At 42.1% G+C, this 144,179-nt stretch overlaps 7 protein-coding genes across 9 annotated transcripts in view; 4 read left to right on the top strand and 3 right to left on the bottom strand.

Moving 5' to 3' along the window:
• Positions 1 to 6,513, top strand: part of cemip (cell migration inducing hyaluronidase 1) — a 140,461-nt gene extending 133,948 nt beyond the window's left edge. The window contains 5 exon segments of the mRNA XM_080429234.1: positions 1,165 to 1,369; positions 1,589 to 1,675; positions 3,256 to 3,413; positions 3,808 to 3,908; positions 4,943 to 6,513. Of these exon segments, the coding sequence (XP_080285360.1) occupies positions 1,165 to 1,369; positions 1,589 to 1,675; positions 3,256 to 3,413; positions 3,808 to 3,908; positions 4,943 to 5,070 (679 nt within the window). The 3' untranslated portion in view covers positions 5,071 to 6,513.
• A 5,993-nt stretch (positions 6,514 to 12,506) lies between these two features.
• Positions 12,507 to 17,035, bottom strand: mesd (mesoderm development LRP chaperone). Its single transcript, XM_080429812.1, has 3 exons — positions 16,878 to 17,035; positions 14,833 to 15,065; positions 12,507 to 13,619 (listed from the first exon to the last, which is right to left on the bottom strand). Exons 1-3 carry the CDS (start codon positions 17,031 to 17,033, stop codon positions 13,349 to 13,351), a joined length of 660 nt encoding a protein of 219 aa, XP_080285938.1. The 5' UTR covers positions 17,034 to 17,035; the 3' UTR covers positions 12,507 to 13,348.
• Positions 17,036 to 23,278: 6,243 nt separating this feature from the next.
• On the top strand, positions 23,279 to 26,998 carry tlnrd1 (talin rod domain containing 1). Its single transcript, XM_080421945.1, has one exon. It carries the CDS (start codon positions 25,276 to 25,278, stop codon positions 26,338 to 26,340), a length of 1,065 nt encoding a protein of 354 aa, XP_080278071.1. The 5' UTR covers positions 23,279 to 25,275; the 3' UTR covers positions 26,341 to 26,998.
• A 9,700-nt stretch (positions 26,999 to 36,698) lies between these two features.
• On the top strand, positions 36,699 to 38,191 carry LOC308088591 (eukaryotic translation initiation factor 4B-like; the record flags this gene model as incomplete). Its single annotated transcript, XM_080433116.1, has 1 exon — positions 36,699 to 38,191. One exon carries the CDS (start codon positions 36,699 to 36,701, stop codon positions 38,187 to 38,189), a length of 1,491 nt encoding a protein of 496 aa, XP_080289242.1. The 3' UTR covers positions 38,190 to 38,191.
• Positions 38,192 to 54,234: 16,043 nt separating this feature from the next.
• Positions 54,235 to 92,958, top strand: il16 (interleukin 16). 3 transcript variants are annotated; one of them, XM_080438172.1, is made up of 26 exons: positions 54,235 to 54,432; positions 59,697 to 59,931; positions 60,303 to 60,573; positions 64,046 to 64,185; positions 64,528 to 64,660; positions 68,359 to 68,484; positions 69,515 to 69,620; positions 72,185 to 72,333; positions 73,757 to 73,867; positions 74,775 to 74,889; positions 77,514 to 77,587; positions 77,972 to 78,221; positions 79,295 to 79,412; positions 79,810 to 79,942; positions 80,246 to 80,333; positions 81,581 to 81,873; positions 82,392 to 82,529; positions 83,676 to 83,825; positions 85,088 to 85,193; positions 85,782 to 86,989; positions 87,481 to 87,650; positions 88,269 to 88,434; positions 90,327 to 90,428; positions 90,693 to 90,936; positions 91,328 to 91,456; positions 92,128 to 92,958. In XM_080438172.1, exons 1-26 carry the CDS (start codon positions 54,420 to 54,422, stop codon positions 92,289 to 92,291), a joined length of 4,932 nt encoding a protein of 1,643 aa, XP_080294298.1. In that variant the 5' UTR covers positions 54,235 to 54,419; the 3' UTR covers positions 92,292 to 92,958. The 3 variants fall into 3 exon arrangements, with proteins under 3 accessions (XP_080294298.1, XP_080294299.1, XP_080294300.1); XM_080438173.1 differs by lacking the exon at positions 73,757 to 73,867; XM_080438174.1 differs by lacking the exons at positions 54,235 to 54,432; positions 59,697 to 59,931; positions 64,528 to 64,660 and having other exon boundaries at positions 60,440 to 60,573.
• Positions 92,959 to 93,192: 234 nt separating this feature from the next.
• stard5 (StAR related lipid transfer domain containing 5) lies at positions 93,193 to 101,453 on the bottom strand. Its single transcript, XM_080438197.1, has 6 exons — positions 100,921 to 101,453; positions 99,730 to 99,782; positions 99,131 to 99,263; positions 98,601 to 98,718; positions 97,800 to 97,893; positions 93,193 to 97,518 (listed from the first exon to the last, which is right to left on the bottom strand). Exons 1-6 carry the CDS (start codon positions 101,008 to 101,010, stop codon positions 97,371 to 97,373), a joined length of 636 nt encoding a protein of 211 aa, XP_080294323.1. The 5' UTR covers positions 101,011 to 101,453; the 3' UTR covers positions 93,193 to 97,370.
• Positions 101,454 to 103,201: 1,748 nt separating this feature from the next.
• Positions 103,202 to 137,512, bottom strand: tmc3 (transmembrane channel like 3; the record flags this gene model as incomplete). Its single annotated transcript, XM_080433102.1, has 22 exons — positions 103,202 to 104,196; positions 106,106 to 106,379; positions 106,722 to 106,761; positions 107,509 to 107,587; positions 107,742 to 107,867; positions 108,129 to 108,239; positions 111,818 to 111,946; positions 112,868 to 112,935; positions 114,981 to 115,109; positions 116,790 to 117,050; positions 117,373 to 117,451; positions 117,587 to 117,696; positions 118,193 to 118,340; positions 120,461 to 120,504; positions 121,625 to 121,772; positions 129,767 to 129,906; positions 130,194 to 130,292; positions 131,726 to 131,832; positions 132,274 to 132,355; positions 133,222 to 133,297; positions 136,145 to 136,291; positions 137,388 to 137,512. 22 exons carry the CDS (start codon positions 137,510 to 137,512, stop codon positions 103,287 to 103,289), a joined length of 3,432 nt encoding a protein of 1,143 aa, XP_080289228.1. The 3' UTR covers positions 103,202 to 103,286.
• Between the last annotated feature and the right edge of the window lie 6,667 nt (positions 137,513 to 144,179).

The raw sequence follows: 144,179 nt of genomic DNA, 5'->3' as shown, positions 1-144,179 counted from the left end.
ACAATCAGGTATTGATAGTATTAGTTAATTTAGTTAATATTAGCTCATATATTAAATCAAGAAGATCAAGATCAAGAAGGGTTTTATGTGTACAAGCAGCAAAATGTTAAGTGTGAAAATGGATGTTTGTAAAGTACTTCTAAAAGTAATTTAGGTCATTATAACATTGGAACATGGTTTAAAGAAAACACTCATTATGAGAAAGGGAGGAGGGGAAGACGGAAGGAATGCATTGGAACCAGATCACTCAGTGGGCTGGAAGATATTTTCAAAAGGGAGAAGATGAAAGAGAAAATTTAGGTAGAGGCGAGGAGTAAAAGTAAAAAGAGACAGATAAATCAAACGGCTGGCACAGGGATTGAGGAAAAGGGGCACCAAGTGTGTCAGTGAAGTGTAAATATGAAGATAAGACACGAGGAAACGACGCAAGTGAAGGACGCGAGGAAGGGAAAATGAGAATCGGAATTTGGCTAAACTCTTTCCACAAGGGGCGGGAGGTGACCAGTGCGGTAACCACATACTGTAATCTCAACGTATGCGGTTTAGTTCTGTCTGGGGACCTTTGTTGCATATCCTTCCACCACAGTTTCCTGTCTCTCTATTGTCCTATATAAATATAAAATAAGAAACAGTGAAATATTCTGTTTGGAACAAACAAACTAAGAAACTGTGTGGATCTATGTGGATTATCTCGAATCCTCCTAGAAATGGCTTGGCTCTAATGTGGATCTCAGACTTCATGTGACCAGCCTTCTATGACGTCAGTCATATGATGTACAGTGTGTTTCAGCTTGATCACAGCCCCATTGACTTCCATTATAAAAATGTAATTTCAATATTTCAAAAAGTATAAAACAGGTTCAGGGGTTTGCAAGATTAGCTCCGGAAAGACCAACAGACAGACACACACACACATGCATGCACACACACACGCACGCGCGTGCACACACACACATACGCACACATGCACACACACACCCAGCCAGCCAGCCAGCCAGCCAGCCAGCAAGCAAGTCTCCCTTAAAACTATTACAACTAGTTAAAATGCTAAAACTAAAAACAGGACCACTGGCCAGAGGAACACAGAGCAAAGGAGTACCAAATGGCGATGATCAGTTTGAGAGCAAATGCTTTCCATAACCACACTTTTTTGTTTGTCTGCAGCCTGTTGTTCCTCAAAGTGAAAGCCCACAACAACAGAGAGGAATTTGCTTTCTGCTCAGTCAAAGGCTGTGAGAGAATCAAGATCACAGCCGTCATTCCCAAAGGTAGTCCTCCCAGTGACTGCAGGGCCAAGGCCTACCCCAGGCATGCAGAAATGCCCATTGTAGATGTGCCCATGCCCAGGAAACTGCCCAATGCAAGGCTGGTAAGAATTTACTATAAAGAATCATGGAACGATGTATTAAGTTATGTGCAAATGAATGAAGCAATTCCTGTGTTTGTTTTTTTGCTAATGAGTGAAGCAGTTCCTGTGTTTGTTTTTGTTGTCTGTTCAATAATCTTTCCATCTGTTCCATCTTGACAAGAAGTTATCAGAGATTCTTTTGAAAATTGTTTGTTCACTAAGGTCTGTTGCACCTTTCAGCACACACCAGAGCACTTCCTGGAGCTCAAACTGGAATCCTACAACACACGCTTCTTCCACATCAAGGAGGACTTTGCCTACACTGAGGTAATGTCTCAAGAACAGATTCAGAGCTGCGCTAACTGCATTTGTCGGGAGGGCCGTTCAGAACGTGTCAACATTGGCCTACGAGTGGGCGTGCCTTAGATCAGGAAGCAGGCCGCGCTTTACCCAATCAAATGTAGTGGCCGGGATTTACATCTGTGCGTTCACTTCCCACTGGAAACAAACCAAAACTCATTTAAAGGGTAAGACCACTTTAGTAGAGGTTTGGGTTGTGTAGTTACCTTGCCATGATGTAACTCCAAAGGTGGGCAAGAAATAAAAAATAATTGCTCCATTGATTAGAAATTGATAATTCAAAATATGCTCCTCATTGACTTACATTGTACACTAAAACAGCTCTCAAAGTCACTCTTTTAGCACGTAAATGAACCCAAACATAGCTGATTCAGACAATATAGAGTATCACCAAACCCAGTACTGTTTGTTTTTTTAATAAAAATGTCAACTTCCTGTTGATTTTACTATTTGAAGATCTGGATCCGGATCCGCCGATCCAGTCCGGGTTTTCTACTTATTAAAAATGGCAAAATCAACAGGAAGTTGACATTTTTATTTAAAAAAAAAACAGTACTGGGTTTGGTGATGTTCTATATTGTCTGAATCAACTTTGTTTGCATTCGTTTTTGTGCTAAAAGAGTGACTTTGAGAGCTGTTTTAGTGTACAATGTAAGTCAATGAGGAGCATATTTTGAATTATCAATTTCTAATCAATGGAGCAATTATTTTTTATTTCTTGCCCACCTTTGGAGTTACATCATGGCAAGGTAACTACACAACCCAAACCTCTACCAAAGTGGTCTTGCCCTTTAACAATTAGCGTCCTCTGAGCCGAAACTACGGAAAGTTAGTAACATTTTAACTTGTTCTTCCATTATAGAAACACGTGGGCTTATAACGAAAACGATCCATGTTCCGTGGGAGAAATGTTGTTAGTGTTCAGTTGAGAAATGTTGTTAGTGTTCAGTTGAGAAATGTTGTTAGTGGGAATGAAAACATAGGCGCCCCCACCGGAAGAGGAGGGCTGAGGGCAGACCAAACGGGCCTATTTCCTGTACCCACATTCTATCGGGAGCTCCCCCCAGAGTCAAATTAAAAGGTAAAAAACAGCAGAGGGCGCTGTTTTTCCTTTTTTTTTAACATGGGTTCCCAGATTGACACTGAGGTGACTCTTGTCTCATGTGACATCATCATGATGAAGTGTCCTTTTGACTAAAAGCAAACATTAGCAATAAACCCGTACACATAGCTTTTGACTTCAAGTTCTAACTGTGATACATCAGCTTATACCAGATATTCATCTAAAAGCATGTTATAGCCTTAGGGAAATACGTTTGCACTTTACAGCCATTGAAACAAAAGATTGTGAGATTTAATCATTTAGGAAAATAATTCACTCTTCTTATCATTTCTAATGTGTTGCATATACAATAGTTCGATGTCACTAGGCCGATGCCCATTGGGGAAAGATGCCCATTGGGAACGTACCTGTTCGACAGATTATTCATACTTTAGGCACAGAGGCAGTGCTCTTATTGGCTGTGTCACTCTGTATGATGTGGCAGGTGAACGGCAGGAAGATGTACCAACCAGAAGATGGAGTGCACTTGACGGTGCTGGACGGTCATGATGGGAAGCAGGTGGACAGCAAAGCCTTCAGGAACTCTATACTACAGGGCATCCCAGCACAGATAGACAGCTACGTCAGTGGACTGAGAGAGGGGTAAGGAGAAATATACTGTACCTTCAACTCTGTTTAAACTGCTTCTCTGGCCTGTAAAACCAGATATACATGTTATACTGAAGCACTGACAGTTCTACACACGCACACGCACACGCACACGCACACATTCTCTCTCTCTTTCTCTCTTTCTCTCTCTCTCTCTTTCTGTGTGTGTGTGTGTGTGTGTGTGTGTGTGTGTGTGTGTGTGTGTGTGTGTGTGTGTGTGTGTGTGTGTGTGTGTGTGTGTGTGTGTGTGTGTGTGTGTGTGTGTGTGTGTGTGTGTGTGTGTGTGTGTGTGTGTGTGTGCGCGCGTGCGTGCGTGCGTGCGTGCCTCTCTCTCCCCATATATATCGTTGCTGTTGAGTTCATCTTCCCTCCTTTTTTCTCTTTCTAGGTCCATTGTTGTCATGACATCTAAGGGTCGTCTGGTGACAAGGGGGCCCTGGATTAAAGTGCTGGAGAAACTTGGAGCAGACAAGAATGTAAAATTGAAAGGTAACGCATATCTCGTTTCTCGTAAAATATCTTTTGACGTACATTTGTATGGGTCACGACACATATCCCCTCTTTTACGTTTAAAAAAATTTATTTTAAAAGACGTAAAAATGTGTTTCTGGGGAAAATAACTTTTTTTCCCCAAAAGAATTACAGAAATGCTCCAAAAATCGAAATAATTTTTTTTCAGAAATTTTAAAACTTTTAAGAAATAGTGAAAGCTATCTCACAGATGCTATGTGCATCTGAATGTCTTGAGCAACACAGCAAAAAAAACTAAACATGCATCAGGTCATGTTTTCAGCAGGAAATCCAGTAGAGGGCACCATTGCTACAGTACGCTGCATGGATTTACAGGCTAGGTCTTTGTGTGAAAAGAAATGGGCAAATAGCTACATGAATGAAGCTGTTAACTCCTTGTCTCATCGATGACAGAAGCTAGAAACACTTTGCCATGTGACTTGGCTTCAATTTAATGCTGACTCATACTGATGATGTAGAAAAGGATTCATATACAGTAGTGACTCAGCAGTTTCCAGAATAAGGGAAAGGGTCTCTCTGAGCAGGAGCCTCTTTTTCTCCATATCTCTATGTCATCTCATACAGCACAGCCTAAGCTCTGGAATTCACAAGAGCCTAAAAGAAAGTCTTAGAGCTCAGCAAGTTCTAAAACTGCAGCGTTTCAAACGAGGAGCCCACATTCCACACATACATCCTGGCCCCAGTCACAGGACAGCAACATTTCTTCTGACTGTTGGGTGTGAGCGGCCAAACAAATGTATGGTCTATTTGTGTAAATGGTATTCCTGGGTGGGGTGAGAACAACTATGGTATGTGCGTCTCTGGAGGAGGAGAAATGATGGACAAATGTCCCTTTCTGACACCGACTTCTGTCAGTCTGGCCTCTCTTTCTGCACTGTGTGTTTTATTCTCCTCTCATCATCGCCTCTCTCTCTCTCTCTCTCTCTCTCTCTCTCTCTCTCTCTCTCTCTCTCTCTGGAGCATTGCTAAGTCCATGTCTCTTTGCCCTGCAGATAAGGTGGTGTTTGTGGGCTTCAAGGGATCATTTCACCCTGACTGGGTGCGTATGGAGGTGGGTGAGGAGAGAGCCAAGATCCACCAGGTCCTTCCCATCCCTGTGATTCATAGGATGAAGCTATGAGGGCCATGTGGAGTTGGGACAGCCGAGAGACTGAAGCCCCCATCTCCTGATATGAGCACACACACACACACACACACACACACACACACACACACACACACACACACACACACACACACACACACACACACACACACACACACACACACACACACACACACACACACACACACACACACACACACACACACACATGCCCACACAAAGACACCCACACACTGCCAACAATTGCTCCAAGCCATTGGTCCAGATTTAAGTGGGATTTTTTAAGGATCACCTCTTAAAGCCTGATTTATACTTTGTCGTACAATGGTGTTGAGCAACGGAAATAGTCGGCAATGCAAGTTCAACTTGTAGATCGGCTATTTTTGGCACATGACACCGTCATACGACGGGGTATCAATTAAGCATCAGGATGATGCAATCCAGTGTGTTGTTTTGCGGGGAGACCTCGACTCAGAGCCAGCACTGCCCAACATGAACTGTGTCCGTGCGAGGCCTGCCCGTCAACGCTTACAGCGGGAGTACAGAGTGTGGGTCATCTAACCGAACGCATGCATATCTGCCACCAAGCACCCTTCCCATGAAGGGCTCCTGTCTGTTATCGTGACAAAATGTGTACGTTGAGTTATTCGACTGTACTGCTTGTTTGACTAAACTTGACTTTTAAAAAGCGAGAAAAGAGACAAAAAAAGAGAAGAAGAAAATCAAACAAAGAAACATTCCTTGTGTTCGTGTCCTGCCCGGTGGTGTTGAACTTCATTCCCATGGAGCAGTGTCCCTGCGCTCTTGAGCACTAGTTGACTTGATATTGTGATGTTATTTCTCTCATATTTGTTATCATATCATAACGTTTGTGGTCCGTCTATCTGTGTTTAGAGTGTACCAGCAAGAAGCCCAAAAACTAAATCGAAACAACCGGCAAATTGAAATACAAAAATTATCCATTTAATTTTGATACACAACATACGATTCTGGCAATGTGCAATTTTTACCCCATTGTAAAAAGTAAAGAGAAATATTTGCTCAAATCTGGCAAGAAGCAGGAAGCTTTCTCTTTGCCGAAATAGCTGGTCTTTTTTCGGAGGTTGTAGCAGTTAGTGTTTTGTATGTTTAATGTGTTTTTAAGCTTCCACAGATTGATAACAGAGATATATTTTATACTTATTTATTGTACAGACACAATTGAACAAATTCTAGAAGGGACATCTTTTGAGTTGTAATGTATTCATGTCCTATACTGTATGTAACACCATAGCGTCCTTTCAAAAGAATTATACTGTACACCCACTGCATACTAGCATATGATCCTTGGTATAGTTCATGACTTGTTTTAAACCATACACCAATGTGTTGTATATGTGACTTGGCCTTGTAAAGTGATGAAATCACACGACTTTGAATCTCAAGACTTTTGTACAGAAATAAATGAATATTGAACCATTTGCCTGGCTGTTATTGATAAAACATGCATATACTGTAACTACAATCCAGAAACTTTTCACACACATACTCGACACACTTCAGTCCTCCTCACAACTTTTATGTAGTCATTATTTTAACTGAAAAACAGATTTTCCTTTGACCAACCAGCGTGAAAGCATTATTTTAACAGACACTTTGATTTCTTGGAAATAAATCTCACAGGTTTTTATTGCTGACATTAATGGTTTCTAGAGGTTTGAAATACCAACAGGAGGGGCTCTGTCTGGCACTGGGCCACTGGTTCCCATGGGCTAAGTGTGTGTGTGTGGTGTGAGTGTGCGTGTGCGTGAGTGTGTGCGCACGCGCATGAGAGAGCGCGACAGAGAGAGGTTAGAGAACACAGTGCAAAGGGTGTGGTTCCTCTGGCCTATTATAAATCATTGCGGAATGCAAAGTTCTGCTCACATGCTGGGGAAGTGAAGGGAAAGAAATGCCTTGTAAAGAATAACACATTAACTGGGGCCTTCGAACCCTCAGCGTGTTCCTGCTATGGCCCCTGTGCATGTGAAAAGCTTTTTAATTGCCTCTGAAACCCAACATTACATTATTGAATACATTAGTACAGCATCTAATGAGGTTTGGGATTTTAAAATGACTGGTGCAATATTTTTTCTGTTTGTGTTGTCTCTGTTGGGAAAACAACAAACTACTACCATCCAATTTTTTTAATTGGAAAAGCTGATACTCCATTGAGTCTAGGCTTACTACTGTAAGCCTACAGTAGTCTAGGCTTACTACTGTTAGCCTAGAGTAAATTGCTGGAGGTTGAACTGCACACAGGTGCAGACAATATATTGATTATGGCTTGCTTCACCTGTGAGCTGTGTGTGTGCCAATAAACTCATTCTCTGTCACTGTAGAGTAGATTGGTGTGCTTTTTGACTGACAATCAATCTCTAGGTGTGACATTTTTCTCCCTCAGACAACACTGATATGGGAGATTTTCGTCAAAGAGTTGTCGTCATCACACATAGTAACGAGTTAATTTCTGCTAACTAACAACAGTCAATTCCCATATTGTAGCATACCTGGGGGCTGGGGCTCTCCATTTTGACAAATAAAAACCTGGTACTTAAATGATATATAGTAAGTGAGTCAGAGTTGGAAAGCAGGGGCAGTGGAGAGAGTTCCATTACTGAGGTGAGTGATTAATATGGATTTGACAGTTTAGAATACTTTAAGTCTTATCAGACTTTTATGGAAATCAATGTGTATATTGACTAGATCAGTCAAGACACACTTGACAAATCTAGACAGGAGAGTCACCACCATTTCTACACAGGCTGTTACACTGGTAGCTTACTATCACTACTGACTTATGTATATTATGTGAATACACATACAGTATACATAGCCTATACATTCCATGTGATATCTTGTTGTAAGATTGTATGCAATCATAAACAGATATTCACTTCTAAATAATGAGACATTATTAAAGATGGCTCTTTAATTGCTTCAGTCATCAAATCAATTGCTGTACTTTTGGACCACGGTTTTCTTACCTTTTCTATTATATTATGATATCTTAGGATGAATGGTACAGTACAAAAAAATCATAACTCCATCCCGGGTCCACCACAGCTTAAAACGTGCGCCAGGCCCTGCGTTAGATTGCGTATTGCATATGTTTTTTTTTTTGTGAGATCTGACGTTCATAGTGACAGAACACTATGAAACAACAACAAAAAAAACAGAAGTCTCTCTAGACGAGATTTCAATCTCGTCTAGAGAGACTTCTGTTTTTTTTTGCATAGTGTTCTGTGCATAGTGTTCTGCACTATGAACATCAGATCTAAAAAATAAAATAAAAAAGCGAATAAAATACTAGATTTAACGCAAGGCCGCACGTTTTAAGCTGTGGCGGACCCGGGATGGAGTTATGAACATTTTCTAGTGTACCATTCATCCTAAGATATCATAATATCATAGAAAGGTAAGTAAACAGTGGTCCAAAATTCCCCTTTAAAGCTTTTTAATGGATGAAATTACATATTACGTATTCTACTTTACCCCATGTTTTTAGGACCCTTATGGTGTCTAGTTAAGATTTCTTCTTGTCCCATGGTTCATCATTTGGTGACCATTTTAAATCGATGTCCACAGGAGTGGCGTTTTCTTATCTGAACCAGACAACATACAAAGACAAATAAACCCACTTTTTCATAGAATGTTTACACCAGGAATCTAATGGAAAGGTCACTGACATGGTACAACCATTCTTTATTGGTGAAAAACACACAAATATCAAATTCTGGCTTACATTTAGGCATAATATAACTTTCTTAAATAATCAAAACATAATTTCACTGATCAGTATCATCCATCTCAACCTCTTCCCTCTTATCATCATCATCATCATTAAATATTGTTAGGATGATCATTCACCAACCTGAAAGCCTTTTGAAATGTGGGGTTCTTCTGGAGCTTTTTGAGTGGTGCCACCTTGCCCTTGAAGGAACTACAGCCCTGATGGTACCCACGCAGGGTGCTACAGTATGGCTGCCCAAGAGAGGTTGCTAGCTCTGTGACATTTACCAGCTGACGGTGTCTGCCTGTGCCAGTGTCAAGGTAGATGAGCAGGTTGATGTTGTCATCAACATCAACAATCATTCTTGGCAAATCTGCTCACCAAAAAGAACTCACCAAAGTTATCTAGGTATTGATCAATCAACTCACTTCTCAATCTAATGCCACAAGTTTATGAGCTGTTCCTTCCACGATGAGAGCAGCTGTTTCACATTTTGCCAGCCGTGATGCTGCCTCCTTACTCCCCCAGACCTTGAGCATCAACTGGCAGAGCTGTCGCTTATTTTCCTCATTGCCCAGAAAGAACTTAAAGTCCTGGGGTTTCCTGGTGGCTGGACCTTGCACTATGAAATTCTACGAAAGTCCACGCCTCAGCCTCTACTGCGCCCTTGATGGAATTCCATCAAGGCGCAGTAGAGGCTGAGGCGTGGACCAGCTCGCTTGCCCCCATGCCAGGACACACTCATCCCCCACATCCAGTGGGTGAACTATAGAGTGACCTGTTACAAGCGAGCAGCTGAGCCAATCTTTTGTAGGCCTAAATCCTACGATGATGGTCATGGTGGCAGAAGACGGAAGGAGGGATTTTGGAGCCTGTCTGGTCTTGTGGGCCAATTCTGCCCCTATCTCTCATTGACCTGTTGACTGCTGGTGTCATCAGTGATGATGATGATGATGATGAGAGGGAAGAGGATGAGGTGGAGTTTGATGATGAGATGGATGATACTGATCAGTGAAATTGTGTTTTGATTATTTAAGAAACTTATATTATGCCTAAATATAAGCCAGAATTTGATATGTGTGTGTTTTTCAGCAATAAAGAATGGTTGTACCATGTCAGTGACCTTTCCATTAGATTCCTGGTGTAAACATTCTATGAAAAAGTGGGTTTATTTGTCTTTGTACGTTGTCTGGTTCAGATATGAAAACGCCACTCCTGAGGACATCGATTTAAAATGGTCACCAAATGAACCCCATGGGACATTAGTTGACCTGGGCAACAAGAAGAAATCTTAACTAGACACCATAAGGGTCCTAAAAACATGGGGTAAAGTAGAATACACCTTAAGTATTTAATAAAAGGATTAATATAGATGTGACATTTTGACAATTTTCTGTTATTTTTTTTCAGTTTCTGTCCTGAAATAGAGTCAAGACCTGCTTGAATCTTAATAATAACCACTTTAATGAATTCCTTGGGTCAAAATTATACATAGAAATGCGTTCATTTGTCTCTGTATGTTGTTTACTTCAAGAGTTATGGTATTTTCTATTGTCTCCAATATGTTCGGGTTGGGAATAGGTGTAACAAAGGGTTAAAATAAACCCCATGGAACATTATTTGACCAGGGGAACAAGATTCAAACCTAACTAGACACATTTAGGGTCCTAAAAGACATATGGTAAAAAATAATACACCTTAAAAATGTAGTACAAAGAGAAATATAGATATGATTTCAAAATATTCTGCTATTTCTTTGCTGTTTCTGTCCTGAAATAGAGTAAAAATGTGCTTGAATCTTCATATTAACCACTTTAATGAATTCCTTGGGCCCAAATGATATAGAAAGATGTGTTTATTTGTCTCTGTAGGTTGTTTACTTCAAGAGTTATGGTTTTTTCTGTTATCTCCATTTTATGGTTTGATTGGGAATAGGTGTCAGAAAGGGTTCAAATGAACCCCATGGGCCATTATTTGACCAGGGCAACAAGAATAAATCTTAACTAGACACCATAAAGGTCCTAAAAAACATGTGGTAAAAAAGAATACACCTTAAAAGTTTAGTACAAAGAGAAATATAGATGTGATAATTGTGATTTGAACATTTTCTGCTAGTTTTTGGCTGTTTATGTCCTGAAATAGAGTGAAGATGTGCTTGAATCTTTAAAATAACCACTTTAATGAATTCCTTGGGTCAAAATGATGTAGAAAAATGTGTTCATTTGTTGCTGTATGTTGTTTACTTCAAGAGTTATGGTATTCTCTGTTATCTCCATGTTATGGTTTGGGTTGGGGGTAGGTGTCAGAAATGGTTAAAAATAAACCTATTAGTTGACAACGGCAACAAGAAGAAATCATAACTAGACACCTTTAGGGTCCTAAAAAAACAGGTTACAGAGATGTGTTTTTGGGGTGCTCACGGAGCCTCTAAAGTGCCCTACTAATGTCATGATGATTCAGTCTATACTGTACGAGTTCTTTGACCTGATTAGATAGAAATTGGTATCCTGGCCTGAAAATGTATGCTCTGTTTACTAAAGAGCTGGAGAGGCCTAGCTACTTAACAAACACATAGCCTACTGGGAATAGAGCTATAACACTTATTTTAACAAAAGTGTGGGGGGGGGATTCACACATCTCAAGTTGGAGACTGATATTAGGCTATAATTGCATACACCTGCACCATGGATCTAATTTGGTTTTGCTGTTCACTACAGGCCAGAGGATGCGTGCAGTCAACACATTCACGCTGTCAGCATCACTCTAAGTTCACCCATACACATATTGCAACAATAACAAATAATTCAGCGCAAGAGCCTCATAATTGACCACATATTCATTTTTATAAATCATAACTATGTTATAAAGATTTGCAGATTTTCGTTTACTAGCTAGGAGACCTAACTGCCTGTAATGAACACTACCTTCTGGACACATGTGGGACTACACATGCATGTTTTCAGCGTCTTTGTGGGGGGCATCGGATAAGATGAATTGATTTTCTCCACTGACAAACCACCATTGCGGCCAGTCTGCCTGCAGCTGTGGGTTATTGTGTCTAAATGGAGGCCTGTTGTAGACATTCTCATGTTATCTATCCCAGATGAGCTTCTCAGACAGATGTTTTGACTTGAACTCGGCCTGCCAGACCCACATCACAACATACACACTCATCAGCTGGCTGAGGAAGGTACAGTATCTAAAAACTATGGAGTTCTCCCATGTTAATTTGAAATGCTCCTCTGTTGGAACATGTATTCCCCAAAACAGTGGAAGGCTGTCTATAGTTTAATATCCACTGTCAAACTAAAGTTGTTGCATGCTGTATATTAGTGGTTCTCATAGTAGCGTCTATGAGGGAGTTCCAAATGGACTCTAATAAGTCTGTAACTCTTGAGAGTGTACAAGGGGAACCAAATGGACCCTTGGATGTCCTTGAAGTTAAAACGTTTGAGAACCACTGCCATGTATGCATTGGCTTTTTCCACACAGAACAGTGTTGCTTACTTTTGGCGTTGAGCCGTGCAAGGAAATGAGGAAATGTGAAAGAAATGAAGTGTGTGTGTGTGTGGGGGGGGGGGGTCAGAACATTGAAAAACGAGAAAAGAATACAAACAAGCCAAAACAGTTATAAGAGAACTTTTCTGGACGTTGCTACCACAACCTTCACATAAATAAGTTTACAAGGGGGGTATTCCCACACATTTATATAAAACTTTTATTGTTCCAATTCCGTGAAACGATCAAACATAAACATGAATGCTATTTTTGTACTCAATCGTAACTTAGAGAATGCTCCTGAATATCTCATTTAGAACATGACTCAGAGGTTTGATTTAACCTTTTTCTGTACCATTTATCAAGTATTCGTAAGTAAGTAAACAATTTGCAATGGGTAACAGAGGTTTTGGCACCAAATACAGGAAGATTTCGATGAAAAAATAAAGTAAAAAAGAAAGAAATTAACCACATTAGGTAGACAATGTCTAATGAAACTTTTTTTAGATTTATAAAAAGTTGTCAACCATTCTGTGACAAGTGCTCGACCGTTCAGCTCAGCAATGTGCATTACACAGGGAACAACGTCAAACATCGATGAGAGATGTGTATATACGACTGTTATAACACCTGTTCACAAGTCAGGGTCAACAGGATTTATTGAGTTCATTCAGAATACTGACTAGTCACCTTTGACCCACTATCTCGTCACATGGTCCTCGAGGCGGTGCTTATGACATTAAAGTTCTCAGATCTATAAGAATCAGCCAGCTGAAAGTTCCATGGCAGAATGTAAGCCATCGGTCTACTCTTATCATATCTGTCTGCAAATAGACAGAGGAAGAGCAGAGGTTCCCAAACCTGGTCCGACCTTAAGTATGGCTTGTTTTCTAGCCACCTGTTAGATGATTAAATCTACATGGCATCCCAGGTTCAACTTAATAGACAGCTAGACAGACAAACAATGCAATTCTTATGCAATTTACTTTCCAGGCTTTCCTGAGGACCAGGGTTGGGAACCAGTGGTCTTCCTGTGTTATCCAATCACAGCTCTTGTTTGAGCGTGCTGGCTCTGTTCCCCTCCAGGTCTGGTTTCTTGCCCTCTGACTTCTTCTTGCCCAACTTCTTCTTTGCTTTAACCTCGCCGTGTTCTTTGGCGTTGCCACCGTCTTTCTTGGCGCCCTTTCCGGGGAACACCTGTCCCTCAACAGTGACCTCCGCGCAGCGTTCCTGGGCGACAAGGAAGTCTTTGACCTCCCAGGCCATGGCGCCGTCACGCAGCATGAAGATGGCCCTGTTGGAGCCCACAACGAACCTAGGGGCAGGGGTGAGAGGAACACGTGAACATCCGATACTATCAATTCATGAAGATGTCCTACTCGGGGTGCCGATGGCTGAGTCAGTGGTTAAGGCTCATACCACATATACCGGTAGGCTCTGATAAAGCCTCACAGCCAGTCCCGGGTTCGAGTCCCAAACCCGACGGACCTTTGCTGCCTGTCACTCCCCGACTCTCTTCCCATTTCCTGCATGTCAATCTACGCTGTTCTATCAAAATAATATAGCAAGATAAAAAAATAAAAAGGTGAACTCAACTTTGCTAACTCAACTTACTAATCCTAAATAGTGGCGTAACCACTCTTATTATAAACTTTTTAAATTATTATTAATAGTCTGAAATATGCTACCCTTACAGCGTTTTACTAGGCTCTCAAGACAAGAATAATGGCCATGCACATACGGACAACATGCAACATGTTGAATGTTAACTTGAGCATATTGGGCTCTAGTGCCTTGCTCAAGGACACATCACATTATTTTGTTGCTGTATAGCCACTACGTCTGGGTAGCAGAAGGTCCCAGGTTCGATTCCCGGCTCCGGCAATGTGTCGAAGTGTCCCTGAGCAAGACACTTAACCCCTAACCTCTCCCCAAACACCGTACTAATGGCGTTCACTGCTCCTAGTAGTTATTATAGGATGGGTAAAATGCAGAGGACAAATTTCACATACAGTATGTGCAAATATGCTGTCACAAAAAAACACCCCAAGCAGTGGGGACCAAATTATAAACCAAATTATTAATTATTATGAGGGGCAAGTAGATGGTAGAGACATATAATTATTACACAGTATTTGCTGTGTGATGTATAATATCAGAATAAGTTCTGAAAGCAATGGACATATTTGAAGTAGATTCAAGGTTCAAGAGGTTTTGTCACATGCTCATATAAGTTAGTATGTGCATTGTGCAGTGTTGGTGTGGCAGTCTCTGCCAAACTGTGCCAAGAAGTCTGTATGTCCATCAACATAAATAAATGTAAAACAAGGTACAACACAAGTAGTGTAGATAATACAAATGGTACAGGGATACTAAGTAGTACTAAGTAATAAACTGAAGCGTAGAAAGTCTGTAAAGTGTAGCAAATGTAAATAACCTGATAGGTGTGCAAAAAAAAGGTTAATATACACAGACATATAATATACATTAGCTGATGAAGTGATGATCATCATCACATAATGACCCACCTTTGAATGTCATAGTTGGCGTTGAACAGACTGCCCTGCCACAGACTTGTTACCTCCTCCGTCTCCTTCTCGGTGGGCTCACCTGACACTGTGGTGAAAACCATCAGCGTCCTCCCCTTCTTTGACATCTTCAGCAACTCCTCAGGCTTGGAGGGATCCACTTTGGAGAAGTCAATGGGTGGCGGAGACCTCTTGTGCTCTGGGAGGTCTCCCTCCTCAATGTCATCATCTTTCTGTTGAGTAAAAGGAGAAGCAGTCCAATGAGGCGATCGCAAGCAGCATCTGCAATCACTAACAACAAATAACTCACGATTTGATGCATTGATGATGATGATGATGATGATGATGATGATGATGATGATGATGACAATGACGATGTCTTCATCATATACGATCATACACGCTCACAACGTGTCACATCGTATATATTAAGCCTACGTTTGTACTTAAGTAAGGTGGGAACGTATTCCTAGAACGGCTGTGATATTACATACATTCCATGTATTCCACACACAGCCATAGATCACCCAATAATTAATTGCTGTGACTTGGGGTCAGCTAATGTCATCTAGTTTCATCTCCATTTGATAGTTCTGGCAGAAAACGTGCGTCTAGTCAAATATATCCAGTTTTCCACGAGCTGCACACGGACATCATTCTCCTACCCAACAGGCCCGAAATGATTGCTGGACCGAACATAATATGAAAACTACCTTTGTTTGGTGAGCACGTAACATGCAGTATGAGGCACACAAGTGACAGGTGTTATTAACCACTTATAAGTAGATAATATTTGACTAAACACACGTTTTCTACCAGAACGTTCATATGGATATGAACTAGATGACCATGACCCCAAGTCATTTATTAGGCGAGTACTCTAACACAACACATGCAGCCCAGCGCTACAACTTACTTTTAATGCTGCTGCTAGCCTTGGATCAAGACTATCATAGATGTGTTTTATGGAGTCTGACTTTTACTTTCGTATCTAATCTATGCAAATGTCAAAATCGATCAAATACATCTATGATTTGATACAAGGCTAATGCCGCTGCGATGAGTCTGTGGGGTGATCTATCTATGGCTGTGAGCTGTGTATATGGATGGTGTAAAGTAACTAAGTACATTTACTCAAGTACTACTTAAGTAATTTTTGGGCGGTGAAACCGCCCCTATAAGTGAGATTTGGAAAAATGTACATTTTCCTGCGCTGTGATCTGGGCCCAGGAAATTTGTAGAATTATCCTGCGCTGTGATTGGCCAATCACAGTCTATTCAGGACTGTGATTGGCCAGTGTCACATGACACATGTGCATAGCCCTATATAAGCAACCATAACTTGAAAAAAACCAAATATTTGTTTTTTTCAAGTTATGGTTTCGTCCATCATAAAGAGTGTTTCAATAAATGTATTTATCTTTTGTACATGATTGGTTGACTCCATTCAGTATTGTGATTAGCTAGCAAGACACCGCCCACTTCACACAGGGTGTGATGTTTTTTTATATTTTTACTTTACTGGAGTACCAATTGTCAATACATTTACTTCTACTCCACTACATCTCAGAGGCAAATATTGTACTTTTACTCCACTAGAATTATTTGAAAACTTTAGTTACTAGTTACTTTTATACTTGAACCACTTTAGCCCTATTTTATACATAGGCCATTTGAAAATAGCAAATCTACAAGCTCAAGCTTGTAGATTTGCTATTTTAAAACAATTTAGTACTTTTCCTTTTGGTACTTTAAGTATATTTTGATGCCAATACTTTTGTACTTTTACTCAAGTAACATTTTGAACACAGGCCTTTTACTTGTAACAGACTAGTATTTTTAGATTGTGGTATTGCTACTTTTACTTAAGTAAAATATCTGAGTACTTCTTCCACCACTGATGGGAATGATGACGCTACTCTCAGTACTCTGTGTTAACTATCTGTTAAAGGTTTGTGATGATATCTTATAGCCTACTAGTACCGTTAGCTGGCTGGCTAACAGCTACACTGTGTTGAATGGAAAAAAACAAGGTTTACACTAACCTCCCATTCCTCCAGAAGCCGTGCCATGTCCGCGTCATTGTAGTCCCGGATATCTTTCTTTTTCTTGGCTTTATCTGTCTGGTCGGTCGCTAAAATACACGACAACAATGTGCAGAGGAAGAGGACAGCGAACCTCCACCTGAAGTCGGACGCCATGCTGTACAGATGGAGCACGGCGATTGGCTGAGACTTTGGCGTCACAAGACAGGGCTGTGTGTGTTGGGGGGGGGCGGGGTAGGGGCGTCTACAGCAGTGGTTCTCAACCTGTGGGTCGGGACCCTCAGGGGGTCCCCAGATGAGTGAAGAGACAATTTAAGGAATTTGAAGACTTAAAAAAAAAAAATTATACAAAAAAAGAAAAAGAAGAAGGCAAAGAAAAAGACCATTACTGCATTGATTGATTGATTGAATACTTTATTAGCAGTTTGCTTAAAATAGCACAGGAAAGTACAGTTCAACTTCAATACAAGGTCACCGTCTGCTAAGAGGATTTTAAACCCAAGAAAGCCCATGCCTTGTTTCCATTGGGGTCCTTTGTACCCAATTCATCGAAACATTAATGACAGACAAATATACACTGCTAAAAACATTATATAAACAGTTTGAAAACAAAAACAATCAAAAGTAATCCACAAACTATACTATAAAAACTGGTCAAACATTGGCCAAATTGTTAAATAATATAAGAAAGAGGCAAAAATTGTGGGGGGGGAAATAGCCGATCTACAAGCTCAGCTATTTTCACAATATTTATCTGTGGAACCGACGTCAAACTAAATGTAATGCTTCAACTCCCATACATTCCCCAAGTGCTTGTCAGGGTGGGGGTTCCTCAGTTCAAATATGATAATTTTGGGGGTCACAGCCAAGGATGGCCTGTAGTTTCGCTGTTTTACCCCTGCTGGTGTCAGAAAGATTTTTTCTCAATGCAAGTGGGTGGGTTTTTGACGAACTTTAGAATTGATTTCCTTACCTTACTAAACATTGATTGTCATAAAAACTGTATGCTTCCAGTCGCTAGTTTAAAGTCTTCTTTCAATCATCATGATATGCGTTTTGGTAAATTATGGTCCGGTTTATTTTTAAATTGACGATAAAGTAGGTTATGCTCTAGGAGGGGCGGGATGATTTGATTGACAAGCTACACAACCAATAGCATTCATTCCCTGCCCCCGCTCTTGATTGACAAGCTACCCAACCAATAGCATTCATTTCCGTTTGCATTAGCTATGACGCGATATGACGTGAATATGACGAAATTCCTGAACAATCGGCTTCATTTGCGTTAGAAACCAATGGCGTCGCTTTGTCCATTCATTTTTACAGTCTATGGTCACGGCCTGAAAAGGTTGAGAACCACTGGTCTAGAAGGGGGGAAGCTGCCTTCTATGGTTACAATTTCTCAATTCCCAAAGTGGGGACCGAGGACCCCATGGGGGTCCTTGAGGGGGTTTCAGGTCCCCAACAAAATGTGTTAATATAAATGCTTCCTATAAAAGCTATTTTATGCTTCCGCTATTCAAATTTAGCTGATCTACATGCTCTGACATTGTCAGATGGCAACAATGTCAGGAACTGACATCTCATATATTATGCTTGACACCTGCACATTTGATCGAACCCTGCTGCTTATTCAATGTATATATGATTGACTCTTTTGCACATTTGCTTGAACGCTGCTGCTTTGATTAGATATTTTACTTATGTACTTTACTTATCCCCATTATGCCGGCTGGTGCATAGGACAGCAACAAAGTGTCTCCATTTCCATCTGTCTTTGGCCATCCTCCCCATGGTCCCCCAGCTTCGATGTTGTTGCTGGAGCCCCTTCTCTATCGTCCTACGTCATGTCATTTTAAGCCTCCCTTTCTTTCTTTTGCCTTCTGGGGTCCAGTGTAATGCTCTCTTGGGATCGCGTTCGTTGATGTCCATTTTGAGGACATGGCCAATCCAGGTCCACCTGAGTTTATTGATTATGCAGTGCATGTCGTCTTGTTGGGTGATGTTGAGGAGTTTATTGTTTGAGATGGTCTTGGGCCAGAATATACGCAGGATTTTGCGCTGGCATCGATAATTTATGGATGTCACTTTCTGTGGTTTTCCAGCATTCTGCACCATAGTAGTGTTGATAGTACTCAGCTTTGCTGGTTTCGTTTTGGTTCTGTATTGATTTGACTTCCAGATTCGTTTAAGTCTTATGAAGGTTGTGTATGCTTGGTTGATCCGGTTTGAATGTCCTTACGTGCTCCCCTATCATGGTGAATGATACTTCCAAGATATGTGAAATGATCTGTATTTCCCAAGACCTGTTCCTCTATTGTTATATGTGTTGGTGTATTGGTGTTGATGGGCATGACTTTGGTTTTATTGATGGTTACAATCAGTCCAACTTGTTGGCCATAGTGTTGGAGTCTGTCTGTGTTTTCCTGAAGATGTGTGTGTGTATGTGACAGAAGGGCTAGGTCTAGCCTGGCATGGCCAGACTAATATCATTGCATGGAACCTGCATTTCCAAGGGGCGAATAAAAAAAATGCCTCTGGTGATAAACCCGCCCCACATTTACATACTGGGCCCTGATTGGTCCCTCTCTACTTCGGAGGGAGTGAAATCTAATCACAACTGAGCGTCACGAGACCGTTCTTTTTGTTTTGTTGCAATGGCAGATTCGTCTGGTTTCCAGGCTAGGCTAGGTCATCCGCAAAGTCAAGGTCTTCAATGGTGGAATAGAGGGTCCCTCGAATCCCTCTTGCCTTGTCTTCTGTGGTTCTCCTCATAACCCAGTCTGTTGCCAGGTTGAAAAGTAATGCTGACATCACAGATCCTTGGCGGACTCCGGATCCTACCACAAAACTGGTGGTGCCTGTTCCCACTGTGCAAGAACTGTGGATGATATTAACTATGTGGGAGGGGATTCCATTTGATTGTATCTGCAATTATCCGCACATTTTGGAAAATGCTGAATGATAAGCTGTTGTACGTGTCAATACCATATTCTTCATTGTATATTATTATTATTGTCTATGTATTAACACGGCCATGTGTAGATGTGCTATTTTTGAATATTTTTTTTAATGTGGGAATAACTTTGAACAACCCTGGCACAAAATCCTTTCAGATGGGGGTCCCTGGCCAAATACATATCAATTGACATGAAAGCCACTCCCATAGAGCCCCCTGGGGTCTTTGAGGGGTTCCAGCGGGTCCTCAGCCAAATTATTTAATTTCAATATTATTAAATTGACTTGAAATTAATAAAAATAAAAACATGTGAGTGACTGTTCAATATCACCACTATGAATGTATGCATATGTTGTGTACATGTATGGCCTTTAGACAATTTAATATGAATCAAAATATGTTTTCATATTTTGGAAAAAGTCAATTTGAGGGTCCCTGACATAAAACACTTTGAAAACCCCTGCCATGGACTGTAAAAAGTAAGGTGTATTTGAATGTATTCACACGAAAGGCCCAAGAGAGTATCATAGGATCTATGTAATAATGTACAAATAAAAGTTAGTTATAGGCCTATTTGTTATATTCAGCACTTGGGTTGTCATTGCATGTACTCCTACGGGCTGGGGCGGCACCTGTCATCAGGGAGTGTTGGACGGGAGGAGTAGGATGAAGGCTTTATGTCCTCCCGGTGGAGGCTCCTCACTGGTAGGTGAGTCGGTAGGATATAACAGCAGTGAAACACACAAATGTGTGTGGGGAGGAATTCGACTACATTGAGTTGAAAAAAGGTGTAAAAAGCACACACAAAAGTAATCGCTATAATTATTTGAGCATACATTATTTAAGCATTCTAATATGAAATAAATTTCACTGACAGTATTTATTGTTCATATGTCAGGAGATGAAATTATTTATGACATGCAATACAACACATTTTATCATTACTGGGATACATAGTCCCTATCATTATGGTAGTATTGTAATATTAAAGTTGAGTTGGAATCAGTTCAATAATAGAATTAGATTGTTTTAAGCTTCCATAAAACAATTTAGAATAACAATAATAATAATACAAAAGTAGTTAAAGCCTTGGCAACAGATCCTTTTCACACACAGCAACACCCCTGCTTTGAAAACAGCCCCAGGGTGAACATACTTCTTCTCATATGTTCACACAATTGACTGCTGGCCAACAGTGTGTGTAGGCCTACCACAGCATAAGGTCAGTAGCACTGTGTGGAGATCAGCCCAGTCGACAGAAACTGTAGAGCTGTTTCCTCCTCGGCCTGCAGTGCTCCACCCAATGGCACCGTGCCCTGTGCAGCTGTGTGTCCAACAGACAATGCTCAAGTTGTGGTCTCAACGGCAAGCTACACACACACACACGCACACGCACATGCACGCACACGCACACACACACACACACACACACACACACACACACACACACACACACACACACACACACACACACACACACACACATGTGTGAGGCACACTCAGCTTTAGCAGTATTGTATTGTTGTTTTGAACCACAAAATAATCATGTGCATTTTATTATAGACCACACTGTATGGTCAGTAGTTAAAACATATTAATAGTAGAGTTAAGACAAGCTGAGTCCACGGCATTATGGCCCCATTGCTCCCCAACTAGCACAAAACTGTGGCCATTTCTATCCCACAAGTCTTCATGCACAATCATTCAAGTTTACAGATCTTACTACAGGGAGTAGAGCCCTCCCACACCACAAATGGATTGGCTCCCTCCCATTCTTTGCTCTCCCCATATACCTTCTGTGATTGGACGGTGATTACAGCGTCATCGTGCTCAACAGTCGGAGGAGTCAGATTTCTCCAACTGTAGAAAAGCCTATGGTTGTAGGTCAATGGAGATGGCCAATGCAGGAGGCGGTAGGGCACCGTTTCTTTTTTAAAACATTTTAGCTGGCACACATTTATGTCAGATTCAAGCTTCAAGCGTTTTATCGTCACGTGCTTATACACAGCAGTGTCAAATTCAGAGTAAAGTTAATATAAAAGAACCCCGATTAGCATGTATTGACAATGATCGAAATATCGAATTCTATATATTGTAGCGACCCCGCAATTTAAGAGACCTGGCCTAATATGAGCCCATTCTATATCTCAATAAAAACGTGATATGTTGTTTAAAGCAAAACATCGTAATATAGCATAAATAGGCCTACTAAATTATGATAAATAATGTAGGGAAAAGGAGAGAAGAGAGAAGCCACCATAAAAATTGTCTTTACATAGTTTTGACTAGGCCGGTTTCAGACATTAGAAGTAGGCTACCTTGAATGTTACTGTTACTGTTTCTTAAGCAGCAATGACTATGACACAATACAATAATGGCATCAGCTGTGAGTGTAAAAATAGTTTCTTGAAGTACGGCAATGGATTTTGTGTGAATAAAGAAGACTACGGTATGCGCTACCGCTATTTATTACACGGCTTGGTTGAATGCTTGATTCTGATAGGTCAATCATTGAATTCAGCGGCATGTTATTTCTGAATAATGACATTATTCAGAAATAATAATGTCTAATCAAAGACTCAGAGCACCTGCTGCGCTGCTTGAATTTTATGCTGTATCCAACATGACAGCCATGTAAACAAACACACAATGTCATTTACAACTAAACGTTGCTCTCAAGCATGTTTTTTAAAACATTTGAATTGAAGTGAGAAATAGACCATGCAATAACCGGAAAATGATTTGATCAACACTTCCTTGTTTTCCGAGGCGACCGTGTTGCGCTGGGCGGATGGCCACCGCAACACTTATGGAATACTTTAATTACTGTAAGCAAGGAAATACTTCATTTTGTTGTTACTTTTAGCTCAATTTATTAATGTATTTGTTAAGTAGCCGTGTAATAAGCGGGATAATTGTCACCTCGGTGTTAATCATCCTGTCGGGTGTTATTTCTCAACAACTATGGTGCGGCGACAATTATCCCTGACATGCATTAAAGGACAACTTACAAGGGTTATTTTATTAGTTTGTAATGATAATAATTAAAAGATGAGTGTTTTGGCCTATTTCCAAAACGTGAATCTGCCTGTTAAAGCGCCACCAATAGGCTGATTTGAAAAAAATGGCATTTCTTCCTTGGCCTAGTGGGGATGTGTGTACAAAGTTTCACGGAAATCGGAGGCTGCGTTCATGACTATTTACCAATGGATCGAATGCCCCCGCCCCCCAGTTATAAATCCCTAAATCATTAAAAAACGATAGAAAGCAATAAAAGATTTTTTTTAACACTCATCTTTTAATTATTATCATTACAAATTAATAAAATAACCCTTGTTGTAAAAAAAAACAAAGTTGTCCTTTAACCCAATTTTCTGTCCCCCAATCCTGTTCATAGCGCGCGGTGACGAGAAACAAATAACTTGCATGGTTCTGAGCGTAAAGCAAAGGCGCCGCTCATGTATGATACAACAGCTGCGGTAATAAAGTGTAGTCTATTCCATCTAACTTTAACTTTTCCCAAACGGAAGCAGGTGTGTCTCTTTTTTTTTTTCTTTTTAATTTTTTTTTTGTGGCTAGGGCTGCGATGCGAACCAGCCAAGATAATACTGTCACTCAAAGGGAACTGACTGTCGGTCATTTTAAAGAACTGCGTTTTGGGTGTAACTTTGCCTTTACACCGGTAGTCTACATGCACCCACGACGGGGCCTCGGGAAGGGATGTCTCATCATGGCAGAGGGATCAGTCAGCCCTGAACCCAGAGGGCTCACATGGAAATACTAGAAAACTCTTAAACAAGGAGCTAACTGACCAACCCGATAATAACCTGCCTATTCTCGTGCGGGGGGGATCTTGTTATTCGAGACCGCGGTTGCCGTTGGATCGTCCGGGCCGTTGCCAGACAACTGTAGAAAAGTTACGGTACTTCGCCGTTAAACGCTTCCCTTCTGTTCCTGTGTTGCCACTTTGCTACAATCGCACCGTTCAAGTGCGACCACACCCTCCCCGCTTCCTGATACAGCAGTAGCCTAGATGTAATGCAGCGGGAGCAGCGCACTGCCTGCAACCAGTGTGGAAGAATCACTGTCACTTCTTCAGACAACTTCAGCGGGTTGGCTGTGAAACAACTGATCAATGTTGTCGGACCCACCGCCGTCAACCACGCCAGGGGCCAGAGCTGCTGCTATGGAGGATTTCCACACGGAGTCCCTGCTACGCAGGATAAGCGGGACTGAGCAGCACTCGCGTCGGGAGTTTTGCTGAAGGAGGAGGGCGTATATGGACACAATGCATATGGAATCGAAACTATCGCACGAACTAGTTTCTAATACGGGCCTGCGTATGAAAAAGAAAAGATTGAAAGCGTATGGAGGGTTAACGTTGTCGTCTGCTCTCGCGTTGGATTTTATTTTGGAGGACTTATGGAATGATGGTGGTGCTGGAGGGGAACGGTCAGAAGTGCCCGGGTGGATATATTCTAACTCTGTGGGGTGGTGCCCTGGTTGTAACAAGCATGAGTCTGTTTCTCAGTCGAGTTAGGGTGGTCAAACTTTGTGGGGACAGCTTGCATAAGTACTCGATGCCGTTAAGTCCTACTTGCCCTCATACGAGTAGACGTTATAAAATCACACTTTCTTGATGTAGTCAAAAGACCCTCAAAAAAGGCATCAGCATATTATTGAAGCAGTTCAGATATTGGAAGTGTTTCATGTTGGGAATGTTTTTTTTTTTTTTTTTTTCAAATGATATAAAGTAGCTATCGAATTTGTATTCTCAGTCTGCACTTTGCCTTTTTTGGAGGCACCTTGGTGGCACTTCAGTTTGTGATTTGTGTGATCATCAATAACCAACGACCTATGAATTATACTATTTCACAAACACCTGGGACTAAGGTAGATATTCAGTCTTGGATTGTTTTTTTTTTCTTCAGGGCATTTAAATTAAGTTGTAAACACAATGGCAAATATGTTATTACACTGAGTAGTTGAAGTTAGAACATTGAAGGGATTTTAATTCTGTTTTTCTATTATAAAATTACTCAAAATTAAGAGGCAAACAAATCATATGGTAGAATATTAATTGCATCTTTGAACCAAGTTTCAGAATTTATCAACACAAACAATTCTGCTCTGAATAACAATGGGGATACTCCTCAATCACAAGTGAATGCTTTGCTCTAACTAGATGTTTACATCGAGAATACAACTCCTGTGTGTTTTACCCACAACATATGCTGTACAGTGGATTACCAATACTCTGAAGGAATTTAAGGAAGACTGTTTGGCCAGTTGATATTTAAAGAGTTTGTTAAAAGGTGCGGCTTTTATTTTCATATCTTAGAAAATGTCTTAAACTATACAATGGAGTGTGCAGCAACAGAAAGCCGTTTATAATCGGACCTCTCCACAAGAGTAGCTCGACCCCTCTCCCCCCTTATTATGGCTAGTGGTGGCTCTGGCAAGTCAGCTAGCGAGGGATCTACCAGCACACCAAGTGGCAGCTTGCAGCAGAGGAAGAGGCTCTCCTCTATCTGTGACACGTGTAAGAGCAAGATGCAGCTGGTGGCCGACCTCCTACTGCTGTCCAGCGAAACCAGGCCAGTGATGACATCCGATGGGGTGGCGGTGGCCGAGACCTTTGAGCAGTGTCGAGACACGGTCATCGCCCGGACTAAAGAGCTCTCCATCCTCACGCACGACATCCAGAGCCAGCTCAACATGGGCCGCTTCACGGAGGTGGGCGACCGCCTGCTCGAGATGGGGGACCTGGTAGTGTCGCTGACTGAGTGTTCGGCCCACGCTGCGTACCTGGCGGCCGTGGAGATCCCCGGCGCTCAGCCCTGCTTGCCGGGGCTGGTGGACCGCTACAAGGTGACTCGCTGCAGGCACGAGGTGGATCAGAGCTGCGGCGTGCTCCGTGTCACGCCCCTCCCCGACCTGACCCCCCAGCTCCTGCTGGAACTCTCACAGAACATCTCCACCAACCTCAAGACACTGACAGACGCCTCATCGCTGGCCAGTGAGAGGTCAAGGGATCGCTTTGCTAAGGAGCAGTTTAAACTCAGCGTGAAGAGCATGAGCACTAGTGGCATGGCCTTGCTGGCCTGTGTCAAGGAAGTAAAGACCCAGCCCAGTGAGCTGACCCGGAACCGCTGTGTTCTCTTCAGTGCTGCTCTGGTCCAGGCGGTCAACGCCCTGGTAGGGTTCGCCACCGAGCCTCAGTTTCTGGGAAGAGCCGCAAGTATCTCCGCCGAGGGAAAGGGGGTACAGACTGCAGTTTTAGGGGGGGCTATGAGCGTGGTCTCAGCGTGTGTCCTCCTCACTCAGGGCCTCAGGGATGTCGCCCAGCATCCAGAGAGCAGCACTAAAATGGCGGATTACAGGGAGCGCCTGCGCAATTCGGCGTGCGCTGTGTCGGACGGATGCACGCTCCTGTCTCAGGCACTCCGAGAACGGTCGTCCCCAAGGACTCTGCCGCCAGTCAACTCCCATTCTGTGAATTAGTTTAGGAAGAGGTCATGTCAACCCATTTTGAAGTGAATGATCATCTGTGCCCCTGTCTGCTTCTTTTGGCGTACCAAAGAGACTCACTTGGGTTAGCCCTGTTTGTCAGGTTTTCGATAAAGCAGATCAACATAAATAAAAAAAAGCAAGGCTGTCTGTAGGAGTGCTTGTGTGGTTGAGCTGGTGAGCTGGGTTTGAAGTGTTATGGAGCACGTAAAAAAAACTACTGTGTTTGTGTCACGCTGGATGTGACTAAAGACATTACTAGAAACACAACAAACAAAACAACTTGGCAGCCTAGTCCATGCTCAACTGTTGGCCCTCTCTTTGCCAAAAGATATAGCAATCTTCAAACCTGAAAAGTTTACCTCAGTTTTCAGCTATGGTGAAAACAACAGCCTTTGATGATGGATGTAGCCTCGCTGTGTAAACCTATGGCCTGTGTGACATGTTCTAGTACACATGGTTTTGTGAGAGTGGGAAGATTGTCTCCATGCTTGTTTTTCAATGTGTGTGAATTCTTATTGGGTAAAAGCTGCTGTGAGTGTGTGCCATAGGTTTTACACTATTTACCAGACTTACCATAGTATTTTAATGTGTTTTGGTCATGCATGTACCGGAGTATTTATTTCAATTATTAAAATTGTTGTTTCTCATATGCTGCTGACTGATGTTTTCTTGAGATTTGATAATTTTTTTGTGCATAGTTGGGTTGATAATATTTCAGCCACATGGGTGAAAGTCTAGTTCTGTTGCCCAGTCCCTAAGAAATATGGGATGTGATGATTGATATTGGATAAGTGCAAACAGTGCAGCTACAGTAGTGGTGTAAATTAGTATTTTGTTATGTATAAATGTCAATGTGTCTATTCATATAGCTATTAGGGAGTGCTAACACCCTTGATGACATAATTGTATTTATGCCTTTTGTGACCTGAAAAACAAAGTCATTGGTTTACGTTGATCCCCACAACATTAGTGTGTGTGTGTGTGTGTGTGTGTGTGTGTGTGGGGAGGGGGTGGGGGGTGGTACTACTGTACAGTTGTTGTAAATGACATTATTACATATTGAGTGATGGGATTAATTTGATGTAGAAGCAGGCAGGCCCACTAGTGACAGTTTTCATATTAAAAATGTGCTGTTCGGTTGTTACTGTATTGTAGCTTAGACTATAATTCTCTTTATTCAGTTTTTATTAGCTATTTTCATTAGGATACGTTTTTAGTGCATTTACTCCAATGGTGGATAAACACTTTATAAAAGTGTATTTTTGATCATTTACCTAGACTCCGCACCAGCCTGTGCGACATTAATTGTTACTGGGTTGCGTGCCTCTTTGAAGATGCCATCCAGTATGGAAGCTAGTTAGACCCTCATCTGTTCCATTTGTTATCACAGTTCCATGATAAACTCATAAAGGCCCCTTAGCTAAGGTCCCACTTGCTTTTGAAGTCGGAGTGTACTATCTTGCCCCTATAACCCCACACATGCAACAACATCCTCCACGCTTTATGTCCTACCCAGCTTGGTCATACCAAACCCACGCCCCTCTCTCTGTCTCTGGAGCAAAGCCACTTTAAACCTGAGGTCTTGACAAACTCAGCACTCAAATCCTCCTTTAATGAAAGGTTATTATGTGGGGATGTCCTGTGTGTGCTGCATTTAAAGGTGGATCTTAAATTAATCCCCTGTTAACACAGCACAGGTAACCATGGTATGAGACTGCAAAGTCTTTGCCAAGTGTGGCACTCTGGGTGTTTTCAGAGAATGTGGGGTACATTTTATACAACTATAAAGTCAATTCAACTGATGATTTGAGATGGACTAAAAAGTTTCCAAAGCGTGTTAGCATCGCTGTTCAGTAGAATTTGCAGTATACAGGTAGATTGAGTTTTTGTTACTACAAGACCGGTTCTAAAAATAGAATCAGATTGTTTTCATGGGAAGAAGGAAGTCATTCACTGACTTTTAAGTGATCAGATTACCATTGTGCAGTGACAAGTGTGATGTAAGCCATTTGTTTAGTTATGCTATGGCACGCTATTTGTTTAATCAACAGTAGTGGACACACAGATAGATCTTCTATTCTCAGTGCACAATTAATTATTTAGCAAAGAGATATGGTGAAGTCGCCGAGAAGAAAATGAATGTGAAACAGTGAGAGCTGTTTTTGTAGTTGACTTTTACAGCATACAGTGAGCTCTCCATTAACCTTTTGACTCTCGTAATTGCACATAGTTAAACAATTGTACATCCAATGTTCTAGCACTGCAGCACACATGTGGGATAAAGCTGTAGAGGTCACTCAGTCATTAGAGCCTTTCTTCTTGACCCCAGCATTTTTCTTCCTTCCTGCCTGTGCTCGGTGAAGCCAAAACTGTTGGCCCACAACAGGAAACCTATAGCCTTTGCTATCAGGGTCGGCTTCCTTCACAGCACAAAATGCCGGAGTTGTAATTTTGAGCCAGGTTTCGCCCATTTCCTGCTGCAGGAGGGAAGCGTTTGCCTATCCTATCCCCCAGTCCCCAGGAGCCACTCTGCAAGCTCCCATCCCTGTGGTGGTGACGACATTGTGGGTCCCTGGGGAGAAAAGACCTTTATCATGTTTCACACATGTAGAGAGATCATGTTCCTGCTTTGGTCAACTTGGCTGCAACATTTTTGTGTGGGGCCGGTTGACTTTATATAACTTTCTTTAAGTTATAAATTCTGCATTTGAAATTGGTGTGGAACTTGTGTTCAAAACAGCACTGCTCAAATATCATGCCAAAAGGTTTTGTGCCCGGCAAGCTAGCAACAACCCTACAGGTGTGTTTTAGTAACCAATGCCAAGCTAACCGATCCCATACAATATGCATTATTGATAGGCTTTACTGATCAGATGACTGTATTGCTATGGCCCTGACACCAGCTGCCTGGGGATCCACAGATAATGTTACAGTTGGTGTAGAAGTAACAAGAGAGTCAGCAGATGAACTGTCACATACTGTATCATTACTGTCATCCTATCATCGCAATACATCCATAATCTTTGCATTGGAATTTAGTTTTTTAACCCATTAAAAATAGCAGATATACAAGCTCATAGTGCCGCACCGAGTGCCGCACTATGAGCTTGTAGATCTGCTATTTTTGAATAGCCCAAAGTATAAAATAAAGGTTATAGCTAAAAATCTAAAATGAAACAGCTATGCGTGAAAATTACAGTTTTAACAGGCAGAGCTGATCTCAGATCAGCACTGCTCGTCTGGGAAGTTTTGTGAATAGGGCTCAGAGTTCCAAACAAGGAAGAACTCACATATCACATCACTGGGTGATAAAGGGAAATGCTGTTCCTGACCGTAAGCTTTTATGGCCCAGGGGGAAATTAAGTATTTAAAGTTGTACAATGCAGAATCCCAAATAACGATTTTTAGCAACCTCTGCTGGTCACTACCGTCACTGCATACAATTTCCGTAATCCTCGATTACCCAGAATTCCATTCGTTTTCACCGGAAGCCGGAAGCGTTTCAAAAAGCGATCTTTTAATTGTTTTATACTATCTACGGATCGTTTCTCTTAGCCAGTGGAGCATTAGTTACCATGAGCTGTGCTTTCTTTTTCTGTTCTTTTTCGATCTTCCAATCCTACATTATCTTAACATCAGCGTGAGGTTCCTTTTTGTTATAGCGCGGTAGTTCCTGGCCAAACAGGAAACCTTTGCGGTAGTTCCTGGGGACGTCGGCCACGACGTCATGACGTTGGCCAGGAACGTCATTTCCCCGGGAAAGTCCCCCCAGTCCACTTTCAATAGAAAATATATAAATAAAAGGCTTCCGGGGGTGAAATTCACGGAGTGGGTGTTGTGAAACTTTTGCCACTCGCAAAAGATATACAATTTAACTTTAGTTTTGTTGAAAACGTTACCTAGTATTACTTTAACTTTGAAATGCTCACATTAGTGAGTGCCGCGCCATGAGCTTGTAGATCTGCTTTTTATTTTTTTATTGTGAAGATTTGTGTGAATCTTTGAATATATATATGTTTTAAAGTGAACATTTGAACATTTGCCCTGAGCACCACTGATATATATAGCATGTATAGTATAGTTATACAGCAGAGACAGACAGGAAACAGGGGGAGGGAGATGAGGAAAGACATGCAGCAAAGCTCGTCGGGACGGGACTCGAACCTGCAATGCGCTGTCAGGCTACATTGAAGCCAAGGTGCCCGGACCGCTACACCAGCATACCGGGCCTACGTCTGGTCATATTGATGACAAAGATTGATAAAGGAGACTGATCTGATATTGTTCTGGTAGAGACAGTCTCTGTCGCCCAACATACACACACACAGACGGATGGAAACATCCTTATAAGAGCACATGTTCAAAGATCTACCTTTCTCAGTCTATTTATAACTTGGCATACCCCCTCCTTTACTTGCCTTTGCCATAGCGACACTGGATACACATGGAAAGAGCTTGTATCACTGGTCACTCGGATTCCAACAGCCATCTTTAGACAAAAACATGCATACAGATTAAAGTATAGAGACGCAGACATCATGTCCATTGTATTACAATTTGGGAAAGTCAAATACAATATTTTTGGTGGTCTGATTATTACATTTGAGGTGGCTGTTATTTCAGGAGAAGTGAGTCTATTGTCCTGTGGCCTTGACATCTGCTCTGTTATAGAGAGAACTACCTCCATTTCACCCGAGTTCACCCACAGAATGTGGAAACTTGGCTGTCACTCAATTCCATTTTTAATTCCAGCCCTGCCTCTCCTTGGCTCACACTGAGGCTGAGAGTCTGCGGCACATGCCTGAACTTTGACCCTTCCCTAAGCAGGTCAGAGCCTCCTTGTTTTGCCGGACCTGTAGGAGGGACAGTAGATTCTTTGTGCATAAAAAAAAAACGTGTTCACGGCACGCCCAGTGTCAGCTGGCTGTGTGAATCTTGGAGCCACAGTCAGGGTTGAGGGTTCTTTTGGACTGAATATTTTGAGACATCACTGCTTTTGAATGCAGTGTACAACACATTCTGCAAAGTCACCCTCAGTTCTACCCGCTAAATCCATGACCTTTTCCACTTTTTTCCTTTGTCCGAGTTCTGTCCCTGACCGGGGCCACCACACCCTGCCTGCTATTGTACTGAGGATATACACTGTGCAGTGTGCACACACACACACACACACACACACACAGGGCAGGACGGCGTCAGACCACCTCCGCAGTCTTTGTTTTAACAATTATATTAGCAAAGACCTAGAGCCACCTGTGGATTTGACAATACAAAGATGACTCATCATGGCAAGCCTATCCTCATCCCACCATCCTTCCCCCACTGCTGTGGGAAAAGGTGTGTGTGTGTGTGTGTGTGTGTGTGTGTGTGTGTGTGTGTGTGTGTGTGTGTGTGTGTGTGTGTGTGTGTGTGTGTGTGTGTGTGTGTGTGTGTGTGTGTGTGTGTGTGTGTGTGTGTGTGTGTGTGTGTGTGTGTGTGTGTGTGTGTGTGTGTGTGTGTGTGTGTGTGTGATTGCAGCTGGACACAAGGTTGATATCCTGCTGATAGGAACACCATACTTACAGTATATAGTGTGTCTGGTGTTAGTGTAGAGAGACGGAAGCTTTGTTATGTTTCATTAAACTTTCTATTGTCTTCCGTCCAATCCTCTTGGTGAAGGGTGGTTGATTTTACGGTCATGAAAAGTAGAAAGCAGCAGCTCTCACTGCTGCTGACGTTCCTTATTGAAGGTCAGCATCTCACACTGCTTTTGCGGGATGATTTATATGTGACTATTAGTCAAGACCTTCAGTCAAGCTAGCTGTCAAGTGCTTCGGCTTGCATTTCATCGCTGTGGAGGACATTGTGTGATCATCTTATAAAGTCGTTGACCATTCATACACATTTGTCTACTCTATGAATAAGTGGAGAGGATGTTTAGATGAATTTGCACCTGGAAGAATTAATGTTTCTTCTCACACTTTTTTATCTACTTCCAGTGTAAATAGGCTATTTGTTGCTCTCTCCAGTCTGTAATACTGTGGTGTCCTGTTGTGCAACTACTTGCTTTGTAAATGCAATCTTTAGTTCTCTGAATTGATTAGAGTAAATAATTACTATTTGTTTAACCACTTTGAACTTGGCATCCCTGTTTTGGGAATGTCATAGACAAAATAGAACATCTACAAGCTCACAACGTGTGGCGGTGCGACGCATTGTGAGATTATAGATCTGCTATTTTCGTTTCTTTTGAAAAAAGTGTGTGTGTGTGCGACTGTGCGACCGTGTGTGTGTGCGTGTGCGTGTGCGTGTGTGTGTGCGTGTGTGTGTGTGTGTGTGTGTGCACGCGTGCGCGTGCGTAGGCTAATGTGAACCAGCAGTAACCCTCTTTTCTGGGAACATTCTCAAGGTATGATGTCATCCTTCCCAGCCACTCTTCTGCCCTTTTTTTCTGTCTCCCACACAAAGCCCCTTCATGTCACCTACATATCCTCAAAATAACATGCACATAGCCTACTGTATGAAATATCTCTTTTCTTTTTCATTATTCTAAATCAGTGGTTCTCAAACCTTTTAATTTCAAGGACGCCCCATCACTCACTACAGACTTGTAAGGGCCCATCTGGGATCCTCTCAAGGAACCCTGAGGGTCCCTGGACCCCACTTTGAGAACCACTGTTCTAAATCCATACGATGAAAAGGACCATGCAAATTAAAAGGAGTGATTTCCGTTTCATGCTCTCAATTATATTGATAATGAAAGTAGCATGTTTGCATCATTGATTGCCCATGCACAAACACAGACTTGGCCTCTGTCACTCATTCTGCAGTCTGTCATACGCAGTATGCACAAGTAAAGGTCACATATAACAGAGAGATAGATAGATTTCTTAATCTATTCTGTCCCCAACATACCCCAACAACGCATGCAACGTCATATCTTAGATCATTGAGGGAGAGAAAGAGAGAAAGGGAAGAGGGGAGAGAACGAAAAAAAGAGCAGTGTAATATTGCTTAAATATAAACCCTGTTGAGCACAACCCTGCTGCCTCTGTCTGCCCGCCCAGAGATGGAAGTGAAATCCTGTAATACAACAGTCCTGCTCAGGTCAGAAAGAGAGAGAGAGAGAGAGGGGTAGAGAGAGAGAGAGAGAGAGAGAGAGAGAGAGAGAGAGAGAGAGAGAGAGAGAGAGAGAGAGAGAGAGAGAGAGAGAGAGAGAGAGAGAGAGAGAGAGAGAGAGAGAGAGAGAGAGAGAGAGAGAGAGAGGGAGGGTTTCCTGCTGCTTCCAGGCTGTTTACTGAGGATGTTTTGCCATGTTTTCCCTCTGAGGTGTGGTCCATTTCCTTCAGTTACAAAGCCTTGTACAGTACAGATGCAGCACCTTGTCCACTGTACCATGATGTCACATCATCAATGTGCGTCAATGTCAAGTATGAAAAGCTTAATATAAAAATGTGTAAGTAGTACTACAACAACAGTGCAAAGTTTCATTATGATAAAAAATATATGGGATATTATATAGGCCCAATAGGAGATTGGGCCTGTGTGTGTGTGTGTGTGTGTGTGTGTGTGTGTGTGTGTGTGTGTGTGTGTGTGTGTGTGTGTGTGTGTGTGTGTGTGTGTGTGTGTGTGTGTGTGTGTGTGTGTGTGTGTGTGTGTGTGTGTGTGTGTGTGTGTGTAGAGTTCGGGCCCATATATGGAGAGCTCTGTATCTGTAAGTCCTTTTCCCCTTTATGCCCATATATGAAGATCTCTGTATCTGTCAGGCCATGTCCTGTTTATGCCCATATATGGAGATCCCTGATGTCATCAGTATATGCTCCCTTTGTGCCCATATATGGAGCTGAGTGATTTGTTTGCGTCTGATGCCATGACGACACAATGAGGTTTGACAAGGTTTGGTGTAGCTGCATTGGGAAGTCCTTATATGGTTATGCCGTGACATCAGAGTACATGTACATGTACATGTACATGTACATGTACATGTACATGTACATGTACATGTACATGTACATGTACATGTACCATGTACCATGTACATGTACATGTACATGTACATGTACATGTACATGTACATGTACATGTACATGTACATGTACATGTACATGTACATGTACATGTACATGTACCATGTACATAATCACATACATTAAGAAACTAAAGTTTCTTCTGTCACGTTTGGGTCATGTGTGTTGGTTGAGAAAGGTTAAAGTGATTCTTCCTAAAAGCAGTAGACCAAAGTCTGCATCCTTCCCTAGTTCAGTTTCTTCAGTTCTCCTCTAGGTGGCAGCAAGACCCAGCCTCCTGTAACAGGAGCTGGAATATATATGCCCAACTGCAGTTTCTCTGGAGGCAGGTTTCTGATCTTCTAGACTAGAGTAATGCTTTGGACAATATGTTGTTGCTATTTTCAGCAAGCATTGATTTATTGATTGAATACTTCATTAACAGTTTGCAAATAGTACAGAGGTACGATTTTACAAGGATTTTTAAAAGGACAACACAAAAAGCCCTAGAGGCTTGTTTTCATTGTAAGCAACACCGTAGTATGACAAAGTATAGTGTAAGTCAGTCAATCAATCAGAACTGAGGGTGGTAAGTACACAGATAAAACAAGACAGGCTTCATGTGACCAGTTTCATCAGTCCATCGGCATCAGTCATATATGACATAATTATGCACGTATCTATAACGTATAATTCCATATTTGGGCAAGGTTGCAGCCCGATTCGGTCACCATCCTATCCTATCCTACTACTTTAATCCTATCCTATCCTATCCTATCCTATCCTATCCTACTACTTTAATTGAAATGACCTTCAAAGTACGTCCGGGGTTGATCAGCACACGATCACTCCACTTGCCTCCAAACTTGCCACATACTATTGATCCGTGCTCTGGCTAATACTAAAGCTTCTTTCCCCGCCTTCAATGTACTTTACATACTGTACGGTTAATATAAAACTACATTTCCTACTACATCTTAACATTTTAGCCACAGCACCCCGCCCTACTGCGCATCTCCATATATGGTCATATCAGTTGGATCACTGGTGCAACGTAGCTGTGATGTAGCTGATCGGGCCTAGTTAACTTAATTGTTACTTAAATCTCTGCGTGTGTAAGTGTGTGTATCTGTCCTCACGAGAACCATCTGACTGATCAAATTCAAGCTCTTCACTGGCAGGTGAGTCAGTAGGTACAGCAGTGACAACACAGAAATGTGTGGGGAGGAAATAATTGGCAAAACGACTAAATTGGGAAGAAAAAGGGGGTACTCTAAATTATAATTAAAACATTTGTTTCTTTTAAAATTAAAACTCGCGTGTATATTGTCGAGGACCCAACGGAGTGCCTATAGTGTAAAGTGGGTCGGATCAGCTATATGCCCGTATATGAGCATTTATGGAGATATACTGATGACATCCAGGGAAGCCTGTTGCGCCTTTCTTTGTCCTTTTAAGGTTGATTGTGGGTGGTGCGGTGGTCTCAAAAACTAAGAACTGAACAGGTGAAGGATGATTGTGGGTGGTGAGGTGGTCTCAAAAACTAAGAACTGAACAGGTGAAGGACTTGCACACCACAGAGATGTTGACACCAAGACAGAGACTAAAATAAAAATGAATTTAATTTTTTACATGCTCAACCCTCAAGTGCACAGTGATTATAGTATGTCTGAGATTAAATGTACTATTTAGTAGGAACTCAATAGTGTGCTGATTATGATATAGTACATTCGTTTGTGATTTCGGACGTAACCACAGTCCCAGTATGGTCAGGATGGCTCCTCTGTAGAAGGCCTCTCATTTCTCTGTTATGTTGACACCCAAGGAATCTGAAGTCACTGACCTTCTCCACTGTGGTGCCATCTATGCCATCTATGTTCTCACTTTCTCTTTCTCTAACGTATGTGTGAGTGTGTATGTCTGTCCTTTGCATATCTCGAGAACCGTTCAAAATCAGTTGTTTTTAAAAGTGCTTTATACAAATACATTTGATTTCAAACTTGCTGTGTGTATTGCTGAGGAACCATGGGAGTGCAGTTTGGAGTGTCAGTCAGTCAGCTTAGTGGTTGTTCAGAACCAGTGAGTGGCAATGTTGGCTTGTTGTAGCAATGTTGTAGCTTGAGGCGTCTGGTCACGGTCAATTATGCCCAAATGTGGAGATGACTGATGTCATATTGAATTCCAAATATGGAGTTCCACACAGCTTCAGACTGGCCTCCAAGGACTATGATAATGGGTACTGCACTATTAGATATGCCTAAATATGGATATGATTGTCATCATACTGACATAATACATGTCTGACATCATAAACTAAACTCCAAGTATAATATCTGATAACAGGATGGAGCTTCAGTCTTCAACATGGCAGCAACAGTTAAGAAGAAGACTAAGAAGGGGGCGAAGACCATGGCGAAGACCATGAGTCTGGCTGAATTCCATGCCAAGGACAGTGTAGGCAGCACCCCAGCCCACAGATACCCGTCCACCAGTTGGGGTGACAATATGGAGGACCTGGATAGAAGAGACTCCCCGCCCTGGCACCCAGTGGACAATAATACATGCTGGACTGCCCCCATCAACCGCACCATCCTACCCACAGCGCCACGCTCTACCCGTGAGCTGGAAATTGACCGTTCCCGGCTGCCCCTGAGCCCACCCTATACAGCTTTCTTGGGCAACTTGCCCTATGATGTCTCTGAGGACTCAATCAAAGAATTTTTCAATGGCCTGGCAATCGGTGAGGTGCGTTTACCTCGGGAGCCAAATTCCTCAGATCGACTGAAGGGGTTTGGTTATGCTGAGTTTGATGACGAGGAATCCCTTCTGAAGGCCCTCAGTCTCAATGAGGAGAACCTGGGAAACCGAAGGATCCGTGTGGATATTGCTGCGTCTGACAAGGACAGAGACAATGGTCCTATGGGCCGACGTGACCAGGCTAGTCGCATGTCAGACATGGGTACTGACAGTGACTGGAGGGCCCGGCCCACCACAGGAGACAATGTAAACGATGGACCTCCCAAGAGAGACGATGCCTTTGCAGAGAGATCAAGCGACCGTAACTGGGACAATGGAGGACGTGACCGCAGGGATCGCAACGACAACAGAGGAGGTTTTGATTCTCGCAGTGGTGTAGGGTGTCGCCCCTTTGGCAATGGCTACCGGCGTAACTATGATGATAAGCCTAGTTATGAACGATATGAGAGACGTGACGAGAGGCGTGAAGAAAGACCTGTCCTACAGAGGCCCAAGCTGAACCTGAAGCCTTGCAGCATTCCCAGGGAGGAAGAGCAAGGTGGAGGAGGAGGTGGAGGTGGGGACGCCCAGTCCCCCAGCTCTGGCACCAGGACCTCATCTATTTTCGGCGGGGCCAAGCCGGTCGACACGGCGGCGAGGGAGCGTGAAATGGAGGAGAGGTTGAAGAAAGAGCAGGAGAGGTTGCAACCTGAAGATGTGGGCCGGCGTGTTGACAGAAAGCCCAGAGACAGGGATCATCCCAACTGGCGCAATGAGGACACTGCTGGGCGTGCTGAGCGTTCCCACACAGGAAATGAATCAACACAGCCAGGAAGTAGTTCTGGAAGAGGCCTGCCGTGCCATGAGAGTGAGTGCTCTGTTAAGAACGAAGAGGTAATCAGTGGGAGGGAAGACAACCCCTCGTCTCCCGACTCCTCGCCCCGTCCCCCCTCCTCCTCCAAGGAGCCACTCAAGGGGATGCCTGCCCCCCCTCCCAAGTCGAACGCCTGGGTCAAGCGCGGTGCAGTCAGTGCCAGATCCAGTGATGGACATGGACAACCTCCCCCCTCAGCTCCCCCCAAGTTTAGCTCTGGAAAGGAAGTTCAACTCAGCCAGTAAATATGCCGCTTTGCTAATGGACAGAGAACAAGGAGAAGACAAGGAATGAATGAAAACCCCTGAGGGCGGGCAGAGGAGAGAAACGGGGAATGGGGCTAATCTCATGTACAACAATGAAAATAATGGTGTGGCTCTCAGACATCATATTGTTGTAATATATGGAGAAATGGATCAGGGTGGCTTCGTGGATCTTGGACTTCATGTGGCCAACCTATGATGTCAGTCATCTATGACATATATTTGATGTATAACTCCAAATTTGGGCAAGGTTTCAGCCTGTTCAGAGTCTTGATTTAAATAATATTTAAATTGAAATATTATTTCAAATACTTAAACAAATATAAAACATGTGCACAAGCAATTGTTCGGTCCAGTGGTTTCCAGGATTACCTCCAGACAAACTAGACAGGACGAGACAAGACAAGACAGACAAACACACCGACCCTCTTATAGATGGCCAGACTTGAAGAATGCGCGGATGTATACGTTAACCAGTATACAGGCAGTGTGCATGCATTTTTCCTTCATCTTCAATGAGCATTATGTAATCACAAATTGCCAGGTGTGATTGCACCATCCGCAACACACCTGTTAGAAGCATGATATGCATGATGTTTACGTTGTAATGTTAAGATTTTTTTTTGTGGCGATGGATGGGATGGCTGCCCTACCAGCCAATGAATATAAAAAACAAAACCGGGACGTCTGGTCACTCTGTCATAGATACAATTATATCAAAGATACTTAATAGAATAATTATACTTAATGCTTAAGATTTTCTAAAAAATATTTAACTCAAGTTGTGATAACACAGCAAATACCTTGTCAGTGGAATTGCATTGCTAGGGAACAGCTTGGGTCCACCTTTCCTGTCAGCTACTGATATTGACAAACACTGCAACAGGAAATAAATTGTACCAGATAGATAGATAGATAGATAGATAGATAGATAGATAGATAGATAGATAGATAGATAGATAGATAGATAGATAGATAGATAGATAGATATAGACTGATCGATCGTTATTTAGAGAATGTTTATGTTGTCAAGTGTGAATTGATCTATTGCAGCGATTCCCAACCTGTGGGCCGAAGCCCAGTGGTGGGCCGTGAATAAATTGCAAGTGGGCCCCCAAATACGTGTAATTGACAAAACACTAAGATTGTGAAGATAATGTAACATTAAATATTTAAAAAATGACAAGATTAAACTTAAGTATACTGCTACATTAATGCCATTGACCAAACCGAAACACAGTCCATTGATTGATCATTAAAATAAATATGCTCTGAAAATGAACGTGGCACACTCTTAAGTCAGATGGGTGGGCCTTACTACACTTTAGAGAATTTCAAGTGGGTCCTGATCCACAAAATGTTATGTTGTGTATTGGCTAGCTCACTGTTCCGCTTGCATTTCAAAATAAAGGGCATAAGTACTTGAAAAAGGAAATGCGTATTCAGCCATGGGACAGCATTGGTGAACATAATTATCCAGCCAGTGCGCTGATTGGTCAGTGCAGTACATCACGCTCGTGAAACGTTATGTCACTGGCCTTTAGAGCACACTGTAGCTTGTCTTCTCTCACATAATCTGCATCACCAGAGATGATGACGTTATGACCTGACCTCAAGATCATAGAAGGCCAGAAAAGTGACTTTGACTCATTGAATGGCTGCTGGATTATACCATGAAGGAGCAGGGCAACATCCTCATACTTGTTTTTGGACCCCGGCTTGTAAGCATAGGTCACAACATCTGTGACAGATATGCTGGCGCTGTGTACCTTTGTCACTTGGATTGACCTTGGCAAAGGTGATACACTCACTCATGAATATCTGGTTCTGAAGTTTGGCTTTCAGCTTCTCAACTCTGTACTCAGGATTTTGGGAGCCATTTCTCTTTATGTAGAGAGTAATGTGTGTAGAGAAAACAACAATGAAATGAAATCAAGCACATATGAATGAAATCAATCACACGAATGCCTGCTACACACCTGGTCTGTATCATTGACACTGTTGGTACCTTGGGCTGTAGCTGTACTGTATCTCTCAGATGATTAGCATACTTGAGGTTGAATGACATGTGACGGGACTGATGTTAATTGGGCCTTTCTTGCAAACAGGTCCTTGCCATGCGATGCGAGGCAGATAGAGTAGCCCAAGTTCTAGAGTCTGGAGGGAACTGCTGCATGGTGAGGATGATGATGGTTCACGATGGGAGTGTTATGTTGAGGCTTCATTAAATGTGACACAACGCATGTCTCTGAAATGCCATTACATGCGATAAGGTGAATCAGGAGGTTCAAAGAGACGTTGTATGCTGGGTGTTACTCTCTGACATAACATGATGTGTTCTGGACTTCTACATGCACGGCACTTTCATTGCATGATGATAGGACAAAATAACTACCAGAACCGACAGTGAATTACAAACACATCACAAATTATGAATCACCATACTCCATGGAACCTGGATACCTGTTGTAGTTTATCTGTGCTGTGACGTGTGACTCTTTACACAGTAACATAAGTCAGCTACTAGAGGGCGTTGTTAAGCTAAACTGAAAAATGTCCCTAAGAGATGTGTATACTTTATAACCTGTGTTGTTCGAGTAGGACAATACACGGCTAAGATTTATAATTTAAAAAAAATAGTACATCACAAAACATAACTAAATTGCACAAAACAACCAAATCACAAAACAATAACCAAATCAGTAAAGGCAATGAACATAAAATAACAAATTATCAAATCATAATACTGTAACACTACAGCCTTTTACAAAATAAATAGCCAAATCACAAAAGTAAAAAAAAAAGAACCCCCCCTCCCCCGAACAAAAAAAACACAGCTAAATGTTTTGAGACTTGGTTATTTGTTTTGTAGTATGTATTACCCTTCCAGGGCAAAGACCTTATTCTGTATATACAATCTTGGCTTAGCAGTACAGGATATTTCCCTTCTTTTGATTTAGTGTGTGTGTGTGTGTGTGTGTGTGTGTGTATGTATGTATGTGTGTGTGTGTGTGTGTGTGTGTGTGTGTGTGTGTGTGTGTGTGTGTGTGTGTGTGTGTGTGTGTGTGTGTGTGTGTGTGTGTGTGTGTGTGCGTGCGTGCGTGCGTGCGTGCGTGCGTGCGTGCGTGTTGTCTGTATATGTTTGTTTGTGGGTCAGCACTGTTGATTTTGGGAGCCCTCAGTAGCCAGTGATTCATACATTATACTCCTCCTTCATACTGGCTGCTTTCACGTCTGTTCCAAGCAGTTCACTGAAGGCTTCTGTTGTGTGTGTGTGTGTGTGTGTGTGTGTGTGTGTGTGTGAGAGAGAGCAAGAGAGAGAGAGAGAGAGAGAGAGAGAGAGAGAGAGAGAGAGAGAGAGAGAGAGAGAGAGAGAGAGAGAGAGAGCGTGTGTGAGCAAGGGTGTGTGTGAGAAACTGATAGTGTGTATGAGAGAGAGTCTGTGAGAGTGTTTGAGAGAGACAGACAGGACACACTGACTGACTGACTGACTGCTGACTATGAGATTCAATTCAAAGAGGCCTCACAGGTAGTTTGTGGTACTATCTGTGTAGGCCCTATAAAGAGAAGGTGCATTCGCCATCTGTTTTGAATAAGAGGTGTCATGTTTTGCAATTAATTAAACTTACATAAACTATTTATGTTATTAAGGCTTTGTGAGTTCCATTTAAAATAAAGTTTGACCATGACAGAGGCGCGCCGACTCAGTAGACCTTGAGGCCGAGGAGTCGCGCCCGAGCGCCTCAAGGCGCGAGTGCCCGCGACGACCGGCCGATGGTCTGCTAGTCGACTCAGCGCCGTCCGAGTTATGTACCGATAAGCACAGAATCGTAAATAATATTGGTGGGGACTGTGTTTGCCCCACTGACTGTGTAATTAAACTTACATAGACTATTTCTGTTTTAAAGGTTTGTGATTTCTGTTTGACTGTGCAGGGCAGAGGCGTCAATTCTCTGAGTCATGGTAACCGCAGACCCTCGGATTTAAAATTATTTCCACTCTTTCTTAATTCCAGTTAAAGATGTGTTTACATTATATTTTATAACTAAGGGATAGGTGCTAAAAGGTTACAAGCTTGGAATCCAGTTAGCATATCTACAGTTCTGCTGTTCACACCTCCATTATGGAAGACAATGAGCTCCCTGTTGATGGCCCAATTGCTGATGGCTCTTGGTATCAATGTGTCTTCATTAATATTCTCACTAACTCAACAATGAGATCTCCCACTTAACTATGTGGTTTGATGTAGGTGATCAACTCCATTGTTTAGTTTAGTGAGAATTTGTGAAGGGTTTCAGTTCTGTTGGGCAGTTTAAAAGTTTAAACCACCTGGATATTTTGTGCTAAGTCTTGTGATCCATTCTTTTTCATGGAATCTTCTCTGTCCAATTGTCCAGCGGTCATTGTATTCCAAGCCACATACCTTTATAGCCTCAATTCCATGTGTCATAAAGTGTTGAACAATTAACAAATGGGTATCCTTTTCATTATTAATGGTATATTTATGTTGGCTTATTCTAATTGCTATGGAGTTGCTCGTCTCTCCTACATATTGTAATCCACATACTTGGCAAGTAATCAGATAAACACAATTTCTGGTGTTGTATGTGATGTTCTGTCTTAGGATAATTATATTTTTGTTTGTCCTGTTTTTAACAGTTTGTTTTGGGCTAAAGTAGTTAGGCCTTGTCCTAATTACCTGGTTCCATGGTTTCAATTTGCTGTGGACCAAGTGGTCTTTTAAGTTTTTGTTTCTCCTGTAGGCCGAGATTATGTTGAAGTTCTGTAAGAGGTCCCCTCCCCTGTTTTCAAAATTTCTTTTGATGGCTCTGTTTGCCAGTAAACTTTGGCTAGAAAATGTGGTTACTAAAGCTAGTGTGGGTTTCTCATTCCTTATTTTCACTTCCTGGAACGTGTTGTATGCTTTCCTGAGAAATGTTCTTGTATATCCACGTTTCCTTAATGCTGTGAACAGAGTCTTGTAGGCTTTTTCAAAATCTGCTGCTTGTGTGCAGATTCTCTTGAAACGTAGGAGCTGTGACTTGACTATTCCTGCGAAACAATGGGTTGGGTGGAAGGAAGTTTTGTGGAGCAATGCATGTGTATCAGTCTCCTTAAAAAATACCCTTAAATCCAGTTTGCCGGTGGTATTGAAGTCTTTTCCTTTGAAGACTGTCACATCCAGGAAGTCAATATGTTCTTTGTTCGTGACATATTTCACTGTTATTGAGGCATGATGTGTGTTTAGGATTTGGATGAACTGCTCAAATTCCTCTGTGGAGTGCTCAAAAACTCCAAAAATATCATCTAGAAACCTGAAATAATGTGTGGGTTTGAATCTGCACTTTTTGAGTGCGGTTTCTTCCCACAAAGCCAAATAAATGTTGGCATAAGATGGTGCAAATTTCTTTCCCATGGCTGTTCCACTGATCTGAAGGAAGGTTTTCCCATCAAATGTGAAATCGTTTTTGGTCAAATTTAATTCTAGCAGTTTCAATAGTTCTGCGTCTGGTCTTTGTCTGTCAGGGTACTTTATAAAGATATCTCTGATTGCCTTCAGCCCCGCCACTGTGTTTATATTGGTGTACAAACTGTCAACATCTATTGAAAACAAAATGGCCCCCTGAGGCACTGTGATGTTTTTTATTTTATCAATAAAGTCATATGTATCCTTAATGTAGCTTGGATGTTTTACAGATAGTGGGTTTAAGTAGAATTCAATAAATTCTGCTGTGGCATATGTTTCTGAGTTACAATCCGAAACAATTGGGCGACCAGGTGGAATTTCATAAGGAATAGTCCATGTACTAGGATCCTTGTGGATTTTGGGTAAAAGGTAGAGAATTCTAGCTCTTGGGGAATTTTCGCCCCGAAGGTACTTCTCTTGTTTCTGATCTATAAATTTTTTCTTTCTTAATTCGGTGATGACACCCCCAACTTCTATTGCTGTTTGTTTAAAAATGGGTGCCTCCAACTCCACATAGTGATTTGAGTTATTCAACTGTCTTAAACCCTCAAAAACATATTGTTGTCTGTCCAAAATGACTATACGGCTCCCTTTGTCTGCAGGCTTAATCACAATGTCCTGGTTGTTAGCTAATGATCTTAGAGCTCTCACCTGTTCTGTTGTGATGTTATTTTTTTCTCTCAGGTGTCCTGGTACATTTTGTACTGTGGCTCTGTCCATCTGGATCAATTGTTTTAGGTTGTCCGGTATTTTGTCCTCCTCTGGTTCCCAGTATGATGGAAGGTGGAAGCGCGGAATTTCCGTGTTGTTTCCAACTCCAAAATGTGTAGCTAATTTGAGTCTGCGATGGTATTTTGACACATCTATTCTCAAGCTTTGTGATTGTTGTTTGTAGATGTCCAGGGTGGGGACGAATGACAAACCTTTTTCCAAAAGTGTTTTCTGGTGTTCGTTTGGTCGGAAAAAATGAGACAGATTAATTATATCCGACTCCATAAGGCCCTGCCGGTTTGAGCTGTCGGGCCGTATTAGTTTAAAGAGTTGAGCCAGTGCTGTAGCATCAGTTTGGCTGTGTCTTCTTCCCAGTGGACGTTGTCTGATCCTGTTTTGAAGTGGGTTGCGGGCAATTTTGGGAGGTGGGGCTCTTTCTTTATTTCTTCATTTAGGCTTATCAGAATATTCTTCGGGTCAGTTCCTAGGCTTTCTGAGTAGTTGATTAGTGCTATGCGTCTGTCTGCGCAGGGGAATTGTTTTTTGGCTGTTGTGCGGAGTTTCTTCAAGGCTGTGTGGCTTGTTTTTCTAGTTCTTTGGTTCTTGTTGTTAATTCCCACCGAGATGATGAGGTGTGTGGCCGTCTCATTTTTCTCAGCCTTGCTCAGGACTGTTTCGGCCCATTCCAGGTTCATTCCAGAGTAGGATTCTATCTGGACTCTGTCATCTGTGATTGTCGGGATCCGAGACAGGTTGGAGTCTCCAATTATGATGATGTCTCGGTTTGGTACTAATCTCCATTTGTGTTTGGTTTCCTTATTTAAGCCTCTCCAGTGGCGTGGTTTTCTTGGTTCTGTCTCGTTGGTTTCTTCTCGTGTTGGGGCCTCCCTCTGTGTATTAGTGTCTTCGGTAGGTCCCTCTGGTATTGTCTGGTTCCCTTCACTGTTCCTCCTCTCCTGGGTTGTCCTCTGGGGTGTGTCTCTGGGTGGTGTAGTTTGCCCCCTGGTGGGATTATCCCTCTGTGGTTTGGGTGTGTTTCTTGGGTTCTGTTCTGTTCTGTTAGTGACCTTCTGTTTCCTTTGGTTTCCATTCGGTCCAATCTCTGCCCATGGCTCCTCGGGTGTTCTGCTGCTTGTTGTAGGCAGGTCTGGGAACTCTTCTTGTGTTAGTTCTACTGGGCCCTGTGTTGTTGCTGCTACGGTCCCCATTCCTCCATGTGGGTCTTCTCTTGTTTCTACCGTGCCTGGGTTGCCTGTAGAGGGAAAGGAAGGAGGGGAGGACGGGGATGGGGGAGGACGGGGGACCTGTGGTGTGGGGTGTGTTGTGGTGTGTGCTTTTGTGCTATATAATTCTGTTACTGCTGTACGGGCTAAGCCCAGTGTCTTCTCTGTTAGGCGCCTTCCTAGATTTTTTCTTGCCCATTTAGTGGCAATGGAGAAGGCCCTGTCGTATTCCCGTGTTAAGCACTGGGATAGGTCCTTTTTTGTGTTTTCAATCAATGTGTTAAAGTGTTCTATTAATATTAACAAAGTGGTGTAAGACCAATTCTTTGCACTTCCTTGTAGTAGCAGTAAGGTTCTCTCTGTTGGTTTTGCTGGTTTTATAAAATCCATCAGTTCTTGTTCTTTTCTAGCAATACTCTCTGGGTATTTGTCTATGTTTACATTCTGTGAATGGTGTAGTGCAACAATCAAGTTGTTTATCCCTCTAATTGATTTGTGAAAATCATTGTTTCTCTCTCCATGTGGTGTGTGTATGTAGGTTTGTCTGTGCCTACCTACCTGGCTTACCTGGTTTGGTTCCATATCCCTCCTGGGATTGTGGTTGTTCCTGGTTTCTCCATCTGGTCTGGCTCTTTCCCGCCAGGCCTGTCCTTGTCCATGGGTCCGTTGGTTCATTCTCAAATGCATAAACGTTTTCGTACTGTTTATTGTACTTCATCAGATGCGATTCTCCGGGTGAGAATGATTTCCTGTGTCTTCTTTCCTGTATTTATGTGTTTCTGTTGTGGGCGTGGCTTCTCTGTGGCCACTGTCCTCATTGGTTGGTGCTGTTGATGGCCCATCCTGCTGGGGCCCTTTGATGACTCATGTGCCTGTTTTAGGCCTGTTCATGTTCAGGCATGTTTCTCTGTTCCATATGTATGGTCTATTCTTTGTGTTGAATCTTTGTTTATATATATGTATAAACATGGTTAGGTTTTTAGGAAATGTTATAAACATTTTGCAAGCATGAATATACCTCCATGCTTGCAAATGTGCATAACTAAAGTTTGCTTTAGATGACTCCCCTCACAAAATCAGAGGTACTAGCTTGACTGACTGCTGACTATGAGATTCAATTCAAAGAGGCCTCACAGGTAGTTTGTGGTACTATCTGTGTAGGCCCTATAAAGAGAAGGTGCATTCGCCATCTGTTTTGAATAAGAGGTGTCATGTTTTGCAATTAATTAAACTTACATAAACTATTTATGTTATTAAGGCTTTGTGAGTTCCATTTAAAATAAAGTTTGACCATGACAGAGGCGCGCCGACTCAGTAGACCTTGAGGCCGAGGAGTCGCGCCCGAGCGCCTCAAGGCGCGAGTGCCCGCGACGACCGGCCGATGGTCTGCTAGTCGACTCAGCGCCGTCCGAGTTATGTACCGATAAGCACAGAATCGTAAATAATATTGGTGGGGACTGTGTTTGCCCCACTGACTGTGTAATTAAACTTACATAGACTATTTCTGTTTTAAAGGTTTGTGATTTCTGTTTGACTGTGCAGGGCAGAGGCGTCAATTCTCTGAGTCATGGTAACCGCAGACCCTCGGATTTAAAATTATTTCCACTCTTTCTTAATTCCAGTTAAAGATGTGTTTACATTATATTTTATAACTAAGGGATAGGTGCTAAAAGGTTACAAGCTTGGAATCCAGTTAGCATATCTACAGTTCTGCTGTTCACACCTCCATTATGGAAGACAATGAGCTCCCTGTTGATGGCCCAATTGCTGATGGCTCTTGGTATCAATGTGTCTTCATTAATATTCTCACTAACTCAACAATGAGATCTCCCACTTAACTATGTGGTTTGATGTAGGTGATCAACTCCATTGTTTAGTTTAGTGAGAATTTGTGAAGGGTTTCAGTTCTGTTGGGCAGTTTAAAAGTTTAAACCACCTGGATATTTTGTGCTAAGTCTTGTGATCCATTCTTTTTCATGGAATCTTCTCTGTCCAATTGTCCAGCGGTCATTGTATTCCAAGCCACATACCTTTATAGCCTCAATTCCATGTGTCATAAAGTGTTGAACAATTAACAAATGGGTATCCTTTTCATTATTAATGGTATATTTATGTTGGCTTATTCTAATTGCTATGGAGTTGCTCGTCTCTCCTACATATTGTAATCCACATACTTGGCAAGTAATCAGATAAACACAATTTCTGGTGTTGTATGTGATGTTCTGTCTTAGGATAATTATATTTTTGTTTGTCCTGTTTTTAACAGTTTGTTTTGGGCTAAAGTAGTTAGGCCTTGTCCTAATTACCTGGTTCCATGGTTTCAATTTGCTGTGGACCAAGTGGTCTTTTAAGTTTTTGTTTCTCCTGTAGGCCGAGATTATGTTGAAGTTCTGTAAGAGGTCCCCTCCCCTGTTTTCAAAATTTCTTTTGATGGCTCTGTTTGCCAGTAAACTTTGGCTAGAAAATGTGGTTACTAAAGCTAGTGTGGGTTTCTCATTCCTTATTTTCACTTCCTGGAACGTGTTGTATGCTTTCCTGAGAAATGTTCTTGTATATCCACGTTTCCTTAATGCTGTGAACAGAGTCTTGTAGGCTTTTTCAAAATCTGCTGCTTGTGTGCAGATTCTCTTGAAACGTAGGAGCTGTGACTTGACTATTCCTGCGAAACAATGGGTTGGGTGGAAGGAAGTTTTGTGGAGCAATGCATGTGTATCAGTCTCCTTAAAAAATACCCTTAAATCCAGTTTGCCGGTGGTATTGAAGTCTTTTCCTTTGAAGACTGTCACATCCAGGAAGTCAATATGTTCTTTGTTCGTGACATATTTCACTGTTATTGAGGCATGATGTGTGTTTAGGATTTGGATGAACTGCTCAAATTCCTCTGTGGAGTGCTCAAAAACTCCAAAAATATCATCTAGAAACCTGAAATAATGTGTGGGTTTGAATCTGCACTTTTTGAGTGCGGTTTCTTCCCACAAAGCCAAATAAATGTTGGCATAAGATGGTGCAAATTTCTTTCCCATGGCTGTTCCACTGATCTGAAGGAAGGTTTTCCCATCAAATGTGAAATCGTTTTTGGTCAAATTTAATTCTAGCAGTTTCAATAGTTCTGCGTCTGGTCTTTGTCTGTCAGGGTACTTTATAAAGATATCTCTGATTGCCTTCAGCCCCGCCACTGTGTTTATATTGGTGTACAAACTGTCAACATCTATTGAAAACAAAATGGCCCCCTGAGGCACTGTGATGTTTTTTATTTTATCAATAAAGTCATATGTATCCTTAATGTAGCTTGGATGTTTTACAGATAGTGGGTTTAAGTAGAATTCAATAAATTCTGCTGTGGCATATGTTTCTGAGTTACAATCCGAAACAATTGGGCGACCAGGTGGAATTTCATAAGGAATAGTCCATGTACTAGGATCCTTGTGGATTTTGGGTAAAAGGTAGAGAATTCTAGCTCTTGGGGAATTTTCGCCCCGAAGGTACTTCTCTTGTTTCTGATCTATAAATTTTTTCTTTCTTAATTCGGTGATGACACCCCCAACTTCTATTGCTGTTTGTTTAAAAATGGGTGCCTCCAACTCCACATAGTGATTTGAGTTATTCAACTGTCTTAAACCCTCAAAAACATATTGTTGTCTGTCCAAAATGACTATACGGCTCCCTTTGTCTGCAGGCTTAATCACAATGTCCTGGTTGTTAGCTAATGATCTTAGAGCTCTCACCTGTTCTGTTGTGATGTTATTTTTTTCTCTCAGGTGTCCTGGTACATTTTGTACTGTGGCTCTGTCCATCTGGATCAATTGTTTTAGGTTGTCCGGTATTTTGTCCTCCTCTGGTTCCCAGTATGATGGAAGGTGGAAGCGCGGAATTTCCGTGTTGTTTCCAACTCCAAAATGTGTAGCTAATTTGAGTCTGCGATGGTATTTTGACACATCTATTCTCAAGCTTTGTGATTGTTGTTTGTAGATGTCCAGGGTGGGGACGAATGACAAACCTTTTTCCAAAAGTGTTTTCTGGTGTTCGTTTGGTCGGAAAAAATGAGACAGATTAATTATATCCGACTCCATAAGGCCCTGCCGGTTTGAGCTGTCGGGCCGTATTAGTTTAAAGAGTTGAGCCAGTGCTGTAGCATCAGTTTGGCTGTGTCTTCTTCCCAGTGGACGTTGTCTGATCCTGTTTTGAAGTGGGTTGCGGGCAATTTTGGGAGGTGGGGCTCTTTCTTTATTTCTTCATTTAGGCTTATCAGAATATTCTTCGGGTCAGTTCCTAGGCTTTCTGAGTAGTTGATTAGTGCTATGCGTCTGTCTGCGCAGGGGAATTGTTTTTTGGCTGTTGTGCGGAGTTTCTTCAAGGCTGTGTGGCTTGTTTTTCTAGTTCTTTGGTTCTTGTTGTTAATTCCCACCGAGATGATGAGGTGTGTGGCCGTCTCATTTTTCTCAGCCTTGCTCAGGACTGTTTCGGCCCATTCCAGGTTCATTCCAGAGTAGGATTCTATCTGGACTCTGTCATCTGTGATTGTCGGGATCCGAGACAGGTTGGAGTCTCCAATTATGATGATGTCTCGGTTTGGTACTAATCTCCATTTGTGTTTGGTTTCCTTATTTAAGCCTCTCCAGTGGCGTGGTTTTCTTGGTTCTGTCTCGTTGGTTTCTTCTCGTGTTGGGGCCTCCCTCTGTGTATTAGTGTCTTCGGTAGGTCCCTCTGGTATTGTCTGGTTCCCTTCACTGTTCCTCCTCTCCTGGGTTGTCCTCTGGGGTGTGTCTCTGGGTGGTGTAGTTTGCCCCCTGGTGGGATTATCCCTCTGTGGTTTGGGTGTGTTTCTTGGGTTCTGTTCTGTTCTGTTAGTGACCTTCTGTTTCCTTTGGTTTCCATTCGGTCCAATCTCTGCCCATGGCTCCTCGGGTGTTCTGCTGCTTGTTGTAGGCAGGTCTGGGAACTCTTCTTGTGTTAGTTCTACTGGGCCCTGTGTTGTTGCTGCTACGGTCCCCATTCCTCCATGTGGGTCTTCTCTTGTTTCTACCGTGCCTGGGTTGCCTGTAGAGGGAAAGGAAGGAGGGGAGGACGGGGATGGGGGAGGACGGGGGACCTGTGGTGTGGGGTGTGTTGTGGTGTGTGCTTTTGTGCTATATAATTCTGTTACTGCTGTACGGGCTAAGCCCAGTGTCTTCTCTGTTAGGCGCCTTCCTAGATTTTTTCTTGCCCATTTAGTGGCAATGGAGAAGGCCCTGTCGTATTCCCGTGTTAAGCACTGGGATAGGTCCTTTTTTGTGTTTTCAATCAATGTGTTAAAGTGTTCTATTAATATTAACAAAGTGGTGTAAGACCAATTCTTTGCACTTCCTTGTAGTAGCAGTAAGGTTCTCTCTGTTGGTTTTGCTGGTTTTATAAAATCCATCAGTTCTTGTTCTTTTCTAGCAATACTCTCTGGGTATTTGTCTATGTTTACATTCTGTGAATGGTGTAGTGCAACAATCAAGTTGTTTATCCCTCTAATTGATTTGTGAAAATCATTGTTTCTCTCTCCATGTGGTGTGTGTATGTAGGTTTGTCTGTGCCTACCTACCTGGCTTACCTGGTTTGGTTCCATATCCCTCCTGGGATTGTGGTTGTTCCTGGTTTCTCCATCTGGTCTGGCTCTTTCCCGCCAGGCCTGTCCTTGTCCATGGGTCCGTTGGTTCATTCTCAAATGCATAAACGTTTTCGTACTGTTTATTGTACTTCATCAGATGCGATTCTCCGGGTGAGAATGATTTCCTGTGTCTTCTTTCCTGTATTTATGTGTTTCTGTTGTGGGCGTGGCTTCTCTGTGGCCACTGTCCTCATTGGTTGGTGCTGTTGATGGCCCATCCTGCTGGGGCCCTTTGATGACTCATGTGCCTGTTTTAGGCCTGTTCATGTTCAGGCATGTTTCTCTGTTCCATATGTATGGTCTATTCTTTGTGTTGAATCTTTGTTTATATATATGTATAAACATGGTTAGGTTTTTAGGAAATGTTATAAACATTTTGCAAGCATGAATATACCTCCATGCTTGCAAATGTGCATAACTAAAGTTTGCTTTAGATGACTCCCCTCACAAAATCAGAGGTACTAGCTTGACTGACTGCTGACTATGAGATTCAATTCAAAGAGGCCTCACAGGTAGTTTGTGGTACTATCTGTGTAGGCCCTATAAAGAGAAGGTGCATTCGCCATCTGTTTTGAATAAGAGGTGTCATGTTTTGCAATTAATTAAACTTACATAAACTATTTATGTTATTAAGGCTTTGTGAGTTCCATTTAAAATAAAGTTTGACCATGACAGAGGCGCGCCGACTCAGTAGACCTTGAGGCCGAGGAGTCGCGCCCGAGCGCCTCAAGGCGCGAGTGCCCGCGACGACCGGCCGATGGTCTGCTAGTCGACTCAGCGCCGTCCGAGTTATGTACCGATAAGCACAGAATCGTAAATAATATTGGTGGGGACTGTGTTTGCCCCACTGACTGTGTAATTAAACTTACATAGACTATTTCTGTTTTAAAGGTTTGTGATTTCTGTTTGACTGTGCAGGGCAGAGGCGTCAATTCTCTGAGTCATGGTAACCGCAGACCCTCGGATTTAAAATTATTTCCACTCTTTCTTAATTCCAGTTAAAGATGTGTTTACATTATATTTTATAACTAAGGGATAGGTGCTAAAAGGTTACAAGCTTGGAATCCAGTTAGCATATCTACAGTTCTGCTGTTCACACCTCCATTATGGAAGACAATGAGCTCCCTGTTGATGGCCCAATTGCTGATGGCTCTTGGTATCAATGTGTCTTCATTAATATTCTCACTAACTCAACAATGAGATCTCCCACTTAACTATGTGGTTTGATGTAGGTGATCAACTCCATTGTTTAGTTTAGTGAGAATTTGTGAAGGGTTTCAGTTCTGTTGGGCAGTTTAAAAGTTTAAACCACCTGGATATTTTGTGCTAAGTCTTGTGATCCATTCTTTTTCATGGAATCTTCTCTGTCCAATTGTCCAGCGGTCATTGTATTCCAAGCCACATACCTTTATAGCCTCAATTCCATGTGTCATAAAGTGTTGAACAATTAACAAATGGGTATCCTTTTCATTATTAATGGTATATTTATGTTGGCTTATTCTAATTGCTATGGAGTTGCTCGTCTCTCCTACATATTGTAATCCACATACTTGGCAAGTAATCAGATAAACACAATTTCTGGTGTTGTATGTGATGTTCTGTCTTAGGATAATTAAGAGTATTTGAGAGAGACAGACAGGACACACTGACTGACTGACTGACTGACTGACTGACTGACTGACTTGTGTCTTGAATTAGACTGCTAGATCATATAAGTGGAGAGGGACAGAGCAGTGGGAAAGCCCTCTGATGACAAGCCAGGAAGCTTACATCTGGTTCCACAGGAATGGGGGGGGGGTCTCTGTCTAACAGTCCATATAGCACCAACCACATTGGACATGGGAATCAGATCCAGCAGACAGCTCTTGATTCCCTTAAGGTTTGAAAATAACCAACATCTCATCTTCCAACACACCCTAAACAACCACTAACCAAACCTCATGTCAGCCTTCCCCTCTCATCAAGTTGGTCCAAGACAAACCGTGTTCACCCAGAGCTATGGTACACATCCCTTTCCCTTGTACAGAATCTCTGCCGACAAACACACCTGACCAAGGCTGTAGTGTAGTATGCATGTCAGTACATTAAATGCACACACATGCGCCCTTGCATGCATACCCTCACATAGACACAACACAGACATTAAGTACACACAAACATGTTCACATACTGTATATACATACACAAATGTGTATAAACACACACACACACACACACACACACACACACACACACACACACACACACACACACACACACACACACACACACACACACACACACACACACACACACACACACACACACACACACACACACACACACACAAGAAAACATTTGGCAGTGGTAGCTTAGCGGGTTGAGAGGCCATCTGGCCCACCCAGTAATATGTGTCTAAGTGAGCAAGGCACTCCTCTAACTACTCCCCCTGAGTGCTCATCATTCCCACCTGATCAGCCATTCAGCCATCAGCTGGGTGAAGCTGAAACTGAAATCCCAGATTTAAAGTATGCAAAATACACACACACACACACACACACACACACACACACACACACACACACACACACACACACACACACACACACACACACACACACACACACACACACACACAACTTTCTTTACTCTGTGGTCAGCTATGCATATCCTTTCCATACAGGAGCAGCTCTGCTTTTTGAATTGGAGTGAAACGTGTGGGGTATAGAGAACCTATTCATTCTCTGGGGTTCGAGCACCCCCACAGATGGCACGCACGCACGCACGCACGCACGCACGCACACTGTCACACACAGAGCCCATAAAAGACTACAGCATTGTGCGATGTAAAATAGGTGTGAGGTCAGGCCAAACTAAGTGCAGTGTTTCCCTCTCTGGAATTGCCTCACAGGAAAGGGGCAGTGGTTTTTTGGAACCTTGCTCTGAGACACACTCTTGTGCGGCTCCAGGAAAAGGAGAGAGTGAGTGAGTGAGCAGAGGAGGAGAGGAGAGGAGAGGAAGGCGGGCAGAGGTAGAGGAATAGACCCAGTCAGGATCAGAGTGAGAAGCTGTGAGTGAAACTTTAGCTTTGTCCTGACGTGGATTTGTCCCTTTTATCTTACTGGAACTTGCTGGACTATTAGGAGCCATCCATGCCTGGCTGGAGGCCCAGTACCATTTGATGCTGACTTAGAGACGTCATGATCGACTACGGTGAGTAACACTGCCACTCCTAGTCTACAGGGCTTTAACTGAGGTGTTAAGTACAAAACAAAGGTTATTTTTGTCGGTTGTTATGTCTTATTGTCCAGCTTATGCATAGTTTTCTACCTTGTTACATGCCTACTAAATATTATGAATCCAAATTGATATTGTGGATCTGACGATAAGGACCAGTAGAACTTCATAGTACTCTTTATACTATGTACTATATGTTTTAGCTTCCTGGCTCAAAGAACACATGGTGCTTTCAGCCGGTTCTGTAGTGCCGGTTCTGGTAGACACCCAGCACCATTTCTACTGGTTGTGAAGGAGTTGTGAATAGTGTTGTTTGAGTATTGTGTAACTGCATCAAAATTGGTTGCAGAGCAGAGCAGTTAAATGATGCACTTGTTGGCCTGGGGGATGTGTGTGTGTGTGTGTGTGTGTGTGTGTGTGTGTGTGTGTGTGTGTGTGTGTGTGTGTGTGTGTGTGTGTGTGTGTGTGTGTGCGCGTGTGCGTGTGTGTGCGTGTGTGTGTGTGTGCGCGTGTGTGTGTGTGTGTGTGTGTGTGTGTGTGTGTGTGTGTGTGTGTGTGTGTGTGTGTGTGTGTGTGGGGGTGTGTGTGTGTGTGTGTGTGTGTGTGTGTGTGTGTGTGTGTGTGTGTGTGTGTGTGTGTGTGTGTGTGTGTGTGTGTGCGTGCGCGCGCGTGCGTGTGGGCGCGTGTGCATTGATTCATTCACCCACTCATACACACGCAAGCACGCACACACACGTATATGCACGCATGCATGCACACATTCTCACACATCATCATTACCAAGCATAAACAGACAGCACACACACACACACACACACACACACACACACACACACACACACACACACACACACACACACACACACACACACACACACACACACACACACACACACACACACACACACACACAGAATCACACTCACAGAATCACATGCACGCACAGTGGTCTTTTAGGAAAACACAATTACATAACATTGCATGCAGTAGCCTATGTCCACTTGTCCAGTCTAAGACCAGCTTTAAAACACAAATAGCCCATGGAGTAAAGCTCAGTGAATCCAGCAGCAGTGGATGGGCAAGGCTTCCTCTCTGGTCTCTCCACAGTCATACATCACATTTTAGATCATAAAAGACGACCACATAGCCATACATGTGTAGTTGTCATTCCACACTGACACAGCATTAGCTTAAGCCAGACACAACCTCCCGAGAGAGAACGTTTTCTCAGGGGATTAAAATGAATTGCATAATGAGTGGTGAAGAACAGTCATTATGATGTCAAGACCAATGCCAAGCGTAAGGACATAGACTGAGAAACTTAACTCAGTTGAATTAACACTTAGAGTTTTGCTGTGTACAGTCCACAACAGTCGTTCTCAAATTGTGGCCCTCAGGGTTCCTTGAGGGGGTTCTAAATGGACCCTTAGAGGTCTGTAACTCTGAGAGTTATGGGGGTCCTTGAAATTAACCACTGGTCTACAAGGTATACAGCCAGTATTGACTTGCAGCTGGCGTGAGAGGTTTTCCCTGACGGGGTAAGGTGGTGGTGGTGGGGGGGGGGGAAGCTCTTGGCAATAAGTACTGCTCCATCTCTCAGACTGGAAAAATCCCTGGTGTAAACTCTGAACAACACACGCGTTGTTTGGCTCCCGCCTCTCTCTCTCTCTCCCCCTCTCTCGCCCTCTCTCTCTGAGGCAGCCACTCCCCCCAATGCTCTCTCTCAATCAGGTTCTGTTAGCTAGCAGCTAGGGGCAAAAAATCAGGGCACTCACACACACAATTATGCATACAGTACGTGTGTAGGTGTTCACGCAGAAAATGCATACACGCACACACACACGCACACACGCACACGCACACACACAACCATTCATTCCCTGCTACAGACGTACCTTTTTATAGAGTTGACCTGCTCGGCCTACATGACTCTAACTCCCTCCCACCTCTTTCCCCTCTATGCCTTCAGCCATCGTTTTCATACTAAACACTATTAGTGCTGTGTCCCATTACATCAACAGAATGAGTGCATGGCAGAGGAAAGTCTCAGTCACTCTGTGGCACTGCTGTCATTATTAGAGGTGGTGAATATTTCGCCCACGAGTCTTTGAAAACCAATGGCTTTAGCTTAAACAAATTTCATCCCCTTTGGCTGAATGCACTTGGCCTAGCATAGGATTACACAATACTTGCGTTCGATGTTTGTCGCCCTTTAGGCCGGTGCTGCCCACCCTGACATGGTTTTATCTTAATGCATATTTGCTTTTATGCCTACCATGTGGTTTGAGTTAATGTTTGAGTGGTTAGTCAAAATGCCGTATAAAGCCTTGGCAGAGGTCCAATGTAGAGAATAAGCCGGGGAAAGTAAGTAAATTTAAATGGGGAGTGAGGGTTAGAGCGGGGGGGGGGGGAGAGAGAGAGAGAGAGAGAGAGAGAGAGAGAGAGAGAGAGAGAGAGAGAGAGAGAGAGAGAGAGAGAGAGAGAGAGAGAGAGAGAGAGAGAGAGAGCGCGTTGGGGTAGATAAAGACAGAGACAGACTGGATCCTATAGACCTGCAGCTAGAGATTCATGTCTGTGTTTCCTGTCTATCATGGCTAACACAACAAGCACACTAATACTCCATAATTGTTAACACACTTCCAGGATCAGGGCTACTGATTCAAAAGAGAAACCCTTTCTTTTGTAGTCATCCATTGGAAACTTGGGAACACTGGATTTTATTTTCTCTTCCTTGTTTTTAAACTTCCAATTGATTTTAAAACCACAAAAGCCAGGTGCATGAGTTTTTTTATGTAATGATTTGCTCTCACAATGAACTAAAAGTATGGGGTGAGATTTAGCATATTTCATAATTATTCAGAATATACAACCCTTACCGGTCCATTTGGTTACATTTGTACACTCTCAGAGTTAAACTAACTGGGGATTTTACTGTGTATAGAGAAGATTCAAGAGGATTTGTCACTTGCAGGTACAATTAAGCAGCAAAATGCTAGTCTAGTGCCATTATGTTACACCCATTGTATTTGCAGGACAAAGCAGTATTTGTCAACATAATGCGAGAGCTCCCTGATTTCTTTGATATTACCTGCCAGGTTCACGTGGCACTGTGGTCTTTGGCCAGCCTAAACACACAGACGGCCTGTAGCCGACACCAAAGACATGTTATTGGGCAGGGGGAGACGGAAGGAGAACACTAACATTTGTGAGTTGTGTTATCTAAAGCCTCATTTATACCTGGATTGTTGATTGCCACCATGTGCCGTGCACTGAAAATAGCAGATACACGCTCATGAGTTGTGAGCTTCTGCTATTTTGTGCTATGTTTGGTGTGCAATGCCATGCGAACCCAAGTGTAAATCAGGGTTTATAATACAAGTCGGTTTCTTTACTAGAAAAGAGAAATATGTTCCAACTGATTCTTACGTCACAGCATTTGGATTTTGAGACGGATATCAAAAACAGATAAAAGTGGTTAAAATGCTTGTGATGCTGTATTAACAAATTTAGCTGGGGACACCCTGGAACCTCCCCAAGGACCCCTTGGGGTCCACTTTGAGAACCAAGGGCTTACATCAAACTGGACCAAGACCAGACTTGGCCTTTAGAAACTTTTTGACCTTTAGATGGCGGCAGACTCACAAAAGTAGTTTTTAGTAACCCTTCAAAGCATCCCTCTGGAACAGGTTTCACTGATCTTTATTTCAAGCTTGTATTTTGGCATCCAGTGGCGAAGAGGCTAAACAAAACAGTACAGTCCACACTCAACCTTATATAATATCAGACATGGCACATGATCAAATATTAAATACAATAGATTCTTGTTAACAGCAGAAAGTTTGATCAATAGTGCTTCACACAAGCATAATAACACAATGCACTGCTAATCATTAAATCATTCTTAAAGCAAAATGACACTTTGGTAGAGCTTTGGGTTGTGTAGTTACCTTGCCATGATGTAAATGCTAATATTGGCAAGCATAACACAAATACAGGGCTACTGTATGTCCTTCTAAACACTGTTGAACCATCCAGCTATGGAGAGATGGGGGGTGGGCTATAGAGGGAAATGTAGAGAGAGAGAGAGAGAGAGAGAGAGAGAGAGAGAGAGAGAGAGAGAGAGAGAGAGAGAGAGAGAGAGAGAGAGAGGGAAGGTAATGATGTCATATACTGTTGGTTCAGTAGGAGAGCCTGTTCACGTGACTATACCGTATTAAGTGTTTGTCCACAGAGAATGTGAGAGAGTGGAGAGGCCATCAACAGTAACATATATAATGCATTTGTGGGTCATGCTATATGGCTTTTCTGAAGTATGAACGGTTGCAGTTTATAGAGCGTCGCTCACTCCAGACTGTTCATAGGATCTACTGTACTGTACCGTACACACAGTAATATCTCACAACGCTTGTGAGCTTGTAGATCTGCTATTTTCAAAAAGAAATAAGGGGGGAAAAAGTGATATGTGGAATATTTTGGAAACATTTTAACAACATAAATCTTGTATGGGGTTATATGTGGCTCGCAACATATTTTTAGACAGGGGACGGGGGACGGGTAATTTGGGGGTCCTTGCCATGAAAATGTTTGAGAACCACTGGTTTAAACAACATTAAGAAACAAGCCCAAATTAGCAACTACATTCTACAAACAAGCACAAAAAACGCTATTACCGATATTTACAAGCAACTTTAGGGGAAAAAAAAACAAAAGTCTGTCAACGGACATGGCAACACTGGTACTGAAGAATGTGTCACTGGCGCCTGGACACTCTCACCTGGAAGCTTCTCATTGATGTCGCTACTATTTACTGTCTTTGTGACCTTAAGACTATACTGCTGCAGCTGAATTGAAGTGGATGGGTTTTAGTGTGTCTGTGCGTGTCTGTGCAGTGTGTATGTGCATGTCTCAAACGTCAGAGGTCCGATTAAGGTTCCGGTCAGGAGAAAAACATTGCTTTTTTCTTTTTTTTTTCAAAGCTGGGAAAGAAAAGCCCTCTTATCTCCTCACCATTGCCTCAGCAGTTTCTCAGAACACTTATGACACACACACACACACACACACACACACACACGCACACACATATACACACACACACACACACACACACACACACACACACACACACACACACACACACACACACACACACACACACACACACACACACACGCACACATATATATACACACACACATACACACGCCGGGCTATTCTAACTGAATTTACTAATTGCTCTCCAGAGCGTCCCTCTCCATTAGGCTTCGCGCCGGCTGGGAGGGGTGTGTTTGTTCCCGAGCTCACAGTGCACACACACGCACATGCACTCTCGGCCATGCCCCAAAGATACTCCCACCAGCGGAGGAAAGCCAGCACAGCAGCTGCTCGGAGGATGGAGAGGAGAAACAGGGACCAGCAGGCGAAAGGCAACAACAGAAGCCACAACTACACATCCAAGAAGCTGGCCATGCTCTCCAGGTACTCAGCTTGCTGCACGCACACACGCACACGCACACACACACACACACACACACACACACACACACACACACACACACACACACACACACACACACACACACACACACAACTTCTGCGTTATGTATGTATGCAGGATTTTCATTTTCCCTACAGAGTTAAAAAAAATAGTTTTACATTTTCAGATTTAAGCTAACACTCAAGGTTTTGCAATTTAACTTAACAATCAGCCTGTTGCTGTGTACCAGCTCAACTTGTGGGTTGACCATTAAGTATATTAAGGCGAGGATTACATTTTGCACATATTGATTGTTTTATTACTTAATGAGAACATACTCATTGTTTTTGTGTCTTGCATGGACTCTTTGCAGGTCTTTGATCCTGTGTCACTCCAAGACCAGTGATGACTGCCCCAGCCCAGAAGAGAGGTACACTAGTGAGGGCTGGGAAGGGGACAGAGTGTGGAGGACAGATCTGACCAGGGATGGAGAAGAGCATAGAGATGCAGAAAATGGGTATGGGAGGAAGACCCAGCAAGGACCTTCGGAGAGAAGAGGAAGCACGGAGGTACCTAACCGGCCACATCACGCCAACGCACTCAGAGAGCATAAGCGGAGCATACGGAGGTCCTTCAGTATAAAGGTACGTCCCCAGTGTTTTAGCAGTGCATAGACGATTGCATTCAATGAGACCATGATTAATAGTCATTACAGATAACCACTTTCAACCTGGTGTCCCTACTTTGGTCATGTCAGGCGCAACTTTAAAAAAACTATTCCAAACTTTTTCTAAAATAGCGAGAATAGCAGATCTGTGAGCTCACAATTTGTCGCATCACAATACGTTGTAGATCAGGTCATTTTGCTACTTTTAACAAAGTATAAAATAGGACTTACAGTAAGAGGTTAATGAGATTGTATTTTGTTTATTATTTTATTATTTTATGACCAGTGACTTTCTTTTATGCCAGTGCCTGCAGGTCACATCTGCCCTGATCACAGGGTCAGATGTGAATGTGGAGATGCATTGTGGCCCAGCACTTGCAGTAATAGTAATGTGCATCATGTTTTATGACGACACATGGCTCACATGGCTGGCTGCTGTAGCCTCCACAGTAAATATAATGTCAAGTGACCTCCCATGATTTTTGACACATTTGACTTGCCTTGTGCTGCGGTCACCCTGGCAGAGACAAAAGATACAAAGCTACACAGTGTATTTATTTGTAGCTTTGTAGCTTTGTATCTGAAGTTGAAACCAGCTCAACTTTTTTTGTAGCTTTGTAGCTGGTACTGTAAATTTTCTGCTGGTACAAAAAACTTTGTATCTTCATGTTGCTGTATTCTGTATCTTTGTATCTGCCTGTGTGAACGCAGTATGGGCTTTGCAGGTTTTACTTAGTTTCTATGTATTTTGCAATAAATATATATGTTCCTAATCATTTTATATAAAGTTTTCCAGAATTTTCTCAGCCAAACCACCTGTGCAAATGTTATCAATAACTCAGTGGGATAGTATTGAGAGGTGACTCATTGCACTCAGTAGAGCAATTTTGGAATTGAGTGCTGGCTAATTAGATTGTTTCCTTTTAAACAGAGTAAATTATTGTCTAAAGTGGCCGTCAAGGACAGTACTATAGCACAACATTATCAGTGAACTTGGACATTATGCCTAAACCCGTGCACAACACACACAATCCATTCAAAGTCATTTTGTGGTATGAAGCTAGTGTGAAACCTCAAATATTGAATACCAAGTAACCCAAACCCCATGTGAGATCATCAGGCTACCAGTTCTGTTAAATACGGCTGAGTGTCTTGTCAAAATGTAATGATAATCACATGCCCTCCGCTGTGCGTTGGTAGACATGAGGGGTGTTATTGGCTTCTCTGTTGCTCCTTCAGACAAAGACAGGGCTTGTTGTGTCCTGGTGGCTCTGCAGCCTTACTCACTACTGCAGGCCTCACAGAACATTCCACTGATGTCAGACCTCTGTGACTCTCTGACTATGGTCTCCAAGCGAAATCCATGATGCATAACATTTTGTGTCCAGAGATGGAGCAATGATTAAGACCCCAGCCAGACAGCAGGATCTGTGATCTTGTTGGCAAAGGATTGAATCCCTCGAGGAGTCGGACCCTCTCTCCTGAGTTGGATAACAGCTTCTTGAATGCTCATGCTGTCCCTATTACGTGTTTTTAAGAGTCTTTTCTTTTTTAAGTATCTACACTAAGGCAGGAAATTGAAAACAGTATCTGGCTGATGTTTCTAGTCAAAGTATACCCACAAGTGTCTTTGAGTTGCAGTAGCATTAACCATGAACATTGTCATGTGCTGTGGGCAGTGGCATCCCCAGGAATTACATTTAGGGCAGGCAAGATTTTTTTTGCAACCCCCCGCCCCCCTCTATTACCCCCAAAGAAATAATTTCAATCGAAAATCGGCGATCGAAAACCGGCAAAAGTGGGCGTTTTCCAGATGTTTTGGCCATTATCTCTGGAATGGAAGGTCCAATCTGCTCAGTTCAAGCTTGTTGGATTGGTGCCTTTGAGGACATTAAGGACGCATGACACATTTTCGGGTTATTTGGGTTTTCTAGGGGAGGCGAGATCTTAGTTGGGCAGGCGACCGCCTGCCCTGCCTGGGTACGCCACTGGCTGTGTGTGGACATAATGTTTTCTACTGTCACTACTAGCTTGACTTTGCACTTTAATTACACATCCCCTCTCAGTCAGATTGTTGCAGCCCACACACAAGAGTGTATAATGAAATCCTCCTCTGTCACAATGAAATGTGCTTAGTGCTTACTGTATCTCTTGCTTGTTTACCTCCTCTGTGTTGTAGCGATGCGACCAGCATGTGGCCTGCAATACAGCTCTACTGTACTTGTCCTCATCTTTATGTATTATACATACGTCTTGTGTCAACTCATCTCATCTTAGCGCTTAATCACTGTTACAGTCAAATGGATTTACAGGCCCACATTTAGCAAAGGAAACAAACCACACACCCTGTCCTTAGACCCTAAACTGGGCATGATATTGTTTTTCCCAGGATGGCAGGGGAAGACTTCAGTTTGATTGTGATTGCAATGAGACAGGATTGCCTGAGACAGGAGGAAGGGAGTGCTCATTTTGCTTCATGTTGAGCCAATTGGGCAAATAAAAATTCCCAAGAAAAAACCATTGACAGGAAAAAAGAAAAGGAATAATCCTCGGGGAGGATCAAAAATCGTATCAAGAGACAGGCCATGTACGTTTTTATGAATGAATTCTATTTGCTTAATGTCAATTCGCCAAAATCCATCGTCATAAATCAGCGTTATTTGATTGCCTTTTGATCCAAATATGTATCCTCCAAATTGAGCACAGGATGAATGTAGGACGAAGGGAGACCAAGGTGCAGTACTATATCGTTTGATGTGAATGTTATGTCCTATTTTGGAGTCTATCCTTGGTTTGTTCCTTCTACACCAGATATGTTCAAGCTCACAACTTGCAGATCTGCTATTTTCACCGAATGTTCACTCCAGCATAGGGACACTTTCATGTGGCTGATTGAAAGAATTGCAGAATATTTCATGTGGCTGATTGAAAGAATTGCAGAATACCTTTCATTCTCCCAATATGAAGAACTCCTAATATAACAAAGATTATGGATGCTATGTTAAATTTATGCAATACAATCCCGATGCTACAGATTGAGTATTTCATATTCAATGTTAACGGTTTGACAGGAAACCCCAATGCCCTATAAAAACGTACACCTTGTTTTATGATCTGCCTCTTGCGAGGTTGTCTTCTCTTGAGAGCATTCCAAACACGCACACGGTTGCCCCATATAAAGGTAACCTTAACACACCGTGTCCCAGTTCATGAACCTATTAAATGTTACTATACTGTTTTCTTTTCCTCAGCTGTCAGCCCACTAATCCAGATGGTTGATTTGGTCATAAAGTGCACTTTTTTTGCTCCTGGTATAGAGGTCGCCTTATGTTCGTTCTTTGTGTGTGTGTGTGTGTGTGTGTGTGTGTGTGTGTGTGTGTGTGTGTGTGTGTGTGTGTGTGTGTGTGTGTGTGTGTGTGTGTGTGTGTGTGTGTGTGTGTGTGGTATAGGAGAGCAGTATCTGGAGAATGTGTGTAGCCACGGTCCCCGCTGATGAGGTGCGGGCACCACAGACGGCTGATAACAGCTCCCAGACAGAGGACAAAGAGAACAGTGTGGAGCCATGCAGGAACGGAAAGGAGCTGCACAGGTAATGAACAATAAACACCATTATGCCTTTTGCTAACTCACAATAGACAGTGTCAGTGTACATGTTTTAACTAATTAATGTTAATTGCAAGGTTTTATGTCACTGCACACAGTAAAACCCTCAGTGTTTACTTAACTCTGGAAGTATACAAATTACATTTGTACGCTCTCAGAGTATTTTCTTTTTTTTACTGTTATAGTCTTAAACATTTAACAGCCCAGAGTAGGTAATCATCCCTGTCAGTGACACTGCGGTCAGAGCCTACACATTAATTATTGTATAAGGCGGTGTAGTATTACCTGGCACCAAACCAGTTCCCTGCTCTGTGTGTTTTCTCTCCAGGAGCGGCCACATTCCCAGTCCAGACAAGCTGGCACCCTTTAACGGACAGTGTCTAAATGGCCATGCTAGGATGGAGGGGGAGGGTGGAACTCTGCCAGCCACTAAGAACCTCCTCATAAAGACCTATAGTGAGGTACATAGAACCAGCAGACACACTACTGTGTCCTGCACTGTAATATTAGGAACTTCTGATGGGACTTGTGTTTTTCTATTCAACATCATTAACCACTTAGACCCTATATACTTCATTGATGAAAGGAAGCCCTTAGGTAAACTCCAAGCACACTGCGGACGGGCAAGTAATTATGATCAAAAAGCCTTTAATATCTCCGGGCATATATTAAATTAAAAGCCAAAGACGTTGCTCTATCCTTGGCCCCTTTCTTTTTCCCCTCTTCACCAAATCTCTTTGCTGAAAAAAGCTGATCTACAAGCTCACAATGCATCACAATGGCATGCATTGTGAGCTTGTAGATCTGCTATTTTTGCCAAATGTTCGCCAAATGTACCTCACTGAATAATTTCCTATTTTCACATGCCCAGAATAGGGGTTCAAGTGGTTAAAGATAACAAAGATCTTACTTCTGTTAAATTTAAAGGAGCACACATTGCAGTCTTTAAACTTATAATAGTGTTGTCAGTACATTTTTCAAAATGAGGTTTAAAGACATGCATAATGACGAAAACATTGAAAATTACTATACAGTGGGCATGCATCACATGTATCTCATTGTTGTAACCACATTCTTAGCCCTCCCACACCAGTGACACATGGGTCCCAGCTGAACCAAAGACCCAGCTAGAAGATTAACGAAAAGACGACATTTCTTTTCATCCAAAGTCAATGACAAAAACTGTCTGATCTATTAGAAAAAGAGAACAAACATGCTCCTCTCAACACTGGACTGAAACCCTGAATAGTACAGGCTCTATGCCAAGAAATCCTCCCATCTTTCTGTCTTTAACCACTTTCAACCTGGGCATGTCATTATAGGCTTTTATAATAAAGAAAACTTTGTAAAAAAAAGAAATTTGTCTTACAATGAAGTGCATGGGACTTTAAAAGACCCAAGAACCTGTCTGGGTAGATGTAAAATGAGATGTGATGCCTCCGGTCCAGCTGTGTTCTATCTGCCTGTCATTCAGCTTAATAGGCTACATACAGTATCTATCTTGGAAAGTTATCTCTCTCATTATTGTGAAATCTAACAAAAGTAGAATTTCTTTACACAAAGCACAAGAGTTGGCTAAAGTTATTTCAGTAATAATGTCTATCGAGTGCTATACTTCCATGCCAATAATCATTTTATAAGAGAGTGTGACACATTTTGAAACTGGGTGGGTGTCTAATCTGGGAACAGAGCCCTTCGTAGTCTGTTTGGATAGTGGGGTTTTCATTGGTTTGATGTGGCTCAGATGTCCCCTGAGCATCCTGGCTGCCATTAGAGCTCTCATTCTAGGTGATATAACACCTCATTAAGCCAAGACCGTTTTGGTCTGTGTGAGAGGATATGGAAACCTCAAGTAAGAGAGAAAGACGGCCAGGGAACCGGCAGGAATATGGGAGGAACGGAGAAACAGGAAAGAATGTCTAAGCATGTGATCATTCTGGGATCAGCTGATGTTGTTTTCAACACACTCTGTTATTCTTTCAGAACTTGTCCTGGCAGCTCTTTTTCTTGTTCCCAATACAAATTAACACATACATGCCAAGAAAGTTCAAAACAGCAAAATCATTCATTTGGATCCGATTTCAGAAAAGTAGTTTCCATTGTCAACAGTTTATGTAACTGTTGACAATGGAAACTGTTGACAAAAGGGAAAGATTGTAAAAAATAGCAAAACAAAACATCTACTGATGGAAATGATATTGACGTGGCATTAATAAAAAACATCATTGAAGGAACCATTGATCCCCTTTGTAATCATCATCATCGTCATTTAGATCAGGAATATACAGACAAAATGAAACTGCGGCTAAAGTTATTCCTTTATTCAAAACGGGGGATAAAGATCTATTTACCAATTAAAGGCCTGTTTCCCTGCTGTCGCAGTTCTCCAAGATACTGGATAAATGATCTGTTGTAAGACCGGACAAATTCATAGACAGCCATAACTAAATGACAGCCAGTATGGTTTTAGATCATCAAGATCAACTTCCATGGCTTTGTTGGAGGTAGTAGAAGAGATTGCAGGTTGTATTGATAATAAGAAATATGCAGTGGGTGTGTTCATTGACCTTACAAAGGCTTTTGACACGATTGATCATAGGTTGTTGTTAAAAAAGATGGAGAGGTATGGTATTAGAGGGGCAGCACTTGACTACCTGCATGGTAACATAAGTAGTAGACAACAATTTGTTCAAATGGGAAATTATGTCACTGAGCTTAAACATTACCTGCGGTGTCCCACAGGGGTCAGTACTAGGACCCAAACTGTTGTTTTTGTGGACGGCACAAATATGTTTTGTTCGGGAGCTGATTTAAATCAACTCATAAAAGTAGTCAAGATTGAGCTATCCAAATTGAAACATTGGTTTGACATAAATAAATTGTCCCTAAACCCTGAGTAAAACAAAGTTTATGATATTTGGAAAAATCGTAAAATAAATATAGAAATAAATGTAGAAATAGATCAGGTAAAGATTGAAAGAGTTTATGAAATCACATTTCTGGGTGACCTAATTGACCAGAGACTCTGCTGGAAATCCCAAACAAAATATTTGCGCTCCAAACTGGAAAGAACAACACATACTGGATAGGAAATCACTACACTGTACAATTCACTTGTTCACCCTTATTTGTCATATTGTGTGAAAACAAGCAGTAAGGTTAATAAATGGAGCAGGATACCTTGATCATACTAATAATTTGTTTTTAAAATCTTATATGCTAAAGCTTCCAGATGTGGTTAAATTTTAAAACGGCACAAACCATGTTTAAAGCCTGGAATAATACTTTACCTGGAAACATTCAAAAGCTTTTTAAGGACAGAGATGGTAATTATGATTCAAGAAACAAACATCATTTTAAACAGCTAATTATTCACACAACACTGTAAAACATGTATTTCAATGTGTGGTATAATATGGAATAATCTTGATAAATATATTAAAGTTTGCAAAAATATCAAGCAGTTCAAGTGCTGCTAAATTTATTTTATATTGACTATGATTCTTTACTTTACATGATGTATTTTTTTATTCTTTACTTTATATGATGTCTTAATTACTTTTTATTATGATTGATTTACATTTACTGTATGTAAACAAATTCAGGGTATTATATAAACTTAATTTTTGTATTATAACATATTGCTTTACAATATATTGTTATATGGCAAGGTAAGAAGGGGGCCGGACAAAATAAGCTTTTGCTTCTGTCTGTCCCTTCTTGAACAAAAATGGTTGTGCTTTGTTATTGTGTTGATGATGTATGGAGTATGGAGTTTTCTGTACTTTTTATTTGTTCAAGATAAATAAAGATCCAATAAAATCAAACATTGATTTAAGTTTGCTTGATTGAGCTGAAGGCTCTTTGTATTACACTGTCATAAAATAGACACATTAACCCTGGCATCCCTATTTTGGGAGAAAAAGACTTTTCAAAGATGTTTAAAATCACGTGTTGTGAGAGTTGTGAGATCAGCTTTTCAAATAGCCAAAGTATAAAATGGCTAGACATGATATCAAATCAATGGACTGGAACTAATACAACAACATGTGTGTGTGTGTGTGTGTGTGTGTGTGTGTGTGTGTGTGTGTGTGTGCGTGCGTGCGTGCGTGCGTGTGTGCGTGTGCGTGTGCGTGTGTGTGTGTGTGTGTACGTACAGGACATGTCCACATGTGGAGATGACGTCCACTCTCCCAGTCTGACCACAGCCCCCCAGCACCCTGCTCCCATGTGTCCAGCTGAGCTCCCAGCAGGGGTTCACCTGGTCAACAACAACCACCTCAAGGTAACACCTTTACCATTGATCCAGAGACACAGCCAAAGTGCAAGGTCCTTATCAAACGCCATGAATACTGATACAACCAACAACAGGGTTAACCACTTAACCCCTTCAATCTGGGAACGCATTATTCCTACTGTGTAATTTTAGGCACTCAGTGCCGTGCTATGAGCTTGTAGATCAGCAAATTACTTTTTGAAAAAACGTATGTTGCTATAATATCAGTGGTTCTCAAACTTTTTTCATGTCAAGGACCCCCAAAATGATATTAAATGATTTGTCCGTGGACCCCCCTACCATCTCAAAATATTTCGTTCCAGGGACCCCCAGAAGCAAAGATTTAAGTTAAAAATGTATACGTATATATATTCAAAGATTTACAAAAATGTTCACGATTTTTCAAAAATAGCAGATCTACAAGCTCATATCTGCTATTTTTGAGAAATAAAAAGTGACACAGGATTGAATGGGTTAAACCCTCTAGTCTTTGTGACTGGAGTTACAACTGCACTCGGACCGTGTTTTTCCATCTACGCCAAATCTCTTTGCCAAAAATAGCAGATCTACTGTACAAGCTCAAAGCGATTGAGCTTGTAGATTTTTATTGAATATCCCCCCAGAATAGGCATGCAGGGGTTCAAGTGGTCAAGGGCCAATGCACACCAAGCACTATAACTATAACTGAAACTACATTTGTTCACCACTGTCGTGGTTCTAGTTGTGTTGTGGACTGTGCCAGCCACTGAGTTAGAATGATCATATCACAATGATCATATCACAATATCTTTATTGTTGTAAATGAGTTGGTGATGGTGTGGACAGCCCATTACAATAGCACCTTCAGAACTGTTTGAATTCACCATTATACCCATGTGCTCGTGTGTGTGTGTGTGTGTGTGTGTGTGTGTGTGTGTGTGTGTGTGTGTGTGTGTGTGTGTGTGTGTGTGTGTGTGTGTGTGTGTGTGTGTGTGTGTGTGTGTGTGTGCGTGCATGTGTGTGTGTGCGTGTGCGTGTGCTTGTGCGTGCGTGCGTGTAGTTGCCTATTCCAGAGGTTAATGAGGACAAATGCTGGGAGACAGAGAAGACGGAGCAAAGCTCAGAGGGACAGACAGGCTGCAAGAGAACACGCTCCAATTCAACAAGTATGCACACATGCACACACGCACGCACGCCAAATTGCCATCTTAAAATGTGTTTGTCCTCACATTATAGAAATACTTCAACATTTTAGGACAGCAATTTTATAGAGAGTCACACTACGCTCCCCTCACACCTACATTGCACTGCCGATCCGACCAATATGTCTGAGTCATGTCCGAGTTGTACCTGTCTGTCTGTGCCCCCTTTTATGCCCATATATGGAGATCTCTGTATCTGTCAGTCCTTGTCCATTTCATGCCCATATATGGAGATCCCTGATGTCATCAGTATATATATTGGAATGTCCATATATGGACATATTGGGCGGGCACCGCTCTCCCTCGAGGCCTTGCCGCTGCGCACGCCGAGTTTGAAGTCGGCCGGTCCCATATATGCACATGATCATATATGGGCATAGCGGGCGGACCTGTGGCTCTGGACAACCGGATCTCAGTCCATGTCCCTTTTATGCCCATATATGGAGCTGACTGATTTGTTTGCACCTGATGCCATGACAACACATCGAGGTTAGACAACACAGTTCATATTTGGGCGTAGCTGCATTGGGAACTCCTTATATGGTTATGGCTGAGTCATGGTGACATGACGTGACGACGCCCACCTGCCGGTCCTCCCTTAAGCCAATTTTAACATAAGTTGTTACCCTAAACTTTAGGTTAGCAATATGTTAAATACGTTTTAGGGCCTAAAACTTACTTTAGGGCCTAAAGCCTGAGTTATACTGTACTTTGCATACCAGTGTCATGCACCAAAAATACAATCTCACAACATGTGACGCTGCGATGTGTTGTGAGCTTGAGGATCGGCTGTTTTCCAATACGCGACACCCACCCACATCAGGATCCAACTCGGATCTTTGCCAGACCCAGGGGGTCGGCCTACATGAGGCTTTGTCTGTCCCCCTTTCGTCCATACTGTACATGGGCATAAAAGGGACCGGTCTGTCCCTTTCGTCCATACATGGGCATAAAAGGGACCGGTCTGTCCCTTTCGTCCATACATGGGCATAAAAGAGGTTTGTAGGTGTGTTACGTACTAGGAATTTATTCTGGGTCTGGCAGAACCAGGTCTCCTGGTCTTTTTTGCCAGACCCAAGGGGTCGGCCTACATGAGGCTTTGTCCCTATTTCGTCCATACATGGGCATAAAAGAGGGTTCAAGTTTCGTCCCCCATAGTGATGGAGCTCACTTAAAAAAAAAAAGTTTTTTTTTGTATTTATAGGTTATTAATGTCATCATGTGTCTCGCTAGCCAATCACAGTGCTGAATAGAGTCAGCCAATTTCGTCCCCCTTTCGTCCATACATGGGCATAAAAGGAAAAGGAATTTATTCTGGGTCTGGCAGAACCAGGTCTCCTGGTCTTGTTTCCTAACTGTAAGCCTAAATCTAAAACCATTTTTTAACCATAAAACAACCATTTCTCTTGTGAGGACCAGGAAAACGGTCCTCACTGTCTTTTTCTCAAATTCTACTATCCTTGGGACATTTGATCTAACTAGTAACACACACACACACACACACACACACACACACACACACACACACACACACACACACACACACACACACACACACACACACACACACACACACGTACCATGTTTCACTCCCTAAGTCCTCCTCTCTCAGTAATCAGAGGCCTGTTACCGCATGAGCTAAGCAGCGCGCTAATAGATGAGATTTCATTTCATTTAATTTCCTTCCTGTTGTCGGAAGCGGCCATTCAATGATCATGTGGGACTGGACACACGGTCTGGCTTCTGCAGCCTCTCTTAACATGCTTTATTCTATTACCTCTGATCTCACACTCAAGTCTGTGTTTGTCTAGTAGTCTGTAAGACCTTATGAACTGACTTTATGTTGTATAAAGCATGAAAGCGAGTGATTGAGGGGCTCTGTGTGTTTGTGTGTGCTAGCGCCGCCTAGCGGTGCAACAGTTAATCAATCTAATCGCTTATCAATATGATCGATAATCGATCATTTAATAAAATAATGAATTATTAATCAATGCCTATTTTAGGCATGTTATTATAGGGGAACATTTTCGAAAACATAAACAAAATGTGAAAATAGCTATATCTACAAGCTCAAAACGTGTAGATCGGCTATTTCATTATTTTTGCATGACACCATTGTGCGACAAAGTATAAAATTATGCTTAAAGGTAGGGTAAGTGATATTTCTTTGCTAAAATAAGTGTTAAATTGCTTTATATATACCGATAGCACTCATTGGTAGTGTTTGTTCAGTAACAGGAGCCTCGCCGTCCCTCCAGCTCTTGATTGAATAGAAAATGCATTTTCAGGTCGGCATACCAATTTTATCCAATAAAGAGAGAGAACTAACCAATAAGGATATAGATTAAACAAGAGAAAGACACAAAGAAATGAGCCGACAAAATTGGAACTGGAACACTGTAAAATTGAAGCTGATAAAAGGGTACTTTCTCTTGATTGGCTGAAGATGTTGAGTTTTATTTTATAATATATATTTAAAAAGTGCACTTCTTGATTACTCAATTAACGAAAAAAGTGTGTGTATGCAGGTGTTCATCCTTACTGGATTGGGGACCTGGACACCATCATCATGAAGACTTCAGAGATGTACAGCGGCCATCCCCATGGGAACAGCGGCTTCTACGGCAACAGAAAGTCTCTGTCCCAGCAGCTGGAGTTTCTTCACACTGGCACACAGGTAAACAGAACCGCACGTGTGTGTGTGTGTGTGTGTGTGTGTGTGTGTGTGTGTGTGTGTGTGTGTGTGTGTGTGTGTGTGTGTGTGTGTGTGTGTGTGTGTGTGTGTGTGTGTGTGTGTGTGTGTGTGTGTGTGTGTGTGTGTGTGTGTGTGTGTGTGTGTGTGCGGCGCGCGCGTGCGTGCGTGCGTGCAGGGGTTTTCTAACCTTGTTATGCTGAAAGGTTACTGAAATAAATTCCTGTTTCTGTATTTCCCTATTACAGAATTGTATTTCTTACTTTCATTACTACAGAATACAGATCGCATTACGTTTGTTGATCAAAAAATGTATTATTGCCGGATTACTTACTGTAGATATATTCATTCACCTCTACTGAGAAAATGTATTTAGACTACGGGAGATAACTGCAAAATACTGTAATATTTTTTACATCAACAAAGTCAAAATATGGAGATACAACGTTTCTGCCCATCAGCAACAATAAATCCAAAGTAGCTGCTGTCATATTATGCTACTGAGAGGAGTGTATTGTGTTTCTGATTACAGTTTTGAGTTGGTTTTAATAATACATAGAGTAAAGCAGTTTGCTTACTCTTGCAAATCTGTCAGTTTTACTGTCTCTCAGGACAAAACTCTGAATGCTGAATTCTGCTTTGTGGATGGAAGCTTCAATAGTCTTCTTGAACGCTAGGTGGAGGTCAATAGAGCTGCAACTATTGATTATTTTGTTAGCGGTTAATTTGGTTACTATTTGATTAGTAAAATAAAAAAGTAGCCCTATTTTAAGCCCTATTTTATACTTTGTCTCACAATGGGGTTGTACAAAAATGTTGTGAGCTTGTAGATTTTCTATCTTCACTATTTTTTTTAAAGTTTTTGATATATTTGGAAAAATTTCACCTATAAAATCATAGGGATAGATTGCTTGGTTATCGATTATTTTGTATGATCGACAAAATCGATTAGTTTGATTAACTGTTGCACCCCTAAATGTAAATAAAAAGGAAATAGTGAAATCATTTCCATTCGTGGCCACATTAAACCAAATAAAATGCATAGATCTAAATAATTTCTCACCTCATACACTGCAAACGTTTGAGATGAACTACAGATGTGTTCAGAAAGTCAAAAACAATCTTCTCCCGAGGAAGAGCGAGACTATAAAACAGTCGGTAATAAACTACAAACATCTGGTTTTAGCAAGGGAAGGAATATAATTAAATAATAAAATAATGTGTGTGTGTGTGTGTGTGTGTGTGTGTGTGTGTGTGTGTGTGTGTGTGTGTGTGTGTGTGTGTGTGTGTGTGTGTGTGTGTGTGTGTGTGTGTGTGTGTGTGTGTGTGTGTGTGTGTGTGTGTGCGCGCGTGTGCGTGTGCGTGTGCGTGTGTGTGTGTGTGTGTGTTGCACACGACACTTCTCCAGCCTGTGCACCGTCCCTCCCGTTCTCTCAGCTCTGCCCAGTTGGTCCACTCCTGCAGTAATGTCCAAGCCTTCATCATCTGTAACATTGTGCTGATGAAGGGCCACGGCAAGGTGAAAAAAACATCTAATCATATCCATCACACTGCTGGGAATGAGTAGCCTGGCATTTGCAAACTGATCACGTGGGATCACTAACACGTTTGTGTTAGCGATCCCACGTGATCAGTCTGGCAATGCCAGGCTATAGGGAATGGGGGCCTTGCTGTCAGCTGTAGCACATACAAGACCCTGTTGTTGTTGGAATAGGAATAGTGGGGAATGATATCACATGATTGTATCCTTGTCACTAGGGCACATCCCTTAAAAACCCTATATACTTAGCTGACTGAGGCCCCCAGGGCTCTATACTTGGCACTCCTTTCCTTTTTCTCTCTACACCAAATCTCTTCGCCAAAAATAGTGCCTAGTTTCGGAATTCTGCTATTTTCGCTGAATGTTGCCCCCAGAATAGGAACAATGGGGTTCATGTGGCTAAACTCTTATTACGATCTGCCTGGGGATATTAGTGTAGCAAAACTAGCTTAAACTTTTATGTTACATCTTAAAACCTATTTTTGCAGACTAGCTTTTGAGTAATTGATGCTCCGATTGTGTCTATTGCTTTGTGTATTGTGCTTTACAGTAGGCTATGACTTTATGTCTACAATTTTATTCATTTCTAAAGCAATTTGTAACTCTGTTTTGAAATATGCTCAAATTATTATTATTATTATTATTATTATTATTATTATTATTATTATTATTATTATTATTATTATTATTATTATTATTATTATCATTGTATTAGTAGTTGTAGTAGTAGTATTGGGATGTATATCAGTCATTTACACGTCTCCTAACAGTAATTTCTAGTATATCTAATTTCTCTCTGTGACGTTCTGCCAACGATTGTAGCAAAAGGGTTCTGAAAAATAAAGTATCTCATTACTGTTACTGTTATATGATTCTGTGCCCACAGAGTCTTGGCTTCAGTATTGTAGGAGGAAGGGACAGCATGTATGGACCAATGGGCATTTATGTGAAGACCATCTTCCCTGGTGGAGCTGCAGCTGCTGATGGGAGGCTGCAGGAGGGTGAGGGACCACCGTGCACAGCAACAACCCTTAGCAAACACTTCCTAAAGGTGTTAACCATAGAGTTATAATATATTGGTGTTAAAAAACTGCATGATGGGCACATTTACCACTTAAACTGGTTGATCGGAGTCCCTCCGAGCTCTATACTGGTGACTTTTCTGTTTTCACTCTACATTTAAATCTTTGCTGAAAATAGCCGATCTACAAACTCACAATGAATTACGCAACGCATTGCGAGCTTGTAGATCGGCCACTTTCTGCGTGTTACGAATGCTGCATGGGATTTAAGTGGTTAAAGTCAGTGGACGGCATAATACAGTCGGTGCATTATGAGGCACATCATGGCAAAATTTGTTAAAGGGATATTTCACTTTCAAAAAAACTTTTGGTCATTTTATCATCTACTCAGGCCTTTGTGAGCCCCCCAGACAGTTTTTAAGTTGCTCGATTCAGTATTTATATATTTGATATTCATTTTATCAGACAAACCCTTCCTTCCTACCCTAATTTCTTCAACAACGCTGTGCAATAAAGCAGAATGATAATCACGCCTCATCATGCAAACCTGGACCTCAAAACACAGAAATTGCAGTGCGTTCAACTTCTCATTCAAACAGATCTACCATTCAGTCATGAACGTAGAGAGGCATACGAGGGACTGAAGACAACACTGTCTTTCAGTTTCCAGAAGCATGGGTGACCCTTCCTATACAAACCCATTGTAACTTCAAACTCAATTTTTACCATGTTTGATTCGTCAAAAAGACCCGTCCTTGGTTCTGGTGACTCACCCTGCCCTCCTAATGCGTGAAGGGGCCGTGTTTTTCCGATATTTTTTTTAATTTATTTTATTTTATATTTTTATTGTATTTTATTTTTTTAATTTAAAAAATAATAAAATTTAAAATAAATGAAAAAATGTATTGAAAAAACACGGCCCCCTCGCGTATTAGGGGGGCAGGGTGAGTCACCAGAACCAAGGACGGGTGTTTTTGATGAATCTAACATGGTTTAAATGGAGTTTGAAGTTACAATGGGTTTGTATAGGAAGGGGGCGTGTCTGATAAAATGAATATCAAATGTCTAAATACTGAATCGAGCAACTTAAAAACTGTCTGGGGGGCTCATAAAGGCCTGGAGAGACGATAAAACGACCAAAAGTTTTTTTGAAAGTGAAATATCCCTTTAACCACTTAAGTCCTAGACGTTTTCATACGACACATTGCGAAAAGTTGAATCTTGAAAGAAATAGCGAAAACAGCCGACCGACAAGCTCACAACGTGTCGCATCGTGATACATTGTGAGCTTGAAGATCGTTGTTTTTTCAATTGACTTTTTTTTTACGATTTAAAAACAATTTAAATCTTTGAAAATGTTTGATAATCTGACATGCCCAACATAGGGACACCACAATTTATGTGCTCAAAAAGTACAACATCGGATCATGTGTATTGGTAAATACCATAAGACGCACAGTGCGCAGATGACCAAGAAGTGGAATCGTTTAACAATCTACAACATCTGTAATGTATTATGGTTGTTTTATGATGGTTTATAAAGTATGCACATTTTATTATGTGGTGATAATGCTACTACATAATGCTTGTAATATACTGTTACAACACAAGGCAGTAGTACTCTGATCAGTGCATGTGTCGTAAAATAGATGCAGTGCAGATTTGAGTGTCCTTGGACATAATATAAAACATAAGCCATAACTTTTCCCCACATAGTGCTGGCTTACAATAGCTTCTGAGGATTTGTTCCCAGTATGATATTGATTTTAACATAAAATAAAATAAAAACTCCAAGAAGAGTAGCATTATGATTTATGTGATGCAAGGAAGACAAAAAGCCAGTATTTCCTCATTAATAACGTTCTTGAAGTGTGCAGTGAGATTAAGCACCTTGGTCATTGCATCACTGATGATCTCACAGATGATAAAGACATCCATAGACAATGTTTCAAATTGTATGCCCAGGCGTACATATTAGCACAGACATTTCATAAGAGCTCTTCAGATGTTAAGGTTTCACAGTTTAAAGCATTTTGTACTATACGATGTTTACTGTTCACTGTGGAGTAACTACAGGATTAGTAGTAGCATGCAGAAACTTAAGGTGTCATAGGGGTGCCGCTGGCCTAGCGGTTAAGGATCATACCACATCGGCTCCAATGCCGAGCCCGATGACCGTTGCTGCATGTCACCCCCACGTATCTCTCTCCCTGTTTCCTGTCTCTCTCTAATGTGTACTATCACTTAAGGTGGTATATAAGGATGCTATGCGGTTGCTGTTACGAGTACCAAGATGGCACAGGGCCAGCCAGCTGTTAGTTAACTTGGCGGTGCCTATCTCCTAAGCTCTTTAAAGAAATCTGATGTACAAATTCTTGAGTCAGACAACTGTATTATTGTGGTTTTAACTAACCCTGTAAAGAGTTCTAATTGCTTCTCGTCGAGACATTCATCAACAGCCTATATAAACTGTAAATATTTCATGTGGATTGTCTGTAGGTACAGTAGGACTGCTTTGGTGTTTTTTTTTAATCTAATATGGACCTTGAGTCTGAAATAATGTTTGAAATTAATTGAATTGAACTGAATATCTGTCCACACAGGAGATGAGATCCTGGAACTGAATGGAGAGTCACTACATGGTCTGACTCACGAGGATGCACTGCACAAATTCAAAGTAATGCAAGATACTTTACCATAGCATTAAATATTACTTATATAATATATGTTATCTATAATCATGTATACAAATAGTGTAATGTGTTTTTTCCATTTGTAAATAAATGAGTATAAAGTAGTATGCTTATGCTATTTGTGTTTTAAGGATATTTCTATCAGTATAGCAGGGTGCATACATTTAAGCCTCACGTGAAATGTTTCTATTGGATCTTGTTTACAGTCCATTTCATTACTTGTTATCAATGTCACTCACCTCACTCCATCTATGTACAGTAACAATCTGATCTACACATTCAGTGACTTCCTGATTGAGATGAAATCGCTAAATTCTTGAAACACTGCTATATTCTCTGTTTGTTTTTCTCTGATTCTCTCTCTGTAGCAAATCAAAAAGGGTTTGCTGACTCTGGCAGTGCGTACCAGTTTGCGTATGGGTGCCCTATGTGGCCAGACTCAGGTGGCCCAGCTGTGCAGGTCTCGTTCCCTCAGTTCCAGTACCGGCATGGCCAGGGTCAGCGCTGATATGGGGGATTACAACTACCTGGCCAACGTTGGAAACAACACACTGGCGGTGCCGGGCCAGCCGGCCAAACCCAGGGACCGCATCATGATGGAGCTCACCCTGCAGAAAGGTCAGTTAAAGGTCAACGTGTAGCCTGTGTGTGTGTGTGTGTGTGTGTGTGTGTGTGTGTGTGTGTGTGTGTGTGTGTGTGTGTCTGTGTGTGTGTCTGTGTGTGTGTGTGCGTGCGTGCGTGCGTGCGTGCGTGCGTGCGTGCGTGCGTGCGTGCGTGCGTGCGTGCGTGCGTGCGTGCGTGCGTGTATGATGAATGTTTTTGTATGTCTTGTATCATGTCCATACATTTTCTACGTGTGTGGACATTGGCAAGTAGTTTACTAAGCAGTGGTCAAGGGGCATCTCCCTATGTGTCAGGACAGGACAGTGATGTTTGGCGGTCCACATTACAGTTTTCATTCTGGAAGTATGACGCCAAGCCACTTAATTGGAATTGCATGTAAAATAGACATTTATTATGAAGGCTTAAAACCTATGTTTTGCAACCCACATTGACCTTCAGTCAAAGTGCATTTGGTGTGCTTCTGCTAATAATAGCAAATATAGTTCAGTATACAGTATGTTTTAGCTCAAAGTATTATGATGTTATTCAGCAATTCATTCAATGTTGATTCAGAAATTTGACATGGAATTAGTTTGACTTCACAGGTAGAATACAATAGGCTCTATGCACAGCAGCCATATTGGAAAGAAATTGGGCCTCTTCCTTACTTCCTTCACAGGTGTTACCAATTATACTAATGAAGGCTCTGTTCCATTTAGTGTAGCACAGTGGTTCTCAAACATTTTAATGTCAAGGACCCCCATAACTCTGAGAGTGTACAAATGGAACCAAATGGACCCGTAAGGGGCCTCTCTCAGAGTTACACACCCGTAAGGGGCCATTTGGAACCCCCTCAAGGAACCATGAGGGTCCCTGGACCACCCTTTGAGACCCACTGGTGTAGCAGAGTGTTTCCAGTGAGCCAACATGCACAATATCAGCACCCTGACTCTGTTTGACCAGAATGGAACAGAGCCTTCATTAGTATCATTGGTAACACCTGTGAAGGAAGTAAGAAGAGACCCAATTACTTTCCAAAATGGCTGCTGTGCATAGAGGCAATTCTGTGTGCGTGCATGTGTTTCCAGAGGCTGGTGTAGGTCTGGGTATAGGACTATGTTGTGTTCCCTCCGGCGATGGCTGTCCTGGGATCTACATCCACACACTGTCACCTGGGTCTGTGGCTCACATGGACGGCAGACTCAGGTAATTTCACCTGGTTGAAAATGCAGAAGAATACACCACCCGGTTCAATAGCGGCTGGAGACCTGTGTTGCATCACTTCCTCACTTAATTTCTTCTCTTTCTATAGGCTACTGTTTACCAAAGGACATGGTTATTACACTTTATCAACACATCCCCTTATCTAAAAGATTCACCAGAGCAATTCCATTTCTATAGACAGACTGTGGTGATCATTCTTCGAACATTATTGTTTTTGTGTGAAAATAAATAGGTGAATGACTGAGAAATATCGCTTCCTAGCCTCTCACTTATACTTTGACCTCTCTCTCTCTCTCTCTGTCTCTATGTCACTCTCTCTCTCATATTTCCACCAACAAACATCTACATGTTCTCTTCCTCTCTCTGTCATTGACTTCAGATGTGGAGATGAGCTCGTGGAGATCAACGAGACGGTGGTCTACAGTATGGCTCTCAACGACGTGTACACAGTGCTGAGCCAGTGCACACCAGGGCCCGTCCAGATCATCATTAGTCGACACCCCGACCCCAAAGTATGCAACCTTATGGTCGTGCTGCAGTAATAGTGATATATCTTATTTCATACACTGTAAAACCCTGAGTGTTCATTTAACTCAGCGACTGGTCAAATGTAACCAGATGGACCCTTAAGGGTCCATTTGGTTACATTTGACAAGACAAGACAAGAGTCTAAAAAAAATGTATTAACGTGTTTAAGTTATACTTTTATAATTACATCGGTGCCAGCTGCTTGGGCACTGCTGCCCTGTCCAAAATGTCCATGTCTTTATACTTATTACTCACATATGTGTGGATTCTCTTGTTGTGTGTTGAAGGTGTCGGAGCAGCAATTGAATGACGCCATCGCCCAAGCAGTGGAAATCAGCAAGATGAAAAAAGACAAGAGCCAGTGGAGTATAGATGGTAAAAATAAATGCATTTATATAATATCTTCCATTCAGTAATGTTTGAGATTGAGAATTTCCCTTAGGGGTCCATAAAAATCATAAGCATTTTTCTCAACTAGAGGCAAGAAACGGTTTACTTATCTTGTAAAAGTAAACATATTTTCATGCTTGTATGTAATCCAAATTACAGGTCTGTGTTAGTTTATTTCCATACACCTTCACAACTATGAATTCAGTTTAAAAGGAAAGGTGGCTTATAGAGTAAAAGCGCATACAAGGCATTGAATCGGACCCGAGGCTCTTTGCTCAAATAAATGTTTTTGAGCAAATCTCAAATCATGACAATATTCACAGAGCCTCTATGAGCTCAGTCACTCAAACGGACGATCAAATGAGTTCATGACATACATAGTTTCATTGGTAATGCTATAGAATGCTACAGGAATGACATTTGTTTGTAGGCCGACCTGAGATTTTTTTTCAAAGGCTTATGATATTCACATGTATTGTTCAACAAGATAATATCAAATGAACGTTTTATGATTTTTGAACCACCCTATGCACTATGCACTATCACATTTAGAGGCCCTCAGTTGTGGAGCTCTCTAGATGCATCACTTACAGTAAGTCACAATCCTTCCCAATATTTAAGAAACATTTAAAACAATATCTCATTTCTTCCTTACTGTAGTCCATTGATTTAGTAATCTTTACAATTTTTTTTCTTTTTTTTTGAGCAGTTTTTATTTCTTTATTTGCACTACTGCTCCCCTTGTAAACTATTATTTTATATTGTTCTTATTGAACTTTTCATCCTGTTATTTAATGACCTCTCCCATGAAGGAAAGGATTCCAAATATGCCTGCCGGCTTCTTCCTTTCCTTGCACAGCAACTTGAACATCATTTGATATGTATTGTTTCTATATTTTTTATAACATAACAATGTGCTAATAAACTAAACTAAACTAAACAAAACATTATATTGCATAAGTAATAAGTAATAAAACAACAAAGAACAGCTTTGAAATTAACATTTGAGATGTTAACAGCTTTATTGTAAGTTGTAAAACAAAAAGTACAATTATTTTAGGCTTACGTTAACCACATGTTAATCCTAAATGGTCTGACGAGATTTAGGACTACAAACTGTAGTTGCATTGGGCTTTAATGAGAGAACAAACAAATGTTTTCCCTTTTTGTCTTGTTCTCTCTCTCTCTCTCTCTCTCTATCTCTTTCTCTCTCTCTCCCTCCCTCCCTCCAGGTCTGCGTAGGCTTGAGTCCTGCTCTCACAGCAGACAGAAATGTGAGCGCTGCATGGAGAGGAGTTTCAGCCAGCTGACAGCACGCCGAGCCCAAAAGACCATGACTCGCTCCTGCAGCGACAGCAGCCAGCCCCAACTGCAAAGCAACCACCCCCACCCACACCGCTGCCCCGGCCCCGGGCTGGGCCTCGGAACAGGCGCCAACCTGGCCCCAACCATCACCATCCAGAACCTACAGAACACACACCACCACCCCCCGCCACTCCGTGTCCACAGCTTGGAAACCCCCATGGTAACCAAAAACATCCACGTGCTTTATGTGATAAAGTCACATTGGTATCAAATGACTATATCAGGATCTAAGCTTTCTGAAGTGTGTGTGTGTGTGTGTGTGTGTGTGTGTGTGTGTGTGTGTGTGTGTGTGTGTGTGTGTGTGTGTGTGTGTGTGTGTGTGTGTGTGTGTGTGTGTGTGTGTGTGTGTGTGTGTGTGTGTGTGTGTGTGTGTGTGTGTGTGTGTGTGTGTGTGAATTGTCTCCGCCAGGCCGAAGGCATGGTGGAGAGTATGTTTTACCCTCTGTCCGTCCGTGTGTGTGTGTCCGTCTCAGCCAAGCTAACATTGGTCAAGCTTCACGTGACATCACAATATGTAATATAAATAGGTAAGACAGTTAATCAGGAACAGTACTCGCCTGGCGGAGACCTGTGCTCCGAGGAGCACATTTTCTAGTTTGGATCTGTAAAGGGACAAAAAAAGATTTTCACTTTAAGTTTTAAATGAACACTTTGTATTTCGCTCTGCATCTCCTCCAGCCCATGGCAGAGTCCTGGTCTAACAACAGGCTTTCTGTGCCAGTGTACGCTGATGACGACTACAATGTCCCCTACAACTCTCCTGCTACCAACCTGTCAAGTCAGCAGGCCTTGGACGTGGCCTTTAGGGGAAACAAGGTACTTAAAATGGTCGTTCTCAATTGATATGCATTTGGCTGTGGACCCCAATTTAATTTTTTGCAGAGATCCCCATGAGAGAAGATTTGTGATTTGTGTTTCCAAATTATTACAAATTGTTGAATTTTTTTTCTCGAGATGTTTCAAAAATAAATTATCGACAAGCTCCCAACTGATGCTATTTTCTAATAGCCAAAGTATAAAATTGGATTACAGTAGTTAACCTGTTCCTCATATTGCCCCTGGAACCCCCTCAAGGACCCCACTTTTAGAACAACTGACTCAAACCACATCGGGTCAAGGCTCACACTTGCACTCGTCCACATTTAAACGATTTATAGGCTACTTTGTCGTACGAAGTGTGGCGCGCCTTAAATAGCCAATCTATAAGCTCACAATGTGTGAGCTTAGAGTTTAAATTAAGCATCACATTTGTAAATTAGCTATCCATTAGTCCTTGATGATGCATCAGCCACGTAATTGCAACATCCCCGGTTCAACAGCGGCTGGAGATCTGTGTTGCATCACTTCCTCACTTCATTTCTTCTCTTTCTATAGGCTACTGTTTACTATGTCAGCACTGTCCAAATTATACTACTCACACTACTTCGGGGTAAATGTCAGTACAAAGGAAATCTTTGTGTCGAAAATGTGTCGTATGTTGCTTGATAATTGAGGCCCAATGTGCCAGAAATGCTCACACTCAATATTGTTGCTGTCAGGCAGAAACCTTGTACCTCTGTATTTCAACTTTTAATGATTTTTTTAAATATAAATTAATGTCTTACTTCATCAATCATCATACTACAGTACACACACAAAAAAACGCATCGCACCGCAACACATTGTGAGCTTGTATATCTGCTATTTCTGATTATCATTATTGTTTTGTAAAAGTGAAAGTAGTTAAGTCTGCCTGTGGGTTTTATAAATACTGAACTAATGAAAAGTATTAACAGGAGCTTGTGACTAGATAATAACTACATTGGATCCATTGGAACACGGGTCCTTTTTTGACCATTTTATGAAAATTAACTGTTTTGAACATACAAGGTTTCCTCCCGACAGCGACGATACTGTATGTAAAAGCACAATACCATTTTCCTCAGTAACAATGACATAATCCCATCATGCTTGTGTACACAGTCATCGTCCAGGGCTTGTGTCCCACTGAGGAGGCACTGCCCATCCCAGGACGTGAACAGTGAGGAAGGCTATGCTGGAGACTCCAGTGGTTCTAGTAGGGGATCACCAGTTAGAGAGGACAGTTTGGGGCTTTCACACAGTGGATGCCAGGTACAGCAACTCATACACATAATCCACATTACAATATCACATGAATGGGAAGTTTCAATAGTTGGAATTGACGATTACAGTCACTGTCAAAAATGTCACCAGTATGTATTTATAGTTATTAACAGTGTAATAATGATTCTACATTTATTTATTTTTAGTGACTTTTAGTTGAGATTTTACAATGAAAAGGGTATCATAATGGGGTTTTATTTGAGCTAGCAATTGTTTTTGCAAACATGTGTCAAATGATTCAGATTGTACTGTATATTATTAGTCTGTACTACAAAAATTACAATGAGAGATAAGAACACATAAACAGTGATGTTTCAGTGTTCATCACTATCAGGACTTAATTGTGTGTAAAATATAACAAATCTGCCTCCTTAATCTGTTCATTCAATCCTTCATAATGATTGCCCATAAAGGCCATTCAAAGTAATAGTGTGATCAAAGAGGTTGTCAACTGTAACGGCCTTGTGTCTTTCCTTCCTTTCACTTTCGCCTGTTCTCATATTATTCATAACCACACCCCTGCTTGTCTTAATGTACTAACCATGCCCCACCATACAACGTTAGTAACCCTTAATGCACTTGCTCTTCCTCCACGTGCCTCTCCAGTTGTTCAGCAGTGTGTACAGAGCCTTGAGAAAGATCATGAGATTACTCTTTAGAAATGTATGTGAAGTGAAGCTTTCATGTCCTCTGCCTTGGCCTGGTAAATGTTCGCATGGGGGGTGCCATTGGTTTGCTTGTTTCTATGATCAAACATAGATCAAACTAGCTAAGACTTATCTTCATGGAGCAATTCTTTGTTACTATTTACTGGAGGGTTCTACAGCATGTAATGTACGGTATACTGTTCATAGCTGTATGCTCCAACCATGGCCTTGAAACTATGAGAGTAATGCAGCCATTATGAGGGATGTAAGTGTATAGTGTCTAGTGTGCTGTTGAAAATACCAGTCACGTGGCTGTGTTTTTATCGTCATGCTTAATGTGAATGTTGTTTGTTTGTGTCTGTGTGCGTGCGTGCACGCATGCGTTTATGTGTATGCATGCCTGGTCTGCCTGCACAAAGTGCTCCTATGGTATCCTTTTGCATTGGGACTTGTTACAGCTATTGGCTTTTAGTGACTTAATTTGATTGCGTTGACGCATGTAGATTGTGAGCCTGAGCGGAAGCGAGAGTGTATTACTGCACCTCATGTGGTTTATTGTGAGAGGAGTGCTCCACATCACTGCTTCCTGTTTGTGCACACCAGGAAGGAGAGCAAGTGAGAGAACCATCAGAGGGAAGTGGAGAGTTCCTCACGCACACTGCTGAATGTCCCCCGCTGTCACCCTGCACAGAGGACAGGCTCCATAGAGGTAGGACACGTGCTATTATCCTAAACCTGGTCCACACGTCAAATACTGAGTGTTAATGTAACTAAGAGAGCATATAAATGTAACAAAATGGGCCCTTACAAAAAAAAGAAAAATATTTTAAAAACGTTGATGATTATGGATGTATTGCACCTATTCCTACAGTACAATTTGACATTGATCTGAACTTGTTCTAAATAATAAGCTGAGCTTATGATTAGCCTTTCAATACACCAAGATCCCTTTATCATTGGAGAGGAGATTTCTTACAGTATCATTATCTAAAATTGGAACTGGAATTATTTATACACCTAAAGTTCAGTTATTAAACATAGAACCTTCAGCCTTGGTGCTCACTTGCGTAAGCAGAGCAGCAGAGTTGTGTTGATCATTAGCATTAGTTCAGGATCATTGACCTTGACCAAATTGAACTTTACTGTGGACAATAATGCACAGGAGTCTAAAATGTGATACATTTATACCAATAAAATGTAACCCTAGTGCTCACTTGTTTCAGTTTGGTAAATGTTTTTTGAAATGCATGAACTGTCCGTGCCTAGTCATGCTACAGTATCTGTGCTCTGTGGACAGGTGATTCAGCAGTCCAGATCCTCTCCCAGGGTAAGAGAGGAGTTCTGAGGAGGCAGCCTCGTGTTGAACAGCACGCTTTACAGCCGCTGCACGATCCGTGGGTGGTTCGCCTTACAGACAGCTCCCCTGGAGATCCAGAACTTCACTATACCACAGACAACACGCAGCCTGTGAAACCCCATCATCATCATCAACTCAACACGCAGAGCGCTGGCATCATGAGTGACCAAGAGAACACAGTTGAACACAATGGTACAGCATCCCCACACCCTCCTTCAGAACCCGATCCCACGTCAACCGACCCTGACAGTCCCCAGGAAATGAAGAAGGGGCCTCCGCCGGTAGCACCAAAGCCTGCATGGTTCCGTCAAAGCCTGAGAAGTATTCGAAACGAACGCTCCCAGCCGGAGGTAGGCAAGTCTGTGGATCAGAAGCCTGCGGTAGGACTCAGTAGAATCTTTGGAGTGAATTTACGGTCCACCTCCTCTGCAGCCAACATCTCATTCAAACAGAAGATCCACTCGTTTGAGACCTTCTCCACTCCTGATAGTCCAGAGAAGAGCGCCAGCAGGAGGCCTGTGGCTCCATCCACCTCCCTTCCTATAATAGAGAGGACACCTGCCAGGGATGACCGCACTCCACTGCAACACTGTGTGACAAGTAAAAATGAACCTTCCAAAGAGATCAATGTACCCTGCGTTGAGAAAAGGGATCATGTAACCTTCTCATCTCCCCTCTGCACCAACATCTCATCGCCTATTCCCGAAGCTAGTATCTCGGCGGCGGCCAATTCCTCCAGTGCTGAACCTCCATCCCCTTCCCTCGATAACACTGCTGCTTGCCCACCTTCCGAGACAATCAATGCAGAACCCAGCGCAGAGATAAGTCAGTCAGTTCTGGTCATCGAAGACGACCTTGATGTCTCACCACCCAGCCAGGAACCAGAGCTTCCACAAGCAGACCAGGAAACAGACCCACTTGATGTGTCCTCTGAATCTGATGTACCCTTGCCTGGTCAGATGCCACAGAGGTCCTGCAGTGCAAAAGGAAGCAGTCTTCTAGAAGAAGATGGAGACCAGAGCCGAGGGAAACAGCCCATCGTGCGAACAGACAGCCTTCCCTTGAACGCCTCTCCTCTACCAGACGGCTCCGTCCTGAGCGGCCTCGAGGGCGAGAGTTTAGGGAAAATACTCACCTTCAGCAATCAGGTATTTTACACCTTTATTATACTTTATTATACCTGCGGCAGTGGCTCAGGAGGTAGAGCGGCCGATTGTGAACCGAAAGGTTCCCTGTTAAATCCCGGGCTCCCCCAGAGTTAGTGTCGAAGTGTCTTTGAGCAAGACACTGAACCCCTAATTGCCTCCGATGAGTAGGTTGGTGCACATTGATACACCGCCGTCGTCGGTGTATGAATATGTGTGTGAATGGGTGAATGTAATGCACATTGTTAAGCGCCTTGGATAAAGGCTCTATATATAAGCACCATTTACCATTTAAAGGTGTTACGTGCCGGTGTCTGTCAACTACAAGAACTTATTTTTGTAGTTGTTATGTTTCTATTATAATGTAAATGTAGTGTATTAATGTGAATAAACAAAATACATCATGAGGTATTATTCCTGCGCTGACTATTATGGTACAGCAGATAACCGTGACCAGTGTATTTCAGGGAATTAACTCTTGTATTTTCCTCCAGATGTCCCATGCATTAATGCGCTCAATGCAGTCCCTGCCCATGTCTCCCAGTCCCGCTGGCCGCAGTAATCCTTTTTCCACAGATCCCAGTGGCACTGACTCCAACCCGCAGGAGTCAGAGCCAGCACAGAACCCTGGACCAGACAGCAATGACAAGGGCTTTTCTGTCAGGTAAAACTCCAACAGACACAGTCAGGTTGTTGTCTACTGTTGTTGTTGTCTGTAGGCCTTTGTAAAACTATCACAGAGCGTGGGGAAAGACACCATAGATGTAGATGTTAGTGGAACTTTTTTTTTAAATGTTTTAAAGACACTATTCTCTCTATATAAGGCACAGAGTCGTTCAGTGTGAACTACATATATCTCTTTTAGCTCAGTAAAGAAATGTGTTGAGAAAGATTGTTTCACTTCCTCTTAAGATACGACCTTAAGATAAAGAAGCCTTCATTTAGTCTCTGGTGTCAAACATACAGAGGGTCAAACGCAGCACAATTATCCACCCTTTGTAGAATTACATCATAGATAACTGACAGTTATAAAAAAAAAACATAAGAGGAATGTATAATGTGTCATTATGATGAGTCAACATCCGGCACGTCACGCGATACGTGTGAAGAGCTTGATATACCTTGTTGTGCGTGGTGTCACACACAAAAAATAGCAGATCTATAAGCTCACAAGTTGCAGACACATTGTGAGCTTATAGATCTGGCCTTTTTGGTGCACAACATCGGCGTGAAAGGAAGTGTAAATCTGCCTGTTTCTGATATTTCCTCTTTATGGTTGCAGCTTGGCCAAACTGAGGGAATGTACCATTGAGCGAGGAGAGGGGACTATGGTGGAAGAGGCAACAGCTACTTCTGCCTGCGTTCACTCTGCCATTTCAGCTATCCCTTCACAGGAAATAGATAGTCTGATCCAGGAAGTCAAAACCATGGATGAGGAGACACTGAAGGTACAGTAGTGAGTCAACATCTACCTTTTTTAGTATAGTGCAGCAGATAACTGTGACCACTGTGCTCAGATTAAGGTAGATGAAGGAAGGTCCCCGCAACATGTGGCATTCAGTTTACCAACGCTTACACTCAAAGTGGGTGCACCTGCCCTTTTGCCTCAAAGTGCCCATTTCCAAATCCGTGGCCCTTATCAAAAAGAACATTTGGCAAATCATTATAATTTCACTTTCACAATTATTATTTATAATTATAATTTAAATGAGCTGGCTGCCATCAGTCAGTTTTAGTTTCACTTTTCACCTGATGCAGTGATGTCAAAGTACCCTCCCACCTCGTTAACCTTGCAGCTGCAAACTACTTTAGTTGTCTTCAGACAGGCATTCATCAAGCATGGTAGGTCCACTCCCCCATCAACAAATTGTTGCTTTTGTACCTCACGTTTTGTGCAGACTAAGAACCCGGGGAACATAGGTATGACCCCAAACTGAGATGTGTATATTTCATGAGCTTTTGTTAGCTTAGTTTGTACAGAGTCAGGTACATTTCTTCCCCATTTCCAATCAATGTGATAATTAAGTAAACTGGCTCCTGGCTGTAGCTGCAGAATTATGTCTCCCTTGTCTGCTACTGCTGAAGCATGCCATGCATGTTACTGCATTATCTGTTTCTCACCTCAAATGTTTACAGATACACATTTTAGTGTACTGTTTAAGTTTAAAACAAGTAAAGCACTAGTATCCAGCCTAGCAGAACCAACAGTACCTCTACTGTATATTTAAAAGCAGGTGTGTTTGGAGGAACATGAGTTGAAGGTGAATGAATTTACTTTTGCCTTTAAGCTAGCTCATTGTCATTATAGTTCACTTACTTTGGAATTTACAGTCTTGCTCTAATAACATAAGACATCCAATGTACTACATTTCTGGTGTGAAATGGCACGAGGGATACCCCAAAAAGACCCCCCCCCCATAAAAGAAAGAAAAGAAAATGGGCTCACATGTGCCTTTTATACACTTTGAGCACCTGCCCCTTCAGTTGTCTCTGCATGGCCCTGCTAATAAGCATTATACCAAATTGTGGCATGCCATTGTTGATTATGTGTATCCATCATTGTTTGTATCAGTGGTTGAGGGGAAATTGAAAGTGAATACATCATGTTCTAGCTACAGTAGCAAATGTTTTTGAACACATTATTAGATTCACTCATTGAATGTTTACACACAGCTGTTAGCAAAGAGCAAAATAACATGGATGCACAGCTTTCTCAACACATTGAACTAATCTGTATACAGCAGCTGGTTGATGGAGCACACTTTCTCACTTTCTTGCACCACTGGTGGTTGTGAGTTCCTACTTCCTAGGTGCTTAGTGGGCAGAATTTAAACATTGTGAACACATAGAGTTGAGTATTGTAACTTTAACAGTTAGTCTTTATGACAGGATGTAAAGGTATTAGCTGTGTTTTAGATATATGTGTGTGTGTGTGTGTGTGTGTGTGTGTGTGTGTGTGAGTGAGTGAGTGAGTGATTGCATGTGGCCTGATGGTATTGTGAGAACAAGCTGCTTGTTTCTCCTGGTCAACTACAGAGCTGTCCTGCACCTCAAACCATCTGGGAGCCATAATGTGCACACAGCATCTGTTGTTTATTAAGTCATCATACTGGCATCTTTCTGTGAAAACGGATGACTCTAAACACAGAGAGCGGCTCTGTGAAAAAGATCAGTGCATGTGCTACAAATACTCCTACCAAATGTTTTCAGATGTTTAAAACAGAAACATGTCAATACTGTACATAGACGAGTGTAGCGAGCTGGGAGCTGCTCGTTATGCACAGGATGTGAAATATTGAATCAATCATGTTTTGAAACAATCGCCTTCTCTTCTTCTCAGCAACTGGAAGACATTCATGTTGTTATTCTGCACAAAGAAGAGGGAGTTGGACTGGGTTTCAGTATTGCTGGAGGGACAGACCAGCAGAACAAGGAGCCTATCGTGAGTAGGAACGCCCAAATCCCCACTGCTTTTCAAGCTGGGTTTATACTGCACGGCAAATAGTCCTAAAATCTACAAGCCCACAATGCGTCCGCTGCGGCGAGCTATGAGCTTGTAGATCGGCTATATGTTCCATGTGCAACACAGTGTGTAACAAAGTATATCAAGCCCCTATGATTTGGACTCTGCGCCCATTCTAAATGAGGTGTTTTTGATTCAAATGACATCCCTTGTTTGTTTCACATCCATCCATCCTCCATGCAGGTCCATAGAGTGTTCCCTAATGGTCTGGCTGCTCAGGAGGGGACCATCCAGAAAGGGGATGAAGTGCTCTCTATTAACGGGCACACCCTGCATGATGTCACACATACTGATGCCACCACCACCCTGCGCGACGCCCGTGGCATGGAGCTGGCAGTGGTGGTGGTCTGCAAGAGGCCAGAGGTGGAAGGGAGAGTGGGAGGACAGGTTGATGAAGGAAGCAACAAACGTGGTAACAGCCCAACAAGTGAGTGAAGCCTAATGTGCACTTTCTTTATCTAAGGACAGTGTTGGAATACTTACAAATAACACCTAACGCTGCAACCAGTAATACTGCCATATTAGATTTGAATTTATTAGATTCTTCTTAGTTTCTATGGGTTTATGTTGCTACAGTGGCTCAAATAAAAGAATAGAAGATAAAATTAACAAATTAACAAATGGCCCTGGAGATATTATGTAAGTGTATATAATGTCCTCCATTGTAAATGTCTCTTTGAATCTGTAGTGAGTAAATTCATAACCTTATGTGTTATTTCAAAGGTATCTGTTAAAGCCACTGTAATGTCAAAATCACACTATTTTGAAGTAATATTTTGTGCGAGAGTTGAGTTTAAAACTTGTGTGTGTGCCGTCAGTGGACGAGCTTCAAGCTCCTGTGACTGTGGAGTTGGAGAAAGGATCTGGGGGAGTGGGATTCACTCTAGAAGGAGGAAAAGGTTCCATCCACGGAGACAGACCCCTGGTCATCAACAGAATCTTTGCAGGTACCCAAATGTTAGATCAACAACCATTCCTTTCTGTGTCTTGGTGGCGTAGTTAAAATACTCACCCGCCACTGTAGAGGTCCAGGTTAATTTCACAGGCAGCGTTGCCTGTACCTTAGCCATGCGCTCCATCTAACCCAATTGACAGTGTTTGGCCGTGGACAGCCAGCAGGGGATTTTTACCATTGTCACTGGACTAGTTAGCTCCATAAAGAACCTCTCACTCCGCTATACAGCTCCGAGATGAGGTTCTATGTCGTTCTCATCCGGAATCGGTGGAACGTCCGCCAAGGCTCCGCTTTTGTATACATCGTATCCCAAAACTAATGGTAGATTCCAAACTGCACGGATGTTTAAGGTTTGGTTCGGAGCATAATATTTTAGGTCCGGAGCGAAACTACCCGTTTAAATCGCTTATTCAGTCAGCCTGCGGCCATGTTTCCTATTGTAGCCAAACCGGGAGCAGTACTGGCAGCGGACGTAGGGGGGTTTTCCGGGTTGAATGGAAAACATGGCCACCTGAGTACTATATGTGATTGGTAGTCTAATAAAGTGTTTCCCGATTACACTGCAATTGAAAAGCAGTGTGTAACCATGCAAAGTTTGTGGATTTGTGAACCACCATTATGAGATCTTGTGTAAGTGTTATTTGTGTCATTTGTATGCGTTAGGTGGTGCAGCCGAGCAGAGTGGTCTGCAGTCAGGAGATGAGTTGCTGCAGGTCCAAAGTACCTGTCTCCAGGAGATGACCCGCTTTGAGGCCTGGAACTTCATCAAGGCCTTGCCTGAGGGACTGATCACAGCTCTTATCAGGAGAAGGGAGGACACAGAATGACAAGCACATGGAATACTGCAAATGTACTGACGCCAAAGACAAAATAATTTACTTTGGGTGCATAGCTGCAATTTTCTAAAATTGTATTCAAATCTCCATCAATGCTGCAGTAACGTGACACAAGATATGTGAAGAATCATATTTGTCACCTTTTCTCTTACACATACAGACACCACACCAAAAATCAATACTTTCTGTACACAGTGAAGGGCATAATTAATTAATAGCACACTCTAGGTACTGTGAAGTGCACAATGTTACTTAACTGTGTATCAGAGCTGCCTTAAAACTCTGCAGTCACCATTCAATTTAACTGGTATTTGCACACACATGAAAGAGAATGGACCTTATTTAGCTAATTGTTTACCATGGAAAACTTCTGTAAGCTAGAGGAAATATGACACAGTATACTTATACAGTATTTTTCAAGTAATACCAAACACTGTTAAGCACTTTCATTTTGTCAGTAGCTTTGATTTAAATCCTGCCATTTTGCCATCTATCCATCGTTACACCAAAGACTTAATTGAAATTTCTTCATATAGAGTATAACACACAAAGCAAAAGTAATGTTTTTTTATGAAGGATTAAATATGATTTTATAAAACTGTTGATGTAAATAAGATACATCTGCTCTAAAAGATGACAAAAAAGTAATATAAAACGATCCAAATGCGTGCCTTTATTTATCGTGTCTTTGTATGATAATACTTTCCAGATATGGAGCCGTTAGTTTGATATGTGATTACTTTCAAATATTGTAAGAACTTGCTGTGTTTGCACCCATGTGAAAATGCACCCGTCACCAAGACTTCTATTTAGGTGTACAAGACACACCGATGACATGACATATAGAAGCTGTCAATCAGCTGGGGGAAGAACAAAAGGTGGAGAATATCGATTGATTCTTACTGATCATTTTAATAGTGATGCCAGTCAAATACAAAATGTGTCGGGTACAGTTACAGTACAGAACAGTCCATTTCATGTTCGGTCAAACAAACATTTGGGTCACTCATTAGCAGCATTTGCTCTTGGTTGGAAGAATAAAATTACAAACATTACTTTTGACAAGTGCTATTTAACATAATAGGTTGCACACGTGGGTATCAACTTATCAAATTGATGTACCCATAAAGACAGACTGTAGAGGTAACTGCCAAAATACAAGAAACACCAATATTAAGTGTAAAATGGGTATTAGCTACGAAAGTACCTTGACCTAGAAGTGCCGGAAACAAAAAATACCAAAGAAACCGTCAGTGGTTCTGAGAAAATTCAAGCATTGTGCATTTTTTATTTTGCCAATCCTTGCCCCCTTTTCTCCTAATTTAGTCATTATGCCAATTCTCGTCACATGGAATCGCATGCCGCTTCTTTTCAACTGCCAGCGAGGAGGAACGCCCATCACGTATCATTCAGAGATTGTGGAATAGTTGCCTGGCTTAATTCCTCATATTCAACACCCCTGCCACCCCCAGCCAATTGTGTTGGTTCGACACCAGGCCCAAGGTCATTATAGCTAACTTTAAATAAACTAAAATTGGAAATAAAAACTAAAATCGTAGAGAAAATGTCCTTTAGTTTGTCAATATTTCATACATAAGTCATTTAGCTGTGCCAGATTTAAGCCCCATTAAGAATTGTCACAATGTGCAACACGTGATCTTATAGATCTGCTATTTTCACTATTACTCTGAGCTTTGTGAATCTCACCCCTGACTACTCCATATTACAATAAAAAAAAACTGAAACTAGCACAAAAACTAAACCAAGGCCACACTAGAGCAGAGCTGAGAACATTATGAATGGCTGTCCCTATAAGGGGTTAAGTTGTCCAAAGCCATGTCCAGAAATACTTATTCTAATACACTTACAGCATATTGTTGGTGTTTTCTTTCTATTTTGGCAACTACCTGTACTGCTTTTTAAGACAATACAGCATAGCAAGTACTAATTTCTGACTCCATTAATTAAACAACAAATGACAAACAGCCTTAGATCAACACATAGTAATGAAATGTAAAAAGCAAGCAAGCAAGCACACTTAACTTGTAGACAGAGGTATGCAATTGTAATTTTTCCTTAAGATTACCCCCTTACAATACAGGGAAATGGGTTATATAACTTCAAAAAGAAACATTAAAGTAGCAACTACAAGAAAGAAAATAAACAATTAGTTCAATTAAAACATGGTTCATCATAGTACATGTGAAGGATCTGAACCAAAAGGGTGTGTAGGAGAGACACAGCACCAGTACATGACTTTGAACTACTCGTATTCCATCTTTCCGTGGTCTCTTATCGTCTACTATGGGTGTTCCATAATGTAGTAGAGGTGAATTCTAAATTAACACTTGTGCTAAAAATTTGACTAGAGCACAATCTGACGAGCATAATCTGTATAGACAAGTGTCTCGGGCCCTCATAACTCTGAGAGTGTACAAATGGTTCCATTTATATAGTAGAAAATGTTAAGTTGATATTTCAACCCTTGCGGGTCTTCATCAGGTCTGACGAAGACCCGCTAGGGTAGAAACGCTGTAAACTTAATACATTTTTCTACTGGGAACTAAGACACAGCATGCAGACTTCCCTTACTTTTCTAATGTACGTATTTTAGTTCAGCACTTGTAATTTTTTGGTTGGGATGTGCGTGCTTCCCTTTGGACTCCGTTTCCATTTATATAGTCTCAGAGTTACAGGCCTGTAAGGGACGGGTCCAATTCATGATTTTGTTAACTACTAATAATTTGTCAACAATATTGACCACCCTGAGTGGTTAACTGAGGACACACTGAGCTCACGGGTCCAATGTTGAGGGGTGCAAATACCATCCGAGTAGGGGTAACCTACCAACCACATCACTACTACCACCAAAAAACAAGAAAACATGCACCCAATGTCCAGGATGAAGTGATTTCTCTACAGTGGACACACTGTTGAAACGTCTTGTTCTAGACAGATGGCAGTACTATCCCTTTAGCGTCCAGTACAGCAGTACACATTTCAACAAACAATGCTCTGTAAACTAAGCTGCTTACATTTAATATACAATTAAATAAAGCCATTCCCTTTCTAAGTTAAGAACGTTCTTCAATGAACTCTTTTGTGAATAATAATGCCATGTTTGAGAGAGAGTATATTATATGAAAGTATTTGTCAAAAAAAAAACGTTGAGCTGCTGGTGATGAATAGATAGGAAATAAGTGCCCTTCTTCCATAGATTCAGCATAATTTGCTGGGGGATCCGATAGCACTTGCTGCCACGGTGGATGCCAACATATCAGTGGGCTGAATGGAGATGTGGGGTGGTGGTGACAGACTGGCAGTTGAATAAAATCATGTGGCAAATAAACTGCTTTTAGTTGGAAGAAGTCATCACAAGTTATATGTGGCAATATTTTCATGGTTTCATATCTAGTCATATTTAAATGATTAGCTATGAGACCTATGCAGAAATTACCTGGCAATTTTCTTTTCTACCTCCAAATATTTCTTCTGTTGACTAAGTTTTGTTGTTGTACTTAATCACCTCAATACACCAGCTCTGTATAGTCTAATAGAAAGTGGAGCAGCTGTATTTGTGACGGTATTGAAAATCAAACCTTCGGGATTTCTAAATACCCTGGTATACCTTTGTTTTTTTAATATATTTATATACAGTATGATTGTTTTCTGCACTTAATAACACCAACAAACCAATTATCTTGGTTAAAGGTAAGAGGAGACAAGTAGAATTTAGAGAATCTATGAGGTATGAGTCAGTGTCCTATCCTTGGAAATGTGATTCCATTTTGTTGTCAGTATGATCCATGCACCATGCATGTTTTACACAGTAAAGGAGGAATGAAGTGGAATTACATAGTTACAGTACAAAGAGGAAAGATATTACTTTAAAACACATACAAAATATATTTTTTCTCTCTACTTCACTGGGAGGAAGTATGCTCTCCTTAGTGGGGAATTTAAAGTTTTAACTGTATTTTCTTACTTTTTGTTTGTTTATAAGTGAGGTTTGGCAAATGCTAGACCTCCCTCTTCTTGTGGTGCAATTTACAGTGCAATGTGTATGTTTGCTTTCCAATATACGCCCGGACTACACCAGGCTTTTCAAAGAGCGAGTATGCGTGGAATTTACTGCGCGCGTACAGCGCGTTTGGAAAGTTCCAATTGATATCAATGATACCGGCTACACCAGGCACGGATAACGCGAGCCCCGCATACGCAAGCTTTCAAATAGGATTGGATCTATTTCTGCGCGTGCGCGTATGCAGGGCTCGCGCCGTAAGAGGAGACAAGTGTTTGCTGTTGTATCTGAACGCAGTAACACAGGAATACAATAATTTAAAGTGCTATTTTGCTCAAGGAGGTATGTGTGAACGTGCGGGGGGGGGGGGGGGGGGGGACTTTTTACAGAATGCATCTTAGTCAACAGGTTAAGGCCATTTTGATTCAATTTAAATTTTAAATTGAAGTTAACTCAGCCACCGTCCCTGGCTCCCAAGCTGTGCAATTACAACCCCCTCCCCCCTGTCAGGACTGTAAAGTCACTCCCCATTATATCTGAAAACTACACCTCACCCTCTAGCACGCCTGTTGCCCATTGTTGATAGATGCTACTGTGGGTATACTATGCAGATATACTGTATGTTGGTTACTTGTTCACTTATTATGTACATTGTGTTATTTATAGGCATATACAGTTTGCTTAACCACAAATGCTAAGAATGTTGTGAAGATAGCAAGTTGTTTTTACAGAGATGCTAGGTTTGATGTTTACCCGGTGACCTAGTTACTTTACTTTGTAGCATTTCATTGTTTTACTTACATGACCATTTACTTTTTGTTGACTTGGGTTCATGGCATTTACTATGACCGTTCAGTTTGTACTGTAAGTTGCTCTGGATAAGAGTATCTACTAAATACCCAAGTTGTCCCTCCTTCTCTCCCACTCACCATTAATATCATACCACCATCAACATCCCCAATCCTTGCTGTGTTTAGGGCCGATTAAAATGGAATGGAACGCTGGTCTAACCAGTGACTGGGCCTCCAACATCCAGTCACTAGGCCCAACTAGGACTTGTAGGACTTAACAGCCTTGGCCAGGTTGCTGTAAAACTCAGCCATGCTGGAAGGAAAGAATGAGTCGACCACCGATCGAGGAAGGAAACCACCTAAGTCAGTCTGGAAGAAACTGTAGACCTGCGTTTTGTTGGGCTCTCTGGAAAGTGAGAAGAAAAAAAGACATACTGTAGATATAAAGAGAGAGACACATGAGATCTTGGTGTATGAGTGTCTAGCTCAATGCTGACCCCTTGTGATCAAATACTGTCTCTGCGATACAATTCAAGAAACACATTTCTGTACAATTACATAATGTCCCCGTGCAAAGGGAAATGTAAAGGCATTTTAAGCTTAGGTGAGTGAGCAATATCTCATGCAAACACACTGCTTTTTTCTGACCAACTTATAAATGCTGACTGAGTCATGTAATATACTCACCCTGAGATGGGTACGCAGATGCAGCCGCATGGGTGGTTGAGGCCCCTGACGTAGCCTGACTGGGGTGGGCAGCTGGGGTGACTCACATTGGTGGCTGTGGGAGTGGAGAAAACGTGTACTGTCAAATTAAAAACACAGACAGGGCTGCATAACAAGTAACCATGTAGCCGTGATGCTTAAAAGTAACCATGATGGTTAACTGTACACACAAAATGCTTCACAGTCAGCAGCATACAAGAGAAGATTATGGTTGCAAGCAGTTTGGAATAAACACAGGCAGCCAGCCCTGTGCAGCTTCTCAGTCAGCGTATAAAATTAAGGTTGCAGTTCAGAACAAACACAGGCAGCCAGCCCTGTGCAGCCTCTCAGTCAGCATACTGTATAAAGTCAAGGTTGCAGTTCAGAACAAACACAGGCAGCCAGCCCTGTGCAGGCGTGACATCTTAAAAGACTGACCCGCATTTCACTACACCATCCCTTATCCCAGTTTATTCACCTGTGTATAATAACAATGGTAAACACATTGTGTCGAGTACATACAGCAGGTAATGCTTTATGTAAGGATTTAAAAAACTAAATGTAAGTCGACTAAGTACTGTTACACTCACACATAGTCTGTGTACAGAAGAAGGAAACAGTAAAGAGTTAAAGTGCACTGACAGCATAACAAATGGATTCTAAATATGAAAACAGCCCATCACCCCTGCTGCGTGGTGCAGTGAACCCAGGGAACACATGCTGTACTATCTTATAAGTAGAACAAACAGTAAAGGTCAATGCAAGGACCAGCCATTTACGCACCGTTTGATGCAATGGTGCCATCTTCATATTGCTTAACTAAAATAACGTCTACAAAGTCTCGTGGAGCTATAATGCCCATAGCTGCTGAGGGTGTGACTGTTCGGCAAACAGAGATGTCCTGGGAAGGATTGGGAGACAAGTCAGTGTAGTTAAAGCCTCGATCAACAAAATTATGTAATCAGTATTGAAACAATAATGGTGTTTTGTATATGGTGGAAAAAACGTTGGTGTTTAAAAATAAAGAGATGAACTGAAATACTGTCCGCATGGTGATAAACTGAGTTAACAAATAATGTGACGACGTTAGTCACTTAAACTCTATAATTTGTCGTAGGACAGATAGCGGAAATAGCCGTGCGATGCGTTTTGAGTTTGTAGATATTTTCTATCTACAAACTATTTTCACTCTTTTTTTTAAATAATAAATAATGAATTGTGACTATAATGCTAGGCTTAATGTGGTTAACCTAACTCCAATCCTAACCTAACCTAACAACAATAATCACAGAAGAATGAAGATTCAAACAAACCTCTTTAACTTGTTCCAAGAGCTCAAACTTTTTGACATTGTTGTCCCACTTAACTCTCAGTCCTGTGGGTACTGGCTTAAGACACTCCCACACCATGTCTGTGCTTCCACTGATCACCCCTTCTCCCTTATATCTACAAGATGAAAGGGGATAGATAGATTGATGTGGCAGAACTCTGGCCTAATCAATTAGATTCATGTATTCTGAGACAGGCAAGTGATTAACATAAGGTATTTGACTTAATTTTTTTATATAGCTTTTACTGACATTTACCCAGGCTTTAAACAGTCACAGACCTACAAAATATAAGCAATAAAGTTGATATCCAATTCAGAATTACCTCTGTATCTTTTCTCAGTTTTTTATTTTTTAAGGGGGTGGTGCTCAAGCAGCAATTTTGTAAACCTGAGGTCACTGTTGACACAAGTACAGTATGTCCACACAGTGACAGCACACCCATTACACAAATAATAGCAAAGCTTTCCTGAAATGTCGACTATATACAAACATGTGTGGACTTCATAAATTACAACTTGAGTACAATATGAAAAGGGGGAAAGTAACACATTTAGATTTGTATTGTATGTGTGTATTCTCACACATTGCCAGGGAACTCAGTGGAGGGACGCCAGGACACAATGACATCATGATTCTATAAAGAAAACATCAGAAATTCACAATGAATTAACAACTTGTGTGGGGGGGGGGGGGGGAACTGACATTGTTCACGTTCAGGGTTCATCGCCATGCCAGCTAGTGGTGGACATTTTTGTCAAAATTCAATTTTTGCCATGGACATACAAATATTACCAGAAACAGAGCTAGCCCTAAATGTATAGTATTAGTGCTGTGGTCCTCAATTGGGTTGAGGGATCTTTGGGGTTCCTTGAGGGTGGTCCAAATGGATCATTATAGGTCTGTAACTCTGAGAGTGTACAAATGGATTTCGTTTGTAATACACTCTCAGAGTTATGGGGGTCCTTGAAAACAAAATGTTAGAACCACTGTCCTAGTTTAGCAACTCTTAGATCAATTTTTTTATATCTGGAATCTAGAGTTGCAATACCAACCCTTAACAGACTTTCATGTGTTTTTTTTCCTGCAAACTGCTAATAAAGAATTCAATTAAACGACTGCAAAGTTTGTGCAGGTGATTATTTTATTAAGTGTTGGAGTTTGGAAGCGCTTGTTGGAAATCACTCAATGGTCCAACGTAACACCTGTTTCGAAATGGCACATAATGCAGGAGGAAGCAGGACGTTGCGTTATTGAAAACGAGCGCTTCCAAACTCCAACACTTAGAAATGATCACCTGCACGGAATTTATTGACAGAAAGTAGGTCAACGGTGGATTTTTATGAAACAAAAACTTTGCAGATACAAAGAGGATAATAATCCAAGCTTTCCGTAATGAGTTTAACGTTGTTTAATACAATCAGATAGGACTTTCGTGTTTGGATGTATGGGCTGTCAAGGGTTGGTAATGGTATTGCAACTCTAGAGTCCAGATATTAAAAATAGGATCTAAGAGTTGCTTGCAGCTATATGTCCTAGTGGACTCCTAATGTGCCATGATAGTGTCATAGTAAATCAGTGTCATACATATTCAGAAGAAACCCTGGAGAATGACATTCAGTAATTGGGTCGGTCTTTATGATCAAAATAAGAACATTATAATGTTATGTAAAACAAAATCTGAAAATTTGCCACGGACAAGGCCACGTATTGCCACGGACACATTTACGGTCATTGATGACCCCCTGATCAGGAGAATAACCGCAATCATTTACCGATTTCTTGCAGACTTTCCAGCCGGACTCGTCCTTCCTGTAGCTCTGCAAGCAGTCAGCCACTGCGTTGGCTTTCTCTTCAAAATCCATCACAGTGTTAGTACAGGCTGCAGCTGAGATGATGCACACAATTCACTCACAGATGTGTGGATAACGTAAGAAGGATGCCTCCTCTTTTTACAAGTATAATAACCAGGCAGCACAGCGTAGCCAAGCAATCCTGCAGCACTAGTGTTATAGCAGCAATAAAGCCGAGCCAAGGTGAGCCTGTCCCTCCACTAGCTAACACAGCTAGCTGAAATGAATGAACTTGACGTGGAAGAATGCACCCTTTGCATCGTAGATTTGTGCAATAAGCTAGCAAGCCCAAAATGCACAAAAACGTTAGAGATAAACACTATTAAAAGAAAATAACAACCACGACATTCTCAGCTAGCTTTCGGGGGAAATATGTCTGGCTCTAGCGACTGAAATATAAGCCATATTTTTTGTACAGTATTTCAAACCCCTGGAATTTAAAAAAGAAAAATGGAAAACTGGCTTCTTCTCATGTAGCTTCTTCCTCGATGTTTGACGCAAAGGCTGCTGGGATGTGTAGTCAAATGAACACGTTTAGCCACAGCGCACCGTACAATCCAATCAAGATCATGTGTTGAAGAGTTTAGGAAGGATAATGTGTTGAAGAGTTTAGGAAGGATAATGTGTTGAAGAGTTTAGGAAGGATAATGTGTTGAAGAGTTTAGGAAGGATAATGTGTTGAAGAGTTTAGGAAGGATAATGTGTTGAAGAGTTTAGGAAGGATAATGTGTTGAAGAGTTTAGGAAGGATAATGTGTTGAAGAGTTTAGGAAGGATAATGGCATTAAGGAGCTCAGTCAGTACAAATGTCTCAGGAATTAACTCATTCTGAACAGCACCCGAGGTGATGAGAATCAACTTGGACACAATAGAGAGCAGGTGAATATTGGAATTTACTCAACAAGCTTGCAGTGGTGGAAGAAGTACTCAGATATTTTACTTAAGTAAAAGTTGCAATACCACAATGTAGAAATACTCTGTTACAAGTAAAAGGCCTGTGTTAAAAATGTTACTTGAGTAAAAGTACAAAAGTATTAGTATAAAAATATACTTAAAGTACCAAAAGTAAAAGTACTAAAATGTTTGAAAATTGCAGATCTACAAGCTCACAACGTGTCGCATCGTGACATGTTGTGAGCTTGTAGATTGGCTTGGCTATTTTCAAATAATGTGTATATATATATAATAATGTGTAATGTGTATAAAATAGGGCTAAAGTTAATGGTTAATGTAAAAACTTTAAATGTAATAACTGTTCCCCATGGCCCCATCCTTCGCGTGTGTCTGTGCACATTCTGTGCACATTTTGTACACATTTTGCTAATCCAAACAGTTGATTGGAAAACATTGTAATTGTGGACAAAATTGGCATTCCCAGTTAAAATGTTTTACTTCAGTTTCACAAGGTTATAGAGTTAGTTAGTTAGCCCTAGAATGGCTGTGGTATTACAGGCATTAATACATGAAATTTAGCTATGTAATATCATAGCTGTTCTAGGGCTAGGTTAGAGTATATGGAATGTCAAAGTTTTTAAACTGGTTTCTGAATCCAAGTACCCCCTTCCTACCAGACTACCACATTTTGCATAGAAAAAATTGACGTCAAAAGTAAAGTTTTGATGTCAAAATAAAACAGCATAATGGCAAATAAGTATTCCTTTCTATTCAGTAACAGTTGTGCTAGTCAAGTTTGTATTTATTTAATTTGGTTAAACACTACAAGCGGGTTTAAACAAAGTCTGTTAATGTTTCCTCATTACATATTTATAGTAAAATACATGTTTCCATTTTCCAAGTTCTCTCATCCTCTGTAGTTCCGAGTACCCCTAGGGGTACGGGTACCTCCATTTGAGAAATATGAGAAATATTGAAGACTTTAATGCACGTTGAATGGATGCAGTAGATGTCAAATAACTATTAACATAACTTAAGTGAGTGAGCCCTGTAGGAATTAATTAACTTTGCTTGTGCTTGAGGCGGCTGTAAAATAGCCTGTTGTAACTGGTTTACTTTATTACACATCATGTAATGACATCTCAGCATGTACCATAATTACCTACTGTACATTGCTTTTTCTAAAACAGGGTATAGTTTCAGGAGAATATAATAATATAATTTATTAATACATTCAGTGTGCTTTCTACACAGTAAAATAATCAGAGTCCATCCATTTGTAAATTGAGGAATTTACTGATGTGTACAAATGCAAATCCCCTGATATCTGTGAACTGATGTATCTACCATATGATCAACATTTACAGGTAAAGTAGAACTGATAACAGCATTATATTATACATTGGAGCAAACCAGGTCATTAGACGCAGATACATTGAGGTCGATGCTGGCTTTGGTCTTCTTCTTGGCCAGCTTGCCCTGCCTAGCATCAGACTTGAGATAGCGCTCCTTGTTGTGGATGACCTGAATGTACTGGTCAGTGCTGCTATTCTGCTGGTCGCTGCTGGAAGCCAGCGAGGCTGAGTCTGATTCTGTCAGTGACGGCTCCAGCTTGGGCCTCGTCTTAGGCTTCACGTGGGGCTCTGTGTGCCTTGTCACGGATGGGGACTGATTGCGGCGTCCTGGTGATTGTATGTGTCGGCCTGGCGACTGCGTGTGGCGCCTGGTTGGCAGAAGAAGAGGCTCCGCTCCTCTTGTGTGAGTTGAAGGGCGGGCGTGCGCCCCTAAATTGTCCCAGTCCATTCCTCCTTCATCCTCCTCATCTTCCTCCGCCTCTTGGGCTCCGTACCGCCTCCGTGCCGGGTGGCTGTCTTTGGCCATGGACAGTTGGCTCTCCACGCGTTCACCGATGTAGAAGCGTGCAGGCTGGTGCAGATCTGAGAGAGAGCGCGGGCGGTTGGACTGCCCGAATGACCCTCTCCTCATGCCCTTACTATTTTCTTCCTCATCCTCTTCCTCTTCGCTCAGGTGTGGCTGTGATGGGTGGGACCGGTGAGCGTGGGGGTGGTGGTGAGGGGCACGGGGGGTGTAGCGTTTAATGTTGCGGGGGTAGAGCTCCAGGATCTCTCCAGGTTCCTCCATGCGGTAGTGGCGAGGGATGCGTGTGGCCGAGCGCAGCAGCTTCTTCCGGGCATCGTGCTCGTTGACGATCACGTAGCGCGTGGCGTGACCGCGCCGCCCCACGTAACTCTGTGCTGTGATGATTCCAGCGGCCTCAGCGGGATGAAGGGAGCGGAGGGTTTTCCTGCACAGGGGGTCAGAGTGGATGTTATCGGCGTAACGGGGCATGGGGTTGCACGCCACATGGTGGTAGGACTTTGATCTGCATGTGCCGCCGGGGCCTCCGAGAAATGGCGGGTGCCTGTCACGGAGAAAGGACAACACATGGCGATGAGCTCCTCACAAAAATATGATCTCTACAGTAGAGGTGCAACTACCGATTATCTTCTTAGCGATTATTCTATCCATTTCTTTTTTCTATTAATCGAAATAATCGAGAAGCGCGTTTTTATATTTTAAAGATATATACTAGGGGAAGGCAAAATTAAGCACGGGTGCCAACATTTGCACAGGGGAGGGTAATCACTGGCCCACTGCAAGTGTGTGAGAGGGGATTTTTTATGTATTATTATTTAGAGAAGCCAATTATTTTTTATCCCTTTTTCTCCCCAATTTAGTCGTTATGCCAATTGATTCCTCCCCACACACATTTCTGTGTTCTCACTGCTGTCGTATCCTACTGACTCACCTGCCAGTGAGGAGCCCCCACCAGGACGACGTAGAGCCTTCGCCCTACTCCTCCCGCCCAACACTCCCCGCTGACAGGTGCCGCCCCGGCCCGTAGTAGTACATGCAATGACCAATATCACCATCCCCGCCCCGGCTTCCCTACCCCGAACACGGGCTAATTGTGTTCATGTAGACGCTTGACAAAGCCGGATGCACCACGGTGGATTCGAACCCACAACCTCCGTGGTGGTGGGCAGGGGTTAAATGAAGTCCCCTCACATCTGTATGCAAATAACATCATGCACATAATAGGGCATCGCAGTTGCGGCCACTTCCGGGTTCCACTGCAAAATACTCAATGCATTTTTCCCATTGACATTTCCAAAAATATTGATATCAATTATTTTAAGCCTAGAATCAAGCCATCCAGGGTCCTGGTGAATCATGACCATAAAACGTTTGATTCTGTGGAAACACTTTTTTGAAAACGGCAAAACAAAGGGTATTTATTAAATATAGTATATCGTATAATTAAATATAAAATAAAAAAAATCACAGAAAAAAATGTTTTATGGTCATGATTCACCAGGACCCTGGATGGCTTGATTCTAGGCTTAAATTAATTGATATAAATATTTTTGGAAATGTCAATGGGAAAAATGCATTGAGTATTTTGAAGTGGAACCAGGAAGTGGGCGGGAACTGCGATGCCCTATACTACATTCGTTCAAACTCTGAACTCTGACAGGGGAGGGAGTCTGGGAGATAGGTGGGTGATCATTACATCCTGATGTGAAAGAAAATATTTCAAAAGAAGAATAAGAAATAATGGTTGTATGTTTATAATCCATCATAGACATGGGATGCATAGCAAGTGTTACCAAAGGTTGTTATGCATATGGACAATCAAAATATGTTGGAAATATATTTTGATGTGGTGTCATAATTAAACTTAATGTTGATTTGGCACACTAACATGGCACTTCATGTCAAAAAGGTTGCCGACCCCTGCATATCAACAAATCTATTAACCACTCATGCATTATTTTATACTTTGCCGCGCAATGGTGTCGTGCCAAAATAGTGAAAATAGCTTGTAGATCAGCTATTTTCACATTCGCCTACAATGACATACCCAAAGTAGGTATTCATTATAAATCAATTTCTTTATTAGATGATAATGAATAATTATTGCAATTTTTTTATTAAATATAATTATTTCGATTAACTGTTGCACCCCTACTCTATAGCTAATAAGACTGTGTGTGTGTGTGTGTGTGTGTGTGTGTGTGTGTGTGTGTGTGTGTGTGTGTGTGTGTGTGTGTGTGTGTGTGTGTGTGTGTGTGTGTGTGTGTGTGTGTGTGTGTGTGTGTGTGTGTGCGCGCACGCGTGTCTGTGTGTTTGATTGTGTGAGAGACAGTGACCTGTTGGGCATGTGCTCCAGCCTTTGCTTGTGCAGTATTGACACATTTGGGCTTCTGGAGGACCCAGTGACATTTCCTCGGGCCATGTCAGTGCGAGATGCTGATTGGGCGATGGTACGGATGCTGTTGCCACGGCGAACGGGGGACTGGAAGTTAGTGACAGTGCCGTTGCGCCGCGGGGAAGGCGTGCGGGTGGAGGAAGCGTGGCTGGTGATGTCACTCTCCTGCTGATCCACCTTCTTGTCTGCCGCCACCTCCGGAGCCTGCAGGCGCGCTGGAGAGGTTAAAGGTCACTAGTCAGAGGGGCCAAGAAGCCTAGCAAACTGGTTCTCAGTGTCGGGTCCATAGGTCGGGTCTGGGGACCACCAGGGCAGGGAGTCCAAATGGACCCTTACAGGTCTGTAACTCTGAGAGCGTACATTCTCAGAGTTAAATTAACACTGAGAATTTTACAGAGTAGATTGGGATCCCAAACATTTAAAAAATTGTTTTATTTGGAAATTCTCTGAGTTACAGACCCATAATTTGGAACCCTTGTGCGGGACCAGACAATGAAAAACAGTGGCCTAGCAGAATGCATGGACCTGAAAGAGCAACTGAGACGGGGATACAGTACCTGCAGCCAACTGGACCTTCTTCTTGTCGTTTGTCCGCTCCTAACACACAGATGGATGTACAGTATCATTACAATATGAACCTAACCACTTGAACTAGCATCCCCATTCTGGGCTAACATTTGGGGGAAATAGCAGATCTACAAGCTAGGGCTGGGCGATATGACTTCAAATCAATATCACAATTGTTTAAAACTTTTGCCTCGATTACAATTAATGAGAAGACTATTTTATACACTTTTTTGTGCACTGCCCTCATAGTTTTCTGACAAGGTCTGTGTTGTAAATATTACGGGCTCACTATTTTTGCATGCCATCATTGTACAACAAAGTATAATACCGGGTTTAATGGTTAATCAGAGTAATCAATTTAGATTTAGATGATTATAAAGAATCAGTTATGGTGTCAATTTGTTATAAGAAAAAATAATTGAATATAAAAAAGGAACTGCTCAATTATTTGATTAATTTACTGTACATGAGCAAGATTAAGTCGGTTAGAGGTTCTAAATGTCGGTTTCGTTATGTTTTCCATTAATTGCCTAGCCCTACTACAAGCTCACGACATGCTGCGTTGTGTGACATGTCCTATGCTTGTAGATCGGTTATTTTCAGCAAAGATATTTACTGTAGAGTGAAAACAGGAGGGGGGCCTTGTATAGAGAGCCCTGGAGAATCAGATCAACTAATTATAGAGGGTTTAACTATTGGGTTCTAAGCCTCATTCGTAGAAGTCTAATGTTTGATGCTGCAGTTTATTGGTTGATCAAGAGAAGGACTGATACTCACTGTTTGGAGTTGCATCCTAAGCTGATTGTTGGTGAATTTGAGAGACCTGGCAATGGCTTGCAGGTAGTATATCAGCATGCTGGAACACATATGAATGATTCATCACTTAACTTAAGAGGAAGTAGTTAGTGTAAAGGCTTTCTGTGTTTGGAAGTGCGTGCGTGCGTGCGTGCGCGCGCGCATGTGTACGGGCGTGCGTGCGTGGTTGCGTGCGTGCGTGGGCGTATGCTCACAACAGCAGCAGTAGACCTGGCAGCGCCACGACAGGGCTGGCGATGTAAGCCATCACTTTTCTGAACCACAGAGGGAAGTCATTGGCAATCGTGTCTGAGATTATGTCATAAATCTTCTCCTGACCACTGCAACACACACACACACACACACACACACACACACACACACACACACACACACACACACACACACACACACACACACACACAATTGTTCCTGACTATTGCAATACAAATGTTATGCTAGGACCATGGACTAATATTGTAACATTGTCCTTCTGCCCCCATGATACATGTCATCAATTAATCTGTAAAGGCGGCATGGCTCTCACTCCCCCAAGTTTTATAGGTGTATTTATTTGCATAGGCTATAAATTCCGTTTTTACCTAAATGGTCCACAGTACTGTGATGGTCTGTATCTCACTATGGCAAAGACGGTGGGTAGCATACACAGAAACAGCATGAACAGAAGCATTGCCAGGTAGAAATTGTTTGATCTGCAGAAGTGAAAGAAAGAAAGAAAAATCATTCATTATTAAACAGTGCTATGGAGATGCAGTTCTAGGCCAGACAAGTTGAAACATTCCATCAACAATTACATAAGCGTTATGCCAAACGCTGTACTGATTTAAAAGATAATAGGTCTGTAATTTGTTTTTAATATATAAAGGTATTCTAAGTTCTCTAAATCTTTTAAAGATGGGATAAGTGATTTGAACACTATTCTGTTAATTAAAGAGCTGGGGAGACGACTCCTGTTACTGAACAAACGCTCAAAGTTTAGTATCAGAATATAGTGCTTTAACCTTTTAACCTTTGAATTATAAGAAATATCCAGCTTGTAACATCTTGCTAAAGCATACAGTGCCCAAAGCAATTTCTACTAACTGAAAACTAAATGCTACATACAGTACAGTAATAAATGTCTTCTTACTTTCAAGTCTGTCTCTCATTCATACATACAGGCTGGCATAATGCTTTCATGTCAGATTACATAGTGACTCTACATTACCTTACATTGTTGAGAGAATGTGAACATGTACCTGTATTTTAAGTCCCTGCAGTTTGTGTTCTTGTCACAATCGCATTATAACCAAATCCATGAAAGACCAGTATATAGTATGCAAATTATTGCAGGTGTTGTACGTTGAAACAGCTCATATCTACTGCAGTCACAAGCAGGGGGTTAGAAATGTCTTTTAATTATCAGCAAAGTGTCAGTATCAATCTTTTGAACAGCTCACTGTACATGTGTGTGTGTGTGAGGGAGAGTGACAGTGAGCAAGACAATCTCTGTGTATGCATGAATGCTGGTATTTGCCACCACATCTGGGAGTGACTGATAAGGCCTGAAAGAGGCAGCGATAGTCGTGTTACATAAATCAGAGAAGGCTATGGATTGTGTGGCTGTGTGTGCACATTTCTGTGCATGTACTGTATGTGTGTAGGAAGCTGCATAGAGATGTACTACATGCTATTCTGTCCCCTTCCCTGTGCAACTGGGAATACAAATGAGATTAGAAAGACGGTGAACCAAGTGTATCAGACCCTGGCTGTGTCCACAGTGACCATCAGGTCAGGGACTTGAATTAAGCAATAATACCCGAGAGGGTGTGCGTTACATATTTTTACACGAGAGGGTGTGCGACAGTGATGCTTAGGGAACTCGGCTCCGCCTTGTTCCTGACCGCATCACTGGCGTGCCAATAATCACGATAAAGCACACCCTCGAGTGTAATATTGCGGTATTATACAACAGTTCCAATCAAAATAAAACATATACAAAAGTATTCATATTGCGGAACATTTCTCTCTCAAAATAACAACCTTACTGCGAGTGTTATCCGTGTTATCCTGGAAATACATGGGGTCCGTCTGACAGAGACAGAGTCCCTGTTTACTCAGCCACGATAGACAACTTTTCTCAGACTGGACACATGGAGAAACAAAACTTAACCGTTAGCTCAATCTCATTGTATTTAAGATATTCGATATCAATTATATTTATTTTAATGCCAGATTTAGCTACTACGGTGGCAAACTGCTAGCCTAGCCACTTAACCGGCTCTGCTCTGCGAGACTCCGTCTGATCAGCACAGCTGATTTGTATATTTTGATTAGGTGTGCTGTCATGCTCGTTTGAAGCACGGGTAGATGGCTATTTCAGCCAATCGGATTGCTTCGTCGGAACTACCTGTTGTCATTGATTATCGATTTGGCAGAAAATGTATCAAATCAATTCTTCTTTTATTGAAAATCGGTTTAGTTTAGCATTTATAACTTCACCAAAATGTGAATGTTTGAAATGTTTTTGATTTCTGGGAAATATATAAAATATTAAGCAATTTCAAGATGTCTGTTTGGGTTCAGATAACTTGTGATGAGCATTTACCATCATTTTGTAGTATAAATTCATCACATAGATTGATCACAGAATCAACTAGACAAAGTGCTCCTCGGAGCACAGGTCTCCGCCAGGTCAGGTAGGCTATTGTGGCCTCCTGGTGGCGCTATAATAGGCCAATGTGAAAAGGGTGCCATTTGTTCTTAGGCCTTGCACGACAATTGGACCCTGACTGCATTCATGATTTGAGGCATTTTGTTAAAAACACTTGTTTTGCTAAATTAGACCTGCTGGTGGCGCTATAACAGGCCAATGTTAAAAGGGTGGCATTTGTTCCTCAACATAGTGTGAATGTGCGTGCAAAGTTTGACCGCAATCGGACAGTGCGTTCATGATTTGCGGAATTTTGTTAAAAACAGGCCAATAATGCAAACTTTATATGTCAATCTTAGCCAATCAGGATAGAATATGAAAAATCAAACACATCCGTCTTGATCACATGACTATAGAGATCATGTGTAGCGATTTGCGTGAAATTTGGATAAAATTGGAAGGAGTAGTATAAAATAATGAGTTTTACATAAGTCGACCTCCTGGTGGTGCTATAAAAGGCAGATGTGAAAAATGCAGGGCAATGGTTTTTTGTTGACCTCTAGGGAGTGTGCATACAAAGTTTTACACAGATTGGTGCAGTTATAGGTAAAAACACGAATCGGCCTGTTATAGCGCCACCATGAGGCTGATTGGAAAATTTGCATTTCTTCCTCGGCCTAATGGGAATGTGCGTGCAAAATTTCACGGAAATTGCATGCTTTGTTCATGATTTGAGGCATTTTGTTCAAAACAGAGCACTCCTGCAAACTTTGAAGACATTTTTAGCCAATCAGGATGGAATAAGAAAAATCTGAAAGACCCGTTTCGTTTAATGACTTTAGAGATACTGTGTAGCGATTTGCGTGATGTTTGGACAAAATCTGTAGGAGTACTGTCAAAAAATATGTTTTGCAGAAATCGGCCTCCTGGTGGCGCTATAAAAGAGCCATGAGAAATATTTGGGGCAGAAGGTTCTGAATTGGCATCCAGGGAGAGTGTGTGCACAGTTTGGCTGCGACCGTGCTAACGGTGCCTGAGATTAGCTGCTCACAGACAGATGGACGGACGGACACACGGACACACACACGGACACACGGACGGACAGGGTGAAAAACATACTCTCTCGCCATGCCTTTTGGCCTGGCGGAGACAAAAATGTACACAATGATTAATTGATTACAAAAATAATTGCAGCCCTAAAATCCTATAGATGCAGTGCCTGTGCTTGTCTGGTTTCTGTGCACATAAATGTGTATAAGCATGCCTATGTACTGTATGTGTGAGTGTGTATCCTCCTGGTTGTTAATTTATTCTTCTACCACTGCATATTCTGTATATTGTTTTTCCTGTCTATTTTCCCCCTGGCTGCAACATACAGTACAGTTATAAATTGGTCCCACCTCAGTAACCCACGGAAGAAGCAATTCAAAGTAAATTGTGTTATTGGTACCTTTTTTTGTGCACTAATTACACTTAAACTTTAGATACTTTATACACTTCATTTTATTAATGTATTATTGCTGCAGTTTTTTACTTGTATTATAATGTTGTTTTGTTTTATATATATATTCGTCTATATTAGTCTGTGCGTAATCTCACATACAGTATGTTTGTGTGTGTATGCAGGGTCAAGCTGACCTGGAGGCTCTGAACACCTGCTGGTGAGGAACATTACAGGTGAGTACCGCCCAGCTCCTCAGATACATCAGACCAATCAGCTTCAACACGTTGAAGGCAGGAAGACAGGGAGAGAAAAACGCCCCCATCCTACGGTGGCACAGATAATGAGAGAATGAGGCAGATTTACACCTCTTTTTTAATGGACCTCCAATTTCTATTACACACATATCCCCCACACTGCCATGGGGTCAGCTCACACCCCTTAGAAAAGACATTACATCCTGAGGCTCTCGGTTTCGCATCATTATCTTTATCACAGGGAGACATTTCTGTAATGGAGAAGGGATATATGGTCCAGCCAAGCATGCAGGTGTAATGGAAGGTGCATGGGCTGACCAAAGTCTTTTCATCAGGGTCACAGGTGCTGATCAGGACTACTCAGCCTAAGGTTGTCTGTATAGACCAGCGGAAAAGCAGAGGTCATAAGGTATAATTGTTATATTGTCTTCAATGCTGTAAGTTTCCCATAATACTCAGACCCCTGTGATGCAGCTTTTTCTTCCTGACATCCATGATTATCTCCTTAGACTTCTTCGTATTAAGGTTCAGGTTCACATAGAGTGTGTGTGTGTGTGTGTGTGTGTGTGTGTGTGTGTGTGTGTGTGTGTGTGTGTGTGTGTGTGTGTGTGTGTGTGTGTGTGTGTGTGTGTGTGTGTGTGTGTGTGTGTGTGTGTGTGTGTGTGTGTGTGTGTGGTTCGACTAAGAAGTGTAACCCAGAACCTTCCATGACCTGAAAAAATCCAGAACCTGTTGAAGTTCTGTGATTTAAATTATTTTTTCTTCCATTATAATCAGAACCAGGGAGGTACTTCATTGAAAACCTAATACAAACAAGCAAAAATAGCATATAGCCCAAAACAGGGATTGATTATTAATAGATTATTATTTAAATGATCGATCACAATTTATAATTTTTTTATAAATGATTAATACATTAGTTAGATTAATTGTTGCACCCCTAATACAATACTCAAATTATTATTATTATTATTATTATATTTTACTCACCAGATCATTCCTTGGTTATATATCAGGTGCAGAACATTTTCAGCTATTTTGAATTCTCCATATTCAGGCTGAGAGAAGAGAGGAGGAAAAAAGTTGTATTACTGTACCTATCAACCCAACCATAGAAAACCATAAGCTGATTCTGACCAACCTGTCTTTCATATTGATAAGCATGTTTTTCCTTTATAAAGTGGGGGAAGACGCCAGAGAGAGATAATGAGCTAAATTGTAAGGAAGGTTGTAGGGCAGTTTCAGGACTGCAATGTCAAAAACAGTCAAGCACCAATGTGTGTTAATCTGTTTAGTTGTGCATTTCATCTGTATAGGCCTTTTAGTCATTAAATGTCTGTATATAAATATATATATTTCAACTATGTTTACTGTTTAAACTGTATTTCAACTAAAGCATTTTGTAATTGAAAATATGTTATATCACAAAAACTTTGATTATACATTTTGAATCTTTTGTAGTCAAAATGTTATTAGCTTGCTAATGATTCTCAGTGTCATGTGTAATTTTGTGCACCGTAATTACAGTAATCTTTGGAGTGGCTTAGCCTTTCCCACTGAGATTTGAATGTAATAACAATGAGATGTCAAAACCTTTTATTCCATTGTCCAACAGCTGTCACTTTAGTTTCTGCTAAGACTACAAGTAGTAGCTATCCCCTTAACATTACACATGCACTAGGTCAGTGGTTCTCAAAGTGGGGTCCAGGGATCCTCAGGGTTCCTTGAAGAGGTTCCAAATGGACCCTTACAGGACTGTAACTCAGAAAGTATACAAATTTGGTTCCATTTGTTTACTGTCAGAGTTATGGGGGTCCTTGAAATTAAACATTTTACGAACAACTGCGGTTAGTTGTATTTTTAATTATCAATGGCTGCATATGTTCTACTGCAAGAGAGAAATTAGTGATAAAATTGTTGGTAGCAATTCTAGCTGGAGAAAGATGAAGCCAGTGCTGTGTCCAAGAGAGAATCAGTGAGACATTAGCTTGCTCCACTTGCTAACGTCAGCCAGCGAGTGTGAAGAAATTATATATATTTTTCCATATTCCTTCCAATTTAGTAATTATGCCCATTCCTCCATGTGTATACAGTTTGATTGATTGATTGATTGATGTACTTTTATTTAGTAAGACATGAGAATCACAGTACATGGAAGTACAAAATTCACAATACAAGGTCTACTAAACTGGAACTGTTAAGCACGCAGCTTGTTTAAGATGAGAACCCCATGCACACAAATCATGATGACATACAGTATAAGAGACAGATATACACACTACTATACAGAATGTCATACAATCAGCTTTCAGGTTACTGGTATGAAGAGAGAAAAAATATAGTGGTTAAGACTTAGACAGGGGGCCATTTTCGAATTGCAGCCTCCTGAAGGTGTATCTTTAGGGCAGTTTTACTCCTTTTGGTAGGGCATTCCACATTTTTGATGAATAGCATGAGAACGAGTTCATTCCCTTAGTTGAGCCAAATCTGGGTTGAACATGATTTGTGGAGCTGCCTCTGGTGTTATGATCATGGACTTTTTGGAAGTATTTTGACAAATACAGGGGGATCCCAATGTTGTGGTGTATCTTGAAGACCAGGCCCATAGCAAGTTGCTGTACTCTGTCCTCAACCCTGTAATCCCTGTCACTGCTAACCTTTACTGTTTGGTCTTGTAGAGTGTGTACACAACTATGTGTCTCCTTTGATACACTTGATGTCGCCAGCCACTTCCTTTAACCGACTGTGAGAAGTTTCATCAGGAGGGGCTAATGCATATGGATGAAAACACTGTTCTTCCCAGTTCCACTCCTTGCTTTAACCTATAGTAGGAGGAGTATCTAGTGCAGAGATCAGCCTCCCCACCGGGCTTCCCACCCATGAACATGGCCAATTGTCTTCATTGGAGCACCTGGCTAAGCCGTTGCACCTTAGAGAATTTGAGCCACAGTCTACCACCCAGCCAGTAGCCATTGTAACAGTGTTACAATGGCGTTTTGTAATGTTTTCTTGTCAAGGACCCGTATGTATTTGGCTGCAGAACCCAATCTGAAAAGATTTTGTGCCAGGTACCACCATCAGAATCAGAATCGATCGTACTTACAAACTTGCTCTCCAGATCCCAGCAGCAACAGTCACTCAGGTAGCGTACCACCAAGCCTCTGATGAAGTCAATCAACAGGATGCTGGCTACTGTGAAGATCATGTCAATGATGGACAGCTTCAGCATCTCCTAGAAACACACAATGGAAACACATGAACTCCCATAATTGATAATTTAATAAAATAAACTACCCTTAAGTCATTATAGGTAAAAAGTTTAAAACATTTTCAGAATAGCTCACACCGCATTATGATGTGTTGTGGGCTTGTGGAGTGGCTATTTTCACTATATTTGCACAACACCACTGTGCGAGTAAGTATAAAATAACACTTAAGTGGTTAATCTGTGTTGATTGAATATTTGAATATTAATTTTTAAAACATGCTTCTCAATGTTATCAAGAATAATCGCCAAGAAAATAATTGATAGTTGCAGCAGCCCTATACTCACATAAGCAGTGGCACACTATACATTTGTACATAAACACACATCACATTATTCAAATGTGCTCTTGATTCTCTCTCTATAAATACACGTACTGAAAACACACACACACACACACACACACACACACACACACACACACACACACACACACACACCCCCACACCCACACCCACACAGTCACACATGTGGTCACAAATACAAAGGATAGTATTTATAAAGATTGCTGCTTCCATTTGGTCAAAGTTGTAGACTGTTGCATGCCAGTACCGGTAAGCAGCCAGTTTGTCAGTACGGGGACGATACTATCTGGAGTTTTCCTGTTTAGTGCATCTTCATCACTGAGCACCGCATTGCGATTTGTGCAGCTTTTACACGCACTGCACACATATTTGTAACTAACTTACTATCGACAGCCTAAGATTGTACAGGGATGCCATTCCATTATTAGATTCCATGTCTTGTTTTCGGCAAACATTCTGTCCTATGAAACAAAATAATGAGGCTGCTAAGTACACCATAAAATGTATTTACAGTCAAGTGGACCCCAGTGTGCTGTATTCTGAATCCTCAGTGATGACTGCTTGATCAGGTTACTGTCTGCTTGCTTTTCTGTAAAGTCACCTGTGTTTTTTTGGGCTTGTTTCTAAAATTTAGTTGCTTATTTGGGCTTCCATTAAGCACAGATCAGCTTCCTGGTTCTAAAACTATTTCATGTCAAGGACCCCCATATTAATATGTATTTGTATGCAGACCCCCGTCTGAAAACATGTGCCAGGGACCCCCATACAAGATTGATGTAGTTAAAATGTTTCAAAATATTCAAAATATTTCAGAGTAGTGATTTCTGTCACTCATTGTTTGGAGAAACAGGTCTTAAAATCACACTTTTAACACATAAAACGCAAACAAAGCAGATTCTGCCTATCTATATCTGGGCCATAGCGTGACGATCCAGGCACCCTAGGCTGCAATGCCAGCCTGACAGCGTGTCGCGGGTTCGACTCCCGTTCCCGACGACCTTTGCTGCGTGTCATCCCCCCATCTCTCTCCCCATTTCCTGTCAGCCTACTTTCCCTATCCCTCTCTAAATAAAGGCATAAGAAGCCCCCCCCCCCAAAAAAAAAGTTTAACCACTTTAACCCATATATTAATCTACAAGCCCGCAACGCGTTGCAAAAATCTTACGGAATATCTTTGAAACATTGTAACAACACAACATTTTGTATGGGGGTTCCTGTCACAAAGTATTTGATCAGATGTGGGTCTGCGGCCAGATACAGATACATTTTGTCATCCTTGACATGAAACAGTTTGAGAAACACTGGTATAAAGGAATGAAGTGGATTCCTAATGCGTGCCAACCTGTCCTACATAGGTCTCCCAGCAGGGGTCATGCTGGGGGCGTTTGTTCTTCTCAAAAAGGCCTGTGTGGTTTGACCCAGCCACTGTAGCGCTCTTGGTGCTGTTGTTGATGTCCAGCACCATGGCAATGGTGGCTAAGGTGCTGTTCCGTTCAGAGACGGACACGTCAGAGACCAGGGTGGACAGGCTGTCCTCGTCCGGCTGAGAGATGGTCGCCAGGAAGGAACTGGGTTCCGACCAGTTGCCTGGAATGACCTGGACCTGGAAGACATCCATATGATGCTGTTACCAGATGGGCTTTAGGGTATTGATATAAAGAACACGTATTGTACATTTCTGCATCATAAAATAGATTTGTACAGTAGCTTACGACCGTTTGAGGAACCACATGTCTGGATGATAAAATAATGATATTGAATGCATAATGAGTGCAAAGTTATATACCTTTTTAATGGATGACTGTAAAAATGAATTATACTGTAGATTAGTGTGAAGCTACATGGTGCCGGAAAAGTGCTTGTCCTTGTAGTTGGTAGAATAAAGTGTGTGTGTAATACTATGGTATGTGAATGTCTGTACTTACGGCAGAGCTCATAATGTTGACCTTGTCAAGTAGAGCAATGATGAGGCTGTAGAGATTACCAAGGTATAGAACCAGCACCCTACACAGAAACAGCACCAGTAATGTTACTGTGTTTGCATTGTCACTGCTGTCCGATTGAATTCACCAAAAGGCAGAGGGAACAGAGAAATGGACTGAATACTTCTAAACATATGTATAAAAACTAATCCTGTACCTGGCCAGTTGCCAGCGGAGTGTCGTTCTTGGGTGGTACATCTCCAGATTAGCTACCAGCTCAAAGGCAGACGGGGCTATCATGGTGATCAGGGACACAACTACACTTACCTGGAAGGAGAATTGACTAAATGCAGGCTTTCATACCAAAATATATACATACATTTTGGATTGGACCAAAAATAGATTTGACATATTATTTATTTAAAGCAATATTCAATGGACAAATAAAGTACAAAAAATAATAACACCATAGTGTAAATGAAGTGTTCAAATACAACAGAATAGTTACCCCAGATGACAAAGTATATCTGCCTTGACCAAAAAAAGTTATATAATGAAATAAAGCAGAGAAAGGATATGGCAGGGCTGTATAGCCCGGCAGTGGCGACATTTGGCTTATAAACTAGCACAGTCTCTTTGGAAGTGTATTACTGTAGCTACATTATCATCTGTCATTGACAGATGAAGGCAAATCAAACGGGCAATTTACAGTCTGCTTCCAGTGCATACGTCTCAGCCTCTATGTTTCATCCATTCCTTGTAATTGTATCGTATGCAACCTAATTGAATGAATGGCGACCATGTCCGCCTGCACTCAGGTTACCTCATTCTTCTCCCACAAAGTCAGCTCTGGTTTCATCTGCTCCAGCTTCTGAGACCGGTCCACCACAAAATAGATGATGTATATACTGCCAGCCAGAGACAGCAGCACCAGGATGTTGGCCAGGATTCTGAGACTGATTAGTACTGCCCTAAAAGGTACAGAAGAAGATCATCACCAATCAGTTTATTATTGGGTTTTGTATTCATAAATGTAAAGTGCATGCAATGCTTCTTCTAAAATTAGGGGGAGTGGCATCAATTTGAGTTCTACAGGCTTGGTCTAGTCTTTTCCACGGTCAAGTGAAAATCGCTGGCAGGTTCGATGGCAGCACATCTGAGACTATACAAGACCAATGTCTTTTCTACTGTAGGCCTATCTATACATGTGGGATTGTGTAGATACAATATAACCTACAGTACTACATCATGAAATATAAGTTAGACTGTCATTGTAAATAGCCCATTCTTTCACTTCACACTCCTCAGACTGTGATGGCAGTTTCAGGTAGGGGTGGTGGAGAACATTGGTTTTGGTGTATTGTAAAGACACTGTATTGTAAAGACACTAGAGAGGTGTGACTGAGTGATCAGTCAGTGTTGACACGTGGCCTGTGCAAGGTTATTATAGTTTTGAAATTTTCATTGGTTTTTCATTCGATGTAACTATCTGTTCAATTCAGTTCATTTTAAAGAAGTCTGCTAGTTTAGTTTGTATTTGGGGAAGGGCTTAGTTTTAGTTTAGTTTCTATTAGTTTAAGTGTTAGTTTTCATTTTACTACTTTCGTTTAAAACTAAGGACATTTTCTCTTTGATTTTAGTTAGTTTTTGTTTGTTAAAAAAAACAATACTGTTTCAGTTAGTTTTCTTTTTTTGTTTGTTTTTATTTGTATTTCGGTTTACTAGAATCTTTTTTTCAATTAGAGTTTTCGTTATTTTGTTAGTTTTAATTAACTATAATAGCCCTGGGCCTGCGATGCCTGGAGTACAGCGGAGGGTGATGGAGAGACCCATAGGCTGCTTCCAGAGCGATCTCTGATGTATTAATCCAGTTTTAATGTGCTTCGCCGGCTCTGATGATGTCTTGATGGTGATTTAGAGGTAGTCCTCGACCGCAGTAAAGGGCCGTTTGTAAGAGTTATGCCTGTGTGTGTGTGTGTGTGTGTGTGTGTGTGTGTGTGTGTGTGTGTGTGTGTGTGTGGGGCGGGGGGCTGGGATTGCAATATGCTGGGAGGTGTAAATTTGCTTGATTTTGAAAGCACTTGGAGGAGGGAACATCACGGTGGGCGGGGCAGAGGCAAGGAGGCAAGATGTTACACTCTGGTTAATGTGGTTGTTTGAGGTGTCCACCCAGGTAGGTCTGACATGAAATATGATCCTTTGCAGTGGTGGAAAGTAACAAAGTACATTTACTTGAGTACTGTACTTAAGTACAGTAGGCCTGCTACATTATTTGAGTATCTGTACTTGAGTATTTGTATTTTTGGATACTGAAGACTTGGAGACATTCACTCCAATACTTTTCAAAGACAAATATTGTAATTTTGACTGAATTCCATTTCTAGGAAGGGAAATAGTACATATTAGAAATAGTACCTATTTCAAACCGATCTACAAGCTCACAACACATAATGAGCTTGTAGATCTGTTATTTTCACTATTTTCAAAAGCAAATACTTATTTTTAAAAGCACTCAAGCACTTTAACTAAAGTACAACTGACAAAAAACTTTGACTTTTAGTTGAGCAATATTTGACCTGGAGTATCTATACTTGACTCAAGTACCGGAGTTAAGTCATTTGTCCACCACTGATCCTATGCATCTCAAACCTTGCCTGTGTTTAAATCATATTTGAAAACTCACTTGTACTCCTTGGCTTTCGATGATTCAGACTGAGAGTTGCTGTTTCCGTTAGGCGGTGTGTCTATTTGTTGCACCCTCTGTGTGTTTTTTCCCCCTGTCTATTGTTTGCACTTTGGTTCAACGCCGTTGTTTTAAATGTGCTCTTACTGCTCTATAAATGAAGTGGATTGGATTGGATTGAAATACACCACTGGTTCTCAAAGTGTGGTCCAACCCAGCAAAATGACAAGCGAAATTTTAACAATTAAGCCTAATACATTTTTTGGATATTTTCGAAACATTTTGACAAAATTTGACACAAATCTTTTCAAATGGGGTCCACGGCCAAATAAATATAAATTTGGGGGTCCTCCGTCCTTGACATGAGAATGTTTGAGAACCACTGAAATACACAATCAAGACACCTACAGACTAGTGTCCTTCTTCTTCTCCTGTTCCTCGACAATGGCTTCCTGGAAGGAAAGACAGAGATTAGATTTAGGGTGCTTACTATGCTAAAAATCCTAATTTGTTTGTTTTCATTCGATATCCAGTATATCAACAGGCTTACTGGGCTCTTCTCGATGAATAAAGTGCAGAAGAAAACTATCAGGAACAATTGTCTGCCCTTTGGGAAATCAACACTCATGCACGGGTACGTAAGCCTTCACTGTACTGTCTACTGTGCACACACACACACACGCGCACGCTCGCGCGCAATATATATACAGTACTGTATATAGCCTAGGCAATCACAGCAGACTGAAGTGGAATTGCTGACACTAAGATGTGTGTACAGTATGTGTGTGTATACGTAGTACTTGTGTGTGCCTGCGTGTGTTCATAATTTCACAGTGTGTGTACTGTATGCGTGTTTGTTTTGTTTTCATTTTCATTCACATTTACATATTTTTATCATGAAGCATATCAAATTCAGTTTCTTAGTGTGTGTGTGTGTGTGTGTGTGTGTGTGTGCGTGCGTGCGTGCTGTACCGTGTTTTACTAACTTCGTGGAGTTGAGGTTATAATTATTTACAGATTCATGTCGGGGTTAGGATTGGGCATTTTGGTTTAGGCTTAGGTTGAGGAGTTAAGGCTAGGGTTAACTTTAGTATAAGAGAGAGTCATTTTGAGTTTAGGTTGTGGTTAGGTTATGGTTAGTGTTAATTTGGGCCAGCACGTTATTATTTTTTTTGCATTCTATTATTATATATATATTATATAATATATTATATTATTTTTGATGTCACCACAAAGATATTAAGACAATCGTGTATAATGTGTATAATAGCTGCATCTATCGATTATTTTCTTAGCCATTATTCTATCTAACTTTTTTGATTAATCAAAAATAACAGACAGGCTCGCAACATGTCACATTGTGAGCTTGTAACTATTTTCACTACATGTACATTTGTAGCTATTATAGCTATTTTCACTTCATTTGAAATTGTTGGACATTTTTCTTTAAACTTTTGGTCTATAATGACATGCGTAACACATTATTGATTGATTATTTTTATTAAATTATCGATTATTCTTTTCTTATAATTAATTAAATGTATTATTTTGATTAACTGTTGTTTAACTCACTCTGATGCTGTTGACTATGGCAGCCCCCTTGCTCTCAGCAGCCTCTGGGTTTCCTATCAGGTAATCCCAAGCACAGAACACCCTCCAGCAGAAGGTGAAGTTCTCATCAGAGGCACTGGACAGACTGAGCCGGGAGTTCTTGGCCATTCTGGGAGGCAAGTTACAGCATCACATTAGGGTAACATTGTCACTGTCGGGTGGAAACCTTGTCCAAAAGCGTTACTTTTCAGGACATGGAGAAAATAACCTGTGTTCCGATGGATCTGATGTAGTTATTATTTAGCCACAAGCTCTTTATTAATACTTTTCATTGATTCAATATTTATAAAACCCACAGACACACTTAAAGATTTTCACTTTCACTTTAAAAAATAGTAAGAAATGGCTCATCTACAAGCTCACAACGCGTCGGGATGTTTTCGCTACTTTTGCCTGACACTCTTCCACATTCATTTATAAAAAAAACATAAAAAGTTGAAATATGGAGATACAAGGTTATTATACTGTTATTTTCATTATTTTATTTATCACATTATGGCATTGTTAATATGTTATAATACTGTTTTCTTTACTATGAATCAATGTGGATCTATTAATACAATTTGGAATCAATTTGTTACTTATCAATCGAATAGTTCTGGTTATTAAGCTATTTTAATTTGATTTACTATAATTAATTACTGAGTAAACTATAGTTTCTTGTCTAATTCTCCGTAACATACTCACTATGGGATATCAGCGCCCCCTGGCGTTGATGCAGAGCTACATACCATAAACTCCCGGGCCATTCATTGGCTGAGAAGGGTATGTCACGTGTCCGGTAGACCGGAAGAGGTATAAAACCTCTTGCGTGACGTGGCTCATCCTCTTTCGCTTCTCTGCATGGCAGATGCAACAGCTCAAGACATACCTTAATAATAACAAACGTAACTTTGATCAGGACAGAAACCAGCTTTAGCCCACTCGGTGGTACTTGTACTAACCAACGGGTTTTCCTCCTATTTAAAAAAAAAAAGTTTTATTATTTCCGCTCCCGCGGCTATCTTCTCTTTCTTTCTTTTACTGCTAAAGCAAGTTTTCCTCCTTTGAGTTTTCCGCGCTCTTAGCCTTGCGGCTGAAAGCTAACAGCTCGAGCAGCGGAGCAGTGGAGTCCCCTACCGCGGGCTTCTCTGCTCCAATGCTCTCTGTATATAAGCTCGAGATGGAGGTTCCACGTCCCTGCGTGTTGCTGCTCTGCCGCTTGATGATCTCCGGGGATGACCCTCATGGTTTCTGCATCTCGTGCCTCGGTCTCTACGGGGCCGAGGCATTTCCAAGATGCACCGGGACGCTGCGAGGACTGCGCTGTTCTCCACGCTGCACCTCGATAGCCGCTTAGCCAGGGCAGCGCCCTGGCTGCGGGAGGCAGCGACGTCTCGTCCCCGGTCGTCGCGGATCCAGCAACACGGCCCAGGGAACGTGGGTGGTGGGGCCCACCACGTGCGCTCACAGTCCACAATGGGCCCTCCGGCAGTCCCGGCTGCGAGCGGCGTTAGCCCCCGCTCGCAGCACCTCCAGGCTGCTACACAAGCCGTGCTACGCAGCACTGCAGCAGCCGTTAGCACCGTGTCTGGGGGAACCACCCAGGTACAACTACCTAGCGGCACTTCCTCCCCCTCTTCCCAGCCGTCTGCTCCGCTGCCACAGCAAGCGTACCGGGCCAGCGGTGCGTCGCCAGGAGACGACGAAGGGGCGACGGCAGCATAGGCGAGGGGAGAACGAGGCAGACGCTCGTGAGTGAGTTAGCCCAGACTAGCTACGTTAGCTGCTTCGCTAGGTTAACGTCGCCTTAGTCAGGCAGTGTTTTGTTGGCTTAACACCTATGCAACAGGTTATTAACAGCGTTGTCCTAGCCTAGCTTGCCTCGCTAGGATAACACCAGCTTGTTAGCCTTCTCACTCTGTGTATCGAGCAAACCTCGGGGGCTTCTGAAGACCTTACTCGATGGACAAGATGGACGGCTCCTCGACTGCCAGAAGGCCATGTTTAATGAAAACGAATGTGTGTTTAAAAGTACAATTTTTTTTCTGCCAAAGAAATAAATGTGTTACATGTTACAAACAATCTCGTTCTTTCACGTGGCTTGAGTGCAGCGGAGCAGTGGAGTCCCCTACCGCGGGCTTCTCTGCTCCAATGCTCTCTGTATATAAGCCCATAATGTCTGTGATGCCCGAACTCCGGTATCCCAGACATTGATGGGCTAATATCTGTGCATGTAATGTAAATGTATCAACGTTCTCAATTACATAAGCCCACACTGTCTAGAACACACGAGTCCCGGTGTTCTAGACATTGTTGGATAACATCTGAAAGAGCAGCGGAGCAATGGAGTCCCCGGCAAGCGGGCTTCTCTGCTCCAATGCTCTCTGTGTATAAGTCCACAATGTCTGTGATGCCCGAACTCCGGTATCCCAGACATTGATGGGATGATATCCGTGCATGTAATGTATCAACGTTCTCGATTCATAAGCCACAATGTCTGGAACACCCGAGTCCCGATGTTCTAGACATTGTTGGATAACATCTGTGTATGTTTTTGGATCATATGAAGGTAATATAAAAACCCACATCACCCCTGTCCGCCAGAGGGCGCAAATGCGCCAGTGGAATGGGGTCACGCCGGTTTTTGCCTTCCGTCCCACAGGAAGTGCCCACGCACCACTGTGAACCGGAAGTACTTCGGTCAGACATGACCCCTTGGCCGTACCGCCTCATGATTTGCAGGCCACGTTCGCCTTTAACGAGCGACAAAGCATCCCCTACGGGGAGGAAGGTTTTGTCGCCTCACAGGCTTCCGTCCCACAGGAAGTGCCCACGCACCACTGTGAACCGGAAGTACTTCGGTCAGACATGACCCCTTGGCCGTACCGCCTCATGATTTGCAGGCCACGTTCGCCTTTAACGAGCGACAAAGCATCCCCTACGGGGAGGAAGGTTTTGTCGCCTCACAGGCTTCCGTCCCACAGGAAGTGCCCACGCACCACTGTGAACCGGAAGTACTTCGGTCAGACATGACCCCTTGGCCGTACCGCCTCATGATTTGCAGGCCACGTTCGCCTTTAACGAGCGACAAAGCATCCCCTACGGGGAGGAAGGTTTTGTCGCCTCACAGGCTTCCGTCCCACAGGAAGTGCCCACGCACCACTGTGAACCGGAAGTACTTCGGTCAGACATGACCCCTTGGCCGTACCGCCTCACGTTCGCCGCTGGAGGGCGACAAAGCACCTCCTAGAGGTTTGTCGACACTCCGTGCAGAGCCTTTGGGCCCAGACAAGATGGCGGCGGCCAGAGTAAGTTAGGGAGAGAGTAATGACAGTAGCGTCGATCCCATTGTGAGAATGGAAGGCGGAAGTGCTCTGTCTACGTCAATGAGATAGTTCCAATGTTGGAACTATAGCCCATAGAGGCCCGCTTTGCGGCGAGAGCAAAGCGTGACGTTACTCTTTTTTCTACACTCTGGCGACGGCCAAGGTAGGATTACTCATATATATATCCAGTGGTGGGATCTAGTTTTCACTGTATATATCTATGGGCTTAATTCTGACGCCGGGGTTTTTCCCGTGGCCAATCACGTGACTCCTCCGAGTCCTCCGTTGGCCAGGGCTTACCAGCGCTACTAAACGAGGGCCACACAAGCACCGCCGGCGGCAGTGGCAGCGTCACTGGTCCCCATGGCAACGGTCCCCATGGCAACGGTCCCCATGGCAACGCTCCCACTCTCCGAGCGGCCGATGACGTCACGTCCAACCCACTCGCTCGGTGTGTGAAGCAATGGAGGTTTGCAAGCCGAATGCTTAGGTATTGCTCACAATACTAAAGGTTTTCAGGCTGCATTTCTCCACAAAACCCCCCGTGACAGAAAAAGTATTGTTTTCCCGTGCAAGGGGTCCAGCAGCCAATACTCTGAGGGAGGTAGTCTCCTTCCTCTTGAGCTTGGGCGCTATTAAAGAATTACTTCCGATACTTCTGTTTACTATCCCAGTACATCAGCGTTACACTGTGTGTGTACAGGGTTTTTTCAGTACAGCAGTGACACACTGTGATTGTACTGATCAACTCCCCTGATCCGCAACAACACATTGTGGTTGTACTGGTGTGTTTTCCACGTGCTCTTATGCATATAATCTCCTATGTCGGACACGGTGTTGTTCCTCTCATGCAGAGGGTAAGGCAACCATGTCTCTGAGAGAGGGGGTTCACTCTCTCTCCATAGTGAGTATGTTACGAAGAATTTGTCAAGAAACGCGAGGTTACGTTGTAACCCCGGTTTCCTTAGAATTCAGAGTAACATAGTCAGAGAACTATCTATGAATCGGAACCAACTGGTTTTCTATTCGTAATATTTTCTGGTGGAAAAGAAGGGGGGGGGGGGTACGACCCAATCTGAAGGGTCTCAATAAATACTTGGGTCAAAGAGCGGACCTCTGTCTCCGCCATTTTGGAGGGACAGATGCCCCCTTTGCCGTACCGCCTCACGGACTACAGGCCTCGTTCGCCACTAACGAGCGACAAAGCACTCCCTAAGGGGAGGACGACTTTGTCGACGCTCCGTCCGGAGCCTTTGGGCTCAGACGAGAGGGCGACGGCCAAGGTAGGCTTACTTCGGACGGCCCCGTTTGTCAGAGTGACAGCGCCGTTGGTTTCCATGGAAACAGACAGGCTGCGCTGGCGGACAAACCGGATGCTGACGTCAGGCAAGGTCCCCGTGACCGGTCACGTGGCCCCGCCGGGTCCTAACGGACCGTTAGTACCTCTACTGCCTCGAGCGGTCACCTCAGGGTTAGCACCGCTGGCGGCAGTGGCAGCGTCGCTGGTCCCCATGGCAACGCACACAGGGTTAGCGCTGCTAGCACCAGTAGTAGCGTCTTTGGTCCCCATGGCAACGCACACACAAAGAACCGGTTCCCTTGGAAACGGATCTCAACGTTTCTTGGCCCATGGTGATTTAGCCTTGACTAGCTTGTTAGCTGCTAGGTTTGCAGAACCTCCAGTCAGGCTACTGTTGCTTCGATTGGCGGCTAACTGGCCTCACTAACAACAACACATTGCAGTGTTGTTTTTTGGTGCAGCGCATAGCCAGCCCCGCTAAAGCAACACCACGGTGGCCACCTTCCACCGCTACCCTTCCACGGTCTCTAACGGCCCCGCATGTGCGGGTCCGCTGGATCACGTGGCGACATCACCGGTCCAGTTGGAAACGTGTGCGTTGTCCGCACTGGGTGACATCAGAGCCCCTCCTGACTCGCTTGCTGAGGCAGCTTGTTGGAGAGTTTGCAGTCCGGAACTGTTTTACTATCCCGGTACTTCAGTGGTACACTGTGTGTGTAGGGGTTTTTTCAGTACAGCAGTGACACACTGTGGTTGTACTGGTCAGCTCCCCTGATCAACAACAACACACTGTGGTTGTACTGGTGTATGACCCTCTCTGCGGACGGTGCGTTAAGGAGATGGGTGGACCAGCATTGTTTTCAATGCTTATTTCCACGTTCCTTTCTATCCACCACAGTCAGGAGGTGGCGCGGCACACAGACGTGGCCGTTTCCCCACTTGACGTCGAGGGGTTTTTCACCGTCACCGTCCGTCGAGCGTCTTGGTCCCGTCTCAGCAGACCACCTTCATAGGGGATCTCGCTGGGCTAGACCAGGCTCACGGCGCGTCTGTCCCGGGCGGGATAGACAGCGTTTCGGCCTAGGGTCTTCTCGCGTGAGGCGACAAGTCACATACAGGCTATGCGTGCAGGCGACGGGTCTCATGACTTCGGCCTTACACCTGTTTCGTTTGGACAAGCCCCACGTGTGACCTTTTTTCCCCGGAGGTGGATGTGGGCTCTTGGAGCCCCGTCCACCTGAGGTTGTCATGTCCTGATCGGAACCGACAACACCACGACCGTGTGCTATGCCAAAAAGCAGGGAGGCCTGGCCTCTCCAGTGTTGGACAGGCTAGCTGGCGATCTGACGCTGTGGTGCGACGCGCGCCTTACGTCAACCAGAGCCTCACAGGTACCGGGCCTCCTGAACAGTGGAGCGACTCTGTTGTCCAGGGGCATTTTTTGGTACGCAGATTGGCCTCTCCTCCGGAGATAACAAGCCAGATCTGGGCCAGGTTGGCCGACTGAACTGCTTTATGCATTCCCGTCACTGGAGTTGGTCCTCTCAACTTGTCAGACTCCACGAACTGTCAGTGCCACTGGTGGCACTGGCGTGGGGCGCATGGAGGTTAGGAATAATCCTCTCCTCTACAACGAGCCCTGGGCCCTCCCCCCGATCAGAGATCTGCTACGGCAGGCAGGGGTCGGAATTTTCCACAAGCAACCTCAGGACCTAGACCGGTGGGCTTGGCCCGTGAGGGGGAGACCTTGACTTCTTATGGCCTGCCCCCTGAGGTGGTAGCTACCATCCAGGGGGCGAGGGCCCTTTCCACGAGGTCTGTGTACGACGACAGGTGGAACCTGTTCGTGTCATGGTGTCTGGGTCGCCGCCGGTTGAGGCCTTCCGGGCCTCGGTACGCAGCATCCTCATGTTCTTGCAGGACAAATTGAACCAAGGTCTGGTTTTCTCGACGGTTAAGGTGTACCAGGCGGCCATTTCCGCTTGTCACGTGGGTTTCGATGACATGACGGTTGGCCGACATCCGCTGGTGCGTAGTTTTATGAACGGTGCCAGGCGGGCCAGGCCGGTCTCTAGGCCTCTGTTCCCGGCCTGGGACCTGGTGGTGGTGCTGGGGGCGCTTTGCCTCCCACCGTTCGAGCCTTTTCACTCTATGGATCTGGAGATCGTTAGTCTCGAAACGGTTCTTGTGGTTGTTTTCACTACAGCTACACGGGTCAGCGACATACATGCGCTCTCAGTAAGTTCGGAGTGCATGAGGTTCTTGGGAGACGACAGCAGGGTTTGGTTAAGCCCGACATGGCGTTTGTTCCCAAGAACGGAATGGTGACCCAGACACCGGTTGAGCTGATAGTTTTTCATCCGCCTTCTTTCGCTTCGGCAGAGGATAGGCGGCTGCACTGTCTCTGCCCAGTGAGGGCGTTGAAGCTCTACGGCCGGTCGTCGTCGCAACTTTTTGTCTTCTTCGGCCCAGATGGTCGGAGGAAGGCAGTGACTAAGGCGACGCTTTCTAGATGGAGTGTGGATGCCATTAGGCTGGCCTACGTCAGTAGTGGCGCTCCAGTTCCAGAAGGACTGAAGGCTCACTCTACTAGAGGCGTGGCTACTTCCTGGGCCCTCTCCAGGGAAATGTCAGTCCAGGAGGTGTGCGCGGCCGCAAACTGGTCGTCTCCATCGACTTTTGCGGCTTTCTACAGCCTGGATGTGGCAGCGGCGTCAGTGGCGCACGCTGTACTGGACATAGCGGCTGTCTCTAGTTAGGGTAGGGGAGGTTAGGCAGGTCTTTTGTGTAACCCGCCTTTTTTCCCTTCTCTACCTTCCTTCTCTTGAGTCCCCTCGGAACCACCGTTGGTAGGTTTCCAGGGGAGGAGGCCCTGTTTCCTTGTTTTCACTTATGGGTCAGACTTGTGTCTGTTCATTAGATGAATAGGGAGACTTGGTCTGTCAGGGTCCTTTTCTTTCAATTATATACCGCACCCCGGCCCGGAGGGCTGGGGCGCCCGTGAGGCCGAAGGTCACGTCCAGGGGGACGGGGCCTTATGGCTAGGGGGCGTGCGGACCTGAGATTCGGTATGGCTATAAGCCCCAGGGGGGTTTATGTATCCCATAGTGAGTATGTTACGGAGAATTAGACAAGAAACTCAGGGTTACGGATGTAACCCCGGTTTCTTTAGAATTCGGAGTAACATACTCACCTAACACCCCTGTTTGTGTGCATCTGCATGCAGGAAGCGTGTTAAAGAGGATGAGCCACGTCACGCAAGAGGTTTTATACCTCTTCCGGTCTACCGGACACGTGACATACCCTTCTCAGCCAATGAATGGCCCGGGAGTTTATGGTATGTAGCTCTGCATCAACGCCAGGGGGCGCTGATATCCCATAGTGAGTATGTTACTCCGAATTCTAAAGAAACCGGGGTTACATCCGTAACCCTGAGTTTTGTTAACTTGTTGCTGTAACTAAAGCTCTATGTGAACTGTTATAAAAGGTGATTACCTCCTCAGTAGAATGATGAAACTGTAGGCAAAAACGCCCATTCCAACCAGAAAGTAGGCTAATGGTAGCCGGTAGCCACTGCCAATTGTCCGCACCGGTTCATAATAACCATAGAATAGTACAGAATACTGAAGATAACCCTGTTTAAGGAGAAACACAGACACACACGCGTAAGTTAATTACATCATCTTGAGCATACAGTAAAGGCAATGAGAGGCATGAATAAATCACACAACACAACAAAGCAAACAGAAAATCATTGCAAGTCCCCATTAGCGTTAAATCTATTTTATAACCAGATTATTTATCTAGGCGGGGGCTGTGGTAGAGGTGAAAGTAGCAGTTGGGTAATGTTTAAATAAAGCTCCATTGTATCTATCTGTGTGCAACTTGGTATTGATAGAACAGTAAAAAGAGAGAGCCTTGCCCCGAGAGACCAGATGGTGTCCAGGTCCTGAGCAGAGGACAGCAGATCCTTGGGGATAGTCTTACTGCGTGTCGTCCCAAACGGAGCTCCCACCAGCAGCTAGTGGAGACATAATACAGAGTAGGGCTGGCCAATGACCCAAAAATATATCTAAACCCATATTTAGAACCAATAACTGACTTCATCCTGCTCATGTAGGTTAATCAATCGAGAAGCAGGTTTTTTGTTCATATATCTTTTAAATTTCTTATATATCAACACATATCAAATCAACACAATTAAATTTTTTCTAATGGACGAAAATGATTACCGTAGTCTGATTAAACACTTAATCCTGTATTAAACTTTGTTGTACAATGGTGGAAAATAGGCGATCCATAAGCTCACAACACGTTGCATCGCGCTGTGAGCTTGTAGCAGCTATTGTCATAAAATATATCTTTTTTATAATGATAATGACTAATGATTAATCGTAATCGTGGCAAAAGATTGAAATAATCGTGATATTGATTTGAAGTCATATTGTCCAGCCCTAATGCAGAGATATGACTGTGATGATTATTGATCAAAGAATGAATTGATCATTCCTCCGCCTTGCCCATCTGAAGGGTGTCAACAGAAACCAGGAAGGCAAGAACCACATTATTGAAAAATGACTGCTATAGTACATGTTTTCATTCTGAAAGGACATTGCACACTGAACGGTGAAAAACAAGGGAACATTTCCATGTGGAAAAAAAGATCCATGATGATTGAAACAAACTGATATTTTACAATAAAGAAGACAAGTAGGTACATGTGAGATGTAAGGTTACCTCGAAGAAATAGGAGGTAATAAATAAAAAAAGGAATGAGATTGGACAATTGGGGATGAGTGATAGGCCGACTCCTGGTCAGGGAAATTGCCTGTGTCTGCATTTCAGAGACTGACATAAATCAGTAGTCCTTCTTATCCTGTGAACAACCCCCTGTGAACAACCACCAAGAAACAATGTCCTCTATTTATTATTTGTGTGGCCATGGCCAAAGTTGCAAAGTAAACTGTCAAGCCTAAGAACATTCCAAGAACACAGTGTTTTTTTTGTTCAAAGAAAAACCTGTGATACAAATATAAATGAATGGTTAACTTCACCACCAGAAATAAATAGCAGTGTTTTATTCTCTAGTTTAGTGGACTGACTCAGGTGTTTGTAGGATTAGCCATTAGACAACAGATGAATGAGTTTTAAACCATTTGCTGTAGTAAATCTTTTGATTTACAATGGGCTAGGAAAATTCCAAATTGCATATTCAGACACCAATCAAACTCTTTCAAAATGTGAATACACCCCTAATTTATATGTTCAAAACAAATTCGGTCTTTAATCGTAACACATATGAGAAATAATGAAATAAAATCTTCATCTCTTTATCTCAAACACACACACACACGCACGCACGCACGCGCACACACACACACACGCACACGCACACGCACGCACACACATATATATATACACTATACATGCAAGTGCACACACACTTCCACTGACCTCTGGTAGGACGATGAAGGCTCCAGTCATGACGGTGAGAACGAGATTTATTCCAAAGAGCCAGCGGAGGAAGATGAAGTAGGACGCCACCCCTGACCCAAAGTGACCTCACACAGAGATGAGAAAGGAAGTTCAGGTCACTATATAGATCAAAGCTTCCCAAACCTTTTCAGCTCGCGACCCAGAAGATACATTTGGCGTCCCTTGCAAAATGTCATTATGAATTAATAACTGAAGCCTTATTTCAAACATAGTGAAAAAGGCAGATCTACAAGCTCACATGCAATTTTCACTAAATCTTAAAAAGTTTTTTTATTTTATTTTTTTGAAAATCTTTTGAGATAATACATATTTTTAAACATAGGAAACCTTTAAAGGGGGATATTTACTCGCAACCCATAACAATGGTTCCGACCCATAGTTTGGTAAACACTGGTATAGGCTCTCTCTGACTGATAGCATCAATGAGAGAACACTGTACTGTATCTCAACACTTCCACATGAGATACAGTTTGTCATACACTAAAATAAATAGATAGTAGCCTCACTTTCAATTTTCTTTATCCTCATCTCCCAGGGAATGAACAGAACCACGACGTTGGTAAGCCCCCGAGAGAGTTTCTTCACCAGCTGCGGGAGGAGACATTAGGTGAGGACAGATTCATTGATTTGACATCACTTTTCCAGCACCTCTGGGACGACGTCTATCCCTTGCTTAGGATACCAAACAAAATGTTTGCTGTTATGATTTTTGCCACAGAGCACATCATTCAAAACTTACGATGAGTGTTATCAATCGGGACGAGGTCAGCTCAGCTCAATGATTTCTCATTTCAATTAACCAGCAGCCAATCTTTATAATTAATAATTCATCATAAGCCTGCAAGCTAAAAGTCAATTAATTCTAATGGTGCTTGAGCAGCCTTGCCCAATGTCTCTGGAACATTTTAATTAAACTGGGCCATAACAACAGGCTATAAATTTGGTCATGGTGGTGCTGTGCCATGGCTGTGCAGGGCTCTCTATCTTTCTGCTTTTCTCTTGGGGGGGGGGGGGGGGGGGTGTGTGTGTGTGTGTGTGTGTGTGTGTGTGTGTGCGCGCGCGTCTGTGCGTGCGTGAGAGAGAAAAGAAAGATATAAAGGAGAATATAACAGGAAGAGTAAAGCCATATTGCCCACGGTGTGACTCTGCAGCCTGGACAACTGAAATCAAATAGGGCCTATATAATAAATATAATTCAGCCACTAGGCATCAGGTTGCTGCAGTGCAGCGCAAATAATGCTAAGCTCCTTCTGCATAGTCTGATTGAGCACAATGCTGAAAATGCCCAGCCCAGAGTTGTTGGGAGGAAGATAATGACATGAGTGTCTTAGAGTTGTTGGGTTAATTGTTAGAAATAACCAAGTGAAAAGTCTAATATACAAGGAGGAAACATTTTCTGTCCCTTTCTCCATCCAAAACGGACACTGACACATGAATGGTTGTTGTGTACCTACATCGGCTCCTGCAGCCTGGTAGCCTCTGGTCCTTGTTAGCCTGCCTTCATACCTCAGAACAATCTCCCTGGCCTGCCTGGGGAACACAACACAGCATAACATATGAATAGAATAGAATGCAAGATCTCTACGGTGTAGTGGTAGCAGAGAAGGAAAAAGTTCTGAGACATTTAATATTATTTATTTTTGTATTCACATAAAAGGTGTTGAGAAAGGTTTTTGTCAAAGATTTTGTCCAATACATACAAAAATCTGATTGGACTTGTTCCAAAGTCTTCCCTTGATCAGACTGCTTGGTCGGAACTACCTGTTGTCCTGTCCTATTAAGAGCTGAGGCCGATTCTACAAAATATCTTCTAAATCCTACCAGTTTTCTGAAAAACATTTGATGCTATATGACGACCCCCAAAATTATATGTATTTCGCCGACGCCCATCTCAAAATATTTTGTTCCAGGGACCCCCCATAAGCAAAGATTTGAGTTAGAAAGGTTCGCTTTAAAAATATATATTCAAAGATTTGCACCAATTTTCATGATTTTTCAAAAATAGCATTTTTGAATAGCCAAAGGATAAAATAATGGTTAAAGTGGTTAAAATAAAAAATGATACAGATGCTTTCCAGGCCTAAATGGGTTAATTAACCAGATGGGTAGTTTAATATCCAGCAATTGGGTCTAAAAAGTTGAATCGTCATAGAAACACTATTTCCCCTGCAGATTCCTCCTTGCCATCTTGTGAGGTTTTCAGCTATGACTTTCAATGGTGTGACGTCACGTTCTCTTTCTATATATAACATCTGGAAACAGAGTGTAGTGTCCGAGACACATCAGAAATAACTTATTCCCCCTCTTTGCAAACTTTACCATGTTGTCAGCTATTACTATAACTGATTTTGTTTTTGTTTTAAAAAAAAATCATGGCTATGGTCCAAGAACCATTTGAAAGTATGTTTTAGGTTCTACAGTACTTGTATTTATTGTCTGTATGTGAAGATACAGCACTGTCAGTCAATAGTTATCTGACTAATAGGTACCCTGATGGTGAAAGTGGTACAGTATACTCGTGCTCTCTCTCCATAGCTCACAACACACTGTGGATTCAACATGTTAAATCAAAACACAAAGCAGAAATTCAGATAAAACCCACCAATGGAGGACTCCTCCCTCTAAAACTGATTCAGTGAACATGTGCCTCGGATTTACAGTATATGACAAGGTAGTGAAACCAGGAGCCTTAGAGATTTACACTGCTCATCCCATCAAAGCACTGGGGTTACTTCAAGGGGCTATGGGCCATGCATTAATCACTGATCACTCTCTCAACAAGTATTTTACACTCAACACCTGCGGAGAAGTGCAAGCTCATCAATCCCGTGATTTTCAAATACACCGCTATTATGTATCTATCAACTGTGAGTACCTGCTGTATGTGAAAACCTAGCCTTGAAGTTAGCGGAATATACCATAGGCCAGGGGTTTTGTCACGCCTTGCCAATAGTTTAATAAGATTACGCTTGAAAGAAAAATATAATCAAAATCCGAATGCGTAGTCAAAATGTGTAGATTAAAGTGGGGGCAAAAATCTCTGGTTTGTGGTGTAAAATATGAGCTGTTATTCCAGAGGGTGTAATCACAGGCATTCAGCCAGAGATTACTGAGGGTATAAAAACGCAGACTTGCATCTCATCCCCGATGATGGCAATAAAGCCCCCGCAGCAATAACAAACCGCCCATATAAAAGCTGCTCTGCATGGGGCATACTCAGCACATCTTAGAGGCTCTCTCTCTCTCTCTCTTACTGTCTCTGTCTCTCAATCCCTCTCTCACCCTCTCTCAGTTTATTTCTGTTTTTCTCTCTTTTTTTCCTTGCCCCACACTGTACTTAACTCTCAATCTCCTACACTGAGACACTGTCTTAAATGCTGTTAAACACTTCTGAATTTCTTTGATCTCTGTAATGTAATTATTCCATACATTTTCACATTGTAGTCTACTTAACATACTGTAGTGTAAGTGGTGTGACAGCCTAGTACAGTATCTGTGTGTACCTGAGTACACACAGATGAACAATTTTGTTTATGCTGGGTGCTTAGGCGGTATTTGTGAAATAAAAAAGTGTTCATCATTCCCCGTCTTTTATGAATGTCCTGAAAAGACATTAAGACTTTAAAGGAGCCACTCAAGTGTGGTTAAGGAGGGTCCAGTAAAAAGAGAAACCAGAGGAACAAGTGCTGAAATAATTATCCCGCTAATTCGGTTTGTTTTCCGTAGGCACGACCATTAAGGCTGAGAGCCTGCAGAGAGGAGAATGTTAATCGTTATTTACCTTAAACGTTCGGTTGGCTTCTCCTCCCATTAGCAGCCGAGCGTTAGCACTTCCCCAACTATAGGAGCTCTGATGTTAATGAAGAGGTACAGTAGTGTTTACAGTGCGTGTCCCCTGGTTGCATCTCTAAAGGATCAGATAAGTGGCCACAAGGCTCACCGCTAAAGAAAGATTGCCCAAAAAATTATTGTTTACATATAGTGAAAAAAAAGAAAATAATAGAAAAAAAGAATGCCAATCCTTTAGAGACAATTCAGTAGCATTGTTCAGTTCCATTAAACAGGAACGTGTTGAGCATGTTGGTTGGCAGGTGAGACATTGGTACAGCTCCGCTATAAACTTGTTTCATTGCACTTTCATTAAGCAATGTGTTATTTGTAAATGCTGTGTGTGTGTGTGTGTGTGTGTGTGTGTGTGTGTGTGTGTGTGTGTGTGTGTGTGTGTGTGTGTGTGTGTGTGTGTGTGTGTGTGTGTGTGTGTGTGTGTGTGTGTGTGTGTGTGTGTGTGTGTGTGTGTGTGTGTGTGAATCGAGAGGACATTTGAATAATGTGATTACAAAGGTAGGTGCACAGGGAGACAATAAAGCAAAGCGTTACTTTAAGACTTTGAGCTTGCGTCTCATGGGCCAGGGTCGGGTTCGTATGTTGGCGATGATTTCTTTCTGGTACTGAATGTTCTGGAACATCTCCTCTGGGTCATTGCTGTCCACCTGTCCATCTTCTTTATCTTCCTCATCTGAGTGGCTTTAGGAAAAAATACATGTGGATGCAGAATATGTTTTTATTGAAATGAAAAGTGAAATACTTGAATTTATGATCTCTAAACCATACACAGTGGACATTGGATGAATTGTGATCATATACAATAATTTAAAAAGTCATACATGTGTGAATAACATTTTAAGGTTGCTTTTTCAGTTGTCAAAGTTGTTGCGCAATGCAAATATTCATGGTATTTCTTTTTAAAGATAATGTGCTCTTGAACAAATTTTTATCCTTGATAAAATTCACTCCTTTCTGCTTTAGCCGCATCTGTGTAACCATTTTTACCACAATTCCTATCTCTTCATCTATTAATACATTAAAATAACACAGTATTTACAATCAGTTAAAGGAAAAGCAAAATGCTAAGTTTTTACCTATAAAATATATTTAAAAATCCTCTCCTTGCTAAAATTATTACTATAATGTGTCAGTAATTTCCAAGTAAACCCAAGGGTTAGGGTTTTTAAGAAATCTTATTTCAATTCTAGCAAGGTTTGTAGAGAGTGCACCTCAAAAACCTTAGCCTGGTGTTTGAAATAAATGGAAGGACAATGATTAAATGCATCCTCACACAGGAGACACACTCTGTTGTGTTGATGCACATTTTTGTGTGTTATTCAGCAACATCTCAGGCAAAAATTGCCGTAGTCAGGAATTCTCTTCAACGTTACATCCACTTCAGCATTTGTGCCAATTTACCATCCATCCCTTCTTTCAGATAGCATGTGTGATTTATGATGTAAGAAAAGAAAATGCACAGAGAAGGCCAACTGTGCACTTTCGTCCTGGATGGCAGCGCAGAAGCTTATAAAAGTAATGTACTGAGAATTATACTGAGGAATATATAAATCTAAAATACGACTTTTCACCATGATTAAAAAATGCAACATCCAAAATCTATACTGTAGCTTGCCAGATAATTGTTTTATTTCTTTGAAGACTTGTTGCAAAAATCATCAGAGTGAAAGAAAGAGTCAGGAAAAGACAGACATGCAGATAGAAGAAAAGAGGAGGGGAGCTTCTATAAATGAAAAAGAAAACATGCTTAAATGTAGGTTTGTGTGAGTTGACTCACCCTTGCTGGTGGTCCTGGTAGGCAGAGTATATCCTTCTGGAGTTCTTCCTTACACTCTTGTGTCTGGTCTTGGCAGCAGACAGAGTTCTGCCACTGGCTCCTGCAGGCTGAGCCACAGCGCTCATACTGTCCCGTCCCTCAGCGTGTGTGCATCACTGTGCTGAGAAAATCACAGCGTGTACATGTGTTTGTGTGTTTGTCCCATGCATGTGTGTGTGTGTGGTTGTCTGTGTATGAACATGTGTGATTGAGAGTGTGTGTGTGCGAGTGTGTGTGACTGTGCGCATGTGTGGGGGGCAAAAAAGTGCCTTTTTAAAATATATAAACTGTCCTCTAACTAGGCTGACTGAGTTGTAGTGAAGCTCCAGAGTGAATGCCTGTATGTGTGTGTAGTTGGACTACCTGCTACCCTGGCCACGCTCCCCAGCGATGCAAGCCAAGACCAACTCCTTCATCAGTCCAATCAGCAACATACTGACCTCTTAAAGGGCCAGCATGTTACAGACCCAAGTATTTCATTCCCATGCCACAGCTATAATTAAACTAAAAACTAAAACTGCTGTATGAAAATATATATTTTAGTTAAATTAAGGTAAAGTTTAAGTGATTTATTTATTTATTTATTGTTAAAATAAGTGTTAAATGGCTCTATATTCTGATAGTAGTCATGCTATAGAGTGTTTGTTCAGTAACAGGGGTCTCCCTGTCTCTCCAGCTCTTTAATACACAGAAAATACATTTTTAGATCAAGATATCAATTCCATACAATCAGGAGAGAGAATTCATCCAGGATAAACACAACAAATTGGAAGTGATGAAACAAAAACAAACAGTGCAGATGAAATTGGTGACCCACCTGAGAATGAGACGCCTGTTGCTGAACAAACATTCTATAGCAATGTTTACTATAGTATCAGAATATAGAGCTTTAACTTATTAAAAAACGTATTTTAACCAGACATTAGTTTTACTCTAAAACTAAACATTTTTAAACAATAAAAACTGAACTGAACTGAACTGAGCAAACCCACCCTGGAAAGTAAGTGAAACTAAACTACCGGTATATCTCTCTCTCTCTCTAATATGAGTATCAAAGCAATATTTTAAATACTTTTTATTAGCACATACATTGACAAATGACATCATCAACTTGCGATGGGAGTTGTCCCTATTGAGTGAAGGATGAACTACTTCTAAAATAAATACAATATTTAAGGTATTAAAAATTTTAGTTATAGAGGGTAATTATAATGTATTAATTCATATAAGGCTTATTAGCCAGGGATCCCTTTAACACTCAGGATTTTGTTCAAATACAAGGGGGCACTGGTAGGAAACATGTACTTTACAGTCGCATGAGACAACTAATTAACAGTAATATGATAATAAGCCATATGCTCACTCTGCCCCTGTTTGAATTAAAAGTCACTTTGGATGAGGGCTTGCAGGGTTCAAATGATACCTTGAAGACTTTGACAGACGTGCTGTTTAATTGGTTTGTCCTTGATTGGACTCCGAGGGGTGCTTTTGACTGATACGTTTCTATCTGTGGAGAACATTCACAGCTTTTAACGTGAAATAGAAAACCTGGAGATTCACCACTATGCTTAAAAGAACATTTGGACAGAGACACAGATGTATTTTACACTCCGAGTTAAATGAACACCGAGTATAATAAAAGGGGATTGAAGCACTATTGTGGACCTGGGGTATGAATGCACCTTCTGAGACACTGTGGTTCTGGCTTTATGTTGTCATTTATCACACAGGAAGCCTTTTGTTTCTCTCATATTTGAACATTATAAATCCTGTCTATAATCAATCTACAAGAATTGATCTCATATTTAAGGGAATTGGGAGTCCAAAGAAGATACACGAACAGAAATGAAAAACAACTAAACAACATTTAGTTTTATCCTACCGGTATATATGTGTGTGTGTGTGTGTGTGTGTGTGTGTGTGTGTGTGTGTGTGTGTGTGTGTGTGTGTGTGTGTGTGTGTGTGTGTGTGTGTGTGTGTGTGTGTGTGTGTGTGTGTGTGTGTGTGTGTGTGTGTGTGTGTGTGTGTGTGTGTGTGTGTGTGTGTATTATATATAAACATATATATATAAAAACATTCTTCAGGTATTTGAAAAACATTGGCTTTAGTTTATTGTCTGTGCCACAGGTTAAAGTCCATGTAATACATTGTCTCCTGCACATTCTGTCCATGTTTCTGTGGACTCAGATTCGATACACCCTGACCAAAGCTTCTTTCATTCAGCTGTGCAGTGACTCACTGTGTCCTCTGGTGGTTTCATTAGGGCCACACTCTCCTATCACACCATCTGACTGACTGACTGCACAGTTATTCAAGTTGCTGGCCTCATTGTGTGTGGCACAGGTACAATAGCACTGTCAGCTAAGCAACAGTGCTCTGGACACCAGTTTAAATTCTTCACGAGCAATTAATTACACGAATAGTAATTAGAAGCTCAGGGGAGCGTATTTAAAGTGCTTTATTAACCCATTAAGTCCGGGAACGCATCTGTGTAACCACGTTATCCATACTTTATTCAACATTTTTCAAAAATAGCAGATATACAAGTTCATAGCGCTGCACAGAGTGCCGCGCTATGAACTTGTAGATCTGCTATTTTTGAAAAATCTTGAACATTTGTATATATATATCAAGGGAAAGGTTTTTACTCAAATCTTTGCTTCTGGGGGTCCTATTACAACATTATTTTTGAGATGTGGGTCCGCTGCGAAACACATATAGGCCTAATTTTGGGGGTCTTTGCATGAAAAAGTTTGAGCACCACTGATACATATAGCAACAATATTTTTTTCAGAAAACTAGTTAGGATTTAGAAGACATTTTGTAGAATCGGACTCGGGTCTAAATGGGTTAACATCATCTCATGGTTCCAGCCATAGAGACCTCTATGATCCTTGCATAATAGATAATTATAATTCAGCTCCTTAAGACTTCCGAGTCTATTCGGAGTCTTCCTCACGGTAAATTGCGCATGGTAATCTAATTTTCTGTTACCTCTTTTGTACATATTTAAAGGTGAACATGCAGTACGTGGGGTGGCATAGTGGTTAGCATAGTGGTTCGCATTGTTACAGCAAGAGGGATCTGTGTTTGAACCTGCATGGAAATGCATGTTCTCACCTTGTTGCCTGTGAGTTTCCCCCCACACTATAGGGACACACTGCTGGGGACATACTGACTGCTGGGGACATACGGACAGCTGGTGCTGGTCCCTGGGTCCCTCAATTGCTGCCCACTGCTCCTCTTGATAGATAGGATGGGTCATGAGGAGGACAAATTCATGTATGTGCAAATGTAGCCTACTTGGTAAATAAAATAAACAAATATAAACGTATTTATATGATGCAGTATGTCATACATAATTTGGGACGCGTTACAATCATGTTAAAGTTAAGTTCATATTGAGGAAAGTTCAGCATAAGATCAGTCACATTGCACTGCTTTCGAAGGGCAGTGACAGCTGATGATTCTGTCATAATTTTAGACCTTTCAGCAGCATTGTTGGAGGAAATGCATTGGTTTTCCTCTAGAGTAGGCTAATAAAAGAGTATCAACAGGCACAATCACATTTGAACCGCTCAATATGTCTGCTATTCTATTTCAGTCATAAGTGGCCCAAATGTTATCAATTCCTCTAAGTGCCACTATGTGTGATGCTCTTGTGATATCAGATTAACAGAGAAATGCATTTAAAAGATGACACTTCCCCCCTGTGTTCATTTCAATTTTATTATAGTGCGAAATCACAACAACTTGCCTCAAGACACTCGATAGAGCAGAAGCCGGATGTTTCCCCCCTGACTAAGCACTTGGTGACTATGGCAAAGAAAAACTCCCCTTTAACTAGGGAGAAACCTTGAGCAGAACCAGACCCTAGGATGGAAGGCCATCTGACTTGACCTTGCCGGTGGGAAAGAGAGAGAAAAGGAGAGTGAGATACACAGAGAGAGAGAGAGAGAGGAAGAGAGAGGGAGGACACACACACACACACACACACACACACACACACACACACACACACACACACACACACACACACACACACACACACACACACACACACACACACAGATGTGACAACAACAATAACAACAGTAACAATGACCATAGTAACAACTATAATGACAGCTATAACAATAATGGCAGCTATAGTAATAGTCTGCAGTCCTATTCTATGTGAACCCTCGATCCGGCTCTGGCTTCTGACATAAAACACTTGTACATGGGTGATGGGGACAGAGGGGACATATACTACAGCCAAACAGCAGGTATTTTTGTCTAAAGTTATCTGATCAGATTTTTATGCACAATACATACATGGTTAAACCATGAATCTCTTTTTTTGGCCACCCCTCTCTTGAGTGCCATATGATCTAAAGAAATAAATAAGAAAGTGGACAGTGCTATTTTAAATAAAAGACCACTAAAGTCCATGGTTCACATAATCTATGACTTTCAGGACTCAAGAGTGTAATTGGCAAGGCAACCTCTAACTCCCTGCAAGGTCAGAGATGTTAGTCTTTGCCTTTCCCATTACAACAAGTCCACCCATAGCAAAATGTCATCATCTGTGTAGAGAGAATCCACTTATAGGGCTTGCTCCAGGGCAATAACTCAGAGAGACAATCAAGCAGAACAAAACTGAATCATGAAGTTGTGATAGAAGTAGCAGCAGCACCTCAATGATAGTATCTCAATCCATAAATTCAATACAAGGTCTATCTACATTGTACTGAAACCGATACCACTCTAAAGGACACTAAAGACATTGGGCTACATCAAGAAAGAGGAAGTGTCTACAGTATACTTTATGCCAGATGCATTACATTCAACATTTGTACTTTGTAAGTAATTGTATTTGTCAGTCATCACTCACATTTGTATTTGCCACATACAGTAAACAGCTAAAAGTGTTAACTCTGATGCTTAAATGAACACAGGGAATTTTGCTGTGTAGGCTAGGCCTAGGCCTACCCTAACAAAATGTAGACTTTCACTGATCATTAGAACAGTGGGTGATTGTTAGAGAAGCAAGTAACATTGTACAGTGGTACAATATTTGATGGTTTTCAGATGCCATCGGTGTGTGTGTTAGAATGTAGATAAACAAATGTGCTAAAATATTTCTACCAGCTTGAGCAATTAATATCAAAGTGAAACAGACAAATACATAAAAGTGTGATTTAGACCTGATGCCATTTCTAAAGACGCCAACAATTATTTCTCAGTCTCCGTAGAAGCTGGAAACATGGAATAAAAAGCTTAAACCTTTAGCTTTCACTGAAAATTACTAACATGTTCCCTTAAAACGTGTGTGTGTGTGTGTGTGTGTGTGTGTGTGTGTGTGTGTGTGTGTGTGTGTGTGTGTGTGTGTGTGTGTGTGTGTGTGTGTGTGTGTGTGTGTGTGTGTGTGTGTGTGTGTGTGTGTGTGTGTGTGTGTGTGTGTGTGTGTGTGTGTGTGTGTGTGTGTGTGTGTGTGTGTGTGCGTGCGTGCGCGCAAAATGACGTAGACGCATTCCTCGCTACCTCTCTCCAGTCCCTCATCAGCCCTGCAATCCCTTCCAGTCTACTCACCTGTTGTCACTTCCCTATAATATATAAAACTGGACTTATTTCACACAGTCTCTGCCAGTTTGTAAATGCATTCATCTGTTTTTCTGTTTTGGCTCCCTAGCCCTTTGTTTCCTTTTGTTCTGTGTTTCTGGGTCCAATCCCAGATTTTGCTTGTGCTAATTGCTTTGTGTTTTTGACCTTTTGCCAGTCTTTTGGATTATTGGATGTGTTTGCCTTCAACGGACTTCTTTCCTGTGTTTGACCCCTGCCTGTCTCACTATGTTGTAAATTGTCCCTTAACTGTTAAATAAAATCATCATTGACTTATACATACTTTGCCTGCCACCATAAAAGACAGCCGCAATCAACTTCGATGCTCTGCATCTAAGTTGCAGCAAGCTCCATTGACAGTCCTTAATACAACAGAAAAGCTCTATCTGGGGGGCACGGTGGCACAGTTGGAAGCGCCGTAGCGCTATCGCCTCACAGCTAGAAGGTCCTGGGTTCGATTTCCCGCCGGGGACACTGTGGGTGCTGGGGGCGTGTTCTCTCCTCCACGTCATCAGTGCCAATACCCTAGGTGGGTAAAACATGCAGTAATCCTGGTCTCTATACTGCCCCCCCCCCCCCCCCCCCCGGTCAGTCGGGCGCCTGATGGAGGGTAAAGGAACTGGTTGGAAAAGCTGTACGAAAAGCTTAGGAATAGATTATCCTCTTTGTATCTGTCAAGACTTTGATTTTTTTTTTAAACACCGTTGTCATGTTATGAGCCACTTTCTGTCAATAAACTCAGTGCAGCATTGATTTTTGTGTTTGAGTTAGGAAGTGCTCGTTGTAAATCACTCAACTTCCTGTGTCCTGCACATAATGCAGGACATGAGTGATTGAAAACAACTGCTTCCTAACTCTAACACTTAGAAAGAATCATGACATGGAGTTTAATATTGACAGACAGACAAACAAAGACTTGACAAAGAGGATAACCCAAGCTGTCCGCACAGGTGCAATATTGGTGAGTTTATCATTGTTTAATACAATCAGATTGGAGGACTTTTCTGTTTCATGAATGGGCTGTCAATGGAGATTGTTGCAACTTAGATGCAGATAGCACTAGATAGCAATGTTGCTTTCAGCTAGTATGTTCTTATGACTCTTATCAGGTAAATCATAATCTTGCGTTTCCAGATGATTGGAGTTCTC

The sequence above is a fragment of the Gymnoscopelus braueri genome (genome assembly GCF_963280865.1).
Source record: "Gymnoscopelus braueri genome assembly, chromosome: 1".
NCBI classification, from domain to species: domain Eukaryota; kingdom Metazoa; phylum Chordata; class Actinopteri; order Myctophiformes; family Myctophidae; genus Gymnoscopelus; species Gymnoscopelus braueri.
The sequence above is the reverse complement of the archived record's forward strand: the minus strand, read 5'-3'. Positions and strand labels throughout refer to the sequence as shown.

What these genes read in the sequence shown, in the direction of transcription:
- mesd (XM_080429812.1), bottom strand. Translation starts at nt 17,033, where the DNA reads ATGGCGTCCGACTTCAGGTGGAGGTTCGCTGTCCTCTTCCTCTGCACA. An exon ending in GGCTTCTGGAGGAATGGGAG is followed by an intron (nt 15,066 to 16,877) that starts GTTAGTGTAAAC and finishes TTTACTCAACAG; the next exon opens with AAAGATGATGACATTGAGGA. An exon ending in GCCAACTATGACATTCAAAG is followed by an intron (nt 13,620 to 14,832) that starts GTGGGTCATTAT and finishes CCCTGCCCCTAG; the next exon opens with GTTCGTTGTGGGCTCCAACA.
- tlnrd1 (XM_080421945.1), top strand. Translation starts at nt 25,276, where the DNA reads ATGGCTAGTGGTGGCTCTGGCAAGTCAGCTAGCGAGGGATCTACCAGC.
- il16 (XM_080438172.1), top strand. An exon ending in AACGGAAAGGAGCTGCACAG is followed by an intron (nt 64,186 to 64,527) that starts GTAATGAACAAT and finishes TTTTCTCTCCAG; the next exon opens with GAGCGGCCACATTCCCAGTC. An exon ending in TGATGAAGGGCCACGGCAAG is followed by an intron (nt 73,868 to 74,774) that starts GTGAAAAAAACA and finishes CTGTGCCCACAG; the next exon opens with AGTCTTGGCTTCAGTATTGT.
- stard5 (XM_080438197.1), bottom strand. Translation starts at nt 101,010, where the DNA reads ATGGATTTTGAAGAGAAAGCCAACGCAGTGGCTGACTGCTTGCAGAGC. An exon ending in ACTGAGTTCCCTGGCAATGT is followed by an intron (nt 99,264 to 99,729) that starts GTGAGAATACAC and finishes TTCATCTTGTAG; the next exon opens with ATATAAGGGAGAAGGGGTGA. An exon ending in TGGCACCATTGCATCAAACG is followed by an intron (nt 97,894 to 98,600) that starts GTGCGTAAATGG and finishes CCACTCCCACAG; the next exon opens with CCACCAATGTGAGTCACCCC.